The sequence below is a fragment of the Saccostrea echinata genome, unplaced genomic scaffold, assembly GCF_033153115.1.
Source record: "Saccostrea echinata isolate AGI-Se365-2 ecotype Australia unplaced genomic scaffold, CSIRO_AGI_Sech_v1 ptg000002l, whole genome shotgun sequence".
Classification (NCBI taxonomy): domain Eukaryota; kingdom Metazoa; phylum Mollusca; class Bivalvia; order Ostreida; family Ostreidae; genus Saccostrea; species Saccostrea echinata.
The window spans coordinates 21,359,487-21,477,069 of record NW_026889751.1 but is presented as its reverse complement, the minus strand read 5'-3'; the positions used below and the strand labels follow the sequence as shown (position 1 = coordinate 21,477,069).

The window sequence follows — 117,583 nt, the reverse complement described above, 5'->3', positions numbered from 1 at the left end:
ATTGAATCGACTCTTCATTTTATACTTATATATAGTAAAACAAAGAAATGAAATTAGATTATTCAAAATACATGTTTTTTCTGATAATTCACCGTAAAATCCCAACAAAATACGTTTCCATGAAACATTAAATTTTAAAAATATACTAGTTTTTCGCCATAAAAAATTGGTAATTGCACAGGAAAATAGAAGATGTTCACTATCTTCTAATACATTGCATAGCTCACACATTGGCGATACATCTTTATTCCATTTACTTACACTTGCATTAGTATTTAACAGACAATTAAGCAGCTTGTAGTTGAATTCTGCAATCTTTTTGTCATACATATTGAGAATTTTTGAAATGTATATATTCTTCCATAATGTTTTATCATCTATGTTAAAATATTTATTCCACTTATTCTCATTAATTGAATTATGAAATTTTGACTGAACTAAGACCGAGTAGTAAAAATCACTTTTTAAAGTTTTGGTCGACTTAAAACAGTTGTTTCTAAACAAAAACGAGTCATTATTATGGATGTTAATATATTTTGCATAGGAACAATCAAGTTTTGATTTGAAAGGTCTTAGCGTCTTTTTGAGCATGATATATTCACAGTAAATATTGTTTTTACTTCTTAATTTATCCCAAAAGTAATCTAGTGCATGTATTTCACCATTTTCATCAAAAAGATCTTTCACATACAATATACCACTCTTGATCCATTGTTCAAAACATAAAGTTTTGGAATCATATCGGAACAAATTATTGTGCCAGATAAATTGGGATAAAAATTCTTCCTTCAAAATACTGTTGCTTTGCTTGAATTTTTTACACTTATTAAGCATTGAGAAAACTTCCACATAAAATTGCGGGAAATTAGTCAGTTCCCAAAATTTTTTATCATCCAAGTTATAACTCGTTGTTTTAATAATATCATGTATTGATAAATTACTATTTTCTAATAGACTGTTTAAAGTAAAGTGCGTGATTGTATTTTTATCTAAAATTCTTCTTACCCAAGAAGCTTTTGCAGCAGAAAATTTACTTTCAACATCAATTATCCCTATTCCTCCTTGTTCAATTTTACCAATCAAAGTATTTCGTTTAATTCTCTCTCTTTTGTTCCATAGAAAGTTGAAAATGATTTTTGAAACCCTTTTAAAGAAGTCTTTGTCAGGATTAGGTAAAATAAATGCATTATACACAAGCTTTGATATTGCTAAAGTATTGATTATTGTACATTTTCCAAATATTGTTAATTTGCGTTTTCGCCAAACACTTAAGATTTTTTCAAGTTTTTCAAGTTTGCTTAGCCAGTTTTTTTCATAACACACGTCTTTATTATGACCTAAGTATATTCCAAGAGATTTAACACTTTCAGTTGCGATTTTTACACCAAATAAGTCATCATTGTTGCAGTACTTATCAATTAAGGAACCAGTTAAAATGCATTCAGTTTTAGATAAGTTTAGTTTCGGACCAGCAACTTTACTAAATTGGTGAATAATATCTAAAGTAGTTGCCAATGAGTTGGTATCTTTTAATGCATTTGTACAGTCATCAGCATGTTGAACTATCTTGATGTTTTTTGAAGCATTTTCATTAAATGATAGACCATGTATATTTTTGTTATTTCTAATTTGGATAGCAAGTGTTTCTAATACGAAAATGAAGAGAAGTGCAGACACCGGACATCCTTGACGTATTCCCCTTTCCATAGAGCAAGATTTTGAAATCCATCCGTTATTTTTAATTTTGAAAGTAGGATTATTATACAGAGTTTTGATCATGTCAATAAAGTGTTCTCCAAAGTTAAATTTGCTTAATGTTTTGAACATGAAGTTATACTCAACAGAGTCAAATGCTTTTTCGAAATCTAAAAATAACAATATGCCATCAAGATCATGATTCATACAGTGCTCATATATGTCAAGTATCAGTCTCGCATTTTCTCCGATGTATCTTCCTTTGATATATGCACTTTGTTCTTTTCCTATAATATTTTTAGCAACTAGCTGTAATCGTAAGGCTAAAATTTGTGCAAAAATTTTATAATCCACATTTGTAAGACTTATCGGTCTATAGTTTTTTAATTTATCTTTTTCACCTTTTTTGTAAATTAGGGAGATTATTGCGTCTCGTTGTGAAAATGGTAGAATTCCAGTTTCAATACTTTTAATTAAGCATGAGAAGTATATATCTTTAATATCATTCCAGAACATTTTATAAAATTCTGCTGGAAGTCCATCTGATCCAGGAGATTTGTTATTTTTCATATGACTAATAGCTTCCTTACACTCAAACATTGTCGGTAACTTATCGCAATTATTTTTCTCATTTTCGCTAATTTTCGGACATTCAATATTTTCAAGGTATTTTTCGATATCGTGATCACAAATTCTTTTACTCTTATATAATGTATTATAGAAATCGACTAAAGCTTTCATAATATCATCATTTTCTTGATAGACAATATTAATGTCATTAGTAACTTTATTAATTGTATTGTCGCCCTGTTGCTTTTTTTCTAGATTTAAAAAATATGCAGTACTTTTTTCGCCCTTTTCCATCCAGATGGCCCTCGATCTTATGTAAGCCCCTTTACATTTTTGTGCATAGAATTCATCAATTTCATTTTCAAGTTGTCGTTTATATCTCATATTTATGTGAGAATAGGGTTTATTTTCCAATATTTTAATTTGATTCTCAATAAAATTAATTCGCTTTTTTTTGGAAATTGCATTTTCTTTAGAATAGGCTATTGTAAAATTTTTAATTGATATTTTCAGGCATTCCCATTTAGCGATGGGGTCATGATCATGTAATCTAGATATTTCTTTTTTAATGAAGTTTCTTATTTCATTGCAAAATTTTTCTTTGTTTAAAAGTGACGTATTCATTTTCCAATAACCACTCCCTCTAATATTTTCTGTTGTACAGAAATCAAAGTATAAACCTAAGTGGTCACTAAATCTTGTCCCGTCATAATTAGGAGCTTTTCTTAATAAAATTTGATTAAATCTAAAGCAGAAACTTTCTGCCATAAATACATAATCAATTCTAGATTTGGGATTATTGTCCGCATCACACCATGTGTATCCCTGTTCGTTATTTTTATCACTGAAGGACCAACAGTCGATCAAATTAAATGATTTCATAAAGTTTCTTAAAGCCTTTACATTTCTATTATTTTCGATGATATCTATTTGACAGTTGAAATCTCCGCATACTATTAAGTTATCTAAATTCATAGCATGTTTATTGACCCATTTCAACATTTTATGTAAAAATATACTCTTCTCATTTTCATTATTTGGCGCATAAAAATTGGCCAAACTTAAAATTTGTTCAGATAATTTAACATTTACCAATAATTTTCTACCATCAATAGAAGAATGTTTATCTAGTATTTCAATGTCAAGATTTTCTTTAAATAAAATCGATACACCTCTACTATATACCGAATTAGAAAAACTATGAATTTTATATCCATACCAACGTGAATTATAGATTGCTTCACTTGTTTCAACAAAATGTGTTTCTTGCAAACAAATTATGTCAAAATTTGCATCTTTGAGCCATTCAAACAACAAAATCCTTTTCCCATAAGTATTTAAACCTCGTGCATTTATAGAATAGAATGATAGTAGATTTGTCCCCATTTACATGAAGCTATATAGATATGCTTAATTACCCCTGGTCCTTTACATTTCTCTTCCTGTTAGAGTTTCGTCTTGCCTCTCGAATGAAGCTGTCCAGATTAGTCTGGTTATCGTCTGTATTCTTCCTTTGTAGTGAGTTACTTCTGAGTTTCCTGGTAAAGTTTGATGCTATTTTACTCAAAACCGTGCCTAGTCTGTTCTCACCCGGCCATTTATCCGGATTTGTATGGAGGGTGGCTTCTGGATAAAGTCCGGTTCCCCAGAAGATATCGTGTGTGGCTTCGGCGAATAATGTGCTAGCATCTGAATTTTCCAGTTTCTCGCGAAGTTCTGGTACCTGTGTAGCTTTAGCATGGATAATCTCCTCCATTACCGTTTGTTTTTGATCTTGCCACTTTTCTGGAATCTTCACTTTATCTCCTATTCTCTTAGCCTCCAGAGCTGTTGGAGCAATACGGATGTTTTCAGTAGCGTTGAAATCTCCAGAACGAAGAGCTTTAGTAAGCTGGTAGGCATGCTCAGCCGATCTGTGGGTTTCCCCGAAGACCTTGATATCACAGGGGAAAAAGTTAGATAAGGGGTTTTCCTTTCCTTGGAACACCACTATTCGATCAGTAGGTTCGCTGTAGTGCTCACAACCTTTTGATCCCGGCTTATGTCCAGGCCGTTTGCACACACGGCATGCTATTTCTTTTATACAGTCTTTGGCCCTGTGCCCAGTGTCCCAGCAGTTGTAGCATTGTATCTGAGACTCACCCTTCTCCTGTCCATAATGATACAATCTACATTTGATATCCGCACATTTTACAAATCTAGGCAGGGACTTTCCTGTGTCCAGAGGCTTTATGTAGAGAAATCGGTTGCCGTTAAGCACGCTTGTCATGCGGTTTGTCGTCGGGTGTCTGATTTTTTCGTATTTAATTTCACTTTTCAATTCTACTTGGAAGCTGTCTAACATTTCAAGGATAGCACTGTCATCAACAGATAACGGCAATCCGCTAATTGTGACCTTTAGGACTGGATCATTAGGACTTTTTGCTCCTGTAGAATAGGGATTTGAGTCATATACCTGTACAGAAAGGTTACGGAGCTCGAATCCTTCAACGGTCAACTTTGTCCTACTCTCTTTACATTTTAGATACACTCGCCAAAGGTCTCTATCACGCTGAATACAGTGAATGTTATCCCCGATCTTATCATGAATCACCTCATAGAGTTCAAAATCAGTTACCCTGTTACTTTGGTCAGATTGAAGATCTCTGTTCTTCAAATAAATCGGCTTGAACATTATGTTTGCACCGTCAGAATTCATGATTGTTGACAATAGGCTTACCTGAGGAGTACTCACTCGTGAACTCCGCGACACGGTAAACAATTGTATACAAATACACAATACTCAAAATTCCATATCCACATTACAAAATCACATAAACTTGGTTTGAACTTGATAATCACCACTTCTTATGTTGCTTTTGAAACAGAATGGAATTCTATATTCACACAAAATACGAAAATTTTTGTCAATAATCGGAGCAGGTAAATTAAGCGTCCACCATTTACCTGACCATCACGTGACCTCCAAAAATGTTAAAATGTTAACGCACGACGGACGACTTACGACGATGGACGAAAACAGATAGCAATAGGTCACCTAAGTGACTCAGGTGACCTAAAAATAAGAAACGTGTTCAAGAAGAAGAATGTGAGTCTTACCTCTTCTTTTGAGTTTGGCTGTTTGTGGTTCTTCTTTGCCGCTATGTCAAGGCAAGCCAAATCATCATTCTGCTAAGACAAAACACAAAAAACTGAATCTTTTTCTTAATTAAGGCTTATGAGAATAAGCTAAGTTTATGTTGAAAAGAATACCGTAACTTTAACATCTACCAGGTTAGGTTCTGATAGTTGCATTTAATTTGTTCAACGATTCTGATTGGCTGTTATTTATAAACTAGATTCAGTGGTTAGAAATGTTTTAACCTACTATACAATTTTATCTTTTCAACATAAATTAAGGCTTATGAGAATAAGCTAAGTTTATGTTGAAAAGAATACCGTAACTTTAACATCTACCAGGTTAGGTTCTGATAGTTACGTTTAATTTGTTCAACGATTCTGATTGGCTGTTATTTATAAACTAGATTCAGTGGCAGAGTGGATTGTAAACAGAAGTCTAACCGCCACCACCCCACCGCATCTCCTTATTTTTCATTTTCATGTAAAATGCTTATTATATATTTTCATTCCCAAATTGGGTAGACTCAGCCTTTTATGCATCATTTAATAATTTTTTACCATATATATAAATTATTAAATTTTAAACCCCCAAAAAATCATGTAACTTGTTTTAAATAGCTTATATTCCGGCTCTTGTTACCTAACTATGAAGTGGCTTTCATTTCGGCATGCTGACAGAAATATCTCACTAAATTCATAGAGAGGCTACACCGAGTTTATAAGCATCATCTTCCAGACATTCTCTTCCGGCTCTTGTAGCCTGGAACCAGTCCATCTTTCAGTCTACCACACCGAGTTGAGTACTACGTGCTCTTCCGGATCTTGTCGGTCAAACATGACTGGTCTCCTATGCTGCTACACCGAGTTGAGTTTTGTCTTCGAAGTTGAACCTCAATCTCAAAGCACACCAGTTTCACCGAGTTGACTGGTACATATATCTGTACCTTTCTTCCAGCTCTTGGGACTGGTTCCGCTGTTTTGAGGATAGGGTTTTTAACTGATTAAAACTATGAGAAGCTGAGTCTGCCCCTATTTATGCCAAAGTATATATATGTATTTCAATGTTATTTGATGTTTTTGTATTGGAAGTTATTTGTGGAATGTTTTAATGTTAGACTTAGAATAAATGTTTTAACCTACTATACTATTTTATCTTTTCAACATAAATCATTGATTATAATATTAATTGAGGACAGAGTAAACGAGGAGAACATTATCTATTCTCTTACTGTATAAATATAGGGTTGGCCAAAATCGGTTCCTCCTATGTAAGTCTTCTCCTCTGTCAAACAAGCTAAAGAGGGGAGGCCAGTCTGCATTTAACCATTCTGTTATCTTAAACATAAAAGCCAATAAATGAAACAAATGCGATATTGGGATCAAATGAGAATAGAAAACAGAAACTTGTGCAATAATTACAGCTTCTTCGATACCATTTAGCCAATATTGGCCTCTAAGCATTATGGATTGCATATAAAATGACAATTGCGTTTTTTTTGTGACTGACCACCTTCTGTACCTCCTTCTTTTGTGTCATCTTCTTAATCTTGCAACAGGGCACTGCCGGATCCTCATTCTGTTTAGAAAGAGATTTAGAGTAGGTTAAAACAATGTCCCAATGATCATAAGGCGTAGAGAAGCAGCAGAAAAAGGGTCAGTGCAAAGAAGATAGTTTGTATTTTACCATTTCTTCTGTAGCTTCCTGTAGTTGTTCCCATCTCCCTTGACAACCTTTTCCTGGCAATGGGGTAATTCTACATAGTAGCATAAGACTTTCCATACCCATTCCACTCTTTAATAAAACATAAAAAGGTTAAGGGGTGAAACAACTGCCCCACTGTCAAAAGAAGTCAAGAGATCAAAGTCGGACTCAGTCCAGATCATCTTAAAATAAGTCAAAAATAAGCCAAATGTGCAGAAAGAAGAGCTTGACACTTACTGTATCTTCCAAGAATGAAAGTCGATGCACTCTTCTCAATTCGTGTGTAAGGCACTGCCGCTCCTTGCTTCTGAATAGACAGAATATTCGCATTATGTAACGTCCCAATCATTATCTAGTGTAAGCAACACAGGAAATGGTATCAGTGCAAAGAAAAGCATTTATATCTTACCAGTTCTTTTATGGTTGGTTCCAATGGATTCCAGTCTGTTAAGACTCCTTTTCATGAGAATTGGTGCTCTTCTCCAAAGTGGTATTACGGCTTCTTTAAATATGCTTCTCCTAAGTATAATATGAAAGTTAAAAGCACAAACGATTACCTCGGTTTCATCAAATAAGAATAAAAATCCAAAAATTCCATAATTGCAGCTTATTGCTTACCACCATGTCCTACCTTGGACTCTTCGCATGCTGATAACTCTATATACTGGCCATTGTCTCCGCCTCATTGTGTACCCGGCCACAATCTCTTCCTCATCTCTTCTGTATCCATGCTGTCAAAGACACAAACTAACACAAGATTAGAACAATTCCAAAACAGTTGAAAAAAGGATAGAAGCAAATTAAACTCCTACTTACATACCAAACACAACAAAACATTTAAAAATACATATTAGAAACAAACAATTTCAAAAGAAGATTGCAAAAAGGTTAATAAAATTAGAAAGGGAAGGGATAATAGATAGAAATAAACGCAAAGTGAATAATACAACTCACCTCATGTCTGGTTTTAAAGACAAAAACCAAACCTTTCCCAGCTCCCTAGATGTGTAGTGACTCCATGACTTGCTGCTTCTGATCGGCCCTGCTGCTGTACATCCTGTCAAATGAAAGTCAAGAGATCAAAGTTGGACTCAGTGAAGACCACCTTAAAACAAGTCAAATAAATGCGAAATGTGCAGAAAGAAGCTTAAATGTAAACACTTACTCAAACGTCCCAGTATAAAAGTTGGTTCATTCTTCTTAACCCTTGGGTAAGGCACTGCCGGTCATTGCTTCTGTAAAGACAAACCATTCGCGTCATGAAACGTTCAAATCATTCTCAAATGTAGAGCAGCACAGCAAATGATGTCAGTGCAAGGAAAAGAGTTTTTATCTTACCCTTTCTTTAATGGTTGGTTGCAAAGAATTCAAATCTGTTTAGACTCCTTTTAACGGTTGTTGGAACTGTTCTCCAAAGAGGCATACAGGCTTCCCTCGCCATGCTTCCGTCAAATGAAAGTCAAGAGATTAAAGTTGGGCTCAGTGCACGCCGTCTTAAAACAAGTCAAAATTATGCAAAATGTGCAGAAAGAAGTGTGTACACTTACTCAATCGTCCAAGAATAAAAGTTGGTGCATTCTTCTTAAACCTTGGGTAAGGCACTGCCGGTCATTGCTTCTGTAAAGACAAACCATTCGCGTCATGAAACGTTCAAATCATTCTCAAATGTAGAGCAGCACAGCAAATGATGTCAGTGCAAGGAAAAGAGTTTTTATCTTACCCTTTCTTTAATGGTCGTTTGCAATGGATTCAGGTCTGTTTAGATTCTTTTAGACGGTTGCTGGAACTGTTCTCCAAAGAGGCATACAGGCTTTCCTCGCCATGCTTCTGTTTAGAAAAAACAATAACAAAAGTCTAGAGATGAAACGAGATCCACACTCACATCATGTGAGGAACAATCCCAAAATTTAATAATTGCATCTAATTTCTTACCACAATTGCCAAAGATTGGCTCTTGGCATAGTGATTACTCTGTATCCTGGCCATTGTCTCCTCCTCATTATGTGGGCGGCCACCATGTGTTCCTCGTCTCCTCTGTACCCCAGCTGTCAAAGATACAAACTGAAACAAGATTAGAACAATTCCAAAACAGTTGAAAAAATGACAGAAGCAAAATCCAACTAATATATCAAACACAACAATAACAATTTGAAATACTTATTAAGAAACAAACAATTTCAATGGAAAAGTGCAAAAAGGGTTAGTTATATTAGAAAGGGAAGGGATAATAGACAGAAATAAATGCAAAGTGAATAATACAACTCACCTCATGTGTGGTTTTAAAGACAAAAACCAAACCTTTCCCAGATCCCTACATATGACGTGGCTCCATAACTTGCTGCTTCTGATGGGCCCTGCTGCTATACATCCTGTCAAATGAAAGATCAAAGTTAGACTAGGTGCATACCATCTTAAAACAAGTCAAAAATATGCAAAATGTGCAGAAAGAAGTGTGTACACTTACTTAATCGTCCCAGAATAAAAGTTGGTGCATTCTTCTTAACCCTTGGGTGAGGCACTGTCGGTCCCTGCTTCTGTAAAGACAAACCATTCGCGTAATGAAACGTTCAAATCATTCTCAAATGTAGAACAGAACATGTACAGGAAATGATGTCAGTGCAAGGAAAAGAGTGTTTATCTTACCATTTCTTTAATGGTTGGTTGCAATGGATTCAAGTCTCTTTTGACTCCTTTAGATGGTTGCTGAAACTGTTCTCCAAAGAGGCATGCAGGCTTTCCTCGCCATGCTTCTGTTTAGAAAAACATGAACAAAAGTCAAGAGATGAAACGAGATCCACACTCACATCGTGTGAGGAACAATCCAAAAAAATAATAATTGCATCTAATTTCTTACCACAATTGCCAAAGTTTGACTCTTGGCGTAGTGATTACTCTGTATCCTGGCCATTGTCCCCTCCTCATTGTGTGAGCGGCCACCATGCGTTCCTCGTCTCCTCTGTTCCCCAGCTGTCAAAAATAAAAACTGACACAAGATTAGAAGAATTCCAAAACACTTGAAAAAATGACAGAAGCAAAATCAAACTAATATATTAAACACAACAATAACAATTTGAAAAACATATTAAGAAACAAACAATTTCAAGGAAAAAGTGCAAAAAGGGTTGGTTATATTAGAAAGGGAAGGGATTATACACAAATAAATGCAAAGTGAATAATACAACTCACCTCATGTTTGGTTTTAAAGACATAAACCAAACCTTTCCAAGCTTCCTAGATGTGTAGTACCTCCATCACTTGCTGTTTCTGATGGGCCCTGCTGCTGTACACCCTGAATGAAAATCAAGAGATCAAAGTTACACTAGGTGCACACCATCTTAAAACACGTCAAAAATATGCAATATGTGCAGAAAGAAGTGTGTATACTGACTCAATCATCACAGAATAAAAGTTGGTGCATTCTTCTTAACCCTTGGGTAAGGCACTGCTGGTCCCTGCTTCTGTAAAGACAAATCATTCGCGTAATGAAAGGTACAAATCAATCTCAAATGTAGAACAGAACATGTACAGGAAATGATGTCAGTGCAAGGAAAAGAGCGTTTATCTTACCATTTCTTTAATGGTTGGTTGCAATGGATTCAAGTCTCTTTTGACTCCTTTAAATGGTTGCTTAAACTGTTCTCAAAAGAGGCATGCATGCTTTCCTCGCCATGCTTCTGTTTAGAAAAACATGAACAAAAGTCAAGAGATGAAACGAGATCCACACTCACATCATGTGAGGAACAATCCAAAAAAATAATAATTGCATCTAATTTCTTACCACAATTGCCAAAGTTTGACTCTTGGCATAGTGATTGCTCTGTATCCTGGCTATTGTCTCCTCTTCATTATGTGGACGGCCACCATGTGTTCCTCGTCTCCTCTGTACCCAAGCTGTCAAAGATACAAACTGAAACAAGATTAGAACATTTCCAAAACAGTTGAAAAAAGGACAGAAGCAAAATCCAACTAAAATATCAAACACAACAAAAACAATTTGAAATACTTATCAAGCAAGAAACAATTTCAATGGAAAAGTGCAGAAAGGGTTAGTAATATTAGAAAGACATGGAATAATAGAAAGAAATAAATGCAAAGTAAATAATACAACTCACCTCATGTCTGGTTTTAAAGACAAAAACCAAACCTTTCCGAGCTTCCTAGATGTGTAGTGGCTCCATAACTTGCTGCTTCTGATTGGCCCAACTGCTATACATCTTGTCAAATAAAAGTCAAGAGATCAAAGTTAGATTAAGTGCACACTATCTTGAAACAAGTGAAAAATATCCAAAATGTGCAGAAAGAAGTGTGTACACTTACTCAATAGTCCCAGAAAAAGATGGTGCAAGGAAAAGAGTTTTTATCTTACCCTTTTTTAATGGTTGGTTGCAATGGATTCCAGTCTTTTTACATTCTTTTAGACGGTTGATGGTTGTGTTCTCCAAAGAGACATACAGGATTAACTCGCCAGGCTTCTGTTTAGAGAAACATGAAAAAAAGTCAAGAGATAAAACGAGATTCACACTCAAATCACGTGAGGAACAATCCAAAAAAATAATAATTGCATCTAATTTCTTACCACAATTGCCAAAGTTTGACTCTTGGCGTAGTGATTACTCTGTATCCTGGCCATTGTCCCCTCCTCATTGTGTGAGCGGCCACCATGCGTTCCTCGTCTCCTCTGTTCCCCAGCTGTCAAATATACAAACTGACACAAGATTAGAAGAATTCCAAAACACTTGAAAAATGACAGAAGCAAAATCAAACTAATATATTAAACACAACAATAACAATTTGAAAAACATATTAAGAAACAATTTCAAGGAAAAAGTGCAAAAAGGGTTGGTTATATTAGAAAGGGAAGGGATTATACACAAATAAATGCAAAGTGAATAATACAACTCACCTCATGTTTGGTTTTAAAGACATAAACCAAACCTTTCCAAGCTTCCTAGATGTGTAGTACCTCCATCACTTGCTGTTTCTGATGGGCCCTGCTGCTGTACACCCTGAATGAAAATCAAGAGATCAAAGTTACACTAGGTGCACACCATCTTAAAACACGTCAAAAATATGCAATATGTGCAGAAAGAAGTGTGTATACTGACTCAATCATCACAGAATAAAAGTTGGTGCATTCTTCTTAACCCTTGGGTAAGGCACTGCTGGTCCCTGCTTCTGTAAAGACAAATCATTCGCGTAATGAAACGTTCAAATCATTCTCAAATGTAGAACAGAACATGTACAGGAAATGATGTCAGTGCAAGGGAAAGAGTGTTTATCTTACCATTTCTTTAATGGTTGGTTGCAATGGATTCAAGTCTCTTTTGACTCCTTTAGATGGTTGCTGAAACTGTTCTCCAAAGAGGCATGCAGGCTTTCCTCACCATGCTTCTGTTTAGAAAAACATGAACAAAAGTCAAGAGATGAAACGAGATCCACACTCACATCATGTGAGGAACAATCCAAAAAAATAATAATTGCATCTAATTTCTTACCACAATTGCCAAAGTTTGACTCTTGGTGTAGTGATTACTCTGTATCCTGGCCATTGTCCCCTCCTCATTGTGTGAGCGGCCACCATGCGTTCCTCGTCTCCTCTGTTCCCCAGCTGTCAAAAATAAAAACTGACACAAGATTAGAAGAATTCCAAAACACTTGAAAAAATGACAGAAGCAAAATCAAACTAATATATTAAACACAACAATAACAATTTGAAAAACATATTAAGAAACAAACAATTTCAAGGAAAAAGTGCAAAAAGGGTTGGTTATATTAGAAAGGGAAGGGATTATACACAAATAAATGCAAAGTGAATAATACAACTCACCTCATGTTTGGTTTTAAAGACATAAACCAAACCTTTCCAAGCTTCCTAGATGTGTAGTACCTCCATCACTTGCTGTTTCTGATGGGCCCTGCTGCTGTACACCCTGAATGAAAATCAAGAGATCAAAGTTACACTAGGTGCACACCATCTTAAAACACGTCAAAAATATGCAATATGTGCAGAAAGAAGTGTGTATACTGACTCAATCATCACAGAATAAAAGTTGGTGCATTCTTCTTAACCCTTGGGTAAGGCACTGCTGGTCCCTGCTTCTGTAAAGACAAATCATTCGCGTAATGAAACGTTCAAATCATTCTCAAATGTAGAACAGAACATGTACAGGAAATGATGTCAGTGCAAGGAAAAGAGTGTTTATCTTACCATTTCTTTAATGGTTGGTTGCAATGGATTCAAGTCTCTTTTGACTCCTTTAGATGGTTGCTGAAACTGTTCTCCAAAGAGGCATGCAGGCTTTCCTCGCCATGCTTCTGTTTAGAAAAACATGAACAAAAGTCAAGAGATGAAACGAGATCCACACTCACATCATGTGAGGAACAATCCAAAAAAATAATAATTGCATCTAATTTCTTACCACAATTGCCAAAGTTTGACTCTTGGCGTAGTGATTACTCTGTATCCTGGCCATTGTCCCCTCCTCATTGTGTGAGCGGCCACCATGCGTTCCTCGTCTCTTCTGTTCCCCAGCTGTCAAAAATAAAAACTGACACAAGATTAGAAGAATTCCAAAACACTTGAAAAAATGACAGAAGCAAAATCAAACTAATATATTAAACACAACAATAACAATTTGAAAAACATATTAAGAAACAAACAATTTCAAGGAAAAAGTGCAAAAAGGGTTGGTTATATTAGAAAGGGAAGGGATTATAGACAAATAAATGCAAAGTGAATAATACAACTCACCTCATGTTTGGTTTTAAAGACATAAACCAAACCTTTCCAAGCTTCCTAGATGTGTAGTACCTCCATCACTTGCTGTTTCTGATGGGCCCTGCTGCTGTACACCCTGAATGAAAATCAAGAGATCAAAGTTACACTAGGTGCACACCATCTTAAAACACGTCAAAAATATGCAATATGTGCAGAAAGAAGTGTGTATACTGACTCAATCATCACAGAATAAAAGTTGGTGCATTCTTCTTAACCCTTGGGTAAGGCACTGCTGGTCCCTGCTTCTGTAAAGACAAATCATTCGCGTAATGAAACGTTCAAATCATTCTCAAATGTAGAACAGAACATGTACAGGAAATGATGTCAGTGCAAGGGAAAGAGTGTTTATCTTACCATTTCTTTAATGGTTGGTTGCAATGGATTCAAGTCTCTTTTGACTCCTTTAGATGGTTGCTGAAACTGTTCTCCAAAGAGGCATGCAGGTTTTCCTCGCCATGCTTCTGTTTAGAAAAACATGAACAAAAGTCAAGAGATGAAACGATTGCCAAAGTTTGACTCTTGGCGTGGTGATTACTCTGTATCCTGGCCATTGTCCCCTCCTCATTGTGTGAGCGGCCACCATGCGTTCCTCGTCTCCTCTGTTCCCCAGCTGTCAAAAATAAAAACTGACACAAGATTAGAAGAATTCCAAAACACTTGAAAAAGTGACAGAAGCAAAATCAAACTAATATATTAAACACAACAATAACAATTTGAAAAACATATTAAGAAACAAACAATTTCAAGGAAAAAGTGCAAAAAGGGTTGGTTATATTAGAAAGGGAAGGGATTATACACAAATAAATGCAAAGTGAATAATACAACTCACCTCATGTTTGGTTTTAAAGACATAAACCAAACCTTTCCAAGCTTCCTAGATGTGTAGTACCTCCATCACTTGCTGTTTCTGATGGGCCCTGCTGCTGTACACCATGAATGAAAATCAAGAGATCAAAGTTCAGTAGGTGCACACCATCTTAAAACACGTCAAAAATATGCAATATGTGCAGAAAGAAGTGTGTATACTGACTCAATCATTACAGAATAAAAGTTGGTGCATTCTTCTTAACCCTTGGGTAAGGCACTGCTGGTCCCTGCTTCTGTAAAGACAAATCATTCGCGTAATGAAAGGTACAAATCAATCTCAAATGTAGAGCAGCACAGCAAATGATGACAGTGCAAGGTAAATAGTTTTTATCTTACCCTTTCTTTAATGGTTGGTTGCAATGAATTCAAGTATCTTTTGACTCCTTTTAACGGTTGTTGGAACTGTTCTCCAAAGAGGCATACAGGCTTTCCTCCCCGTGCTTCTGTTTAGAAAAACAAAAAAAAAGTCACGAGATGAAACGAAATCCACACTCACATCATGTGGGAAACAATCCAATGATTTAATAATTGCATCTAATTCCTTACCACAATTGCCAAAGTTTGACTCTTGGCATAGTGATTACTCTGTATCCTGGCCATTGTCTCCTCCTCATTATGTGGGCGGCCACCACGTGTTTCTCGTCTCTTCTGTACCCCAGCTGTCAAAGATACAAACTGACATAAGATTAGAACAATTCCAAAACAGTTGAAAAAAGGACAGAAGCAAAATCCAACTAATATATCAAACACAACAATAACAATTTGAAAAACATAATAAGAAAAAAAACAATTTTAATAGAAAAGTGCAAAAAGGGTTAGTTATATTAGAAAGGGAAAGGATAATAGACAGAAATAAATGCAAAGTGAATAATACAACTCACCGCATGTCTGGTTTTAAAGACAAAAACCAAACCTTTCCCAGATCCCTACATATGACGTGGCTCCATAACTTGCTGCTTCTGATGGGTCCTGCTGCTGTACATCCTGTCAAATGGAAGTCAAGAGATCAAAATTTGACCCAGTGCAGACCATCTTAAAACAAGTCAAAAATATGCAAAATGTGCAGGAAAAAGAGTGTAAACTTACTCTATCATCCCAGATAAAAATTGATGCATTCTTCTTAACCCTTGGATAAGGCACTGTCAGTCCTTGCTTCTGTAAAGACAAACCATTTGCATTATGTAACGTTCCAATCATTCTCAAGTGTAGAGCAGCACAAGAAATGGGGTCAGTGCAAGGAAAAGTGTTTATATCTTACTCTTTTTATTCAATGGTTGAATGCAATGGATTCCAGTCTGTTTTCACTCCTTTGGCGGTTACTGGAACTGTTCTCCACAAAGAGGCATACAGGCTTTTCTCGGCATGCTTCTGTTTAAAAAAACATAAAAAAAAGTCAAAAACTGAAACGAGTTCCCCACTTACATCATATGGGAAACAATCCAAGAATTGAATTATTACAGCTAATTTCTTACCAACATGGCCTAAGTTGGACTGTTTAGCATAGTGATTACTCTGTATCCTGGCAATTGTCTCTTCCTCATTGTGTGGCTGACCACCATCTGTTCCTTGTCTCCTCTGTACCCATGCTGTCAAAGGCACAAACTGACAAAAAATTAGTACAGTTCCAGAACATTTGAAAAATGACAGAAGCAAATTGCTACTAATATATCAAACACAACAAAATCATTTAAATATACACATTAAGAAACAAGCAATTTCAAAACAAAAGTGCAAAAAGGGTTAGTTATATTAGAAAGGGAAGGGGTAAAACACAGAAATAAATGCAAAGTAAATAATACAACTCACCTCGTGTCTGGTTTTAAAGACAAAAAGCAAACCTTTTCAAGCTCCCTAAATAGGAAGTGGCTCCACAACTTGCTGTTTCCGACGGGCCCTGCTGCTGTACATCCTGTCAAATGAAAATCAAGAGATTAAAGTTGGACTCAGTGCAGACCATCTTAAAACAAGTCAAAAATATGCAAAATGTGCAGAAAGAAGAGTGTAAACTTACTCTATCATCCCAGATAAAAATTGATGCATTCTTTTTCACCCTTGGATAAGGCACTGTCAATCCTTGCTTCTGTAAAGACAAACGTTTCAATCCTTCTCAAGTGTAGAGCAGCACAAGAAATGGTGTCAGTGCATGAAAAAGTGTTTATATCTTACTCTTTTTTCAATGGTAAGTTGCAATGGATTCCAGTATGTTTTTACTCTTTTGACGGTTACTGGAACTGTTCTCCACAAAGAGGCATCCAGGATATCCTCACCATGCTTCTGTTTAGAAAATACATTAAAAAAAGTCAAAAACTGAAACAAGTTCCCAGTCACAATCTAAAAATTCAATTATTGCAGCTAATTTCTTATCACCATGGCCAACATTAGACTCTTGGCAAGAATGATTACTTTGTATCCTGGCAATTGTCTCTTCCTCATTGTGTGGCCGACCACCATCTGTTCCTTGTCTCCTCTGTACCCATGCTGTAAAGGAAACAAACTGACACAAGATTAGTACAATTCCAAAACAGTTAACAAGAGGCCCATGGGCCACATCGCTCACCTGAGCACATTGGCTAGGCAAAAGCACAAAAGCACAAATCAGTTCAGTATTGAAAAGGTTACCGGGGGGGGGGGGGGGGGGGGAGGGGGGGATACCTGATGATGCTTCCATGTCAATATAACAAATGGCTTTGTTGTACTTGAGTAAATTTTGAAAAATTTTTCCCATATAATCCTTTGTAAAAATTTGATCCCCCATTGTGGCTCCTCCCTATCCCAGAGGTCAATATTTGAAAATTTGAATCTACACTACCTGAGGATGCTTCCATTTCAATATGACTAAACATAGCTTTTCTGTTCTTGAGAAGAAATATTTTTTCTGCATGTTCTTATGTAAAACTTTCAATCCCCCATTGGGCCCCACCCTACCCCAGGGGTCATCATTTGAACGAATTTGAATTTACACTATCTGAGGATGCTTCCATATCAAAATGACTAAACATGATTTTCAGTTCTTGAGAAGAGGATATTTTCCTATATGTTCCTATGTAAAATTTTCGACCCCCCATTGTGGCCCATCCCTATCCCCGGGGGGTCATCATTTTAACAAACTTGAATTTACACTACCTGAGGATGCTTCCATATCAAAATGACTAATCATGGCTTTACAGTTCTTCATCAGAAGATATTTACCTATATATTTCTATTTAAGACTTTGATCCTCCATTGTGGCCCCGCCCTACCCCAGGGGGTCATGATTTGAACAATCTTGAATTTACACAACCTGAGGATACTTCCAAATAAATATGATCAATCAGGGCTTTGCTGTTCCTGAGAAGAAGATTTTTAAAATTTTTCCTATATATTTCTATGTAAAACTTTGATCCTCCATTGTGGCACCGCCCTACACCAAGGGGTCATGATTTGAACAAATTTGAATTTTTACAACCTGAGGATGCTTCCACATAAATATGACCAATCAAGGCTTTGCTGTTCCTGAGAAGAAGATTTTTTAAAGATTTTTCCTATATATTTCTATGTAAAACTTTGATCCTCCATTGTGGCCCCGCCCTACCCTCGGGGGTCATGATTTGAACAAATTTGAATTTTTACTACCTGAGGATGCTTCCATATAAATATGACTAATCAGGGCTTTGCTGTTCTTGAGAAGAAGATTTTTTAAAGATTTTTCCTATACATTTCTATGTAAAACTTTGATCCTCCATTGTGGCCCTGCCCTACCCTCGGGGGTCATGATTTGAACAAACTTGAATCTTCACTACTTGAGGATGCTTCCATATAAATATGACTCATCATGGCTTTGCTGTTCTTGAGAAGAAGATTTTTAAAGGTTTTTCCTATTTATTTCTATGTAAAACTTTGATCCTCAATTGTGGCCCCGCCCTACCCCCGGGTGTCATGATTTGAACAAACTTGAATCTACACTACCTGAGGATGCTTTCATATAAATATGACCAATTAGGGCTTTGCTGTTCTTGAGAAGAAGATTTTTAAAGATTTTTCCTATATATTTCTATGTAAAACTTTGATCCTCCATTGTGGCCCCGCCCTACCCCCGGGGGTCATGATTTGAACAAATTTGAATTTTTACTACCTGAGCATGCTTCTATATAAATATGACTCATCATGGCTTTGCTGTTCTTGAGAAGAAGATTTTTAAAGGTTTTTCCTATATATTTCTATGTAAAACTTTGATCCTCCATTGTGGCCCCACCCTACCCCCGGGGGTCATGATTTGAACAAACTTGAATCTACACTACCTGAGAATGCTTCCACATGAGTTTCATCTTCCCTGGCTCTGTTGTTCTTGACAAGAAGATTTTTAAAAGATGCTATTAATTTTTCACTAATTCTTTATTATCTCCCCTTGAAAGAGGGCATGGCCCTTCATTTGAACAAACCTGAATCCCCTTCACCCAAGGATACTTTGTGGCAAGTTTGGTTGAAATCGGCTCAGTGGTTCTTGAGAAGAAGATGAAAATGTGAAAAGTTTACGACAACAACGACGCCGACGACGCCGACGCCGACAGACAACGGACAAATTTTGATCAGAAAAGCTCACTTGAGCCTTTGGCTCAGGTGAGCTAAAAAAATGACGGAAGCAAATTTCTACTAATATATCATCCACAACAAAAACATTTAAATATACACATTAAGAAACAAACAATTTCAAAGGAAAAGTGCTAAAAGGGTTAGTTATATTAGAAAGGGAAGGGGTAATAGACAGAAATAAATGCAAAGTAAGTAACACAACTCACCTCATGTCTGGTGTTAAAGACAAAATCCAAACCTTTCCCAACTTCCTAGATGTGATGTGGCTCCATAACTTGCTGCTTCTGATGGGTCCTGCTGCTGGATGATGTTCAGAATCTATAAATTTTGGTGGTGAAATGGATTTGGTTAACTTTATGTTGATTGATTGGTAAAATTCAAGACAATGTGAAGTAATCATACTTATTCAAGTCTCACTACACATTTGCTTAGGTTCAGTTATCAAACTATAGAAAAATACAAGTACCTTTTACTAAAAAAAATCGTTCAAATGCAGCAATGTTTAAAATTCTCTTTAATCCGAAGTTTTTTTTTTCCAAACGTGATTGAAATTTAAAAAATGGAAACTTATATCGGTACTTTCAATTTGAGTTGTATTGTTAGTTCTAAAAATTGTCCTTGACATTTTAAATTATTAGATGTAACAATCTAAGGAGGCTGCGTATACCTCCTCAAATGTAAACAACATAAAGTTAACTGTAATCTTGATTTAATACTTCTAACAAAACTCAGTTGATACCCTGAAATTTCCACAGGCCACTGATTTGACTGTTCATCTTACTTGATTAACTAGCTTTACTATTGAATCGAACCCCATATCTGTCTTCCCTTCTATATCTGTATATAAATATTAAATTTCCTGAGTAGAGACATTAATTTAGACATCTACAAAATTAACCTTACTTTTACAAGTTGTTCTTGTCTTCGGAAATATTGAGATAGCTGGAGAAGACTGCCTACCATGAGATTTTAACTGAGCTCTGTTCATAGTACCGGAAGTTACTACTGCGCTTTTTTAAACGCACAGGAACACCGGATTAAATCATATCTAAAGAAAATATTTATACCAAATGGTGCTTATAATTAGTTTATAATTATTATATGTGTATAATTACTTTTTCCAATTAAATGAGGATTTCTGCTTATACTATTTATTTTCGTATTGGAGAGAGAGAGAGAGAGAGAGAGAGAGAGAGAGAGATTTACATTCTTTGTATGAGTAAAATCTAATTTTACCTTGAATACTATATTCTACAGGGTAGAAATATATATATTTTTTAAAAGCAGTTGCACATGAATATGTAATGGATATTCAACTAAGAAATATTAAATAATGCCAAAATAAGCAATAAACGATGGCAAAGTATTCACGAACTTTGAACTGCAAATACTGCAAAATATGCATGCACGTAATAATAAGTTATGCAAAATTAATATGTATGCATAAATAATATGCACACTACATACATCGAGTAAACGCGGATTACTTACATGTATTGTCCTAAGACTTCTGCAATAAGTGGAGAGAGGGAGACACGTTGAGAATATTGGAATCCAGTACAGTCCATTTTTTGAAGAAGAAACCCAAAACAAGAAAATGTGCTCCTTTTGCTAAATATAATTCAACAGTATAAGCGTTTTTGAGCACTGAAGCATACTTTGTCCGTGCTACTACGATCAGGGAAAATGTCCAAAGACGATTTTTCAAGGATGGATGATTTTGATTTTTGCCCCGTGTACCCAAATTAAAACATAACATTTACCTGGTCCCTATGAATATAAGCTATACAAAGTACAAAATCTTTCTGAATAAGAACCAGATATTTTTTTCTTGTTTGGATTGTCTAGCTTAACTATTATTTTCTTGATGTCATCTTTTTGACTATATAAATATCATGTTCACCAGCATTGAAAATATATAAATCGCGGATATGAAATTAAGGATTAGAATATTTCTGGAAAGAATCGACAATGACAACCCATAATTGTAACACTTCGATGATAGAAGAAAAAAAAACAAAAAACATTTGGAATCCTTTAATTGGTTAATGATTCCAAATCATACTTGTCAGAGAACAACTTTCGAGGATGGTTGAAGTTGGGGGGGGGGGGGGCTTTTTCTTTTTCAGTAGACAATGGCTAATGAATAAATATTGAATATTTTTCATAGCTCCACAAAGATTTTGTTCCCCTTTTCACCGCGGGAAACTAACAAGCTTCGTATATTCGTCATTTTCACCAACATTAAATCAATTCTTTTCTAAAAATTACCAGATAAGAGAATTCTTTCTCATTTTTTCTCCCACAATAATCATGTGTAAATCTAGTTTGTACCAGAGAAATATTCGCTTAGCATATCCACTTTGATTTATTATTAATAAACTTGTCCATAAGTCAACTAAACTATTTTTTTAAATAAAAAGTTATCGAATTTGAGTAGCCTCCCTTTCTGTGCATATCATTGAAATAAAATTTCATAGGTTTCGGTCTTTCGGAGACATCTCGTAAATTTCCTCGGGAATTTCGTCTAATCCTGGCGATTTATAAAACCTCATGCTACACGTCTAAACAACTCCTGCTTCATCAATACAGTATAGACTTTGTCACAGTTGTCTTTATCTTTATTGGAAAGGTAATTGTTTACTAAAATCAATCAACAAAACGCTGTTGGACATTATGATTAAATTTTCATAGTAAGAACTTTATACATTTAAAAACGCGGTTCCCCCTTTTATAACATTGTGTGAATAAGGAGGTACATGTACAGTGTATGTTTTCACCACCATCTATCCAACAGGCTCTGGCTCTCAATATGTTCCTTGTTGTATATATTTCACAGTAATGCTAACATACTTTGATATTTCATTTTCCTCGATTTATTAAGCAATAAGGCTTTAATACACAATTTACAATTTCTCTTCAGAGTATTCTAACTGGTATTTTTAAAATCATTTCCCATTGCATTTATTGATCTTTTTTGGTTACATGTACTAATGCTTTTGAGCCATTCTCTCTCTCTCTTGGTATAATAATTATTACACATCACTATGTCGTGTAGAATCGACGTATCTATTTTTCCAATCAATCTTTTGGTCAATATCTTACAAGGAAAAAATGAGAGGCCAAATTGCAACTCATTTTAGTATATAAAATATCGGAATTTCCCAGAAAATACTTTCTTCTTTTAAAAATGGAGAATAAAAATTTTCCGAAGTTAAAATGTAATAGATTCTTCTTTAAGGCCTATTACTGGAGTGGCACATTTGTTTCCCTCTTTTTCAAGATATATGTAAATATTGGTCAGACGAAATTTATATTTCAAATCATTCATGCTTAATGAGCATTTATTCTGCAGTTTATGAGGAATTAAAATCTCCAGCTAAAATAAAGTTCTTTAAAAAAAAAAATAAGATACCTTTTATATTATTTTGAAACATTTACATCTTTCATTTTACTGCATTGGTGCCCAGATATAAACTATAGTATAATAAAATTTTTGCTCATATTCAATATTAATCTTCTGTCATCTGATCCATGCACATTTTGAACAATAACATTTTTTAAATGTAAAATAAAACAGAGACATCTTTAGCATATGAAGGCTCAACACTAGTTTGGCCCAAAGAGACTTGTGCAGAAGCGCTCCCCCGAGTATCTTATCGCAATTCGTCGAATGTGCAAAGCCTTACAGCTGATGTAAAGACATTTGCTACAAAAAAAAAATGAATGTATAAATTGGTATATATTTTTGAACTTTTGTAGTAAATATTAAAAATGTAAAATTTCTAAAATTGTCTACTTTGTTCAATCTTTCTATTTTTTGTCATTCCCCTTTAAATCTACATAAAAAAAAAAAAATATCCCTTTATGAAACATTATCGAGAATTCTTGAAAAAAAAAATATGTGGCTAAATCTATCTTTTTTCACAAAATATAATGAAAAATTAAATATTTACTAGTATTTTTAAGATTTTTGAAACAATAAAAAATTATTGCTGATTTGTGTATATCGATTGCTCTAAGCATTGTTAGGTATTAACTATGACCCTTCAACAATCACGGATTTCCAAGAAGACAATATCTTCTAAGGTACATTTTTCACGTCAAAAAAAAATCCTTTATTTTATTTCTTTTTCTGAATAACTAAAGCACAGTATGTCCCTGCTCGGACAATAAAAACAAGAATGGTTTGTCGTCAACGGAGCCACTAGAGACAAATTCAGACACCGGGTTTGATTGAATGACTCCGCAGCCATTGTTTTGTGTTAAGTAAGTCCCCGAGACCGGAAACAGTGAAATATCGGAAACTTCTGTGCATCACAGCGATCACTAACAGATAATGGCGGCCGGGATGTTTTTCCTGTAATTGTGATTGTCTTTGATTGTGGCGACCAGTTCCTCCAGGAAATGTTAAACACTCACCAATAGCGGTGCAAATGAAATAACTTTAAGTCCATTAATGCTTTTGCTTCTGAAATGTTCCATTGAGAATTGGTAACGAGTCATCCATTGAGAATTGGTAACGAGTCATCTTGAATTACATTATGTTTAATTTCATTCGGTCTGATCCTGTTTAATTTAACAAAGAACTATTTGTGTTGAAATATATATGTTTTGCATTACCTTTGGTGAGCTTTCCGCCTCGACCCTGAAACAAAGCGATTTAATTTCTAGAAACAATTAATGCAAGGCTCTTTCAATGAATGTTCTTAATAAAAATAAAAAAAGGTTTTCGTTTATCCATGTCTTACTTTTTTTTACCGCATTTGTTCGATCGGCGAAAAAATGTCTTGCGAGGATAATGAATAAATAAAAAAATGATCACAAAATATCCATAAAAATATGATGTATAAAAAAAGAAAGAAAGAAATTCAAAAGGCTTTACAGATCATTTCTAAACTAAATATTCGCACAAATGTTTCTATACCCAGGAATGAATGGGTTAGTATTTAATAATGACAACCCCTCCCCCTTCTCATAAACACTGAATGAAGGGAGACTTCTAATCTGTAGAATTTTGAACTTACTTTCATTGAATGTAAAGGTTCTATAGAAGGGATAATCAACTCTCTCTATCCAGTACTTTATAAATAGAAAGCGAATGTTTGAATATCATTTTCACATCCGAAGATGTAAATACATTCGAGGTGATTTTTTCCGAGCTTGCCAGAAAAGCCCAGGAAGATGCGAAAGACGCCAAAGACGTTCATGATTTTATTAGCTTTATAACTGTTAAAGATTTTTATATGCTTTTGTTACTAACAAAAATTTTATAAATCAAAATGAAATTGAAATAGTAAATATTATGAACAAAATATTAGGTTTATAGATTTAGATGAACAGTTGGGGAGTTTAACAGCATCGTCCGAATTTAACTAGGTCCATTTTTGAAAGTACACAAACAGTGACGCAGTAGTCTAATATTACACCCGAGTAATTTGTATACAGTAAAGAAATGTAATGATTTTCAAAAGATTAACATTTTCAAAATGCTTTTATTGTATCATTATCTTTAATTTGTTAAGAAAGATCTTCAGATTACCTTCTTATGTCTGTCCGTGTGTTTTTTGACCAAACCAATATTTAGCTTAGATTCTATTGAGGTGTTAAGCCCACGGCTGTGTTTGAGACTTCGACTGACAGTAAACCTAATAGAGGGGGTTAAGAGACCCGTCTAAAATCAATTTAATGAGATTTTTCATTTTTAGTCTATTAGAAATTTTGCTTTACATACGATACAAAGACCACGGAAATGTTTTAGATATACTGTCTGTTTTAGGGTCATATTGCATTACCTCACATTTCCATTCGAATTACTTATTAAATAATTTCTTCTTTATGCCTGATCACAGATTGTAGCTACTGTCAGATAAGTTGGTGTTACAGGGATGCATTTTTTTTTCTATGGGTGGCACTGTAGCTCTCTGTTCGTCCATCCAATTTTTTCACACCAACGAGCTACAGATCTGCAGCTATTTTGAAATATGACTGAACATTTTTTGTTTCTGTGTTGGGAGGTCGTCATATCTGGACAAAAATGTTTGTTATATTCATAAGCATCTGTTTGAATTAAAATAAACTGAGATGCTATTTGAGTAGAGTTGAAAAAACCCTAACCTTAAAACTTTCAGGAAGTATGAGAGAAGCAATTTTTATATTTCATTATTTTTGTATCTTCGACAAAATCTATTTCCGGTAAAACTGAAGAGAAGCAGTTATACTCAATTGTTTTAAGCATATTAAAGTACAGGGCGTTAAAAGAAATGACTTATATATATACCCTTTAACACTCGACAAGTTCTTATGGATTTTTTAGCCCTTTGTTTCTAAAAACAAGGAAAAGGTATTATTATAAAAAATATACGGTAGAATATCAATAAGTTATTTTTCAACCAAATAAAAATGCTTAAATTGTATCCGAAATACCTTTTATTTTTTTTTTTTTAGCTCACCTGAGTCAAAGGTTCAAGTGAGCTTTTCTGATTAAAAAGTGTCCGGCGTCCGTCTGTTGTTTGTCGTCTTTCGTGCGTAAACTTTTCACATTTTCGACTTCTTCTAAAGATCCACTGGGCCAATTTTCACCAAACTTGCCACAAAGCATCGTTAAATGAAGGGGATTTAACTTTGTCCACAAAAAGTGCCATGTCCTCTTTCAAGGGGAGATAATTAAGAATTCGTGAAAATTGGTGGCATCTTTTAAAAATCTTCTTCTCAAGAACCACTAGACAAGAAAAGATGAAACTTATATGAAAGCTTCATTACATACTCTAGATTCAAGTTTGTTCATATCATTACCCCCGGGGGTAGGGCGGGGCCACAAGAGGGGGTCGAAGTTTTACTTAGGAATGTATAGGAAATGTCTTTAAAATCTTCTTCTCGAGAACAGCAAAGCCATGATTAGTCATATTATAATAGAAGTATCCTCAGGTAGTGTAGATTCAAGTTTGTTCCAAACATGATCCCTGGGGGTAGGGCAGGGCCACAACAGGGGGTCAAAGTTTACCTTAAGAATAAATAGGAAATATCTTTAAAAATCTTCTTCTCAAGAACAGATGAGCCATTATTAGTCATATAAATACAGAAATATCCTCAGGTAGTGTAGATTCAAGTTTGTTCAAATCATGACTCCAGGGGGTAGGGAAGGGCCAAAACAGTGGGTCAAAGTTTTACATAGGAATATATATGTGTAATGGTAAAGAGGCATTTGAGTAAAACGCATTGAAGACTTCAAATAGTGGAATGACCTGACAATCCTTGGAATGGACTAGCCAAACCAAAAGGTATATAAGGCAAAGCTTTGTGAATGTCAGGCATTCAGAAGCTAGCTGAAGAAGTTGGGTGTTGAATAAGCAAGGAAGAAAATAAGGTATTTCATCCCTAATAGCAACAGATTCAATGAAATTGAATACATAATAGCTGTATAGGGGCTGTATGCTTTGTATATATTTAGAACAATTTCCATTTATTACTATTAGCATGTAAGGGAAGGATGTGTCCTAATTTATGAACTTGAATTTTGGTAAGAGTTATCTCCCTCTGTTTTAAATTAATAAAAAAAATCAATCTTAAAAAAACTTCTCTGGTAAAAAAAAAAATCATTTTCAATTGTCATTCTTTGTCTAATGTTTCATGCATTCTTTCCACCACAGTATTTATTGATATTATTTGAATTTAATCTGATTTCTGCTTCTTCCTAGCCAGTGTGCTCAGGTGAGCGATGTTGCCCATGGGTCTGTTGTTCCTTTTGCATCTGACATGTTTTTGCTGTCTAAGTTCAATACCTAATTAAAGATCAAAGAGACAAAAATATGCTTGAAATTCCATAACTGCCATGGGTGTGTAACTAGTGTCCCATCGAACAGCCGAATTATCAGCATCAACGTCCAAAGACTACTAGAGAAAATCGCAGGAACATAGAGGCGTTTCAACACCGGCGATTAAGTTACTTCAGAAGTTCGTCTTGTATTGCAACAGAGGCCTGAAACTGTGATGTATTTTATGCCAGAAGCTTTGAAATCTTCTCATATTGGAATGTCAACCCGGAATAATTAAGGAGATCAAAGGATTAATCAGATAGCCGGGTATCCGTCTAAAGGATGAATTGAACAAAAATATTGAAAACAGTTTTGATCTGGATTTCCATTCTTTGTGCTCTAATTGATGTCATAAAATCTCATGATACATAAATCGATATATCATTTACTTTAATTGAAAACCCAATGAGGTTTGGGATTCTCATCAGACTGTCAATATACCATTATCTATAGAAGTATTTTTTCTTTGGAATCTTTCTCTATCAAAGATAGTCAGTGACTTTGAAGACCAATAACTTGTCTTTACCACACAACGGCTTACACGCTCGACTTCTGATCGGATTCAACAGAGAAGATCTTTTTTTGCCATTTACAGTAGACAGAAAACGGACATTATCCGAACAGACTGATTAACTTCCGGTTTCTATAGCGACGTATTTTTATCCCACTTGGTTTTTTTTATACTTGGCAAAATACGTGTTGGATCTTAACAGTTGATAAGAAAAGGGATAAAAATAATTTTGTAGTAAAATACTATCAGACCTATTTAATTCTTAATTAAATTGAACATCATTCAAGAACGTGACATATAGTCAGTTATTCTGGTATTCAGTCAAACCTCGTTATCTCGAAATCATGCAATGGGACTGAGAAAAACTTCGAGAAATGCAAAAATTCCAGATATCCATTTTTACTTTTCTTACATTTTCCCCACGAATTTCAACCAAAATCTGTATGAAGCATCTTTGGAGAAAAGAATTAACAAAACGGCGACATACAGTGTGTCTCTGTCAATAGGAATAGCGGTCTCCATTCCAATAATCTTTGCACCAAAATTTGTAACAAACACCTGTTTACATGATCGAAAAGCAAACAGATTTTTCAAAATTTAGGAATTCTTGTCCATTGAAAATGAATAACTTTCTGCAATAATGTACAACTACAACACTGAAGGGTAGCCCGCGTGGCGCAGTGGTTAGAGCGTTTGCTCTAGAGTCGCGGAGTAAGAAGTTGATTCTTACGTCGCGGGTTCAAATCCCACTGTGGGACGTGGAGACCGGTCTGTCTGATGAGACCGTATAAACCGAGGTCCCGTCTCGCAGTAGTTGCTGGCACGAAAAAGATCCCTCAATGCTCAATGGTCAAAATTAGCAGCTCTCCACCAGCAAGTGGTGGCGTCTCCATATGAGTGAAAAATTTTCCAGGGGGACGTAAAACAACAAAAAACAAACAATACGGGGGGGGGGGGATCGATGATGATTGAAAGAATAAAGGATCTGTGACATAGGAATAATTCTATGTGGGTCAAATTCCAAAGACAGTGACACATTTTTATTACTACTTGTAACATGTACATGTAGCACACACTTTCTTTCATACACACTTATACTTTTTTCATGGACCAGGATTAGGTGCTTCGTCTTGAAGCACATTACGACACTCCGTCTTTGATCATTGTCTGCTCCATGGTTTGAAGCACAGCTTTAATTATTCAGGAGTAGATTTATGTCTTGAAGCACTTTCAGCTCTAGCTTTGTCAAAAAAAGTAGATTTACATGTACTTCTTACTTCAGCACTCATTTTTGGAACAAACTCATTACTGGATAAAAATGCAGGCTCAGGAATTTTTCTAGGGGGTCCACACGCTAAAAAAAGCGTACACAACTTATCCAAATCCCGAAAAAAAATTACTGGTATTTTTTTCCTAGAGGAGGCGGACAAAAGACTTTTCTTCATACATATAACTGTCCTTTCGTGTTTCTTAGGGGTGGGGTGAATCCGAGGTCATTTTTGGTTACTTTCCCACAGAAATAAATAACTTTCAAACTCTCCTCTAGATGTACTTAAATGCAGAACGTTTAAGCATATTGCCTAACTTACACCTAACTTGCACCTTAGACACCAAATTCTAAAGTAAACTCTATGCATTCGTTCATAAGAGTGATTCTAGCTTAGCCCACTATTACATGTACACAGTACACTGGGACTCGACTTGGTTTGGTACCCAGCCCAGGGCATTGGCAATTCTGCTCCAAATCCTTCAGCAAATAAGAATATATTTTGTAGCCATGATAACGCCTGCAATGTCTTGGTTCTTCAATATTCAATTAGCTATTTTATGGCACGGAGACAGACATATCTGTACATTACTTAAATGTATCCAAGTTTCCATCAGACTATAATGGTTTATAATGGCGGCAGTTACTACTCATGTTAAAGCTCCATTATCACTAGCCATCTACGATGTCTCTAAAGGTGAACAAATTTTCTTTTCCTTGAGGAAACCATGCACTTCTTTTCTGATTTTCCTCATTGTATGTCTGTATCTATACAATATGATTTTCTACATGTTTGTACAAAATATCATTGCTTAAATTTCGTAAAAAAAAAAATAGTGATTGTTTTAATCAATTTCTTATACCAAGTTTGACCTTTTTTACTATGATTATCAATTATTTCTGCGTTTTTAAAGTTACGATGACTTGCAATTCCGATATCCAGTACTTTGTAGGGAAATCAGAAGTTACTTAAATGATACTCAGTTACAAAAAATGTAATCTAAAGTATAGTTACTGGGGTGATAAATAGTAATATTGTGACGTCCTGCAGTTACTAAGTTAATCAGAAGTTAATCCGATTTTAGTAATTGCAGTGATCAATAGTAACAGTTCATTATTTACTGAAATGATCAAATCTCATGTATTTATTATTTAATCTCGTGTATTAATCCTTTGGATAAATAGTAACCGTGGTTAAACTGAAGTCAATATGATTTAATTAAGAAGTTGTGTAAATTAAAGGTTTCAGTGTTGTTCAGTAGTTACTAAGGTAATAACAAGTTAATCTGAGGAAAAGTAACTGTGATGATAAAAAGTCACTGGTGTTCAGTGCAACTAAGTTAATCAGAAGAAAATCTGACTTTTAGTAATCGGAAGTTAATTAACATAGTTGCACTGAACACCAGTGACTTTTTAAGTAATCAGATGTTCTGTACCCGCCATTAACTGACTGTGGTGATAAAAGTTAATGCAGTGTTCCGATGTAACTAAGTTAATCAGATTGAAGTTAATTTGAATAATAATTACTCTAGTGAAAAAGTTACGGTTGTATTCAGTATTTACCAAGTTAATCAGAAGTTCATCTGAATTCTACATGTAGTAAATGTTGTGATAAAAAGCCACTATGGTGTTCAGTGGTTATTAAGTTAATCAGAAGTTATCTGATATGTAGTGATTGTGGTGATAACGATAGCGTTCAGTAGTTAAACACTAAGGTAATCAGAAATTAATCTGATTTATAGGTACCGAAGTAATAAATAATTATTATAATGGTATTCAGTATTTACTAAAGTCATCAGAGATTACTCTCTGTACTTGCTTTGATGCTCCCTAGTTACTGTTGTGATGATCACTAGTAACTGTATTGATCAATCACTTGTAACTGTAGTGATGATCACTAATTACTGTAGTGATGATCAATCACTAGTTACTGATCACTAATAACTGTGGTGATGCTCACTAGTTACTGTATAGTTATGATCACTAGTAACTGTAGTAATGATCACTAGTAACTGTGTCGATGATCACTAGTAACTGTAGTGATGATCACTTGTTACTGTAGTGATGATCACTAGTTACTGTAGTGATGATCACTAGTTACTGTAGTGATGATCACTAGTTACTGTAGTGTTGATCACTAGTAACTGTAGTGATGATCACTAATTACTATAGTGATGATCACTAGTTACTATATTGATGATCACTAGTAACTGTAGTGATGAACACTAGTAACTGTAGTGATGATCACTAGTTACTATAGTGATGATCACTAGTAACTGTAGTGATGATCACTAGTTACTGTAGTGATGATCACTAGTTACTATAGTGATGATCACTAGTAACTGTAGTGATGATCACTAGTAACTATAGTGATGATCACTAGTTACTATAGTGATGATCACTAGTTACTGTAGTGATGATCACTTGTAACTCTGATGATTAGAAGTAACTAAAATGATACATTATCACTAAAAATGACTGGGTGATTAGTACTTAGCATGGTTATGAGTAGTTAATATGATCCCCCGGTGATCTTAGATTAAAATTATTATCAATAATAACAACTGATTATCAGTGTCATGATCAGTTATTTATTGTGTTGAGCACCTTTGACTTTAGTGATTTGCAATTCTATATCGTAAAGCATAAAAAAGTGTTTTATAGATAGTCGTAACTTTGGGGGATGGGGGTGGGGTGGGGGCTTGGAAGGAAGGAGGGGGGAATCGAAGGACCAATCATTTTGACTAAAGGGTTAAAATTATTCTGATTTTTCAATACCTCATCCTTCTTGTCCACATCATGATCCACTGATATCAGAACAAATAAACTGTATCGATATCGTAGTATTTTCCTTGTCTGATATGTAAACAGTCTCATAAAAGATATAAAAACAAAACTCTCTTTTACCAAATCTCATTGCTATTCATAAGCGGGTCTTAACTGACAAAAATCATCAATAATTGGAAAACAAGAAACTCGGACGTTTATGATGCAGGATACAATTGCGATTGGAATTTTTAAAAAGAGGGTCTATTTCTTCCTCTAGAGTTCTACTGCTAGTACTGTCGATTGAGGGCATCAGATTATCACAGTTAGAGATGCAGGTGTTTGGGAGGACTGCTTATTGCGAATCAGGTAAGTTATAGAGGATTAATTAGAGATAAATGATAGACTAGATCTAAGAGATTAGTAATATTACGGGGCAGGTATCTCTTAGATCAATAACTGATTATGCATGACCAGCTGTAGCGATAGACCTCGTGGTCGCTGAAAATACCTATTAACATGGTCTGGAATCAGCTCATGCAAAGTAACGAAGACAGCATCAGGACCAGGCGATGTAAAGGTAGAATTACTATATATGTAGCCATACGTTTATTTTTGTTGGTGATAGATCATTAGTTTTCATCTTAAGACAGTTGTGCCTCAAATAGATATTTTTTTTCTCTATATTTGACATTGCAGAACTTTATAATGTGGTTAAAGTTTTGTTTGGAAATTGGAGTAGTTTCCTGATTTTGTATTTGAAATCGACAAATTTTTTTTTCTCATTAAATATATTCTGTAGACTAGAATTTGATTTTCTATGGTAAACATAGCAGTATTTTTGCATTTAGTTCATGCCTTTATGCAGAAATGTATAATGATTCATAAAGTATTCATTTAGTTCCGAGGTAAACTATTTAATATTTCATTTGTAAATGATTAAAAATTTTTGAGAGTTGATGCAATTCTTGTCTGTATAAATTTTTGATGATATCATCTCAACAATGTTATATAAGATAAAAGTGCTGTATCACTTTCTGAGGAAATTTCTCTGTATACGTTCAATCTATAAATCGATGGTTCTTTGATAAGGTTTAGTTGTCCGACACGCGTGGTTTGGCGCGCTTTCCGAGGCTGTGTCCCTATTTCCTTCTCTTGCTCATTAGGTTCTTGGAGACAGCGGTAAATGTCCGTAATTAGTGGCTCTACAACAGAAATACAATAGTTTCGTAGCGTGAAAGGATGTGATATATCAAAAGAAGTATTTTTTCCTCCAGTTTCTGGGCATATTTTTCTATAAATCAATCTTTGTGTCTTGCGACAGGTAATGTTTCGTAGACCATTCACGCGTTTTTATACGACCCTTAATTGAAAAATATGTAATTTATAATCGATGATTTTTTTATGGTTTGCTTTGTTTTAGTTTTTCTTGTCTGAAACAAAAAAAAAATATTTACAATATTTTTCAAATATCTAGTAATCAAATACGATTGCAAATGTTTGTTTGATGTTATTCCAACTCATTCATCACAAACAGTCGGTCAAATGTTTTACCACAAAGGAATATTTAAAAAAGTGTCATCGATTGCCATGCAGGTAATAATGATTTTGGTCATTGAGCACTGCTTGTATAGAGTGATGTCTTATACATGTAGAAGCCACTCTCTCCTATTGATCTCTAAGAAGAACAAAAAAACTCCTCGGTGATGCTTTAAGGGGTTTGGTTATTTCTTGACTATTATTTATGGAGCAATTTGTAAATGTAATATTGAGATAAAATTGATAGAGATCAGAATGGTACTCTAATTCAGTCTATCAGCGCGGGGCATGGATCAATTGAAGAAAAAGAGATATCGATCCCGACCGAAAACAAGATGGATTGCATAATAGAGGGTCATTTTAGTATCTGGAGCGATGCAGTCTCCTTATAAATGGGTCCAATGCCTGAAAGTGTCGGCAAAATTAGTCAACATTTACTTTATGAAGTCTGAAGTTTTTTTTTTCTGGTAGGATATTTGACAATCTTTATTATAGAAAATATAGGACATGGGTCATAGACTAAACAGAATTTATCTGTTGATGATTAATTTTAATGATAAATAACAGATGTGAATATACAAAATTAATGATTAACTATATTAACTAAACGATTTCAGTCATTTATTAGTAAAAAAAAATAAATAAAAAACCTTTCAGACGCGATTGTATAGTTCCTTTTCCGATTTAGTGTATGCAGAAATCAACAGCTGCTTACGAAAGGTGACCAAGATCAATAGTTAAAGAAACTACAAGGAGAAAAAAGTATTCGTAGTGATAAAATTAAAGTAACTGATGCATAAAGCATTTGTTGTAGTAAAACTACAGAAGCACGTATTCATTGTGGAAAACTACAATTCTTGGAGATGAAACTTTAGAATGCAAAAACTATTCGTAATGTGATTAAACAACAAGCAATGTTTTTCTAGTAATATAAAACTACAGGTATAGAACTCGTTGAGAAAAGACTTTTAAAGCAACAACAAATATAACAAACGAACGAATAAAAAACAAACAAATTCATATTGATAAAGTTAGAGATAATAAGTGAAAATGAAAATACAGAAATAAAAATATTTGTAGCGATAAAATTACAAGCATATTAGTATTTTCATTCAAATAATTTGTTGTAAGAATAAAGGCAGAGAAATCAATATATTCATATTAATGAACTACAGGTATAAATTAATTCATTTACATATGCAAACTGATTTTGATAAAAAAAAAAATTATGATTCTACAAAAGTACTCCGAGGTTGATATTAAAAAGATGCTTTAGTTTCTCATTGACAATATCTATGTAATCTTTGGAAACCAGGTCTTCAAACAATCTGTTGGAATTCCCAAGGGTACTAATTGTGCCTCATTATTAGCAGATCTGTTTTTGTATTCTTATGAAGCAAAATTTATTCAAAAGCTTCTACATGAAAAGTAGAAGTATCTTCCTGTGGGCTTTAATTCGACATTTATATATATCGACGACTTCTATATTTAACATATTCATTTTCATTCCTACGTTGATCTGATATAATTTATCCCAATAAAATAAGAAAAAAAATACACAACAGAGTCTAACACATCAGTTTCATAACACCAATGAGATACGTGATGACTTCAACTTTTCTATTGTTTACTTCCCTTACTTATGTAGCAATATACCATTATCACCTGCGTATGAGGTTTATGTCTCCCAGCAAATTCGATAAGCAATAGCATGTTCTACATAAGATCAAGTTCTTAAACAAGGCAGACTACTGTCAAATAAGTTGATGATACAAGAATTCGAACAATCTCGTTTAAAGTCAATAATGACCATGTTTGCTTTAGGCCTATCATACAAGGTATTCATAGTAATAAAACTACAAGCATAAATACTATTTGTAGTGATAAATCTACATGCAGGCATAGAAAGTGTTCGTAGTAATGAAACTTTTGCATTCATTCAAAATATTTTTAGCAATGAAAATTTACCGAAAATATATACTGTATAACTGTTCGCAATAGTAAACTACATGCATGCATGCATACAAAGTATTCTTGGTACATGGACAACAAAATTATAGGAACACAAATTATTTGAATAATAAGAATACAAAATCTTCTTGATAAAGTATCGGTTGAAGAGAAAGTATTTACACAAATAAATACGACAATTTTTACGAAGAGAAATCGTGGTATCTTGAGGGAATGAACAGCACATTGCAATGGTATTTCTGGGTTCGAGCAGTGTCCGAAACATTGGCTATACTTTGTTTAATTGGAGAAGTCCTTTGCAAAATACACCCTTTTGCAAAGTGCAAATAATAATCACGTTCCCTTACATGCTTTCCTAAATGTCGTTTTATTTCCTCTTTCAAAGAAAAATATCATAAAGGGTAATGTTAATGCTTTGCTTGCTCTGTGATATTTCCTTTCCTCTTCTAGACGACTCCCCTGAAAGCATGCTTTAATATCTATATTCCTGTACACCTTGCACTTTTTCCTGAAATTTCGTTAATTAATTAAAAAAAAAAATAGGAAGAAGGGGTAAAATCAATGGAATCAGACTATAAATTATATTTGGTGTCATTTTTCTCTATACTACGTTGTAGATACCGGTTTTACCAGAACGTTACCTTGATATGAAAGCTTTGTATATGATGCTTAATAATAATATTTTTATTGAACATTGATGAAATGACCAGGTCCACGGAAAGGTAATTATAAAGAGATCTCGTGGTTATGGTTACGCTGGGGGGTTTTATATAGTGAATATATATTTTGTATACGTTCTATATGCTACACATTTTAACAATTACAAATCTCTTATCAAAACAAAATAATGATAGCACTTTGTAGTAGAATTATCTGCATGGCCATCGATTTTAGAAACTGTTCGGTCAAAGGTGCAAAAAAAGGTTGACATTTCAAGGAACATTGGGTATATATAATGAAAATTATACATAATATTAAATCTATATAATTTGAAAAACTTTCATTAAAATAATAATTTATTAGAAATCAATAATGAATCCTTTCATAGATAGGCGATTAATTAAACTTAAAAAGAAAATTTCAAAGAATACACAAAGCACACAGACTAAATTTAGATTAGGATTTTCAAAAAAATAATATTAATTTAAATAGTTTTACAGAAATCTTTTTCTTCTGTAGAGATTTGTAATTTTCTTTGGTAAGACATTCTACATAACACGCCATTAACAATAAGACACTGAATCGATCAACTTTCATTTCTGTCCAAAAAATTTGTGCGAAATATGCTATGACAGATGGCTTTTTTCTGTACAATATTTACGACTTCTTTCGATAATTTAAGTAGGTTGGCATGTATTTCCCTTTTTTCACGCAGCATTGATCGCAAAAAGCTCATCCTCTTTCATCGTATTAAACGTGAGTCAAGGCGATCCCAGGGAAGGAGTTATCCTAAGATAGATTACAGTTACTATACTGAAACAGATTTTTGTTGATCAATGAATAGTTGAAAATTGTAGCTTTCATACATATACCATGTTTCTTTTTCATATCAGTTCTTTGAGGAATGATTTGATGTTTTTAAAAATCTATTTATTTATTTATTTTAATTTTTGAATATGTGACATAAAGTATATAAGAAATATGTTGTTTATATTTTGAAAAACTAGAACAGAGATCAGATGAATAGCAATTTACCGAGCGCTTTTATTTATTTAACCATGTACATTTATAGGTAGACGGGCCTACAAACCGGATGTCGTGGCGGCCATATGCATTTAGAAACTCTTTAAAAAGAAATGTATCTATAGACGATGTTTGTGTCTGATATTTTAATGCATTCGCTCTAGAGAGCCCACTTGATTAAGTCTAGTCTAAAAGTGATAATCGAAGGAAAGCTTTTTTCCATAAAAGCTTTCAAACAATATCTCTCTTTCACCGCTGCATTGTCCCTCGTGGCATCAACTTTACTGTAAAGTATCTCCAGAAACTGTGTAAATACGTCAATTGTTTAAACTTTCTTGGGGTTCTCGGTATGTCTGCGAGGGAACTATTCCTTGGGGTTAATTAATCGGGGATCCTAAAGCAATTTATGCTTCAACCATAGATGAAGAAATGACGTGTTTCTGAATATTTAAAGATTAAGTTGTTCCTGAGAGACGAACAGCACACGGTCCGCTTCCAGTAAAAAAATTCTCCCGTGTGATCTTCAAAAATATCTAGACTAAGAGCCTATTGGCAGTGGGGTTATACATTTATCGATAGAGCTTAGTTTTTTGGTCTGCAATACACTAAAACCTAATAATGAGGAATTATACATGCCGTGATCTTATTGGGTTAATTTAACACGCTGTCTTTGTTTTCCAGGGGTTATCAGATGCTGTATTTTACCGACTGGTGAACTGACCTCACCCTGAGATTGGCACTTTTTAAAGGTAATTTATAACTTTTTTTTATTGTTAATATCTATTGACTTTTTTGCTTAAATTTAAGTTTGGTTAGAATTAATTGAAATCTGGCTTTGCATGAAAAGGAAATTTAGCATAATTCCGCGAAATCTCTTTATAATCGCTGTATGTACTACATCCTGCATAATGCAAAGTTTTTTTTTTCTTAACCGGGATATTGTCACTCGATAAAAGAAAATGAAAATTATAGTAATGACTTATAGTATATTAATTATGCCTCGATAAGTAGAAATAAATGGAATAAAAGCGTATTAACAACAGCTAGATAAATTATGCATGTAAGAACCAGGCATATTGTGGTGCAATAAGTAGCCTTTACCTTAAATGCATGTATTATACATGAAAAGTGGTCTTTCCTGTGCATGTTTAATCATTAACTTTTCATTGATTGATATTAATCGAAAGCATGTATGTGATTTTGTGATTTATAAAGATGTCCAATCAAAAAACATGACAGTTCTGCGCAAGTGGTCTTCAATTTTTTTATTATTATTTTTTTTCATGAGCAGATGGCAAAATGGTCAAATGCAATATTTGTAATCCGACTTAAGTATACATTATGTATAGATTTACTGTTCAATACGAAAGTCAAAAAAGAAACAAGATGTATTTATATTCAAGTTGGACAAACAGGGCTGTTTGAAATTGTTTTATACTTAGAATACCCCTAGAGAAGGAGTCAACAAAAGATGCAGACACATTGTCTGTAAATTCATTTCGAAACGGGCGTTATATATGGCGTAAAATGTACTTATTTGGAGGTTGTAGAACTTATTTCTTAGAATACGTGTATATATAAAAAATGAATTGTAATGCATTTATCTTAATTTTTATGATTTGTACATTTGTAAAATTGTTACGTACAAAAAAAAAGAAAAAAAAAAGAGAAAAAAAAAGACAAAAACCAGAGAGAGAGAGAGAGAGAGAGAGAGAGAGAGAGAAGCGTACTTGTGCTCTACAGCAGAACACTAATTTTTCTCCCGCAGACTATTGTTTCCTTTACGGTCACTTTTAGCCCAACCTGCTTTATGATCGCTTCCTTTATTTATGGTGTGAAGCAGTGTCTTGTAACGTAGGAGAACGATTCTTGGCATTTCGACATCTATTTGCTTTTAAATCACTCAGTCCAACATCCCTACCTCAATCAATTTTACAACATTGACTCGGCGATTTACAGAGCACGCCGCTAACCCATTATATATCAAGAAAATCAACAACCGTCTGTCGCTGAATACAAACATTGACATAACTTCAGATCATTATTGAAAGAACTTTTCCAACCCTTTTGGATTTCACAAATACCCAGACCAATCACTCAGTGAAAGTGCCTCTTCTGTGTTCTCTATTCTATTAAATACACCCGAGATTTACCGAAGATGATGAGGGCAAATTAGCTTAATGCCTCGCAAATCTAATCGAAAGCGTATTTGTCAGACGGCATATGCTGATCGGTATTAATACAGATGGGTTAACGCATAAGGCGTTAGATGCCCGTTTATTACCCTGATCCATGACGCTTTTTTTCTAGCGTCAGTTGTCCATCACTATGGGGGTGATCAAATAATTTTGTTTCTATCGTTTCAGAGAGGAGACATCAGAAGGGCATATACCCAAGGGAAGATTATTACTACAACTGATTGCAACACCATAGAGAAAGAGCATCAATATTGCCATTCTCGACGGACACAAATTATTCCACGTATCGTTAGCCAGTTCATAGTTGTCATTACCAACAACATGTGTGACAATGTCTTTAAATGCAACGACAAAATCTCGTCAAGTTCACGTCACATGACATGACTTCAGCTCACAAACGTAAATGTTGGGTTCAGGAAAATCGGATTTGAAATTGAATTCGGAGAATTATCTCACAAATGTCCCCACAGGAGGTAGATATGGATGTAGTGGTGGCCAAAATCATCTCCCTGATCATATCGACAGGAGTATCCGTCCTCTTCGGACTTACCCCGTGTAAATTGTACCAGCATTTTGCCAAAGACATCACACGGATTCGGAAGGCTGTGGATTATTCGATATCGTCCATGAAGTGTTTTTCCGGGGGTATATTTCTAGGAACCTGTTTCTTACACCTAATTCCAGAAACCCGTAATAAAATAGAAGCAGTTATGACACAGTCGCGTTCGTATTCACAGTACCCTGTAGCAGAACTTTTGACTGTTGTTGGGTTCTTTGGCGTTTTGTTCATGGAACATGCCATTAGATCTTTATATAAAAAGCTTCAACGTTTAACTGACAGAGATCGAGAATATGGTGAAGGAGACATGTTTACATTTAGTAGTTGTAGACTGGGAGGAAGTGAAAGTGATCTCGATGAACAGAGCATGAATTCTATTAATATGCAGGATACTTTACAGGCCGAACATAACACGTTTATAAAATCAGCGGAACAAGAGGAAACGAAAGAGGCCCCGGAGTCTGATATCGAACCCGCTCCGCTCCAAGACTTACCAGTCAAGACAGTGGTATCGGAGCTCAGCAGGGGAGATGACTCTGGAAAAGGTCAGATGAGGTCAGCTATTTTTATCACAGCCTTGTCTTTTCACGGTGTGTTCGAAGGGATGACCCTTGGACTTCAGAGCATGGAAAGTAATGTGTGGGTTTTGTGTTTTGCCATTACAATACACCGTGGGATTTTAGCTTTTGGAATGGGACTGGATCATATGAGAAACGATGTCAAACATCGTACAATGATCTTCAGTGTGTCTTCGTTTTCCGTATTAGCAGCGGTGGGAATTATAATCGGGATCGCCATTTCGACAGGTGCACAACTTTATGAAGACGTTTTACTTCCGGACGCAATTTTGCAGAGTCTTGCAACAGGGACTTTATTCTATATAATCTTTTTTGACATTCTTTACAAAGAACTCAATGGAAACAAGGAAGTTAAAAAGTTATCATGTGTTTTCGTAGGCTTTTCTGTCATGGCCATAATATTTGCCGTTACACGAAGGTAACATTCCGCATTTGGTAACATTCCTTGTTTTAATTTAGCTTTTTTATTCATAAAATCGCTGAAACAGGGCGCTATATTTTGCTAAGGTTTTGTAATATTCATATATGTATGTATATTTGTTGCTTAATAACACTGTATACAATACAAAGTAAATAGTTAATTTATTTATATATATTTTTTATTTTTATTTTTTTAGTTAAATTTATTCATTTTGATGGTGTACTAGAACATAACTTGTATAAGAAAGAGATTTTTTCTGTCAGAATCTTTTAGTAATACGAATTTAGGATTTTTACATTTTCACAGTTTGTGAAAAGGGAGGTGGGATGGGGCTATGGACATGCTTATCGTCCAAGGCAGGCCCGTTGCAGCGGTTTCAAAAGATTTAGTGTGTGTGTGTGTGTTTGGGGGAGGGGGGGCAACATCCCAAAAAGAACTGACAAGCAAAGAAAAAACTGTCCAAAGGAGGGGGGGGGGCAACTTCCCAAAATTTCTGACAAACCTAAAAAAAAAATTAAAAATGGAATTTTCCAGTGCTTCAGTGCTCTACCTTTAATACAGCAACAAAAAGTGGAGGGACCAAAACACATCTAAATCTAAAAGCATCTAGATGAAAATTTACTATAGCCAAAACTATACTCAGAAGTGTAACTATATTCTATACTATATAGTATATATACTATATAGAATACTATATTCAAAAAGTGGGGACGGGGGAGGCACGCCAACCCCCAACCCACCCCCACCCCCGGGCGTTCTACGGGCCTGCAAGGTTTGACAGATATTTTTGTTTGTGTACCACACGGCCCTGTTTTAACAGTGTATTTTGCATTTTCAAATACAACTCTAACTCAGCTCACCCAAAGCAGAAAGAGATTTCGCCGAATGTTCAATTCATTAATCATGATCAGGTTTGTGGAAGCCATGCTAGCGATCTTAATAGGCAGCTTTCATTTCTTATGTGCTTTTCAGTTGGAATAAAACATGACCATGCACTGGTAATCCTTTTCGTTGACTTTTGCTTCAAACAAAAAAAGTGTATTATGGCATGCCTCTTTTTTATTCATTAATTAATTTATTTTTACAGTGATATTAGCATGCAGTCACGGTGTTTAATGCTCCAAATCACGACCGGATATAGAAACGTGGTCATTTTCCCTCAAAATTATTTTTTTCTTAATTGCGTACGTTATGATCTCAATAAAAATCTCAAAATGGATTTAAAAAGTTGATTTAAAACACGGATTAGAAGCACAGACTTATATGGAAACGAAACTTTAAACTTTCTGTCAGAATCTTTTAGTAATCTCCATGTAGAAATTTAAAAAAAAAAAATACAGGAAATGTTCTTTCATGAAATAAAGAGTAAAATCACGATTCGTTAAACATTTTTAAAGGCAATCATTCTACCCGATTGTACGAATTTGGGGGTCGAGAGTAGGAATCACACTGTAAAAAATGTGTTTACAATTCAAACACTTTTCTAAACACTTTCTTGTCACCTCCTTTTTTATATGTTTAATTTCTAAACATGTTAAATTCCTAAACATGTCTTAGAAAGTGTTTAGAATTTAAACATTTGTGTGCTTAGAAATTAAACATATCTTAACACATAAACACAAGTGTTTAAATTCTAAACACATAACAGCAGATGTATTTAAAATCTAAACACATCATAAACTGTATAATGTGTACCTGCAGAAAACAAAAACACTCTCGTAAATTTAGGCAAAAAAGTATATGTTTTTTAGATGCGCATAATTGTCAAAATTTTCAAAATATGTAACCAAAATTAATTATTTTCCATAAAGCCACTGGACGTTGGGATATGTATTTAATTATACAAAACAATGGGCACTGTGCGATGTTCATGTACTTAATTTACACAAACAATGTTGGAGATGGAACTGAATATAGATTTGAAAAGTCACAACAATTCAATCGGAATGACATATAATTTATAACGTACACATAGATAACAAACTTTTAATCTTCAAACTTATTAAGAAAATAATATTAAGCTGACAATTTAATATCAAAACTTCATTGAATATTTCTAAAAGGCTTTATTAAAGAATTTTTAAATTAAAAATACAAAATGTATATTTATATACATGTATATATTTATTATAATAATTATAATTTGAATCGGCTGCAGAGTTTTCCTCATGTCAATCACAAAAATATCAAATTTTATTAACTTTCAGCAATTTCCAAAGCACCACATATTATAATCCATATCCCATTAATAACTGCCAGAAAGTAATCCGTTTCGAATACACGAGGATAATTGTAAACACTGTCGAATTAACTCAGTAGTCTTCAACAAACGAAGTTTGAAAGTGTTGATTATGGAACAACAAAATTGCACTTGAAGATGACACCAGGTACTCTGATACGTGTATTTTGAGTTCGATCTGGACTGCAGTGCCTGTAGTAAAGAAAGCCAGATTTCAGAAAAAGTACACTATCACTGGTGTTTTACATTACTTAGAAAAACAAAATTGTTCAAGTTTTAGTGAAACTATACTGATATAAATATAGATGTTTTTAATTACATTTAATATTATTTCCTCTCCTGCAAGTCTATGAACGAATTCAAGATATCCCAAGTTAACTTCATTTACGTTGCTCATCGTGGTTAATTAATGCAAAGAAGAAGAAAACAAACCTTTAATGTACTGCAGTAACAAGATGCCCTTTCACGTATTTCAATATTTCGTCATGGTATCCCCTAAGTTGGGTTGTCATAACTCTCACTGATACATCACCTTAGCTTGTTGTGTTTTCTTTGTTTAGATAGCCGCTCAAATTAACGTTCAAATATATGTGTGTCATTTCCGGGAAGATAACTCTGCACTTTACAGTAGAACGTGTTTAATTTCTAAACGCGTTTAGATATAAAACATGTTAAGACATAAGTGTTTAGTTGTTAAACACAATACTATACACGTTTAGATCTAAACATGTAACAGAAGTGTTTATTTCCTAAACACAATTTTTACAGTGCAGTTGTGTGTTGAGTGGAATACCTAAAGGCAAACTTCTGGCCAAACAGTTGTACAAGTAAAATGGACTCTGACATGGGACAAAATGCTTCAAATAATTACACTTAAAATGTTGTTAAAATATACTCTATATAGATAGATGTATATACAAAAGATTCTTTTTTTCCAATGGGGGACTTTCATTACTAACTCCAGTTTTGTTTGTTTGTTTGTTTTATTAATCATTTACTTGGGTGTACAGGCTGTAGTAGCGTTTCTACAATGTATGGGGCCAACAAGAGTAGGTGTGGGTATGGATGTACGTCCTTCAACCAAAGTTCGATATTGTTTGCCTGTGTACTATATATACGGTCCTGTTTTAATAGTGCGTATTCAAATACAAACGTAAAATCAGCTCACCCAGACAAAAGGAAATTTTAGAATGTTCATTTTCAGATTTATAAAAGCCCATGCTAACGATCTGAAAATTAGTCGGCAGCTTTCATTTCTTGTTGTTTTTCAGTGAAAACAAAATCAGCAGATGACCATGCTCGGATAATCCTTTTCGCTGACTTATAAATGACGTCATTACCTGAAAAACATCGAAGAAGACAATCTGTGTTTTGCATGTCAGCGAGCTGTTTTCTGTCTTAGCAGATTAATAATCATTATAGGGACCGATCTTTTGCGCAGATTAGTTTTCCCTCCATTATGGAGGAATGGATGTGCTGTCACTTTCAATTAAGTAATGTAAACCGAAGGGAATTGTCTTGGAATTTTATCGCATTACTATCGCCTGACAACAAATTGCACTGCAAATTGTTCCAAGAAAAAGTTGTCCAAAGACAGTGGTGAGTTCGGAATTGTCAAACATATTACAAGTAAAAGTAATGGCCACAAATAAAATGTAAGTCGATCTCTGGAAAGAAAATAATGACATCAATTCATACCCAAGCACTTTGAAGTCGTAAAGGGGAAATGGGGAGCTCCGAAATATGCCTTGGTCTTTGTCAATAAAACGCCTCCAGATAAAAAAGAGTTAATGGAATTCTTCACAAGGTCTGCGGGAAGGTGAGACATGATCCTGCAAAATCGCCACCAATATCCTATTATAGTCTTAGCCAAAGATAACAAATTGCTTTGGAGTTCAAAAGAGAAAGCTGCTTTTTCTTCCAAGTTATATTTTATCCATCTGTATAGAAAACAACGTTTTCTTTTACAATGTTTAATGATTTTAAAAGTGAAAAATCTGAGCAAAAGAAAAGCGATTCTCTCTCTCTCTCTCTCTCTACAGTGTATGAATGATAAATACTTATTCAATTTGTAATTAATACATGTATTTATATAATGCATACATGTATAGTTTTCATACAGCCAACATATACCTAAATACACTTGAATGTTAAAAAATAGTCCATGTTTTTAAGTACTTAAAATTTACGTGTTTGATTTGCTTTTACCACCACCTTGTAAAGTTTTAATTTACAATGCTTCACTTACTGTGCAATCTACAAAATGTAGAATTTTAGATCTAGTGCCAAAATGTTTTCAAGGAATGGCCCCGATTTTTTTTTTTTTTGACCTTGAAAAAATTGGTCAAGGTTCAAAGTTTTAAGGCTAAATGTCGGTTCTCAAATTACGGCTTGCAAGAATATTTACGCATACGAGACGTCGCCATATACATGTACATAGATACCGGTGAAGGTATTCAATTTTAGACCTTTACTCGGCACTTTGGGCCATTTAGCAGTGAGGGTTCTTTGTTGTGCCTACACCTACTGTGAAAGAGGACCTCAGTTTTTAAGGTCTCATCCGAAAAACCCGTGACTTTCTTTTCTAATGCCGGAAGCTTGGCGAAAGAACAGTCATTAGCTTCTAGTATGTTTACATCTTAGGTTTGTTGCGGCGCCGGAAACGAGCATCGTACTCGATACCTCCCAATCACGAACGGAGCCCCCTACCACTAGGCGGCCGCGACCGGTGTCTCACTTTGAAGGGGAGACGTAATTATACAATTCAATAAATCACCTTTTAATCCATTTATATACAAAATACGTTTAAAACTTGTTCTGTGATAGTTTTGTATACTTTTATTTATCAGTTGAATTTAATCAGAAACTGATCATTGTGACATGTATGAAAAAAAGATGGATTTTACGGTCCTTTAAAAAGATGATTTGCTGTTTCTCAAACCAATGGAGAGAATATCTTAGAGCATATAAAACAAATTATACTGTCTTGAAGATTTTTAAGTTCATTATGATTTATCAAAAGGTATTTTTATTGTAATTAAAAATGAATTACTCAGCACTAACTTATCAACAACTTTCCAAGGGTTATCTCTCTTTCTAAAAGTAGCAACCGCATTTTATTTTCTGCCTACAAATTGTTTTGGCAGCTTAGTTGTTTATACCATGTTTTTATCTGGATCTGGTCGTCAACAACTACAGGAGAATTACAGGCATTTTGGACAAATTACCGGACATTAAGTGGTAATTAATTTAAAAAACTTTATTTCAAAGATAAGTCTCCTTTAGACAAATCTAATTAAATATTGTGGATAAAATGACTGATACCAAGAATTAGTTTTTGGAATTTTTAATGTAAACTCCGAAATTGAATTACATTGAATACTCTATATAGGGTCATTTTCGCCTCATCTTATTTTCGACCCTTTATCCCTATTGGCGAATTTACAGAAGCACTATTATAGTATCATAAAATTTCTCTATCAGTAAATGTTGGATGAATTCTAACCCTGGTGTACTCAATTATAAATTTAATTGGTAATAGGAAGGGGCAAAAATAACCCTTTTTCCAATAATTTTTAGGGGGGAAATATCTTGTGGTTTTGAAGAAATGTAATATTTTGTTTAAATTTTTAAGTATAATATTTATTACAATTTTAGTCTAATTTTGCTTTTCTTCATTTGTTTTAATAATTGGCTCAATCAAGCAAAATAACTTGATCAATCAAGAAAATATCAGCTGGGTATTACTATAATTGCTACAAATCTCTAATTAACATACATATTTCTAAATACATGTGTAGATTTATCCCAGATATTGAGGAAATTATTTGTATGTTCGTACAGTATATCTTTAAAAAGTTTTTACATCCATTCAGATATTTTATGTACATTCATAAATAAATAAATTGAATAACTGTTGCAATCCAAGATAAACTCTGATTATATGTTTACTCTTATCGATGCATCAAATACTCTGCGTGGATATGTCTAGAAGTTGCGCTTAATTCTATTGCTCGAATTATAAATAAATCTTCAAAAGTAAGCCAAAGACTGATCGGTATATTTTCCGGATATTTCTGGCGATCCCTAGATATTTATTTTATTGCATCAAATACACGCAAGGCCAATAGTCATTGTCTTTCACAAACAAAAACAATTCCGAGCTGTTTCAAGTTTTTACTTTTTTTTTATTCACCATCGATTGGATTTTCTACGTTATTTTTATTTCCTTGATTGTCCCTGGGCCCTTCCAGACCAGACAAGACGAGATATAGTGTTTGTATAACTAGAAACTAAGATCGGTAGAGAGCAGGACCGAGTTCAATCCCTTGATTTAGATTCCATTTTGTCTATCAGTAATATGTGTGCATTCTTAGAGAAGCCCTAATGAGATCAATAAATCAGCCACCTCTCTTATGATTAACGGTATTTGTACTATGTCGAGAGGAAGCACAACCAAACAAGAACATATAAGCAATATAACTAAGTCATCTTTTTGATTACATTTTGTATTGGTATTTTCTGATATCTCATTAAGTTGAATAAGCTATGCAAATAAATCATTCATTCCAGTTTATTTGTATGAATTCATACCACGCTGAATTTAACTAAGACCATGTGATTGCGCACAATTTCAGTATTTTTACGAAAAAAACGTGTTTGTATATGTATGCCCTTTTTAAATTGTTTGAAAAAAGTTTAATCTCGCATGCCTCTATGTCTCAAAGGTTTACATGAAATCAACTGTTACCTACATCAAAATATATGCTCTGTATCAATACATTTATAAACTTAATATGTCCAGACCAGACAAGACGAGATATAGTGTTTGTATAACTAGAAACTAAGATCGGTAGAGAGCAGGACCGGGTTCAATCCCTTGATTTAGATTCCATTTCGTCTGTCAGTAATATGTGTGCATATACGTTTACTAAAAACATTTTAGTAAAACTAAAATGTCCAAAGATTTCAAAGATTCATCATAAATTAAAAATCTATCACATACAGGCTCATAAGTAAGTGTTTGATTTCATTCTGTCACTATGACACAATTTTTCATGAAAGGTGAAACATCAATGGATCAACATGAGAATCAAAAATTAAACGCATTTTATAAACATACATGACAATTAAACACCTCCGTTGCTACATTAATCAAATGAGAGTGATTATTATATAAAAACACTTCAGCATGGTTTGATCAGCTTTCAAGGATAAGACGCAAAGTTTTCAAATCGCAAGAGCGGTACCGTTCTGACTGGCCGCCATTGCATGACAGATAACTGGTTCCCTATAGTTTGTTGGTTCTCCGCTGCCGCCCATGATACTGAATACCCTTCTGTTTTGTCACGGCCATTACCCCTCCATTGTTATCCTCCGTCGTCAGTAACTGCATGAAAGCTTGAACAACGAACTCAACTCTATTGAAAATGATAATACACATCTTATTTAAACTTAATAAATACAGTTAGATAATACTTAATCTGGAGATTTTTTTCAGAAATGGATTGCTCGTCCGCATTAATAAATCACATTTGTTCTTCAGTTTCGAGCAGATACTAAAAGTGATTTAAATTAAAACCCAAGTAATGATACGTAGCAAAAATAAATATCTACTGCAATTTGTAACGTCCTGACATTTTATTATATTATAAACAAAAAAATGTAATCACTTGTTTACGCCTGCGCTCTGCAAAATTTCTTGCGCTTTGGCATTTCCAAATATACCCTCTTCATTCACTCCCTCTGTTACCATTGATGTATCGGTGAAACCTGGACACAAACAAACATACCTCATACCAGTACTGAAGATGTCTGCATTCATCTAAAGCAGGTTAATTGGAAAAATGAATTCAGAGCAGTTTAATTATCCTTCGCTCTTTCGTGAAGGAAATGTTCCTTTCTTGGTTAACAATTAAATATATAAAATATGTATCTATCGTAATAAATATCTTGGCCAAATAGTGTCATACCGCAACACTTCTAGTATATCCTACGACGCTGTACTTGGAAGCTGTGTATACGGGCATAAAAAACACCGGGGTTAAACCTAAGAGGAAAAACAATATATAATTCTTAGTTAAGGCTTGTCAACCCTACGATAAGAGGAATAACTCTCAATGGGATAAATGACTGTTATTCCCTTATAAATTGTCAAAAGGCCATTTCTGTCAAATTTTGCCCTGCAAAATACGCTGAAATTACGAGCGCTTTAATCATAAATTAGATTTCTTTTTGAAAATCTTTTGCATTAAAACAAAATTTTATAAATTATATGAGTAAAGAGACGATTGATGAACCTTAAACACATTTATGTAATCAGTATGATGAATTGTTTCAATTTCCCTTAAATATCTGTTTGCATGTTTCAATACATATTTTCTTTCGTTTAAATTGTTTTTCTAAAGAATGGCCAGATTGTAATTAAAGTACATGTACTTGTAGCAAAATTCATCGTATCTTTTAGAGATTAAAAAAAATATAAATCTTGGACTGGAAAAAAAGATTTCTTTAAATTTATTGATAATAGAGTTATCTTCCTTATCACGGAGACAATATTCTATGCAAGCATAGAAAATAAGATGGACACCTGCTGTTGATGCAATATTGACTACCACGCCCCCTCGAGCATCTGATTGTTTGTTCATATACTGGTCTGCCAGCTTCGTACCTTCTATCACACCAATCTGAATAAAGAAATTTCAGAGATATAAGAAATAATTTAACAAAGAGAAATATTTGTAAATTACATCTATCTACTTGTAGCAAAATCTCTACAAGAAGTCTGATGACCCCCAAGGTTCAAAAGACCCTGGTGGCACAACATTTGATGTGGAATATAGAAGAAAAACCACTTGACATTTCAACATAAAAATAACTTCTTTATATAAAGTTTGATGATTTACTACTTGATCTTCTTAGGTATTTTGATAACCTAGACATATTTGATGACTATCAAGCAAAGATATTCGTCGGAATCTATTGGTCTACTGAACGAACGACGGATTGACAGGTGCAAAGCTTTAAAGTGGGGAGCTTTTAAAATTAAATTCTGATACATGTCATAATAATGATTCTCTTCAACAAAGAATGAATAAGGAGACAAGATTTAATGTAGAAATTAAAACTTGGGATTCCGAGACCCTGTTAAATGTACTAACTACGTTGACCATGATGGTTGTTCTCCAAGATTTGCCTTCAGTGAGGACCCCAGCATTGTTTACAACAATATCCAATCCTCTAAACCGAGCAATGGTCAGTTTGAAGACGTCTGAAAAAAAATCAAACGTACTTTTGTTCACTAGTCCTCATAAATTACATACCGATGCTAGACTAAATTGAGCTTTGCCATTGCTTTTTTTTTTTTTTTTTTACAAAGAAAGTGTACTTGACAGGCAGACCTGGTTGAACAAAATGCTTCTGATTTTTTGGAATGTGTGAGCCAATGAATAAATGAGTCTACCCAACTTTACAGAGTACAGCTGCGATCATGCAGTCGTTCTTGGGGGGGGGGGGGGCTTTCCCAAAAACGTCAAGTAAAAAAATGGGATATGGCTATATTGTTGCAGCTATACAAAATACTTTTATATTCCTTTTTTCAACAGCAGTTTCGGGGAAAAAATTACCTTCGAACTGCTCATGATTTGTGACGTCACACCGTAGAAACATGGCGTTGTTTCCGTACTTTGGTTTCCATTCTTGGATAGTTTTTTCTCCGATATCGGAGTTCAAGTCACAGATACAAACCTATAAAAAGGGAATCGTGCATTATATCTTTAAACTATATACAATAATAAATCCTCATTTATTTCTCTCGGTCTACTCTATCCTTGAAGATGTATATAATTTTCTTAGTAATAATACACAGGGTTCTGTCGAAAGAAATATAGGCTTCATTAAATTTCATTTGAAATTTCATCAATTTTAGATTTTTAGAGCAATTTTCCGGCATATGCATTTAATTTATAACATACAGCATCACATTTTTTCTGGAAGCAAATAAAAGGTCAAGGTCAACAGCACTGGTTTTTTCACAGATCTTTTTGAGTGTACATGTGTATGTGTGCTAAATATAAACCTCCAAGGTAAAAAAAAAAGAAGTTAAATTTCTTCCGTATTAGGTCAAAAGTCATTTTTTTAAATGTCATAATGCTAATATACATTTATAAAAGGGAATGTTTCAAGCAATACACTTGTAAAGTGAAAAGAAATTTTAAGATGCAATAAATAGTCTGAAATAAATGTGACTTCAAGGTCTTACATTAAAAAAATTAATATTGGACGAAATTGGAGTTCATATCGAGTAGGTCAAATGTCAAGGTAACGAGGTCAGTCACTGGTACGTGTACCGTCAAAGATATATATGCCATTCATATGTCATTCAGTCAAATGATATAGAACGAGAAGGGCATACATGTACACATAGGGACATGAGACAATCTTAGCAAAATCGGGTATATAGTATAATAGGGGATTATTATTATTATTATACTATATATATTCGATTTTGCTAAGATTGTCTCAAGTCCCTGTGCATGTACATATAACAGACAGACATGCAGAAAGACAATGAGGAAGTGTTTTTGCTCAGTCGGTTACACTAAATTTCTTTGGCATTTATTAAAAAAAAAATTAATGTACTATGATCTAAAAAAGTGAAATATTCACGTGATTTCAACATCTCATCACAAGGTGACCTTGATCTCTGAGACATGATCTCAAATTTTAAATACGTTTTGAATATGAGAGAATATTTCATCAAAGTGTTCTACATTCTACTTACCTTGACTCTATTTTTGAGTAGTTCCTCGGCGAACGCCTTACCCAGGCCCTGAGCCCCTCCTGTAATTAGGGCAACCTTTCCCTCCAGTAACATCCTCTAATTGTTCTTGATTTTTCCTGTGATTTTTCTTATTTAAATCATTCTTACTTATAAGTGGCATACATCGTAGATCTATAGGTAATATAGTTATAGGTAATAGGATCCTAGCTAATCAGGTCGAGATTGATGTCGAATCTAGAGTTACCTCGCTTGAGTTAACAAACTAAAGTATGGGGGCGCATTGCTGTGATAATTATATAGAAAAGAAATCACTGTATTTCAAACCAAGTTGAACTCATTTGTAGGTGGAAAAAACTCTTAATTCAACAACGGGTGTTTTATTATTAAAATGTGTTTTTATTTTTGAAATGTCGAAAAGGAAATTGCAAAGTCATCAGTCAAATTTCCCTCTGTTCTGTGAAAACAAGACTGAATTTTCTCACAAAGATCTCTAGCCCCGGCCTTTTCACTAAAAAATCTTACGATTAATTTTATCTTAAGAGAAAACTTGGTTTTTTTTCTTTTCGTAACAGCAAATCTAGACTTACATGTCGTAATTATAACTACTCGGCCATTTCCGAAATAAAATCTCTGAAGGAACTCATAAATATTAATTTTTTCGAGTGGTCTTGTCAGTGTGTTGACCTCTTTCATTAATTTATTTTGTTTTATTGGTCACTGTAACATATTGTAAAAATCTTTTCTATGCATAATTCCCATATACATGTGTACATGTCGAAATGAATGATTAAATTCAGACTTTTCGGACATTATCTAAACATGTTATACCGATGAAGAGCTCCGATTTCTTGCTAAACCAAATTACTATCTGGTATGGAGTCTCTAAACACTGAAAGTTTCTTTTTGACTTTGAGAAAAATAAAGTATATTAAGATACATCTTCGCTACGTACATGTAGCCAAGTTTTTCCAATCCGAAATCTACTCTACAATTCAGGGCGGTAGAGTAGATTTCAGAATGGAAACCCTTGGCTAGCGAAGATGATGAAGGTGTATATACATGTATTGAATTTATCTATATATAGTTCATTTTCAACATAGGGTACCTGCCATATTTCCCTAGATGCAATAATGTAGCCCTCTCCTTTTTTGAGAGGGCTACAGCTCCTTAGGATCTCCGTAATGGTGCAGGTGGGGAAGTGATTCACTCCCGCACAGATTTGGGCTCAAATTACATGTATCAGTTAAAAAATCATCTTATTTAAAGGAAGCTGAATCTAAAAAGTAATTGATTTTGTTTGAAGACATCCGTACTAAAAAAAAATAATTTTTGCATCAGTACGGAGATATGATGGAATTGCAGCCCTTTTCTGAAAATATCAGATAATAAATATCGGAGAGGATTACGTTATTGCAGCTAGTATTTCCCCTAAATGAAAAATGTTCAAAGAAAACGAAGTACTGAACAGCTGAAATCACTGTTGCTTATTACTTTGAGAAAATATATGCAAATTAAGTATTTAGAAATTACTTTATCTTCGTCTTATATTTACAATGTTAAGAATATTGTAATTTGTCACAAATTATATAGTTCACAATTGATATAGGTTAAATAAGTTTTTGTTTTGGGGACGAATATATAGATGGGGTGGGGAAGTGTATATAAGCTTCATAATTGGTATACATGACATGTATAATTATGTAGTTCTGTACCATCGTAATGTACATCGATATCGTCTCAAGCCACGGTCCGAGTCCGCACATTCAGCTCTCTCCTAATGGGGAAGGATCGCACCATAATTCTTTATATCAATGTTGCCATAGGCTCAGTATCATGATAGAGCTTTACTGAATTGATTGAATGTTGTTTTACGTCCCGTTCGAGAATTTTTCACTCGTACATAGAGATGTCACCATATATCGGTGAAGGGCTTCAAATTTAGACCTTTTCTCGGCACTCAGGGCTTTTGAGCTGTGAGGGTTCTTTATCGTGCCAACGCCTGCAGTGACTCGGGGCCTTAAGGTCTCATCCGAAGGACCCTCAACTTTCACTTCAAAGTGCCAAGCGCTTGGCGAAGGAACAGTTGCTACCAAGTTTTTTTTTATCGACTTAGGTCAGTCGCGGCCGTGATTCGAACACACGACCTTCCGAACACGGTCTACTGAAAAGAATACTAGACTTATTAGTACATGTATATGAAAATCTTTCAAAATTCTATACTTACAGTTTTTATCATAAGTTCAGCTTGGTACAAGTGTAGAAAACATAAGGATACATTCTGTATTTCTTTAGTTCTGAATCCACCTTTTAAAAAATTCAATTTTTTGTCAATAAAGTAACCCCGCACAGGAAACGGATATTCGGAGTCTTTTACAAGTATTTTTTTTCAAACACGATTCTTTATCGTGAAAAGACAAATAATTGTATTTCCTATGCACTGTGGAATTGTAAAAAAAAAATGTTAAAACACACCCTCCCACGGCCCCCCCCCCCCAATTCTCCAAACTCACGCAAAGAAATTTTACATCATGTCCTTTCACAGTTTTTTTTCGTGATAAAATATCGTTTTTCATTCTATACTGATATTTCTCATTACTCATGCACTTGCTTAAAGGTTTGATACAGAAAAAATGCTTTCTGATTCAATATTTGAGAAAGTGACATTGTGATCCCCCTCTCCGTTCCCATCAATTTAATTTTTTCATTATTCATGAGGAAATATTTGGAAATTCGAGCAAAGATTTCTGGAAGACAGGAAATTATTTTCTTGTAATATAAGAATGCAAGTTGCTATATCCCAGTTTACAGACTCAAAGTGCATAGTTTACTCGGCAGAAAAATAAGCTTGTCACGAATCCGACTAAATTGGGATCGAGTGAAACATACTGTGAGTGCGGAAGGGGTAAGTCGTTACTGGGGAAATTCATCCAATCAAATTGTAGACTTCAGTAGTGACTTATCAACCAATATTACTACGCTATTGAACTAATTTCTCATTTTACATAGGAATTTTCCTTATTTTCCAATCAAATCACGCTTAATTTTTGAGCCATCTATACCATCTTCAGTATTTCCATCGATAAAAGTGCCGCATATCAAAGTGCATTGAACGGAGGTGCATTGTTTACATGTGACGTTGTGAAAGGGCCTTGCAAGTTCGCCATATTTAAACAATATGGATGTTCGACGACCCGATGCAACATGAAAATGACTTTTAAAAAGCCATTAGGTAAGGAAAATTCACTTTTGAAAGAAGAAGAAGCCTTGATATATATTAAACATATGCATTAGTGCGATATAGAGCAAAGTCATTGGGTTTCCAGTGAATTCCAACATATTCGCCCAACTTTCCTCTGTCGTCGTAAATAAATTGCATTGTATGTGTAACAAATCTTCAGAAGACACAGTTTCATGCTGTCTAATGCTTGGTATATTTTATTTTTGAAGGTTAATTGGCTATTCTGTATCAAAATTCATTAATGTACAGTAAAATATATATACTAATAGATCACTGAAGTACTAAATATTGATAAATGCAAGTAAATTCACACTCAACTCACTGATCTTGATTGTAGTATTGTATTGATTTTCAATCAAATTCAGACACTCGAAGGCACAAAAGCATCTCATGCATATGTTCATCTATAATTTCCCTGTCTGAAACTTCAGTTGTATTACGTCAAAACCAATCATTTGCAGAGGTTTCTTTTATGTATCCCACAACCACTCAGAACATATTTTCAGTTAGTTTCTTTATCTGATGTGATAAATATTAAACTTCAACTGAAGGTTTTAATTTCCTTTTATATTTGTTAGGTCACATTTAGAATAATCTTTGTCCTCGGATAAGCCCTCATTGGATCAGTAGGACAATATCATATGAAGATAGGCCCCCTAGGACATTTCATCTACATTACAGTATCATACTTTCTACATATTTATTTGAAAAAATGTTAACATCTTTCATATATTATGCTGACGGTGTAACCATTGAGCATACGCAATTCAGGGATTTTTTTAGGGTCTCTGCAGGGCCGAAATTTGGCCCCATTCCCAATGCTGAAAAGTGCATGTTTTTCCCAACATTATACCTAAAAATTCCCAATATGAAAAAAGTATTAAGTTGTTAATTATTAAAATAAAATAATGACAAAAAGGTGTTTATGTCCTCTATGTGCGATGTAAGAGCCATCCGAGGAGTTCCGAAAAGTTATTCGGAATACTACGGATGTTGTATGCATATTTTTTAAAGTGGGATCGATGTTTAAAAATTAAATTCGGGATCGTTTATTAATAAATATTTACATTTCCAAATATTTTTCCTTAAGATTCTTTGCAAATTAGAAGGCTGTTCATTTTCTCATGAACTACCATGGATGAGCATGAATATCTCCATTGTTACGTCATAATACCTTACTTGATGTCAAAACTATAGTGCAAACTGTTTTGCTTTAAAAAATGACAGTTGAATGGCATAATTTGTGGTATCTCATCAGAAAATAATGTAAATATAAGAAATGAATTTAATTTTTGAAAATCATGAGGTACATGAACTACGACGCTTAACGCCGGCATATAAATCATGAAGCGCTAACGCGCTTCATGAAATATGCCGGCGTGAAGCGTCGTAGTTCATGTCCTCATGAATCTTCAAAAATTAAATTCATTTCTTAAATAAACATGCATCATGTCAGTCTCTCCAGTTTGCCTAGGGTGGTAATTTTCAGGCTGTGTTGAATCACTCTTATTCTTATAAATTAGTCAAACAATACCGATTAACCCTCATCTGGAACAAACCCACTATCAAATTTTATTTTAAAGAACTTCTTACGTAAAGGTAAAAAAGATGACAAAGTTGTATAAAAGTGTTCATTTACAATGTTATTATACCCTGCGGTTTTACCATTTTTAAGGTCCTGAACAGTCTCTATTATTTCATATCACTAAAGCTGGTTTAGGTCAGCTTCATACTATAAAAAAATAAGAAAAATGATTAAATATTTGACTTTTGCTTGTTTTTATTTGTATGAAGATATTTTTCCCAATTTCAACAAAATATTGCTATTTTTCCAAATCTTGACGGCCCCAGCCCCTGGAGTCAGAGGGTAAAAGAATCCCTGCATTTATGTGAAAATTATTACCTGATGCCTATTTACTTTTAACTTAGATCTACCTAGCTTTTCAAACTGCACAAGCCATTTGGAAAGTCTAAATTGTGATGTCATATGACATTGTATGTTAATTGCATTTCTACCAGGCCCATTGTACATGGGTGTGGGAGGGGTACGTTTTCTGAGAATATATAGTTTTTCTTTGTAAATTTTCTTTTGGAAGCTTCTTGGTCCCCCCCCCCCCCCTTTTGTTGCTGTATGGTCAAACAATGACAAATTCCAGCATTTAAAAAAAATATGTACCAAAAAGTCTGAGAAAGTCCAAATTTATCCCCTCCCCTCAGGGATTTTAACTTTGGGACTTTGGGCAGTTTACATTTTTATCTTTTTTTCTTTTTTGCCTGTCAGATTTCTTGTCTTGGACCCCCCCCCCCCCCCCCCAACTTTGATAAACAATGCTGTATGTGCTATAGGGGCCTTTCTGTAATGTAGCCTAAATAAGGGCAATTTTCAAACAATCTAACAAAGAGTGTTTAATCTATTATATGTCTGCAATTCCTGTGGAGAGTATCTTTTTTATTTGTAAACTTTTGTTCGGTTATTGCAAGCGTTTGAGCAAGAGAGCAGTATTGCAGTTTTGCAGAAACAATCTGTTTGCAGTGCATTAATTGTGGGTACCGAGGTTTACTGCAGAAAAATTCTATTGGATCAATATGAAGTAGTCCTAATTTTCTCTTCACCCAAGTGTTGTCATATTGATAAGAGCTCACAGTGCAAGTCAGCACTTTGCTGCTAGCTGTGCTTGCTTTAAAGCATAAAAATCATTTACTTGGATATGTGTGTAAAACAGATATCATAAATATACAAGGATTCAAGATTTTCCCTGCGCTAGATTTCCAAATAATTATGGAATGTACATTAAATTAAAAAATATATATATTTAGCAAATATTGCATTGCAGCAAGATCTTACAGCAATGAAATAAATGATGGGCAGATGAAAGGGAATTCTTTGCTTCTGAAATAAAATTACAAGGATACTTCTGATGTATTATTATTTATAGGATTTTTTTTAAAAAGATAAGTTCTACAAAAATATGATAATATTAATTTGTGACTTTTCATATTCTCTATGGATAAGAAATTGTGTATATATTCAAATTAAAATTTATATAAGTTAAACATTTAAAATTTCATAAATATTTCTAGGAACAAAATTCTTTTTTTTTCTTTTTTTTTCCCCCTAAAAAATCTGTACTGGACTGGGTACTTAATTGATTATTTAAAAAAAAAAAGGTTGAGTTCATTGTATTTTTTATTATTTATTGTCTCTATATCTAAGTAAGTCTTTTAATGTACATATAATATATGTACATTAAAAGACTTACTTAGATATATATTTTTAATTAAACATCAATTTGCATGCAGACCTTGTGTGACTATTGACTAATTGCACAGTGCATGATGCTTAAAAAAATCATATACATGTAATGTTTATATTCACGTTATATTATAAATGCTAATATTTTATATTCTTCTGCCACTTGATGCATGCTCATAAAAGTTTTTTTAAATAATGTATTTCTCTAAACATTAAATTGTCTCTGTGACATCGCATTATGATATAAATATTATTATGTTGCCACAATTTAAATGCTCCTTATTTCCCCTCCGACAGTTGAATTAAGCATGAACAGAGAGACTATAAGCTAAGGAATATTCACTAGCTTTTCTGTTTGTAATTTTTTATTGTTGAAAGTAAATTTATAATTTGAAACACTATATATAAAAAAAAACTATTAGTATTTTAATTGACTCTATGATGTTGCATTTTAAATTCTAAAGTAGCTAAAATGATTTTGACCAAGTTTAGCCATATTGATTCATTGATTTGCCTTTGTAGCTGAACAATCTAGTTCCACAGTGATAGATTGAGATTTAAATATCACTACCTGTAGTATAAAAGACCCGCTCCATAAACTCTTGTGTTCTGTTGAGCTTGATCTTGTGCCAATCCATAATAAATGCATACATTATTGTAGCCATTACAAGCTCTCAACAACTGTTAAGAGGTGTGAATTTAAACCTTATTGAATATTAAATAGAAACAAGTTAGTTTTAGTGTAGTATGAATCGCAGCCTGTAAATTGGACTAAAATGTCACATATACGAGGTTCTGCAGTTCAAATTTGAAGGAAATACACTGCATCACATGAATAAAAGCTGGTGTCGAAAGATTGTTTGCCTTTGGCTGGAATTCAATTCATATGCTATACAGTCATTGTCAATATTATCGATAGATATTGGAACTGTATGCAAGAAAGGACAATAGAATTTCTGTGTCATTTGCTTAGATGCTTAATTTTTTTTTTTTGCTACAGTGTGACACTAAAAAAGCCACTCAAAAACTGAAATTGTTTTCTCCTTTGGAATATTTTTGACACAAACTCCGTCTTGGAAAAATTAGTTGGAAAAAAATTCTTCATTGGAATTTTTTAAATGATCATAACAGTGGAATTCACTCTAACATGTTAAAGAGGTTATTATACATTGCCTGAGTGTCCCTTTTTGCGAATGTGCTGAATATTGTGACGGGTGATTTTTTTTTCTCCTTGGAGTACGTCATTTGGATAAATATAAAACCAATATACGTACTGGAGTTGTGTTGAAAGAACAATTGAATATTTTGGATGATCAAATACTCCATGATTTTGCTTCAAAGTAAATGGGAGATATGAGACAACTTCTATATAACTTGGCATTTTAAGTGTTGTACACAAGGACTGGTATTTAACTGCATGTATATGTGAAAATGGCACTAGAACAGGTAGACTATGTTTTATTTTTTTTTTACAAAGTTGTCAATAACAACCCAGATAATTTATTCTTGTACAAAAATTTCACCAGGAAATAAAAGTTTCTTTTTCATTGGCTGTTCTCATTAAAACATATTTGTGATGAATAAATTGCTCAATACTTCGTAAAGTATCATGCCTTTAATCAATTATTTCACATCGATTTTATCGACAGACTGGGTATTTCTGGGACCCAGGCTTTTTTCCTAATGTATATGCTAATTATGAGTCCTTGAGAACATACATCAAACACAGAGGTCTTTTTACAACTGTATCTAGTATTAGATTGTTAATTTAAACAAAGAATTGTTCAAAGAACTGCCAATCTTTGGAATTTTTTTTGAAAAAAAAATAAAGTTCTTGCTTGTTACCCAATTTAAAAGCACTATAATGAAAAGTACTGAGAGCACATTAGAGACCAGCTCTTTGATAAAAAAAAAAAACGAGTGGTTTTTAAACATGATATACACTTATTATAAAAAAAATTCTACTTGAAAAATCATAAAATTGAAAAAATGGATATTTACTACAATCTACGTCTTCAAAATTTTGAAGCTCTTGTGACAAAAATATACACTAGCTGATCACATGCTGATTGTGGCTAAAATGGTAAACTTGCATTATGCATTTTTGGAGCACCTAGTTTCAAAAAATTTTGCCAAAACATTGACCATAACATTAATTATGTTATATTAAATATTTTCTGTCATTCTCTTAGGATAAAGAGTTATGTTGACCATTATGTATTGCAAATATTTTTGTCACCATGACATGATAAAAGAGGGAGAAGACTTTTTTTTTCTTATAATAATTTTGTCTTTCACCTGGGTAATGAAAAATGAGAGAGAGAAAGGTCTAGGAATGATTTATAGTTTTACTCAGATCTTGAAAACCATGAATATATTGAAGTGAATTTGAAGTCCTAACCACATTTTATGTATTTGAACATGAAGAACTTGAATCCTTAAATTAAGATCTTTTTTTCCATGGCCATTTCAAGTTGGAGATAATGAAATTTGACTATATTTTAATTTTTTTTCATTGAAATCAGGTTGAAAGAGGTAGCTGATGATCATGTCTGACCCAGAGGCCCCGCCCCATTATGAGGACCAATCAGAACACAGCGATGAGGAGGAAGAGCCAGCACAGAGCAGTGAGAGTTCCGACTGCGAGAGTGAGGCCGAGGATTCGGGGTGTGAGGCCAATGGGGGAGAAGGTCAGCTGACCCTGATGGATGACCCTGAGTCCATCCTTATCCAGCAGCCACCCCTGGGGGAGGAAGATGAGGGGGAAGATGATGGTAAGATTCCTCAAACAGTAAATATCCTTTTATCTCATGAGAATGGTCAATCATATCAATTCATTCAATTACAAAAAGCAAAGGATACATGTATAGGAAAAAACTGGAATGGCAGGGTTATTTATTGATAAATGCTTGTTTACATAGCTAAATCCTCACAACTGTCGAGTATTACGTATGGTAAGTGTGTGCTGGTCTGTCTGTGTGTTGAGTTTGTAGAATCTAGTACTGGTAGTATATCCTAGTATCCATATATTTTTCCATAAAAGCATATCTCTCCTGTCAATAGTCTATCCTTAACATGATATCAAATCTTACCTCAGTTTATACTCTTCTTATCATATTGCAGTAAAAATTTAACAAAAATTATAGGTATATATTGTGATTTCATAATTAATATAAATAAATCTATGTATTTAATATTGAAAAATTCAAAAATAATTAACCCAGATAATATTTGGTCTGCAGTAGAAGCATTCCAATACATACCTTTGATCACACCTGGCTAATAGTCAAACTTAACTAATGCAAGTAATTTTCCTTTTGACCTTCTCTTTTGATGATAAGTGAGTATCATATGTGATTGATTTTCCATTGATGCCTGTTGGTTCTTTAGCTTTCTGGTCAGTGGTCTAGAGTGCATCTGTGTGAGTTCAAATGTGATGTAAGACACCAGTTAAGTTATATATAGCTATTATACTCAGCAAAGGTTGATAAAAATTTAATGTATTGAAGGCAGGAAAGAACATTCATCCCTAGTACGAAAACAAAACTTTATATATATATTAGTCTATAGTTATAGTCCCTGTATAATCTATACATGCACAAACAGCTCATAATACTATACATATTTACTGAGTTTGAGGCCCTATTCACCGGAGGGTCAATGCACGTCCAGCGGCAATTATGACGTCACATACGATACCTCAGATAATGTTGTAAACAGTGGCCGCAATAGTTGGAGCTAGCTGATTGAGCAGTAAAAAGCTTTTCAATGCATATAGTTGGATTATTATCTAAACATACCAATGGGAAGTGATGATTTGCATACTAGGAATAGAAAACACAGATGTGATAACCTGTAATATGGAGATTTTGAATCTTTTTGTGACAGAAGTTTGTTAATGATATATTTTTCTTATGGAAACTTCAGTATCTATTTTTTTTTAATACCAGACTATATAATAAAACAATTATGGACTTTTAAAGCGGTTAATATTGTTTGATATTCACCAGAAAATTATCCATATTGACCTCAGCTATGCCTTGGTCAATATGGATATTTTTCTGGAGTGTATCAAACCACATTAACCACCTAAAAAGTCAATTGTTTAATCATATGTTAATGTTATATGAAATAGGAAGCTCGTTATTACCCTGATATCTGTTTTTCATTAATTTATTGGACTACTACTAATATATATTTGATATATTTTATGCATTTAGCAGATTTTATGGGTTTAATATTATTAAATATTATTGAGGACAAGACAAAACCAACATGTAACATTTTATATGCACAGATACAGGGATCAGCACTCAGGCAGATGATGAGACCGAGTACGAGGGGGAGGGCCAGACCCCCCACAACCAGACCCCCATAGACATCGAAAAGAAACAAGAACAGGATAAAAAGATTGTCAAGAAAAAGAAGAAAAAGAAAAAGTAAGCCATTGTTACTGACTTATATATATATATACATTACTTTGATTTGACTCATGGCCAATCCTGGGTTTTTTTCCTTTTTTCGTCCTTATAAAACAAAATTCACTTGAATCAATAGTTTTCTGTCTCCTTTTATGAATTTTCCTCATTTACACTCATTTCACTGCAGTGAAGTGAAAGTACTACTGTATCCAATATATGATAGAAGATTTAGTGGTGACAATTGTGTTTTATTTTAAGGACGAGCGTGATAAGAATTTAAGAAGTTGACCTTTGTTAATAAGTAGAGGAATGTTTCTAAAATGAATACACAGTAAAATGTCATTAATCTAGAGACTTGTGTTCCCAAACAAATCATATGAATTAATGTAGCTTCCAGATTACAGAAACATATAAATGTGAATTCTGTTCCCAACAAATTTCATTCTGATGGTGAAAGAAAACAGATTATAGTAATCCAGAAAACCAAGATTCTACTGTACATGTATATAAAACAAATGTAGGGAATGTAATGAGGGCATTTTATAATGGTTTGAGAGGGGTCACTTATTGTTTCGGGTATTTGGTTTTTTTTTTTTGTATTTTGTTTTATTTTTTTGCCTGTACACTGCATCCATAGCCCTAACCTAGCTTGCTCAACTTTAGGAGATTTTAACAAAGTGATGATTTTCATTATACTTTAAGTCAAGATTTTTACGTTAGGACATTGTTACCTGGGAGCTAGGGCAGGGCATTTCAAAATTAGATCATGTTTTACAAAATATCTCTTTAATTGTTACTGGTAACTCTTATTAAATACCTAGTCTATAACTAAAGATGTTTAAAAATGGGGATAAATGTCACATTCATTGACAGGCTAAAGAGCTTCTTAGTTTAAGTTTATGTGTTAAAATGGCCACTTTCTGAAGTTAATCTTATTACTTTCTGCCATATTTGGGCGTCAGATTAAAGGGTTACTATATGCATGTATTTAATGGAACATCAGCTTATGAACAAATCTATACATACTCAACATTCAAGTAGAAATTCTAGTTATCATTAAATCTACAAAAATCGGATATCCTAAAGAGACCCAGTACCATTTTTTTTTTAAATTTTATTCATACAAATTCAATTTTAACGATTTAATTTTCACAAATTGTATACTCAGGAATAAGAATGATCGATGGAAAGATTTTAAAAAGTAAATTGAAAAGCTTGAAATTTCTTTAAATATTATTTAATAGTTTCAGTGTATTAAGTACAAGCACACAAGAGTAGTGGATATAATTGCACTAAAATTTTTCCTCCTTGGTCTATCATACACATATATTAAGCTTCTACTTTATTGGAACTTTTGGTCCAACAATAATTTGTAGCTCCGTGGAAACTTGAAGGCACTCTGTAATTAGACATCCAATGAAGTGTGAAAGTTTTAATTATTCACTCAGTGAAGTGTGAAAGCAGCAGTTCTTTTGCAACGGCTTTGGCATTTTTTTTTTTTTTGATAACCAGATACTATCACCAATAACAGTGTACCGAGTTGACAGCAGAAATTATGCTGAATAACACTCGTTTTGAAATGTGCCAAACGTATCATCGCTATTCTGCCAAAAATGGTTCCTGAGAAAGATTAAAGATAGGTGTTATAAAATAATGCATGTTTAAAATGGCAGCATTAAAATTGTTGATCGCATTTGGTGGTGAACTTCTTTTCCCCCAAACAAATTTGATCAGAAAATTAATGACCAATGATTTTCCTAAAAGTATATTTTTTCCTTATGTTTCATTGTTTTTATATAATTCCAGGAATTACTGTAATACTTGCATGCTTATGTTTTTTTTGTCTAGAAGCAATGAGGGTAATTTAAAAAAATAAAAAGTAGGGTTTAAAATTAAACCATAATGCAGGTGCACATAATCCCACCTAATGTACATGATGTAGTTAATAAAAAAACACACACACAAGTGTACGTACATGCATATTAGTCATCTTGCAGAGAATTAATGTTTCAAAAGATTGCAAGTATTTTAATGAAAAAAGTATGTAAACAGCTAAAAGAAAAAAAGAATTAAAAAAGAGAGAAAAATTAACATATATGTGCAATTCTACACTTTTTTTTTTGGTGTGAAAACATATGTACTTAAATGAGTGAAAGTGACTCGGTTTGGAAACTTGATACTGTAGTGTGTGTATTACTATTTTTTTTTCTTTATTTGTCCTTTGTTTCAAGGTATTTAAACTTTATTTAAAAAGATAATTTTTTGTAATTAAACCCAAAAATATATGAGCGACAAAAGCTCTATTGTTCTAAGTTGGACTTGTAACAGATAAGGTGCATTGAAGAGTTGTGGTGACTCATACTTTAAAACTTTTGATTGGCATTGTACGTACAAGTTCAACTTTTTTGTATTTTAATATTTTACTTATGGATTAAAATGTCCCCTTCTGTGCAATAGCTTTAATAAAGACCTTACGGTAATAAGTTCCAGTCTTGCTGGACTTTAAATATCAACAATAAAATGTTAAACCTGATTAAGATAACCTAGTTATTGATAATCAGAAATGGTTCAACAGGAAATCTGGTTCATTGTTAATTATAATTGTATCTGTATACTCAATGTTTAGTAAATTGATTCATATTAGGTAATGGATTATGAAGGAATAATATTTGATGGGTATTTTGTGAAGTAATTACCAGTAATATAAATAGTAACACTGCACCTAGATTTTGAATCTCAGCTTATGATAAACTCACTAAAAAAATCTATACCAGGACATTAAAGATATTGATTCGAAATTAAAACTCTAAATGAGCAAATAAAAAAAAAGGAATTTGCATATAGAAAAATCTGGTTTTATATATTAGAATACTTATTTATTTATGAACGGCAAACAGTGATCGCTTCTGATGACAAATAATGACATTACGAGATAGTGCACGAGACTTTTGTCACTGACGGTGATAAATCATTGTGTATTGATTTTTGGTGAAGCCTTCATAGAGCTTGGTAAATATCGGTGTTAGTATTTACCAGATAAAACCTATTGTTGGTAGGACTTATTGAAGAATAATGTCGTACATGCTGATAAGTAATGCTTGTCAATGGCCTTATGAACAGACTCACAAATATTTTTACAGCCCTTTATCACCCCCTCAGTAACATATTGGCCAAAGTTTGAAAACATAAAATATTTGGGTTTGTTTGAGAGGAAAAAAGGAACAAAGAAAGGGGTTAATGAAGCAATGTGTTCAGCTGTCAGATTTCAAATGGAATTCAGTTTATTTTTATACGTTGTGATATATGTGATAAGAAATAAAAATTAAAAAAAAAAAAAAAAAACATTGACAGATATTGTTTTTCAGTAGTAAACTAAAGTACATGCATCACCAAAAATTCATCATTCATTTAAAAAGCATTAAAATATATATAGATTTCAAAATAAAAAAAGATCTTCACTTTTCATTCATTCATTATTTCATTATATTAACATTTATTTATTTTTAAATAGTTTTTTCTTTGATTTATAATTAATTGATTCCATAAAATGTTTGTGTAACAGGAGTTTGTTTTTCTTTTTTAGGATATACTACATCTGTTTGACAAACTGCAAGTATGATGTGGGTAAGTAATGACAGTATATAAAGGAAATAAATACTGAATTGATACATAGGTCTCTAGGATTTCTATAACTCTTAAAGTTTGAATTTTAAATTTGCGATGATTTTGAATTGATGATTTAAAATTTGAGATCACTTTCAGTTTATATTTCTTAGCCTGGGTTTTACATACTAAAAATTTTTTTTCAGTGCGTCGGGTCTCACGTAAGTTTGGTTTTAAGGAGGTTTCAGATGATGAAGACTGGACTTTATACTGGACAGACTATTCAGTGGCTCTGGAACGGGTCATGGAAATGAAGAAATACCAGGTAATGATGAACAGTATTTTAAAAATTAAGAGTATTAGTACCATGTTAATTTTAAAAAATCAACGTCAGGTATGTTTTAAAGTGGAATATTATTTCATTTATTATTCAATACCTGACAGAAAAAAATAGGTAAAGTTACATACTCTAATAAGATTCTCTTGTACACCCATTCTTGCTTCATCTGCTGTTTACGTGAACTGGTATATATATTTGGTTTGAAATGAAACTTTTGGGGGGGGGGGGGGGTTGTGCAAATCTTAAAGTCATGGAGTTTGTCTCAGCTAATTTCTCTCTGTGTAAAAAAAATGTGTTTTATATATCTTTGACAGAAAATAAATCACTTCCCCGGGATGAGTGAAATATGTCGGAAAGATCTGCTGGCCAGAAACCTGAATCGCATGGGCAAGATGTTCCCTAAAGAGTACAATATCTTCCCCAAAACTTGGTGCCTTCCTGCTGAGTAAGAAGTTTATTTTTTCTTTTTTCCCCATCTCTCTCTCTCTCTCTCTCTCTCTCTCAATACATTGTACACGTGTCGTAAAAATTTTACAGTTGTATTTAAGTGTACTGCATGTATTAATAGGTTATTTTGCAGTACTGTGTTACTATTAATAGTAATGTCCCCAATTTATGTTCTTATAAGTAACCATTGCCTTTTTTTTTCTTGTTGCAGTTATGGAGACTTTTTAGCTTATACTAGACAGAAAAAGAACAAGACGTACATCCTGAAACCGGAGACGGGTTGTCAGGGGAGAGGAATCTGGGTGACACGAAACCCCAAAGAAATCAAACCTCACGAACACATGATCTGTCAACAGTACATGTCAAGGGTAAAAAAATATATGTTCTCAATGCTTATTGGAAAACTATCTTTTTATGCATGATTTTATATTGAAATCTGATGAACCACATCTCAAATGCTAGTGAGAAAAGGATATACATGTATTGCCACTCAGAAACTTAAGTCTTGTCAAAAGACTGATAAATACAGAATCAAAGATATAAAATAAGTTGAAACAATAAATTCTTGGACAGTGAACAAGGTTTTATTGTAATATTGTATGTTAATTTCTTGTTGCAGCCATTTCTGATGGATGGGTTTAAGTTTCACTTGAAGATCTTTACACTATGGTATATGATTTTTGTTGCAGCCTTTTCTGATAGATGGGTTTAAGTTTGACTTGAGGATTTATACACTAGTGACCTCTTGTGATCCACTGAGGATATTTTTGTTCAAGGACGGGTTGGCAAGGTTTGCCACCAATAAATACATTGAACCCACACATAACAATGTGGTAAGTAACAATTTTGAAAAAAAATAATTTCCAAACTGTTAGTGAAAAGAAAAAAAATCTCAAGTATGCAGGAAAATGGCAGTGATCAAACATTAACAATACTGTGTTTATGATGTATACTTTTGTTATAGTTTTTTTTTTATTACTTTATTTTAGGACAATGTATTTATGCATTTAACAAATTATGCAATAAACAAACATAGTGAAGATTTTATACGAGACGATGAAGCCGGGAGTAAAAGGTTTGTTTATGTATTCATAAATAAATTAAAATGATTCATTCTCCATGCACTTATGAATTTGATTATTTAAACAATTTCTGTAAATTCGGTGTAAATTTTTCCTTGACTTAAATTCTTCTTTGTTTTTGCAGGAGAATTAGTACAATAAACAAATATCTCAGGGACAAAGGTTATGATGTGGACAAAATGTGGGCAGACATTGATGATGTCATCATTAAAACATTGATCTCGGCTCATTCAGTCCTCAAACACAACTACCGCACATGTTTCCCCAATCACGTCAAAGGCAGTGCCTGTTTTGAGATCTTGGGATTTGATGTTCTTCTTGATCGTAAACTCAGACCTCAAGTGTTAGAGGTAGATGGTGTGGCAAAATGTTCACTTTTCTTTGTTTCAGAACAGAATGCATCTCTTATTCAGTTTTATTCAGGAAAATGAAGTAATTTGGAGTGGGCTAACAATGAAATATAAGCACTGAAATTATTAGGGTGAAATTAAACATGAAAACTTTGAATAGTGAATTTGCATATCCACAAAAACATACATTAAATCAGTTTGGAAATTGAATAAAAGTTGTAAGGAAAAAATGTAATTTTTCTTGTTGATTGATAAAATTTTGTTATACACCTGTAGGTGAATCACTCCCCCAGTTTCAACACTGACTCTGAGCTGGACAGAGAAATTAAAGGTGCTCTAGTGTGGGACTCTCTTAACTTAGTCAATTTTGGTGCTTGTGACAGAAGAAAATGTATAGAGGAAGAAAAAAGAAGGATAAAAGACAGACTGCTGGGGAGGGGGGTCAAAAAGGAGACTAGGTGAGTGAAAGACACTAGGGTCACTGCAAGTACACCTTACATGTATTGTGGGGGTGGGGAGAAAAGACAGGTTTGTAAAGAATACTAGAGGTCTATAGCAGGACCCAGGAGAAATTGTACAGATGACGTGTGTACTTGTCAGTTTTTTATGAATTATAGAAGATTCTGCAGGCTAGCATAGAAATTCTGTTTCCCGTACTGCCTCTCTTAAAATATTGAGCTTTGCTATTCATCTCTCAAAAAAACTGATAGTTGTGTGTGAAAAGTACTTTTTTTAATGCTGAAAGTATTTTTACTGTAGGGAGGAGTTAGAAATTGCTCAAGCCCAGTACCAAGAGGTATTGGAGAGATACGAAAATAATCACATGGGTAACTTCCGCCGTATCTACCCCAATCCAGGCTACGAAAAATACGAGAAATTCTTCCACAGCAGCGGCAGCCTATTTCAAGAAACAGCAGCATTTAAAGCCAGGAGTGAGATGGCTAGGTAGGTATTCACTTCTGATCCAGTTATCAGTTTATTTCTGTCAATTTGTGTATGGAATGAAATGATAGCATTGAATTTTACACATTTTTAGACAACAAAGAGATGAAATAGCTCGCAAAAAAGAGAAGCTTGAATCAATGTTGAAAGGGAAAAAGAATTCATCAACAGGACTACGACCAGAGAGCCCAGGCAGCAGACGAAGGAAATCAGTTAAGCGCGCTCTTGTGCCATCGCGAAGACTGACCAATGCTCGGGGAAATATGGAGGTGTGTACTTTTCAGTGGATTCATTCACTCGTAGGAGTTGTAATGAACACACGTAAACATCACACTTGCGCCATTTTTTCAGAGTTATTGTTTCTTCTTAATGCCAACAACACATGACGTAATAATTCCTCTGATATAAAGTGTTGTAAACTGGTTTTAACAGGTGTGTTTAAAATTTCCATTGGTTAATCGACCCGATTCGCAGGTAGCTATTGATGTTTTCTCTCACTGATATTAACCCCAGCCCAAGTTTGAATTTGCTCTGTACCCTGGTTTTCTAATTCTGCATGCTGCTTTACAGGGAAAGTAAATGGTCTATATATTTAAAAAGAATCAAATTAAAAAAATCAAAGTAATTGAAATTAATAAAAGAATCTTTTCATAACCTCTCATGCCAGAATTTTCACCTAACTAATGAATCATTGATTAAAATGTCCTCCATCCTGATTTTGTCCCTTTGTTTAACTTATTACCTGGACAGATAATAATATTGAAGAATAGGTGTATAATCTTCAACAGGTGTATCTAAATTTCCCACTGCTTACTCGCGATCAGGTATAGTTCTCTCACGTCATAACTAACCGTGTCAGTCAACCATGACTGAGTGATTTGTGTTCGATTAACCATCACGTTGTCCTAAGCATTGACACAGTTTTGTGACAATCAGAATCCAGATGTTGGTTTTCTGTTTGTGTGAAATGAAAAAGCTTATCATTGTCAATTATGAATGATCTTTTTTTTTTAAAAAAAAAAAAGAAGAAGAAAACATGAAACATGCACATAGATTAATTCTACAAATGAATGTATTCGAGCAATTTTAAATGTTTTCATGCAGAACTCTGTAATTGTGCTTTTCTCCCCAACACGTTTGCTTGTTGTACTATTGGAAATTTGCTGCAAAGTTATATTTAACCTTTAATGTTAAAGTTTTGACAAAAAATATATCCCTTTCATGTGAGACACACCTTTCTTAAAATCGCATACCAGTAATGATATTCTTGTGACAATCTGATGTTTTTCTGAAGATATTGGGCTGTGAATCAAGCAGTCAGCTGTGTGATGACCCGATTGACACAACCAAACCCATGGACATCCTAGAGGAGGAGGAACTGGAGCGCATTTCAGGGCTCCTCCAGCGGGACAATCTGGTCAGGGGGCTCGGGATTGTGGAACATGTGTACCGTCTGCTGCACTGTACCCCAGGGACCATGGGGGTACTCAAGACTGACGCCCGGTCACTACCCCCTCCACTGGTATGTAACCAAAGCATTCAGTAACATTTGACTCTCTCAGGGTTTCAATTCACTCCACTGTTTTTAATTTTGTGCTGTGCTATGTATACAAGCAATTTTTGCCTCAACAGGTACACATTCAAACGAATTCCATAGTGACTAGGCCGGGCTCCCAGGTAATTTGCATGCCTGTTTCCCCAGCCAATATTAACTGTCCAGTATTGGTTTATTATCCTGATTAATATTTTGTTATTGTCTAGAGAGCTACTTTGATTCTAAGTCTTAGAAGCTGTTGTGTTTATGTGACAGATATTTCACTACATGAATGTATATGTCAGTAGTTTTTGTACAGAAGCTTTTGGTATTGTGGAGATTGATTGCTAGGTTTAAGTACTGTTTCATTTTTGGATAAACCATGTGACCATCTAGATGAAGTAGTGGAAATAAAACTGTATTTTAATACTTTGAGCAAAATACCTTATAGAGAAATATAGATATTAAACATATGTCTGCTGTTGTTTGTGGCAGATTATCATTGGAATTGTTAGTAAATAGTAGTACATATTTTTCCATGCTGTGGTCCATTTGTAGGCTACACTGCCAATGAACCGACCATCTACTGAGATTCACTTGACCAGAAACTTGTTCTCGGTATGAGCTGCCCTTTATACTCAGCGATATATGATTATTGTACACGTACTAATGCTTACGTAGCCAGATGATTACACATTCTCTATATAGAACTGGGGATTATTAATATGGCCTTTTAAAATTGTCAAAAATTCGCTGATACCTTGCATGGTGTTCAGTTTCTTCTATTCTCTCCTTTCTTGAAGAGCAGCCCTTTTATCTTACTTTTTTAATATGATTAGGGGAGAAGGATATTAGAGCTCTTTTGTATAGGAGGTTATTTTTACATATGCATTTATGAACATTTATAGAGCTTATGGAGTATGGTTATCTTGCATGATAAAGCATCTGCCAGATGTATTCAGTAAATTGCCTCCTGCTTCAATATATTGTTCACATTTTGTTTATAATTTAACACTGCACAGCAAACACAGCCAAAAATCAAAGTTGTCAATTTGGCTTCTGCTTTATTACACCACTACAACAAATATTTCTCATGCTCACACTAGATTTGATACAGATACTTATGGTGTACAAAGAAAAGATATACGCGAGTTCATTTTTATGGTCAGTTTATCATGGATCAGTAAAAATTGATTTATCGATGAGTTTTGCACGTGTAATATCTGTGGATTTTATGAACAGTTTGCCAAAAAATGATCCAGAAGAAAAAAAAATTACCAAGAGTATTGTAAATTGGTTCAGTGTGGTTGTGTTCATTTTTATAAGGCTCACTTGATTAACATTTTAACCCCAGTGTATAGACAGAAATCTAACTTTTTTCCCCACACCTGCATGAAGATATTTGTTTCAGTAGTGTATGTGATTTTTTGTTACAGTGATTTGTTTAATGTCTTACACCATATTTTATCTCTCAGCTTAATTCATATAAAAATATGAATATTCCTCTTCTGCTGAACATTATTGCAGCTCTTTCAATTATACTTTGGGGTAGGGGAGTTAAGGTTCATTGACCCTCTGATAAGAAAAATAACTCTTACTTTTTTTTTGAGTAAATGATTATTATTTGTAAAATAATATTCCTTAATAAAATTGTGAAGATGAAAGGCTGTGTCTATCAAATTTTTCACTGCAAGGTATGCTGAAATTGCATGCAAATTAATTATAGAATAGATTTTTTGAAAATCGTAAGTGTTAAAGCAAAATTTTATGTTAGTGGACAGAGGGATAATGAACCTTAGAAACTGAACTTATAAAATGAAAGAACCCTGAATTTCAGCAGATTAGGATTGGAGATTATTCACCTGCATGAAATGATCACTTCTGTCCTCTCTCTCTGCACTGCACAGGATCAACAGAGATGGCTGTTTTCTAACCGTCCAACCGAATCCTGCCTCGCTGGAAGGCCCGCCCCCATTAGAATTAAAGACAGACAGTATTACAAAAAACTTTTGGATAGATATTTCGGACATAATCATGCCTTGGCCAATGAGAGCCTTGGTAAAACAGACAGAAAAATAACTAGACAAACTGCACAGACTCAAATGAGATGTGCCAATGGGTATCAGGGTGGCATGTTCTGTCCCACGCGAGATGACCGACAGTTCCCCCATGTTAGATTGTCTTATAGTACAAGTGATAGGAAGGTGGTGCTAACGCACCAAGCGGGCCCGCCCGATGACTCCGAGGCAGAGGAACTTTTTGAACTGGAGGTTGGTAGATGTGTGCCTTGTCGCTGAATTGTTGTGTTCTGTGTTTTTGAGTTGCTAATTGTTTGACATGGTTTTTATTCTGTCCGTTTTTCTGTTCCCCATTATTAAGTTTGTTACCTATATTTTTTGTCAGTTGGTGTGCTGCCTCATCTTAATTTTCAGCTACGCAATACAGTGATGTTAATTATAACATTAAATCATACGTGGAATATTCTGATTTTCTGGTCTGTATTGATATAACTCTTTTCTTCACAGTTTGGTGGCTTTGCTTCATAATCTTCTGACTATATGAGCAGATTTAGGGCTTTGACAATGCTAGACTTTTATAGTGCTGACTTTTACTGCCTATAGGGGTTGGAAAACTCATCTGAAACTAATTGATTTTTAAGTTTATGAAATAAATACTAACACAAGGATTTTTACATTTATATATAATTATGTGTTTTGAATACATGTATTTAAATTATCATATATGTATATAATCTTAAATAATTGTTTGATATGTATCTTTGTGTTAATTGAAAATTTTTGTAGTCAGTGTTAATTGAAAGCTTTTGATTTGTGACTTGTTGGGGTGTGTGTTGGCCAGATTTTCTTGAGTGAACAAAAAACCAAAAAAAAAAGTTTAACCGCTTTTAAAATCCCCTAAGCTTTATTAACTTAATTTGCACTAATTTTGCACAAAAATCACAAATGTATACTCTTTGATATACTTCACCCATGCATCTTATAATTTATAATATTCTAGTACATTGCACATTTTGTTAACTGCACTATTATGGTATAATATTTACTAGGATTTTCTCCCTCCTTTATATAACATTTAATTGTTGTAAATCAGTAATCATAGATTTATACCTTTAATTAACTTTTTTTTACCTTAACTTTCTACTATTTTTTCCCCCATGGATTCTTTAATTGCATGACATACCGGTACTTTTTTTTCAACAGATAAAATTTTGAGTTTTACATCCATGATTTATTTAAAATGTATCATGGCTTCTAACAACACAGCTTAACGTATCACATCCATGTAATCTAACATCACCGGCTTGTCCACTGTGTTTTTGTTGTTTCAGAGTGGTCGTGTCTCCGAGCTAACACATCGAAGTCTTCATAGCCTTAACCCTCTATACAACAGCACCCCTTCCCTGCATGCCGCTTTTAGTCAAGCCACTGCACTTCACCCCATCACTCACCTCACTTCCTCCACCTCCAAAATCCCCCTCCCAATTAACGGGGAACCCGCTCCTCCCAATCCTCTGGCCAACCCCCCACTGAAAAACACCCTCAGTTATACTCACCTTGAACCTTTCTCTCAAACTTCTGCTCCTTTGTACACTCAGCCAAGCTATGGATCTGGGCGTAGTACCTCCTCATGGCAGACAAAGTCGGGCAGTCTGGGGAGCCTCAACGAGAAGACTGTGCCATCATACCAGGTAATGACCTCCATGTATAGGGGGATGCTTGTTGAGGGTGGGGGAGTAATAGCTGGTGCTTTATACAGAAACTGGGAGCAATCATATAAAAATCACTATATACATATACCAAAGTGCATATCTGCTAAATAAAACTCGACAATGTAAGAATTACATAAATCACTGACCATTAGCAAAAAAAAAAAATGAAAATAAAGAAAAAAAATTTATCCGATACATGATGGAAAAAGTATCAGTGGGAATTAATAAACAGAATAAATATCTTCCTGTTCAATAATTAGGAAAGATGCAAGTAAAATAAAAACTGAATCACAATTATGTTTTAAAACTGATTTTGAAAAGAATTATGCACACTCAGATAACTATTTTATAGGCAACTGATGTTCAAAGACTTCAAATATGGCGTCTTGCAACCCCAAGATGGAAAAAGGCATTTACATTGTTTTTGTTAATTTGCATGAAAACTTGGATGAATTTTTTAAAAAAATTCCTAATACATTTTATTTTAGCATAGCATAGCAGTGCTATTGAAATCTCCATGAACAGAATATTCTAGGCATAAAAATACATCACTAGTCATAAGAGCTTTTAGAACTCCTTATCTTTGCAGAGCACTAACCTTTGAAATTACACATGGGTTTTTGTGTGTGTTTTTTTAAATTTTTCTAAATAACAAGATGTGTCCTTTTGCAGTTCATTGTATTTATTTGGATTTAAAAGTATTGATTCATTGTGGATTTGATTTGATTAATGATAAATTGTGTCATTGAAGGATATTAGCTAGTGTAATTTTAAGTCCAGGCTTTTTTGATTTTTTTTTTTAAGTTAGAAATTTATATTAGAAAACTTTTTGCACTGAAATTCTTTTGGTAAGACAAACTAATTAATTGTGTGACTTAAAAATAGAAATGGTTGCTAAGGAACTATAGTTACTACCAGTACCAGAATTACTTGGTAAGACTACAAAGTTCAAGTTTAAATAATATGGTAGATTCTGGAAATAGGTGGCAAATCCTTGTAACTTGGTGCTGCGCTTCATATGAGGGGAAAGGAAAATCTTTTCATAATCTTTTACAATATGTGAAGGGAATATTTTAGCATGTAAGTGGTAAAAAGGAAGGATATTAATTCCTCTTTTAAAAAAAGAAGTTTTAATACATATTAACTCATTAAGATGTTCAGGCTTTCAACTACCTGAAAGAGATTTTTATCATTACACTTGATGCTGCACCATTTTAAAAATTAATCTGCACTCTCTTCTTTGCACCCTTAGATTAAATTTTCTTTCAGTATTTTATGGCAAATAATTTATTTAAAAAAAACCATACATTTATACATACCACAAAAGTTATCTAGGATATTTTCTTGTATTGTTCCAGAAAATTTTTACATAATTGATAATTGGTAACCTTTGTAAATTTTCCAGAGGAGTAAATTTGTGAGAAAGCCATTAGGTGGAACGAACAGAGCTACATCAACAACCATTATACAAGACTCAGAATTCCGTAGCAACATGGCTCATCTAATGGACACAGAGGCCGAGCGGAATCGTCTGCTGGCGAGAAATGGATATGGTCCAGACTGGCGATCGGACGCCACGACTCCCAGCAGTCTACAGAAACGTACGCTCAGTGCACACGGACAGAGAAAAGAAGGTGAGTAACCCTGATTTAAGCATGGCTCCTAGTTGCGTTTGTAATGATGAAACATTCATTATAAGTGTTACCTTAGTGAAAACTGTGTTTTAGTTAATATATATATTTCCAATTTCATTGTAAAACATTTTGAACAATAGTTTATATGATATCCTTTGATAGTTCTTTGCATGCCAGCATTTTTGTAATAAATTTGATACTTTTAGCTAATTTATCAATTTCTTTAAATAAACTAAATTTTTTTCTATGCTGTGTTGATGGTGGTCTCTTTCCTCTTTGCATGTCTCAAATCAGTTGATAAAGTAAGTTTCTTTGCATGGAGTCTAGATGGCCATTTGTTTGAGACTCTAGGACTTGCTTTGTGTTTCTCGCTATTGTACCAAAAAAATCCCACACATACACACACACAAACAAAGGATATCTGGATATCTCTCTCTAGCTTAGAACTCTGTAGCAGGCAATTTTCTGTAGACCTACCTACTTTTTCTCAGTGTAGATCATATGGAGTGGGATGAAAATTGTGCACAAAGAAACCATTTATCTCCCTTTAAAGTCAACACTAATTCCTCCTGTGTCGTCAAAGTTGCACATGTACTGCTACAAAGTAAAGCCTTGTTTTGATGAACTACATGTATTGAGAGAATAAGTGATTGTTCATATCATAATTATCCATTTAGGAAAGATAAAACTTTATATCCTAGGAATTGACTTGCAATGAACACAGAAATACACACAACACTGTAAGCTTTGGGGAATTTTCATGCAAATGACCTTGATCAATGTACACAGGTTTTGACCTCAAAAACAGCAAAATAAAGGGGAGGGTCTTTTCTAGTAAGGACTTGATGATGGTAGATTTGACCTTCAAAATGATAAATACAGTATACCGGTAGTTTATAAGGAAGAGGTCTTTTTTAGTAAGGGCTTGTTGATTACAGATTTGACCTACAAAGTGATAGATACAGTAAAGTTGAGGCGGGGGACTTCTTGTAAATGACTTGATGATTGCAGATTTGACTTAGGAAGTGATGGATGCATTATAGTTGAGGTGGGGTTCATTTCTAGTAAATGATTTGATGAAAAGAGGTTTTGACCACAGTTAAGATTGAGCCCTTTTAATTAAATGACCTAAGTGAAGATGGGTTTTGACACAGGTAGTGATTCAACACAGTTAAGCTAGGGCCTTTTTAGTGAATGACCTAGGTGAAAACAGTTTTTGACTTAGATACAACACAGTTAAGCTAGGGCCTTTTCAAGTAAATGGCCTTGATGAATGAAGGTTTTGACCTAGATATAGCACAGTTAATCTAGGGCCTTTTAAGTAAAGATCTTGATGAAAACAGGTTTTGACCTAGATGCAAGGGTCACGGTTAAGGTAGGGCCTTTTCTAGTAAATGACCTTGGTGAAAACAGGTTTTGACCTAGATACAGCACAGTTAATCTAGGGCCTTTTAAGTAAATGACCTTGATGAAAACAGGTTTTGACCTAGATACAGCACAGTTAAGCTAGGGCCTTTTCTAGTAAATGACCTTGATGAATAAAGGTTTTGACCTCGATACAGCACATTTAAGCTAGGGCCTTTTCTAGTAAATGACCTTGATGAATGAAGGTTTTGACCTCCTAGGTAGTGATTGGTGGCACTGGTTACTTGCAGGACATAAAATACGTAGGGCTCGCAAATGCAAATCAGGTACAGACTTAGAGGGTGAAATACAGCACGCCTTTAACTGCGATGTAATTATAATTCTGAGATAGTGTTGTCTCCCCTTTTAATGTCACAGCGTATGTGTCCTAACTTTTGACAACCTCATTGTTGAACTTGCACAGGTTGGCGGGCGTCACAGCCAACAAACCAAACATTGTGGCAGTATCATTTAGGTATGAAGGACAATTGTACGACCCTTGCATCCCCGTGCATGACCCTCATCGTCATGGGGATGGAAGGCGTCATTTCTGTTTCTTTACAAGCACTCTGTTTATTTATTTATTTCTAGTATTCTGCAATATTTGCTTTCATAGTGTACATATATTTTTAGATGAGAAAGTACATGCATGTAGGACAATACAATGATTCTTTTGCTGTATTCCTACTTCTGTAGAAATGTATCAGAATTGTAAAGCTAAGCAGTATATAGAGAAATATTTTTGTTAGAAAGTTACTTTTGAACTCATACATAAAGATACTTTCACAATTTTGAGCATTTTTTTTTATTTTGAGCATATTTTTTAATGCAGTTTGGATATGCTTGTTTAATGAATTTGCCTTTCCAGATTAAGTTTATTTCTATTATTTGGAATTTAAGGAAAGGATATGAGTTAGTATTCCCATCAAAATTACCCATAAATGTAATGGCATAGTTCATTAGCAAGCATGTCACTTGTTAATACATTTTGACATTTTTTTTTCTCTCACCAGTCTTTTTTTTACTTTGAGATTATTTTTCTGTTATTAAAATCACTTGTCAGATCACAATGAAACCGACTCAAATAGCGCCAAAACTTGCGTCGAGCTTCCTCCGTCAGTAGTAAGTAAGTAGCAGAGCACATCCCTAGTGTAGTCGTCACAGAAAATGTTTTTGTTGTTGTTGTGGAATGGACATTAAAATTTCCTCAACCATCCCCCCTCCCCAAAAACTTAACCTGAATTTCTTATGAACATTAAAGCCATAAATGTTTAGCTTTGGATGTTTAGTACAATATTATATATATATAACAATTTCATGTTTTGTTAAAATTCTGTTTGCAATTGGTATTAGATAACATCCAGCAATTTGTTTTTAGCTTTTGTGCTGCCTGAATAATTTTGAATAATTGTTAACTTTGATGAATTTATCCCCTCCCCAAATCCCCTTGTTAATTTCTGTCAGAATGAAATTGCAGTGTTTTTGATTTGGGGAAAAAATGTAAAAATATCTATATGTTGCGATATTAATCAATTTGGTGATGGCTATTCATGTATAATACTTTCATAACTATCTTTTAATTAGAGACATGTATATAGAATTATGCACTGGTTTAACATATCTATTAATTCTTTATTAATATTTATTCTGAATCAGTAATGATAATACAAACAAATTCTTAAAAAGGGAAAAAATGGTAAATGATGCAATGTTATTCTGCTCACTAAATAATGAAATTGGTCATTAATTATAGATAATGAATAATTGTAGAAATAAATATCTGCCTGTTGTAATTTCAGACCTGCCACGGGTCTCATCCAATAACGGTCCGCCGGGTTTATCAGTGGTGTCGGCCCCTGCCCCGGTAATGCAGCGACCCGAACTGGCTCGACCTGATGCGAAGTCATCAGGGACATCATCAGCCTTGAGCAGAGGGGGATCTCAACAGTCCATGCCACTGGAGGCACAAATGGGAACAAGCACGCGATCCACAAAATCACAGAGGATCCGGGGGGCATCTAACAGCCTCCGATTGAGACAGCTAGAAATGCGGGAGAATCATGCCATTGTGTTCAGCTGAGACTGTTTTAATCGCAGCAAGTCTGAACTAATGGTGATTTCATGTCAGGTTTGATAACGAGACCATGTGTGTCATTGTGGGACGGCCTGTTCTTTGGACTCCAGGACACGGAATGTTCGGACTGCCCTGAACAGATTTCTGTCTTAACATAAAGACCAACTGTGATAATATCATCCATCCATTTTATTCACACATTTTAACAGATATTGAAGCTCATCTCAGCATGTGATAGGGTATATTTTAAAACTTTCAGAGATTCTTTGACTTCTTTTTTTATTGTGCATTTTTTTTTTTTTTACTTATAATTCATAAGCACATGATCAGAGATTTTATTTATGTGTGAAAGTAACATTTGTTAAAGCAACACTTTCTTTGATTGTAAATAAATCCCTCAGTAATGGCATTGGATGTGTGAAGCTGTGATAAACTGAAAACATTCCTGTTTGTGTTAAAAATGAGTGAGAAATGTGTCTGTTATACAAAAGGAAAAAAAAAAAACACGTGTTATTTTATTTACATTGTTTATATGATGTAGTATTATTGACATCTGCCATCAATTCTATTTTATTTTATGTATGTGTGCCAAACTCTTACTTGGTGAAATAAGAAGTTAAATTTTCTGTTGATCAACAGATAACTTAATTTATTTTCTGTTACTTGTATTTTGTGGAGAGCAAATGTGTGAATGATTTTCCTGATATTTAAGGTAGTTGACACTCTTCTCAAGGGAGGCAACTCTCATTACATTATGGGTTAAGGAGTAGTGAACCGTTAGTGATAAACATCACAACAGCTGTATTGCCCTTTGTGCAGCTTTAGAGCTAAGATTTTATTGAACATCAGTTGGTATTAAATCAAATTGGTCTTGCCAAACATATCAATAGTATTAATGCTGATGGTGTATAGTTTGTGAATTTGTATAGGTTTGTTGTGTTTTAATGGTCATCTTATTGACCCAAGTTTATCTATTTTTCAGTCGATATAAGAATTCAAATTTGTGAGAAGAATAACTTGGGGTAATATTATTATTGCTGAATATTCCATCCATCCATGAACTTAAAAGGTTATTTTTGAATAATTTATTATTGAAAGGGATGTGTCTTTTAAACTAATACTTTGTATCTTGAAGATTTGAAGACATTGAATTAATAAATGAACTCATTATTGATTTGTTTCTGTTTTAGTGTTTCTGTTGATCTAAGGGTGGATTGCCATATTTGCCTCTCAATCACCTCAATTTTGCAATAAAATTAAAGTTACATAGTTGATAATTAAACTTTTAAATGATTATTCAAATACATGTATGTATGAATCATGAATTCATCTTCAATGAATATCAAAAGATACAGAATACAGTTAAACACGCTAATAGCAAACATGCTTATAATGAATTGACACTCACAGTGAAGTGATTTTCATTCCCTTTGACTTTAAAATGTTTTATCATTAAGCCAAATACTAATTGTTAAATCATTATTATACCTCCGCTCCGGAGGAGAGGGGGGTTTATTGTTTCACCCTTGTGTGTCTCTCTGTCTTAGTAGCTGTGTGTCCGTGTGTCTGTCCATAACAAATTTTGGTCACAGTTTTCTCAGCAATTGCTCATCTCAGATGCTTGAAAGTTTAGCACACTCTTTGTTTAGCATGCCATATGGTTGGATTCATTTTTGTGCGAATCTGATGTCCACTTCCTGTTAATCCATGCGTCTGTCCGTACCATACATAACAAATTTTGGTCGCATGCTTGAAATTTTAGCATACCCTTTGTTTAGGCATGCCATATGGTGGGATACATTTTTGTGAGAATACAATGTCAACTACCTGTTTATTAGTGCACTAGAAGGTCTTTCTGTTCCATATACATAACAAATTTTGGTCGCAGTTTTCTCAGCAACTATTCATCGCAGATGCTTAAATTTTAGCACACTCTTTGTTTAGGCATGCCATATGGAGGGATTCATTTTTGTACGAATCTGATGTCAATTTCCTATTTATCCGTGCATCTGTCCGTACCATACATAACAAATTTTGGTCGCAGTTTTCTCAGCATCTACTTATTGCAGATGCTTTAGAGTTTAGCACACTCTTCGTTTCGGCATGTCATATGGCAGAATTTATTTTTTTTTACGAATCTGATGTCAACTTCAGTTTATCCCTGTGTTTGTCCATAAATGAACTTGTGTATTTACATCAGAGCGGGGGTATTATTAGTGAGCATTGGCTCACAGACTTCTTGTTTACAAACTGAATTGTCAACAGATTTTTCTGTTTTTCCCAATCATGACAAGGAGGACATGGTGGATGTGACCTGTTGGGAGGGGATGATCACTCCTCCATGGCACTTGATCCCACCTCTGCTGTTTTAGAGGTCCATGTTTGCTCTGCTCCAGACTGATTTGTATTGTTGGTATGAACTTCTTAGCTTGAATACTGTTCCTTATCTCCATATTTCATTTATAAACTTATGGATACAACAAATTAATTGCTTATGATGAAGCAAAATTCTCCGTCCCTGGAACTTTGTTATAAGCATGTTTTACTGTACTTATATAGGGGATACATGTGAAAAATGTTCTATATGTATATTGTGTGATTCTGTATTTTTTCTTGTTCATCAGTATATAAAATTTCTTAATTATACACGAGTTCAGTCTATATATCACACATATCAAACTCGTCACAATGTTAACAGTTTATCTAAGCTAATGCAAAATTGAGGAATTTTAGTAAATACAACGTCAAATTATTGTTAATTTGTAGTTGGAAAAATTGACACCCCCCTCTTTTTATGCCCCGGGATCAAAAGATCCCCGGGGTATATTGTTTTTGTCCTGTCTGTCTGTTTGTCTATCTGTCTGTTGTCAACTTAACCTTGCCCATAACTTTTGATTGGTTGGAGCTATGACTTTCATATTTCACATGTTTATTCCTTGTGACAAGAACTTTCTTTTGGGTACCATCATATTTGACCTTGACCTTGGAGTTTGACCCACTTTTGCAAAATTTTATGAGACTTTGACCTTGGCCATAACTTCTTAACAGTTGGTTCTTGGGGTTTCAAACTTCACATGTGTATTCTTTGTGACAAGGCCTTCCTTGGGATACCAACAACTTTGACCTTTTGACCTTGACCTTGGAGTTTGACCTACTTTTGAAAAACTTTAACCTTGGCCATAACTTCTGACAGTTAGTGCTTGGGGTTTCAAACTTCACATGTGTATTTCTTGTGACAAGACCTTCCTCTGGATATCAACCTCATTGACCCTTTGACCTTGACCTAGGAGTTTGACCTACTTTTGAAAAATTTTACCTTGGCCATAACTTTTGAATGGTTGGAGTTAGGGCTTTCATACTTCACATATGTAATCCTTGTGACAAGACCTTTTTTGGATGCCAACCACTTTGACCCTTTGACCTTGACCTAGGAGTTTGACCTACTTTTAAAAAATTTTACCTTGGCCATAACTTTTGAATGGTTGGAGTTAGGGCTTTCATACTTCACATATGTAATCCTTGTGACAAGACCTTTTTTGGATGCCAACCACTTTGACCTTGACATAGGAGTTTGACCTACTTTTGAAAAACTTTAACCTTGGCCATAACTTTTGAATGATTGGTGCAAGGGATTTCATACTTCACATATGTAGTCCTTGTGACAAGACCTTCCTTTGAATACCAACAACTTTGACTTAACCTTGATGTTTTACTTACTTTTAAAAAACTTCAACCTTCGCCATCATAACTTTTGAAGAGTTGCAGCTTGGGCTTTCAAATTTCACAGGTATGTTTCTTTGAGTACCAACATTTTTTTTCATTTGGCCTGGATTTTGACTTGCATTTGAGAAACTTTAACCTTCGCCATAACTGCCATACGGGGGCATCAGTGTTTCACAAACACATCTTGTTGAGCATGATTATTATAAGGTTCTTTCCAAATGACCTTTTCTAAAGGTCATGGTAAATCATAATTCAGGTTTTTATTAGCTCACCTCGACGAAGTCTCGATGAGCTTATGCTATACCCCCAGCGTCAGCATTAGCGTCGGCGTCCCGGTTAAAGTTGTAGGAGCAAGTCCATTCCCAAATAACTATAAGCCCTATCTGGACCAAACTTGCATGGATGATGCATCTAGGGATGGACACTACCACACTTGCTTCGGATGCTGGATCTGACCTAGATTTTCTAGATGAGTGACCAAGTTAAAGTTTTTGGAGTAGGTCCATACCCAAGTAACTATAAGCCCTACCTGGACCAAACCTGTGTGGATGATGCATCTAGGGATGGACACTACCACACTTGCTTCAGATGCTGGATCTGACCTAGATTTTCCTGACGAGTGACCAGGTTAAAGTTTTAGGAGCATGTCCATTCCCAAGTAAATATTAACCCTACCTTGAACAAACTTGCAAGGATGCTGCATCTAGGGATGGGCACTACCACATTTGCTTTGGATGCTGGATCTGACCTAGATTTTCCAGATGAGTGACCAGGTGAAATTGTTTGGAGCAGGCCCATTCCCAAGTAAATATTAGCCCTACCTTGAACAAACTTGCATGGATGATGCATCTAGGGATGGACACTACCACATTTGCTTCGGATGCTGGATCTGACATAGATTTTCCAGATGAGTGACCAGGTTAAAGTTTTTGGAGCAGGTCCATTCCCTAGTAACTATAGGCCCTACATTGACCAAACTTGCATGGATGATGCATCTAGGGATGGACACTACCACACTTGCCTCAGATGCTGGATCTGACCTAGATTTTCCACATGAGTGAATTTTAGCCATATTTTAACCAAATTAGCATGGATGATGTAGCTAGGGATGGTCACTTCCAGACTTGCTTTGGATTCTGAATCTGACCTATATTTTCCTGATGAGTGACCAGGATAATTTTTTGGAGTAGCTATATATTATTATGGCCTGTTATTGGATGATTAAACTTGCATAGATGGTGCATCTAAGGATGAAAACTTCCAGACTTACTTTAGATGTTGGAACTGACCAAAATTTTCTTGATTAATAAACAGGATAAATGTTTTTTGAAAAGCTCTATTTCCAAGTACATGTGACTATAAGTCGCACTTTAACCAAACATGCATGGATATTGATCTTGGGATGTACACTAACTAAAAAAGAATATGATGTGAAATTTGCCTTACTTAAAGATAACATTCGTCGAGGTGAGCTTCGTAATCTTTGATTACCTATGTTTTTTCTCTGACAAAGATATTTCAAATGACAATGAGTCAGGTTTTAAAATGCATTCTTGTCATAAGCCATCTTTCTAAATTTATGTTGTTAACTTTTGAAAATTATGAACATGATTTAAGTTTCAGACAGACATTTGGCAGATCCAGCAATTCCAGAGTCAGTTGGGGTGGGACAATCTTTTAAAAAGGTTAAATGACAACAAAAACTTGCAATACTTGTAGTTAATGATTTTTTAAAAATTGATATGCCTCCTTTTTTTGGAAATTGAAAACAATTTGGCATTCATTGCCATACTACTGGCAACATTGTCAGATCCAGACTTTTCACGGACTGAGTTAACGTTCCTGGTATTTAATTTGTGATTGTATCCACTCTCGCTAGGTGAAAACGCCATACCTGAAGAAAGGACACTAATGAAACATCAGAAACGATTGTTGTATGAATTAGAATCACTGGAAAATATGTTGACATATAAAAAAATCTAGGTTTGTAAACGGCGAACTATACTAAGTATTCTGTCTTTCTCACCCACTGAGCAAAAATTGAAATATTAAACTCTGTATTCAGTTTTAACAAACCGACGTTGGCGTAAATACAATAATTAGAACATGTCTATAAATAACGAAACTATAAATTATATATGTAGAAAGACAAAAAATTTTGTGTAAATTTCGATTTATCTACAGTAGGCACCGTCTTACCAGGGACTTGTATCACTTAGTATCTAGGTTCCTGGTCTTAAGCATGGCCGTAGGAACCGGGGGGGGGGGGTGTCCCCCAATAATTTTGCCGATATATAGATTACTATAGAAAAAAGAACTACTATATGCTTGTGCCCCCTCAATAAAAACGTCTTTTTTTGGGGGGGGGGGGGGGGCTTGTCAAGGAATTTTGGTTGTTAGTGCCCCCTCAACTGAAGATGTATGGTTGTGCCCCCCTCCCCCCCCCAAAAAAAACTGAAATTGCTTCCTACGGGCCTGTTACGTGCAAATTTTAATTTAATGAATTTTTTTTATTTGTGTCTGGACATTGAAATATGAAAACTGTATCCCAACTGAAATTTTATTTCACATCTTTGAGGACCCCCCCCCCCATTTTTCCTCTCACAAATATCACGATTGCTTTTGTCAGTCTATTTACTCTTGGAATTTGATTTAATACAATATAAATACCTTTTAAAAAAGAATTTATTGCATATAGATATTGAAATATGGAAATATGGCCACAACTGGAACCTTATTTTCTATCTTTGCCACCCCCCCCCTTTTTTTTTCAAATACCCCGATTTCAGAAATGATTGCGATAATCATTTAGATATGTAAATCATGATAATATTTCTGAAGTCATTGACACGTTGAATTATTTTATCCGTTTCAAGATAGGTTCGTTTTCGTTAACAAAGCATTCCAGTAAACGACAAATCGATCTACACAACCTGGCAGTGTAAACTTGCATACATAGATTTGTTTCAAAACGAAATTCAAGCATACTGAAAGCTCCATAACAGCGTTTCCACCGCCAAATGCACTGTACGTGTTTGGTTCAGTATACTGAATGCTAGAATTAATTTTTTTTAGTTTGGTCGGGGAATAGGAGTGCATTTCTTTGCTCTTATGTGTTTTTCTAGTTTAGCTTGGTAAAATAAGTTAGGCATAAATAATAAGAAGACTGAAAACCTGAAAATGGAACCGAATCTGAATAAATATACTATATGTACACTAACATGTATTAAAATATATCCCTGGTAAAACTAAATAAATATTAAATAAATCAATAATAAATAAATAAATTTATCCTGCATTACATTAAAATTGTCCAAACTAGAAGATCTTAAATATGGGGGAGGGGTGAACATTTTCATACAGTACTACTTAGGTAAAAGTAAAACATAATGTTTGTTTTTTTATTAAGTGCTTGGGGAAAGGCCCTCCTCCCCTCCTGTCCCCTCCCTTCATCCGATACTAGGTGCCTGCGACTCCAAGGCAATCCCTAAAAAATACTCTGACCATAAAAAGATTGAGACCGGGTTGTCGAATTGAAATAGGATCGGGTACGGAATACTAATTTTGTTCGAATTTTCTCTGTAATGCCGAGTGATGGAAAAGTTGGGAGTTCATCGAGATGCTACTCAGCCTATGTCAGTGCGTGAGTTTTTAGAGTCTTGGGATGTGTCCGCTGTACCAGGTATAGTGAAAACCTCCACAGATGACGAGGAAGCAATGTTAAAGACCCTGTCCTCCGAGATGAACATTCCAATGGAAACTTTAATAGAGTTAAACGGTGTCTGTGGGTAAGTCTTCAATCGTGATGGTCATATTTGATTAAGTTGTTAAATAAGGAAACAGAGGCACACACATACTGTAGGCATAAATGTAAAATATCTACAAGTCTTTTGTATTTTCATTCATAAAATGCCAAGAAAAAGGATTGAAATCACAAACACCAGATCGAGTTATTTAACATGTTTAATCTGTAAGTTAAAAAATTAAATATGTATGTCAGAAATGCTCAGTATGTTTGACAACCGCTTTATCTTAATTTACAAGAAACTTTTTATGCATACTATTTTCATGATTTTTTTTCCCAAATTTTAAACATGTTCAGTTTTGCAATTTTCACCCTAAATAATGAGTTGTGAAACTTTAAAAATTAAATTTCTTAAACATATTTAAGAAAATTAATGATTATTCTTTCACAGGGAATCAACTTTGAAAAGCAAGGATGAACCCAAACAATCAGAGTTATTAGGAAATATACCTCCTGATGCCAATCTAATGACTCTGAGGTAGGTATCGAGTAGGACCCTGGTGTATGAAGGTGAGGGCTTGTCCCGAGACATGGTTAGATTATTCTAACTAGATTCCTTCCTACCTAATTCTGTAATTGAACTATTCTTTTAAACCTGCAGATATCTCAGATATTGTGGTAAACTGGCAATAGCAAAGTAAATAAAATGCAGGGTATCTGGATAAGGAATTGAATTCAATTTTCATTATATTCCAGTGAATTCACAGAGTCGTTGTTTCACAATTTATCTTCCAATATTCATGTGTCATTGAAATGGAAACAGGATGCCAAAGTGTTACATCATATTACAATGAACCTGTAAGAGAAGATGAATTCAAAGTACAACATTTAAAGTTCATATAATTTTATGATGTCAAAGGACTTAATTACTTAAGGAATAGCTGTCTAGTTTTTTGGTTTTGATGTGATCAAGCAATTGGCTTGCATGATTGTTTTCATAAAGGCCAAAGGGGTTTATGCATAAAATTGTCATGAGAGCCAATCGCTTGATCATCATCATAAAACCAAAAAACCTGACAGTTATCCCTTATATTTACATGATTCTGTAAATTCACGTGCTCAATCCAAGCCCAGCACATTTCTCTTTCTCTGACCTGTGCTCAGCATGTGATTATTTTAAACCATGCCTATCAATGAACTAAAAGCTTTATGAAGAAATGAAGGGTTTTTTTATCATTTGGACAAAGAAATTTTAAAAGGAAATATATAATGATAATTTACACTTCCTGTTACCTTAAATCATGGAGCTATGCATACAATATTGTCCATAATTCATTAATGTCTTATTCTATCTGTATGTTTACCTTCATGATTTTATGACTCTATATATGCAAAAAAAAAAAAGTATTGCTTAGGAAAATTTAACATTCACTCATCGAGAAATATTACAGTATATTATAATTATTTTAATTTAGGTCATTTTAATATTCATTTATCCTGGTGACATTTATGATATGAAGTCAAAAATTTACCATACCATAAAAAAAGAAAAATTTATTTCTTGAATGATGCATAGGCACAAAATTTTAACATGTTTGATATACAAATATTTACAGTGTTAATTCATTTTGTTATCAAATTATTATTCTTCAAGTGTATACTTCATATTTGATAAGGTCTGATGGCATGGTTATATTAGGAAGGTCTGATTTATGATTTTAGGGCACATCAGGAGGAACTACATCATCGTCAGCAGAGCTTTAACTACAGGACCCTCATTAAGCGAGCCATGAGAATGCAGAAGTGTGATTTCTTAATGGTTTGTGTCTCCAGTTTAAAAATTATGGTTCAGTAATGTTAAATACAATTTAACACATAAGTTTCCTCCAGAAAGCAAATGACATACTACAAGTATAGTAGATCACTTATTAATATTTCATATTATTTTATGTTTACTATATACATGTAGTAATTATTTGTGAGAAAAAAAATGAAAGTTATTTCCCTTTATAACTGACATGAACTAATTTCCAAATTAAAACACTACAAAAACAAATTTCTTCTGTACGAAATGAAGTTTACAGAATATTTTATCACTGCTGTTGTGTTCAATTTTTCTTTGTAAAGTGATCTGGTTTCATTGGTATCTTGCATCTTTTGTAGAATTTTTCACCGACAGATGTAAACACGAACAAAGAAAAGTGTCCTGAGGAGTATCGTGTCCAGCATCCAGATGTGATAATAACGGTCCATGTACACCAGCCTAACAACACGAATCAAGGCTTCAACATGAAGGTATGGATCCTAAACATATCAAGTTATCTGTTTCAGATTAGCAGGGAAATATTGTTGAAATTCATCATCTCTTATTAGCTCTGTTTGATTAAAAGTGATAACTCTATCATTTGTGCATTCAAAGATATAAATAAAAGATTTACAACTCTACCATTAATATGTTTATTTGCTAAAATATGTGCATTTTAAATCCTAAAAAATACTCCTTATTGATTACTCTTTATGATTTGTAAAGTGTTTAAATTATTTATTGATCATTAAAAGCAAACTAAGCAAATCAAAGAGGTCACTGATCGAAAATTGGTAAAATCTTGGAGATATGGTTGACCACAAGTCCCCTGTTGCTATTTCTGATTTCTCTTTAGTTATTGCATTAAATAAAAAAATATAGCCTTCTGAATAAATTGCTAATATAAAAACATGTATAAAGATTTTATTTCATTATTTATGATAATTTAAAGAATTACATGATTTAAATTGTGCAAGATTTAAACAAAGTTGCTTTAAATACAAAGCTTTCAGAAGTCCTTAATGAATTGATTGATTTTCTTTCCAGTTGTCCCTTGATCAGACCATTCTAGTGCTGGGGTGTGAGAAGCTGACAGACCTTAGAGACAAAATCACCTGTGTTAATGATTTAGCTCTGGCAGGAGACCTTAGTGAAAACCCAGACTTCACTCCAGAACACTATGCTAAGGTTTTTGGTTTAAAAAGATTTTTTCTAACAATTAAGTTTTACAGATAATTCCTACATGTGACACTGTCGCATCTGCATAAAGGATGGGCATTTCATTGTCTGTTGATTTTGATTTATTCTATATTTCTTATTTAGAACCACTAGTATCAGGTCAATTTCAACCATAATTATCTGAAAGCCTCTCAAGTAAATAGATTTAAAATCATTGAAATCAAGGGTCATAATACTGTCCCAAATGGGAGGTAGTTTTAAAAAGAAATCAAAAAAAAAAAAAATAGATTTTGGATGCATCCAACAACCTTTGAAGATGCATTTAAGCTGAAATTTTTGAAAATTGTAAAAAAAAAAAAAAAAAACCCAACAAAAACATAGAATCTCAAATCACCACATAGCATCAATAAATATATGTTAAGATATATTAATCACAAGCACTCTGGTGCTTGCATGTGTACTCCCACTAAAGGTATGCACACATTGTTTGAAAATTACCTGTGTTATATCCTCCAAAAACAGAGAATAAGTTCACTCATAATGCATTGCAATTTACCATTTATGGTATAAAGTTTGGCAGCCATATTGAACTTGAATGCCCTCAGAAATCAGAGGCTGTCTAGACATGAATGTGGCTGAAATCTCACCAAATCAGACCGAAACCCTAGATAATTAACCAATCAAATGACAACAATATGGTTTTATTCTGTCATGAAAGACATTTTAAGGTATGTCACTTGTGAAATTTGTTATATCAAGGATTTTTTGAGAAGTATATTTTGGATAAGTACTGATATAGTATGACTCAAAATCGCTGAGAAAAAGGTGGGTCAATGTGCATCTAACTGAGCTACGGTACAATTAAGTTGACCTTTTTGCACTTAAATTGTAACTCGTTGGTTAATCACTTTAACCGTTATCATATTTTATCAGATGTAACCATGGCAATAAACATAATCTTATTTTACATAAAATAGTTTGAATAATATTTATCACTGAACAAATCATGCAAATTAATGCACTAAAAAAGTCTCATATTTGGGGTATTAAAAATCTAAATAGGCAATAGAATAATTTCTGGTATCAAACTTTTTACGACTTAAGTGCTGATCAGTCAAAAGTATCGAGTAGTTTAAAATAATGAAAGAAAAAGTTGGGGTCAGTGATGTAAATTTTGAAATATTGGTCAAAATATGGATTTTCTGGCAAAAAACTGTGTAAATTTTATCTCGACTTCTTTAATATATCTTCATTTTTTGGCAAAGTTTGTTGAGCGAAGGTGTAAATTTTGTTATAAAAATATAAATTGAGACCTATATTTAATATTCCAGGCATATCATAACGGAAAATATTCCCAGAGTTAAAGTATGTGAGGCTAAAGTTCCAAGATATTAAATTTAATAAATGTGTAGATTTGCAGAATTTTCTGCTTAATATCCTTCCACCACAAGAAATAGTCCCTTACAAATCTTGCTTCTTTATGATTTTTTTTTAGCAGTTTTTTAATTGAATGTGAACATTTTAGATTGTTTAATTGAAATATGTTATAAAGATTGAATTGTAACAAATAGTTTTTAAGTAAGAGGTTCTGACTGAACTTTTCTAAAAGGCTGATGAGTGACATACCTTAATGCAGTTATTTAGAGTTAATTCCCTTGGAGGCATTCTTTTTCTTAATCTCATGAAATTTTTGGGTACAATTTTTGAAATTTAAAACAAGTAATGCTACCATGTACATTTACATATCATCATGACAATGTCTTTGTCAGAATGATCAGAGTCATTTTTGTCTTAAACCACACTTCTGCTCCAAGATCTTGTGCTAAAATATGTCAATTGGTTGTGGTATTGTCTCCAATTTGTATGCTTAACATGTTTCCAATACAAAAAAGTTCCTATACCACAGGTAATTGAGATAGTGACATCTATTATATGTGGTATTACATTTAATTTCAGTCAACCATTTCAAATAATTTAACCATATTAATTAACTCATACTTTACATGTATATTTATTCAGTATAATGATAATGCAGTTTGTATTTTCAAAATCATTCTAGAGATGGATCTTGGTTTTCTCATCTGTTTTTTTTTTCTATTGACATGATCGAGGAGAATTGTACATAAAGTACATTATTAATTGTTATAAATTTCAAGAGGTAAATCTTGTTTACTGTAGTTATCTACATTTGTGATGGATTTTATTGCAGCTATTTGTTTTTTTCTCTTGTCTGTTTCCCTATTGAGCAACAAACAGATTGTCATTTGTATTTGCATTTACACAGTCCATGGGGTTCACTCAGTCTACAGTCTATGATGTGTAGAGTGTATACGATAAATTTATATTTTGACTTGTTTTATTCTTCTGTGAATTCTTTAATTATGACTTCACTGTAGGTATTTGATTTCCTTCACTTGTTTGTTTCTTAATTGCGCAACAAACACATTGTCATTTGTATCTGTACACAGTCCCCAGGGTACACTCAGTGCACAATCTATGTAACAGAGGAACTGTCCATCCTGGTCTATGATGTGGACACAGTCATTGTTAACATCAGCTGTAAGGATGTGACTCTGACTGTCTGTGGTGATTCCTCGTGGATTGAATGGTTTGTTCTTTAGAGCAGGAGTATGTCCAGTGTACCTGAATCTCAGTTTCCCAGCCTGATTGACCACCACTACTGCTCCAGCTTTACTGTCAGACACACAGATATCCAGGTTTTTGTTCTCAGTTATGTTTCTTAGATAATAAGAACTAGTAGGTGAATAAAGAGGTTTACCTTTATCATCAAACTGAATGGTTTGTTTCTCTGTGGAGCCAGAGTAACGGACAACTTTTGATTGTTTGTTATCATTACTGTCCATGATAACCAGGAGGTCACCAGAGGAGGTACTACAGACACCTTGAGGTTTCCAGTTCTGTAGTCTGATCACCTCCTCTATCTTCTCATTCTTCACAATGTTCACTGTTCTATCCCAGTAATCAGTATAAACTAGATCTCCACTTTCTGTCACTGCTGTGTTCCGTGGTATGTTCCCTGACTTGGTTGTGATTGACTTGAGTAGTGATCCCTGATTGATGCTGTAGAGTTTCATGGTGCTGTCATCTCCACTTGTCCAGATTTCTTCATCACTCAGACAGGCCACATTGTATAGCCATTCATACCCAAAGTGTATGGTGGTGACAGTCTCTGGTTCATCAAGCAGTTGTTTGACTGGAGGAGAGGATCCAGCTTCTGGTGATTTCTGTGTTGTCTTCATGCTGTTGCCGTGTTTATCTGATGTTAAAGAACTTGATGATAAGACTCCAAATAGTTTACAAAGCTCTCCTCCTTGGATTTTTCCTGGTGTAAAGTTCGGTAAAGATGGTGTAATTTTTTGTGGTACCTTTCTATATTTTTCTATGTCAGATTTAACACTATAGACTTTGCAAATGTCTTCAGAGGCTACAGCATTCTCAAGTGAATTGATTTCATCCTTGATGTCAGATATTGTCTTGTTTATTTCATCCAGATGTTTCTGTAGAGTTTGTAACTGTGTGTTTTTCATCTCATCAACTTCAGCTTGAAGTTTCTTGACAAGTTTGTCAATTTCTCTGTGCCAGTCCTCTCCATGTTTTGTTATAACTGTTGAGAGATCTCCATATTCTCTTTCTAACTGACTCATTCTGTTTTGTACATCAGAGGCAATGTCCTGGTAGGTTGGATAAACTGTTTCCTTTAATTCAGTTTGTTCTTGGATGATGCTGTCCCTTTTTTCATCCAGGATTTGTAACATTTCTGATAATCTGTGACCTAAATGTTGATCAGATACAAGGCACTTAGTGCAGAGAGGAATATCACATTTTTTACAATACATTTTACATCGTTCTTTTTTATGAGTTGTACATAGAGGGTAGATGGGAGTGGATTTTCTGGCTTGAAAAGTGACAACTTTGTGATTAATAGATTGATCAGATATCATATGTTTTCCTACACAAGCTGTACACAGGTTGACAAGACATGTATCACAGTGCATCTGTACCACAGCGGTCTCGCACAGGTCGCATCGCATCACATCCTGGGCACTGGTTCGAGGGTCCATATTCAAACCTTGGGCCCTGAAATTGAAATATATGTAATGTGAATGATACAAATAGATAATTCAAGTATCTCAGAGAGTTTTGTTTACAAGTTACACTGAATCAGAAAGATTCTTAACGAGGTTCGCTCCTGAGCTTTTGAGCAGATTTTTGTCTTAACCTATATTTCAAAAATTCTGCATAATGTTTTAGTTCTTACAATAAATTTGGATTTTACAATACTAATTAAACTATATTCAGTTAAAACTCCATGATTAAATTCCATACCAAAAGCATTAAGTGAGGAATTATATTTTGTGGCGGAAGGTTTTTTTTAGAAGAAAATGATCATTTTTTCTCTTTCAAATAAAGTATGTTAAGTTTGGATTCATATTTTTACATGCAGTCTGCACACAGAGTTATTCTGTGCCATGGACTATTTTATGCTGGTCGTAAATTATTTGATAAATAAACTATCATGAATTCTATCATCATATTTGATAAATATAGCAAATATATTGTGAAAATCCAGAAAAAATAGCCCTAATTTAAGCTTAAAATTAGCACTATTTTAGTAATATCTGAAAATTAACATCACAGACCTCCATTTTTAATTTTCTTTTCCGAGTATATAAGACACTTTTAACCATTCTTCTCAAATTCAGTAAAATATCATTACTTTCAAATGATCTTATTGCTTGTTAAATATTTAATGCCAGAAAAAAGATATTTTTTGAGTGCAAAAAGGTCAAATAATTGAACATGCGAAGTAATTTGAAAATCTTTTGTTGTCTCAAATTTCAATGTGTCTATTCAAGATGAAATAAGACTGTGTTTGTGTTCCCATAATTTATTTGAATAAAAATATTGGAGGAAAAACTTTAAAAATTGATTTATGTGTAAGACGTATTTACAGTGCAAAAAGGTCAAACTAAATGCTCTGTAGCGCCAAAAGAAGTGCATTGACCCCCATTTTTTGTTTCGATTTTTAAGCTATGTGTGTAGATTCTAAAAATATACTTGATTAAAAATTCTCATTACTTTCGATGACAGGATCCAACCTCCTTAAGTCAAGTTTACTACTGGTATTACTCCATTCCTCTTACATTGTTCTATAATTTCAGTCTGGTTATAATGTGGTATTATTTTAATTTAATTCTGGTTATAACATGGTATTTGACTGGATAAAAAAATACTTTATATTGTATATATTGGATTTCCTACGTCACACTGACTTGCATCACAAACATATCGATCTGCCTGACGTTTGTACAATTTGAAGTCATTTCTTTTAGGGCAATCATTTTTTTCTTACACTAATTGAATAAGGAATGAAATTAATAGCTGTCCAATTTATACGGTATGACCTGAGTTGGAACAGTTTATGCCTTTTTATAAACCACTTCGCAGTTGAATATGTTTTTAACTGAAGTAATTTTAAATTCTATCCTTCTGTTTTGTGTGTGAGGGTGTGTGTGTGTATATGTGTTTGTGGGTGGGTGGGGGTAAAGATAGAATTGTGAGTCAACTGCAGTGCAGATACAAATATTATTAATGTAGAATCTCCCATTTGTGAACAATGTTTACCTAGACTGGTACAGAAGTATGATTTTAACCTTAACAAAATATTACTCCGAGCCAAAGCATATTGCTGGCATTTGATAGACCTACTGGTAACTCAAAGGACAATAATAATTCAATAATTGGGGTCAGGTTATATTATTTGACACACACCCCTCCCTCGTTTTAAATGCTTTCCTATACTTGTAGTCAGTACATATTTCTTATATTTAGTTCTGTAAGTGTTTCAAACAACCCCACCTAACATCTCTTTAAGAATTTAATAATAGGAGATACAGTTGTAATTTGATACAACTTGTTCATTTGAAGATGGATAAACAAAAATGCTAAGTAAAGAAAGTATTACCTGACTTCAGGCAATAATGGCGGGTGTCCTGTTGATGTTAAATCTAAATATAGATGTCTCTATGCACTTAGATCACATGACACCTGTATTCATTACCTGTGAGGTATTTTACTTCCTTGTTAATGTATACTTATAATGTATATTTAAATATTAGCTGACAATCTGCTGTTTTTGTTGTGCTTTAAAACATGCTGTATTTATGCTGATTAAATATACTAACTTTAAATATGATACAGAAAACAAATGTTTCGAAAAAAAAAGGGGGGGGTGTCCATGAATATCTGCCATCCTACATAAGCATTGAGTCATACACTCGTTTTGGAAAATTATCAGCAGCTGCTTCTCTGAAATGGTAGAGCAGATTTTAACTAATTTGTATAGATGGCATATTGGAAAATTAAAAAAAATGTTAATATCATGGGCCCACTCCACTTGGAACCTGAGTCAACCAACTTGTGAAATTCATACCTTTGTGTCCAGGGGGCTTTGGTTCAGGCTCTTTAGTTAGGCAACATTGGATATGTGTTGAAAATACTTGACTACAGTCTTTAAAGGATTCTTTTGGGGGAAACTGCTTGGTCAGGTGTGATATTTGAAAAAAAAAAACCCAATAATTGTTTTAAGGAATCTACAGTATTTTTACAAGTGAAGGTATACATGTATACTTAATAGCATCTACGAGACAAGATTCAAACAATATGTCATAACAAACACAAGAGGTACTGCTCACGGTAGCCTAGTGGTAGAGCGTTCACTTTGGGATCAGGGGTCCAGGTTCAATTCTTGTTTGCCACGCCGCTTCAAACCTAAGAATTACAATATAGATAGTGACTGTTCCTTCACCAAGAGCTTGGCACTAGAAGCGAAAGTCACTGGTCTTTCTGAAGAAACCGAGGTCTCATGTCAAGGTAGGCATTGGCATGATAAAGAACCCTCACCTTTTAATGGCCCTTGGTGCTGAGTATAGGCCTAAATTTGAAGTTCTTCACCAGTATATGGTGACATCTCTGTATGAGTGGAAAAATTTTCGAATGGGACATACAAAACAACATACAATCAATACAAACACAGAGTCACCCTGAATTTTAAATTCATATCACAGAGTTCAGAATACTTTAATCCAGAAATCCAGCTTCTGTTAGTGTCACATTACATAAAGAATCGACAATATTTAACCGTTTCTCTAATTATTAATGTTCATTTCAATTTTTCTGTTTTGAATATGTCTTTACCTATTTCTTTTTATTACAGGATCTCTACAAATCTGGGTTTTTCTACATTGAAGGTTGTTTTTACAATGATTTTCGTGACAGTGGTGCAATTGACTACAGCCAGTAAATAATTTTTGTTAATTTTTCAAGAACATGTACATATTGTACATAATCTGGTAGAAATGTCAAACGTGTTCAGCATTTTCAAATGGCAAATTAAAACTGTAGATATTTAAGTATGAAAAAACCTAAAGTTTGAAAAAAAGGCAGTAAATGATATCTTTCTTTCTTTCTTTTTATTAGTAGTGGAGGGGGGGGGGGGGCAGTTTGTTGAGTCAACGTAAATTTATTTTAAAAAGCGAGTTTGTTTTCAGAGTGATTCGTGACTGGGCCAAGGACCCAACCAGGGAAATAGGACCCATGCAGACAGCTTCCATGGAAGACACATCATTCCTGGACCTGACCCTGAGACTGGGACAACCCTACGTTTACATGCACCAGGGGGACTGTGAACACCTCATTGTCTTCTCTGATATCAGGTGCCTCAATAGATTTTCAACCCATGCTTAGAAAAATGTGGAAAGTTACCTGAAATTATTTTATACTTGAATCATAAGTCTGGAGGTTTTCATATGACCTCTTTTTATTTAAGAGAAGAAAAATCTTGATTTTATTGTATGAAAGATTGTTTTTTTAGTTGCATGTAGCAGATTTAGAAACAAAAAGAAATATCAATTTTATAAGTTGTAATATATTTATAAGTATAAGCTACAAACATGCTTACCAGTTCAATAATTCGCATGCATTTTAAAAGCATTCAATTCATTGTAGGATATTAAGTCCTCAGGATACACAAGATATCAGAGAATATCCTCTAGTAACACACAAACGTCTAAAGAACCAGACCAAGTGCAGGGTCTGCCAAATGCATGCTTCAAGGTAAAGCATTCAAAACAATTTATAGCAATTAATGCACCATTATTTAGATTGGCAGAAAGTATTTATTGATAATTGAGCTGTATTTTGTTATTCAATTAGTTATCCTTTATTTTGTTGTTTAATCAGTTTTCCTGTATTCTAGGTGGATGGCATACAACAGTGAGCATGCTCCTGAGGATCCCAGCTTTTTCTGTGAACAGTGTTTCCGAGCTCTACACTACGACCAACATGGAAACAAGATAGGCAATTTCCAGGCATTTAGATTCTTTGACAGTAATTCAGTTATATAGTGCCTCAAGGGAACAACAAGGCATTCAGATACTCTGACAATATTTTAAAGTCCTTGCAGTGCCTGCCTCAAAGAAACCTCCAGGCATTCGGATTCTTGACAGTGCTTCAGTGCCTATATATAGCTACCTCAAAGAAAACTCCACATACGAGACAGCACTTCACAATTCAGTGATATGGAAACTCCCTCAAAAGAACAACAAGATATTTTGACAGTTAATCAGCTATATAATTCTTGTCTTAAAAGCTGCCAAGTATTCAGATAATTTGGCATAAAAGTAGTAAAGTGGCTCATGTACATTGAGAAGGGAATTCATATATTATAACCAAGAATTAAGAGCTGCACAGGTCCTGATCAGTTTTGAATTGCTAGCCATCATTAACACAGTAATGTACTGAAATGACAAGATTTGACACTCATCTAACTTTAATACCACAAAGTGTTCTTAAAACATAAAACATAACAGCTATGCAGTTCTATGTGAAGAAATTAAAATTATAAAAATATATGTGAGCTGTTTTGCTTTAAAATATTTATCTCATTCATATTAAATAATTGTTAAGGCGTTTCACTATTAGCAAAATGATTTTAAATACATTTCTTTTCCGTTTATCATTTTCAACTTGTATCTGTTCCATTACTTATTTTTTCATCTGGATCACCCCATTCCGAATTTGCATTTTCTCATCAGGTTACATTTACATATATTGATAATTGTGTTAATTAATATATATGCACATCAAACAAATCATTTTTGTCTTTTAATGTAATCTACATTGATGATGAATTTTACTGCAGCTAGGGTATTTGATTTTCTTCAGTTGACTACTATTATATTGAACAACAAACATATTGTCATATCTATGCACAGTCCCTGTTGATCACTCACTCCACAGTCTATGTAACAGAGGAACTGTCCATCCTGGTCTATGATGTGGACACGGTAATTGTTAATATCAGCTGTAAGGATGTGACTCTGACTGTCTGTGGTGATTCCTTGTGGACTCGATGGTTGGTTCTGTGGAGCAGAAGTATGACCAGTGTACCTGAATATCAGTTTCCTGGCCTGTTTGGCCACCACTACTGCTTTAGCTTTACAGTCAGACACACATATATCCAGGTCTTTTTTCTCAGTAAGGTAGTTCTGATGACAGGCATAGAGACATTTACCTTTATCATCAAACTGAAATGTTTGTTTTTTTATGGAGCCAGAATAACATACAACTTTTAATTGTTTGTTATCATTACTGTCCATGATAACCAGGAGGTCACCAGAGGAGTTACCTTTAGACACCTTTAAGTATCCAGTTCTGTAGTCTGATCACCTTCTCTATATTCTCATTCTTCACAATGTTCACAGTTCTATCCCAGTAATCAGTATAAACTAAATCTCCACCCTTTGATACTGCTGTGTCAAACATAAACGTAAAATACATGTATATACAAGCCTTGTGCTTTCATTTAAAAAATGCCAAATAAAGGGATTGAAATCACATACACCAGAGTAATCAGGGCTGAAGTTAATGTGTATCTCGGCAATGTTCAATTTGTTTAAACAACAGCTTTATTTTTGCAAGAGACTTTTACACATAACTATTTTTATGCCCCGCCATCAATTTTGCTGGGGCATATATAGTGTTTGTCATATCCGTTTCCGTCTTTGCGTTTGACCTTCTGTCACACTTTGCATTAAGTTCAGTTTCAAAGAAACTATTCAAGATATTTTTTGTCAAACTCCATATGCTGATACATATTGATGAAAGCTATTCAAGTGCATCAACATTTTTTTTACTTTAACCTTTCATATGATCTCGACCTCACTTAAGTTTGTGTTTAGGTTAATTTTAAAGAAATTATTCAAGATATTTTTAACAAACCTTATATGCTGATACATATTGATAATAAACTATTTAACTTCATCAACATATTTTGGTCTTGACCTTTCCTTTTATCTTGACTTCACTTTTCTAAAATTTGTGTTTAGCTACGTTTCAAAGAAACTATTCATGGTATTTTTTTTTTATCAAACTTCATATGCTGATACGTATTGATGAGAGCTATTCAAGTGCATTAACATTTATGACCTTGACCTTTTAATCTGATCTTGACATCAAATTTGTGCTTAGCTCAATTTCAAAAAGACTATTCAAGATATTTTTATCAAACTTCATATGCTGATACATATTGATGAGAGCTACTCCAGTGCATCAACGTTTTGACTTTGACCTTTCCTTTGACCTTGACTTCTAATTTGTGCTTAGCTCAATTTCAAAGAAAGTATTCAAGATATTTTTATCAGATTTAATATACTTTTACACATTGACGAGAGCTATTCAATTCCATCAACATTTTGACCTTGACCTTTCCTTTAAACCTTGACCCTACTTTTCTAAAATTTGTGTTTAGCTTAGTTTCAAAGAAACAAAGATATTTTTATGAAACGTCGTATGCTGATACATATTTAGGAAAACTATTCAACTTCAACATTTTTGATCCTCTACCCCACTTTTCTCTTTCTCAAAGGATGACTGCACTTAACGCCGGTTTTGGGGTCTTTTTCGGTTGCTTCTGTTGCTCTTATATCTTAACCTTATTTCACTTTTGTATGTTTATGAAAAAATCCTGTCAATTAGGAACCAAATTTAAATCTTAAAATGATTTTAGACTGTGATACAATAAAATTATTCAATGTTTTTTGTCCTTACTGCTTTCCAAATATAGAGAATTTACATTTACCTGCCCTTGATTGACCATTAAATATGCATGAGAGGTGGAGCTAACATTGTAAGAATGGGTCTAAAATTAGACAGATGACTTAACGTGTTCGAACACAATGTCCTAGTTAGCACAAAACATACTACATTTGTATCTCAAAGTCACGTGACGGAATTTAGTATTCACAAAATTACCTGAGGTAAGAAATCACGTGGTGAATTATAATATTCAACATGTCACAACCCTTGGTTACAACACAGAGAGCGAATGTAAGAAGAGACAGTTTTTTTTCTTTTTTTAACTATGAGCGCATGTTTGTCTATTAACCTCTTTTTGACGTATTTATTATTCATGCAAATATACAACTACTGTTAAACGTAGAACAACAGACAAACATGTGCTGACTATGTATGAAGTCAGTAAAAAAAGTGGGCGTCCTCATTATCGAACTGAGATTCAAGAAATTGTGATGACCCCTGCCTTTGAAAACAGATTCGAACTTTGTAAACACACACTTTTATTGAACGTAATTCCATAAAGTTGTAGGTTGGATGTTGGCCATTCTTGCAATGAAAAGAAAAATGCTTGTTTTGAAAGTTTATTTTGTAACAAATTTCGCATTTTCTTAAGTGCAGTCATCCTTTGTGTTAAATTTAAAAGTGTATAAGATATATAAGCTTAGCACTGAGACAATATTTTGTGAGAGGTGATAAACTGTGTCCAAGTTTATTTTTAACCTTGACCTTTCCAATGATCTTTGACTCTACTATTTATTGTTATTTAACTCAGTTTAAGAAGTTATTCAAGGTATTTTCATCAAACTTCATTCACTTGTACAAATGTTCATGTTGCATTACTTATAAGTCCTTGGCGGGACATTCATTTTTGCATGGTTTTATTCTGCCTCGAAAGGGAAAATGAGGATTTTTACCCTATATCAGGTTTTTTTCCGTGTGTATCCAATTTCCGCTTTGTTTTCGAACCACAGAAATTAAATAAGCGTAAAATTGATACAAAGTTTTTTTTTTTTGTAATAGAGTTATCTCTCTTTGCTGATATATTAGTATACAAGTAAATAAAAGTACGGTGAACTGTGTTCAGTAAGTTGTTTTCTGTGTGCTTTGTTTTCCTCCCATATAAAGTCGTTCATAGTAAGGCAATTTTTTTAGATGTCTATTCTTAGACACATCACTGTATAGTAATAATTGAGAATATATCCAATGTGAATGTGAATATAAAGAGTTATACGTACAAATGCTGGCTTTCCCCCTGTTCCTCCATAAGTTTAAACAATCATGAATTATATTTTCATACTTTCACTATATCTTTGAAATAGTGAAAATTTGAATCGCGTACATTTAATATACTGTTTTAGGTTCTGATTCGTGGGAAAACCTAATATACAGTTTTGCAATTATTTCAAGTAACTTTCCTTGAGAGCATTTTTTTTGTAAATGTTTGATTTAGTCCAAATCTTACAATTCTTGAGAATTACATGTAACCAATAATGCAACCTCATACAACACTCACACCATGTCTTTATTTGTCAGAGTGATCAGAGTCCCATGATTTGCTAACATTCCCTTAACTCAAACTTCTTTATACCAACAAGCTTTACTGTTTCAAGATATTGGACTAAAATGTCTATTGTTATGTTATTGGCTTCAACAGTTGTCTCAAACCTGTTCGCTTGATGTTTTTCCAATATTAAAAACTTCCTATATAACAGGTTAATCACATAATAGCTATTATATGTGGTAGTAGATTTATTCATCGATCATTTCAAATAAATAATTCAATCATATTAAACCACACTAAAACGAGGGTTGTCCGAGAACCCCCCTCCCCCCTCCCCCCCCCCCCCCGAACATTTTCAATAATTTTCGTTTCATTAATATTACAAAGTTAAAAATTGGCATGGACCATAATTAACATTTTTTACATAATTCACAGAAATTTCAATAAAATATATCTATAAGTAACATTTTTCTCTTTGATAACTAATCAATCAAAATAAGTCGGCGCAACACCGACGACGGCAAAAATCGTACCTCGTTGAGTTTCTGAACTTGTTCAGGAGTCGTACGTCTTGTTAAAAATTTGTTCGAAATTTAAATTCAATGCTACAGATTTCTCCGTTATTACCCGATCATGACAAGGAGCACACGGCGGATGTGACCGGTTGGCAGGGGATGCTCACTCCTCCATGGCACCTGATCCCACCTCTAGATTTTGAGGTCCGTGTTTGCTCTGCTTCAAATTTGTATCGTTTCATTGGACTTTCGAGATTGAATACTGTTCGTTATCTTCATATTTCATGCTGCACTAGATTTTCTTTTAGTTACCGAGTTGTCCATTTAACACGCATTATAGTAAAGAATAAATCATTGACAAAGAATTAAAAAAAATTTAAAAAGACAATTTTCCAACCCCGATCATAAACCTAAAAGCTCGTATAATTAACGGCTATCTCCACGTATGACGACCATCTATAGACTTTTCTGTTTTTCGTAATTTTTGTTGGTCTACCACATGCTTCTTCCATCGGGTGATTAGTCCATTCATCTTTAAATCTCTTTTACTATGTATAATCCAGTGTTCGATACATGTATTTTTGTCGTTCTTTTGTTCCCAGCTCTTTTCCCTTATGAACAGGAGTCAAAATGCGCTCCACACAGTGCTGAGTGATAATTGTGGTGCGCTGAATTATCGCAGCGCACCACACGTCGCGACGTCGCCGTTTTTGATAATATCAAATTAATAGTGTTTGCGCACATAACGTCATATTTTTGGTATTTGCGATGCCAGAGTATTGATATTTTACACAGGAGTACGCTAGATCATACAGTTTATAAGGATATATTTTTTTTCACATTATATTTCCATATATCCTGGTAATAAAGAAAAAACCGCTGTCAATGCTATTTTCGAAAGTTATGAAATTGCCGTACACCGACCACTGATATTTAACACCCTTTAAATGTTGTTTCTCAATGCATATACCATTACAACTATATATTATTTAGCCAAAATGACGAAAATATCATTTCCTAACATTGTGCCAAAAATGAATAAGTTTATGAAATATTTAAAAAGTTCGAATTTTTTTGGGACAACCCTCCTATTTTACATGTACAGTTGAACTTCGGTATTTCGAACACGGATATCTCGAATACCATGGATATGTCGAGGTGATTTTGAAGTCCCAAGCACTTATCTCTTCAGTAATTTGCCCTGGATATCTCGAATCATCGGATATCTCGAAGTATTTTCTCGGTCCTTTGAAGTTTGAGATTACGAGGTTTGACTGTATATATACAGTACAGATGTATAATGATTATACAAACTTGGGTTAAATGTAACATATTCTAGAGATTAATCAAACTGATGATTTTTTCATCTGTTTTTCTGTTGAAGAAGAGCTTAAATGAAGTTAAAGTAATGTCTACAAGTAAACTTTATTACCGTTTACTGAAATCTACTGCAATTTACAGAGGCGATGGATTTCATTGCAGATATTTGATTTTCTTCACTTGTTTATTCGAACATTGAGCAACAAACTGATTGTAATTTTCATCCGTACACAGTCCCCAGGGTGCACTTAGTCCACAGTTTATGTAACGGAGGAATTGTCCATCCTGGTCTATGATGTGGACACAGTAATTGTTATAATCAGCTGTAAGGATATAACTCTGGCTGTCTGTGGTGATTCCTCGTGGATAGAATGGTTTATTCTGTGGAGCAGGAATATGTCCAGTGTACCTGAATCTCAGTTTCCCGGCCTTATTAACCACTACTACAGCTTGTCTTTCACAGTCAGACACACAGATATCCAGGTTCTTGTTCTCAGTTATGTATTTGTAATAAGAAGCAGTAAAGAGAGGTATACTTTTATCGTCAAACTGAATGCCTTGTTTCTCTACGGAACCATATAGTAACGGACAACTTTTGCTCCCATTCTTTCATTATTGAGGATAACCAGCAGGTCACCAGAGAGGGTACTACAGACGTTGCGAGGTATCCAGTTCTGTAGTCTGATCACCTCTTCTATCTTCTCATTCTTCACAATGTTAACTGTTTGATCACTGTAATTAGTAAAAACGAGATCACCACTTTTTGTCACTGCCATGTGAGGTGGTCTGTTCCCTGACTTGGTTCTGATTGCTTTGAGTTGTGATCCCTGATTGATACTGAAGAGTTTTACGATGCTGTCATATCCTCTTGTCCAGATTTCTTCATCACTCAGACAGGCCACATTGTAAAGGTAATCTTCAAATCCAGTGTCTGTGGTGGTGATAATATGTGTTTCATCAAGCAGTTGTTTGAAAAGAGGAGAGGATTCTGCTTCTGGCGATTTCTTTTTTATCTTCAAACTGTATCCATTTTCAACTGAAGTTGATGGACTTAATGATATGAGCGCACAAACAATTCTCCGTCAATTCTTTTTGGTGTGAATTTAGGCAAAGATGGCACAATTTGAAGTGGAATCCGTCTATATTCTTCAACACTGGATTTAACACTAAAGAGCTTAGAAATATCTTTAGAGCCTACAGCATTCTCAAGTGAATTGATTTCATCCTTGATGTCAGAAATGTTCTTGTTTATTTCATCCAGATGTTTCTGTAGAGTTTGTAACTGTGTGTTTTTCAACTCATCAACTTCAGATTGAAGTTTCTTGACAAGTTTGTCAATTTCTCTGTGCCAGTCTTCTCCATGTTTTGTTATAACTGTTGAGAGATCTCCATATTCCTTTCCTAACTGACTCATTCTGTTTTGTACATCAGAGGCAATGTCCTGGTAGATTGGGTAAATTGTATCATTTAATTCAGTCTGTTCTAGGATGATACTGATCCTTTTTTCATCTAGAACTTGCAAAATTTCTGATACCTTATGACCTAGATGTTCATCAGTTGCAATGCATTTAGTGCAAAGAGGAATGTCACATTGCTTACAGTACATTTTACATCGTTCGTTATTATGTGTTAAACATCCAGGGTAGAGGGGAGTCGATTTTCTGTTCTTAAAATCCACAATTTTGTGAGATTTTGAGAGGGCGGCTGTGAAATGGTCACCCACACAGGCCTTACACAGGTTGACAAGACATGTATCACAGTGCATCTGCACCACAGCAGTCTCACACAGGTCACATCGCAACACGTCCTGTGCACTGGTACGGGGGTCCATATTTAAACCTTAGGCCCCAAAAATTGAATTATATGTAATGTGAATTAATGATAAAAGAAGATAATTCTATATTATGTGTATATATATTTCGATAGATCTTACTATGATTTATCATTCATTGGTGCTAAGAATTTTTATTATTCTATTTTCACCTTGTGCTTCCAGCCTCAAAATCTCTTTTCTCGTGAACAGGCCTCTGTATGATCGTGTAGATATACTTAGTACATCTACTTTTTATTTTTTAAAAATAAATAAATGATAAATGAATAAATAACCACCGTGTTACCCAGTCAAGAAAACTGAAGCAATCATTTTTTGGTGGTCGACCATACATGGAGTACAATGTCAACTTAATATATAGAGAAAACAAAGATGAGGGATGAGATAAAATTGCAAATAGTAACAAAAGGGGGGTCTTCAATAATTGTTGAACATAAATTATAGATTTAACATAAAATTAAATGAGAAAAAAAGGGGGGGGTGTGGTTAACACATTAATTTAATTAAATGGATATATTTGGAAGGGTGTGTGTGCGTGTATTAATTATAGATGTAATTTAAAAATTAAACACAAAAGGGGGGCGAAATATTATAATTTAGATTTGCTAAACTATTTTTATTTAGCTTGCAATACCATAAGAAATTTAAATTAGTATACCGAAGTACTGCTTACTCGGGTTAAAAAATACATGTAGATTTAATATATTGTTTTCAATAAGCAATAATACTGTACATTGTTCAATAAGCATATAAAAATACTACAAACTCGGCAATAAACACAATAATTAGCACACAGCATTAGTCTATACATTGTTTGATTATTAACAGATTATTTGAATTTGTGTTTGTGTATGTGTGAACAAAAATCAAAATTTTAATAAAGAAAACGATCAGGAAGCAGTTAAGCCAAATTGAATTTAGAAATTTTGGGTTTGTGCTATAGCATAATTATCATTTTAAAAGATGCCAAAAAGCCAAAAGATGTCGGCTAAAATGCCAGTAATTGTCTGAGGGAACTATCACCGGGGAAAATAAGTGTAAAAACCTCTCCGGCAACAATGAAACATAAAAATGCTAACGATGGAATAGCACTTGATTGTTACTTAGGTCGGTAGGGCGAATTCTGGAAATCCAAAAATTGCACCCGAACAATCCGAAGCCTAGGACTTGACTGGCAGGCTTAACAATGTTGCATGTAACATATAAATAATAAAATATAACAATGACAATTAGCACAATTCTGAGCATGAGTGACAGATGGCTTAGATAGAATAACTCATGACATGTTGAGTAAATCGATTAAATTGACACATTTTGAGTTACATGGTAACTAGCATAATTAGTATTTTATGTTGTTTTAAGTAATTACAATAGATTAAAAGTATATTTCAAAGATAGTTAAAACATGTCACTAAAATTGTTTTTATCAAAAATCACACCGTGATAGAACTCTCATCAGGTGCTAGTCCCAAACTCCATGCAGGTTTGTTTCGGTAATGAATTGGCCATTCATTCTAGCACGACAAACCTGTCCTCGCCATTTCCGGTAGATTTGTATATTTAATGTGTATATATATTTCGATAAATCTTACTATGATTTATCATTCACTGGTGCTAAGAATTTTTATTATTCTTATTTTTCACCTTGTGCTCCCAGCCTCAAAATCTCTGTTCTCGTGAACAGGCCTCTGTATGATCGTGTAGACATACGTAGTACATCTACTTATTAGTACATCTACTTATTATTTTTTAAAAATAAATAAATGATAAATAAATAAATAACCACCGTGTTACCCAGTCAAAAAGACTGAAGCAATCATTTTTTGGTGGCCGACCATACATGGAGTACAATGTCAACTTAATATATGGAGAAAACAAAGATGAGATAAAATTGCAAATAGTAACAAAAAAGGGGGGTGTATTTCTTCAATAATTGTTGAACATAAATTATAGACATAAAATTAAATAAGAAAAAGGGGGGTTGTTAAAACATTAAATTAATTAAATACATATTTGGGAGGGTGTATGTGCGAGTATTAATTATAAATTTAGTTTAAAATTAAACACAAGAGGGGGGGGGGCGAAATAGTATAATTTAGATTTGCTAAATTGTTTTTATTTAGTTTGCAATACCGTAAGAAATTTAAATTAGTATGCCGAAGTACTGTTTACTCGGGTTAAAAAATACATGTAGATTTATATATTGTTTTCAATTAACAATAATATACTGTGCATAGTTCAATAAGCATACAGAAATGCTACAAAGTCGGCAATAAACATAATAATAACAAATTAAGAAAGACAATACACTAAATCAGAAAGATAAAACCCAATGTACTACCAGTATTACAAACTCAGTTCCTCTTACATTTTTCTATCATTTTTTTCATCTGTTTATCTGTGTTTAATATGTATGAAACCTTTTCAACCTTGTAAAATATCTTTGATAAGTCTACTGGTAACACAAATAATAGCGTTAATAATAATTGAGGTCAGGTTATCTTATTAAAAGTCGCCCGAGTGGCGCAGTGGTTAGAGCGTCTGCTCTTGAGTCGCGGAGCAAGAGGTTGATCCTTACGTTGCAGGTCGAATTCCACTGGGGAACGTGGGGAACTGTCCCGTTTAATTCGCAGTAAGTGCTGGCACGAAAAAGATCCCTCACTGCTCAAAGGCCCTAAGGGACGAGTATAGGTCAAAATTTGTAGCCTCCACCGGCAAGTGGTTGCGTCTCCATATGAGTGAAAAATTCTCGAGAGGGACGTTCAACAACAAACAAACAATCAATCAATCTTATTAATACCCTTCCATTTAGAGATGGTTTCCAGAGACATTAGTTCCACTACCTACAGTCACCACATTTCTTTTTTAATTTTTAGTTCTGTAAGTGGTTATAGAGCTCCATATAAAGTCTCTAAAGTAAATATTGAATAAACAGGAATCCAAATGACACATGTATAATTTACATGTTAGTTATTTTACCTCCTGGTTGTTGTGTACTGGTATTTGAATATTAGCAAACAATCTTTATTCTTTGCTGTGCCTTAAACATTCTTTTCTTATGCTGATTAAATATACTCACTTTTAATATTGGCAGTAAAATTCGTTTAACCACATGGTTTACCATTATCAATAGGATTAAGAGACAAGTCATTGGATTGTTGGAAGAAAATTAAATAAATGCATTGAGTTCAGCTTGCTGGATCAGATTTGTAAATATTCAAACCGAGAATAAAATGTCTTTTCATGCATGCTATAAAAAATGGAGGGGGAGGGGCTATGGAAGGTAATTACCGCCAAAAGTCTATTTATCTTGCTTTTATTCTTATTCTGTCTACTTCTTTATTCTTTGTTATTATTGTAACTATATGTCACTTTATTGTTTTCATATTCGTCTTTATTACATTTCACTTTGAACTTTTTTCATTCTTCATTTTGTCCTTACTTCTATGTTGCTTTATTCTTGTAAATTCGTTCTTCTTTCTTTTAAATTGATACAGTTTCTTTAATAAATAATTATGCTCATCTCTATTACAAATGTAAATTCAGTCATGCAAACCATGAAGCGCATTCAACGAAGACGAATACAAGCAGTGTGAATTTAATGCGGCATTATAACGCTAGGTGGCAAGGTGTTCGCTGCGAGTGTTGGTAAAATTAGGTACGCAAACCCGGGCCGAGGTTATTCGAGATTTTTCAAATTTCTGCCTTAATACTTTATCAATCGAACCCAAATTTTCAAGTTATGTTAGTTATAGGTTTATTTGCATACGCGGTAAAATTGCCCCGAAATGCTCAATATTTTAGATTTAGAAGAAAATTATTTGATTTCCAAGTTTTTGGAAGGCAGTATCAAGCTGACATTATTAGTGGGTTTTTTTTTGACAAAAAGCTAATAAATTTATAAATTATTGGTTTGGACATATTTTATTGTAGTTTCTAATTACAAAGGGATTGGGCACAAGTTCTAAAAACTTATTACGCCATCTCCCTACGTGTAAATTACAAAAATTAAATTAGATTAGGACACAGTTAAATATGTACATTCAAAACATTCAATATTAGTGAAATTTACAAATCAATGCATTTAAAAAAAAATCATACATATAATTCTGTATATACATGTATATATAAATAAATATATTTATAATAATACTAATACTAACATGTTAATCTGCCAGAATGTTTAATAAAAGTTTGAACAATACAGAAAAGACGTTCATTCTCCACAGAACTCAATGAATCAATAATATTTAAAACATGTGTATCTAAAATGTAAATTTTATCAAATAATAAAAATTTATCAAGAAATTCCTAAATATAAATTATTCTGATGCTAAACATTATAATTTAACTATTTATAAGCATTTCTTCTTTCAAATGTGCTTTTGTTACTTTAAATACATGTTACACGTTTTAAGAAAATCTGGGTCATTAAAACCGCACCAATGATGTAAACTCCAAAATAATTGTGTATTTTCTTTCACCTGAAAAAATAAGTAACTCTATTCAAGTTATTTGTTGGATGATTGAATTTCAGTTTTATTGATATAAAAAAAATATTAAATATTTTGATAATTACTAGTATACCCTTATAAATTGAGTTGTTTTTCAGGACCCCTATATATTCTTCCACCGAACTGACATTTCTTTATTTCAGGATAATAACTGTTCATGCGCAGTCGCTTGATTCTGGGGACCGCGGGGCTAGTCTGGTTTCGGCCAACCTATAATGCTCTGCAAAGTAGTGCGGGACGTCATGAGTAGGCGTGGCCGGAACCAGGCTAGACCGGGGCATACTAGAAATTTCCCCCGGTTTTTATGAAAATATGTATTAATTTTTTATATAGAAATAGCACTTTTCAATAAAGAAATAAATATCTCTAGTAAGCACACGGTGTTTGACATCAGAATAACTCAAAAATTATTTTGTCAATTTCTCGTTTGGCAAAATAATGTCGGTTTGATATAATTGCCTACCCATCTTAGCAAACTGAAAATCAAAAATCGCCAAAAATAATCTAGAATATTGAGATTTTCAAAATATAAATACAAGAATATAAATATTGGCAATTTTTACAGCGAATACAGATAAAACTTAGAGACGTAGCATTGTTTTTGAAAGGGGCAGCCAGAGAAAAAAAAACTTACCTAAAAAACTTGACAAGCAAAAAATAAAAACAAACAAACAAACCAAAAAAAAAACCAAACAAACAAACAAAAAAAGAGAAAAATTCTTCAAACTCGAAAATTCCATTTGGGTGGAGGGGGGGGGGGGGGTCCAACTTCTTTCAGTTAATTTTACTCATACGTCACTACGTACATGTACATGTCCCTTATTTGACTAAACTACAACAAAAAGTGGGAGGGGGTCAACCAGTCTTTCAGTGAACATTTTCAGTAGTAAAAAGTTATGGCTAGAAAAATGTTTGGTGGCCACCCCCCCCCCCCCCCCACCGCTACCGGTGTCATATAGTGAGACTTACCCCATAGTGAGTCTCTCCCCCCCCCCCCCCCGGAAGTCTGGCTATATAGTGAGACTTACCTTCCGGGGGGGGGGGGGAATGACTATATAGTGAGCCTTCCGCCCTAACCGACCATAGTGAGACTTTCCCTTCCGTGTTTGGTCAGTTTCGATTTTATTTACATCGACGATGTATATATTGCATATTTAGGTAATGATCTTATATATATATATATAAAAGATGAATAGTTTCAAATGAATCAATATAAAAGTGCGCATTAAAAACTTATCGTGCACAACAGATTATAGTATTGTTCCGAGACGATTCTTATCAAAAGAAAAAAGACATAATTAGTTTAACGGTAAAGAGGTCTTAACCCGTAGAAACGTGCAGTTTACCTATGTTTACCTGCATGGTTAAGAAGTTTTAATTATAAAAATCACCATTAAAATGTTTTAATTATTTATTCATATATTTATTCATTCATTCATATAAGACGGATAACTTTTATCCAAACACTGAAAACGTTAGTATAAAACATTGTTTTACAATAAAAAAAAAATATTCGGAAACTAAATCACGGCCGTAGGAACCGGGGGGGGGGGGGATGATTTCGCCGATATATAGAGTAATATAGAAAATATTAATAGCTACTATATGCTTGTGCCCCCCTCAATAATAACGTCTGATGACCTTTTTTTTTTTTTTTTTTATAGTTTTGCCCACTCAAAGTGAAATTGCTTCCTACGGGCCTGTAAATTAAAGGGAGAAGTTTCGCTATGAAGGGGGAAGACTGATTATATAGTGAGACTTTCCCCTGGAGAAGTCTCACTATATAGCTAGTCTTCCGGAGGAAGTGTTACCATCTAGGCAGCCTTCAGAGGGAACGACACCGGGTACATGTCTGAACCTATAACATACATATTTGAAAATTTGGGTTCGATTGATAAAGTATTAAGGCAGAAATTTGAAAAATCTCGAATAACCTCGGCCCGGGTTTGCGTACCTAATTTTACCAACACTCGCAGCGAACACCCTGCCACCTAGCGTTATAATGCCGCATTAAATTCACACTACTTGTATTCGTCTTCGTTGAATGCGCTTCATGGTTTGCGTGACTGAATTTACATTCGTAATAGAGAGGATCATAATTATTTATTAAAGAAACTGTATCAATTTAAAAGAAAGAAGAACGAATTTACAAGAATAAAGCAACATAGAAGTAAGGAAAAAATGAATAATGAAAAAAAGTTCAAATTAAATGTAATAAAGACGAATATGAAAACAATGAAGTGACATATAGTTACAATAATAACAAAGAATAAAGAAGAAGGCAGAATAAGAATAAAAGCAAGATAAATAGACTTTTGGCGGTAATTCCCTTCCATAAGGGGCAAGGTAGAGACATCATTTCTAAGTCACCTGTCCATGAACATCTGGCATCCTGCATGAAAATGAAAAGTCAAACATACATGTACATTTTGTACATTTTGTGAAAATTTTCAGCAGCTTCTCTGAAATGTTTGAGCCAATTCAACCAAGAAATACGAACGATAGTATTGTTCTGCCGCCTACCTTTTTTCAAAAGTTACCATATTTGAATGATTTTTAATATTTATATAGATATTTGTGTGAATTTCCATAAAACATAACTTATTTGGAAAAACAAAAAGAGATAACTCTATAATTTTGGTAAAACTTGTGTTTTTCACTATAGAATCAACGAAAAACCGAAAATATCCCCCCCCCCCGTGAAACAAAATTACTTTTTACAGGTATTATGGAGTGTTATTTCACAAATTCATACCAAAGCTTTTTGTGTGTCACTGGGGGAACCATATGTTTACAGACAAAAAAAAACCCCCAGCAAAAGCCGACATTTTTTACCGATTTCAAATGACATAACAAATTTAAAAAATGTATTTTATTAATCATAGATACATTGAATTTTGCATAAGTTAATCATACGAAAAGATTTAAGGGTAATTTACCCATTTCCATTCAAATTTGAAAATTTGGTAGTGTTTTTAAAGCCTGATTTCAATGGATAAATTTTTTATCCCCCCCTTATGAAAAGAGTTGTAAAAACAGCAATCAACTTTTTGATGCTGGTTTTAAATAAATAAATCAATTATTAATGAACTATTCTTTGTATTCAAATAAGTTTTAATGACCAAAATGCAAGTTATATTGAATTAGATGGGTGTAAAATGTAGGCGAGAATCGAGAGTTAGCATTCGTAGTTCTTTAGATAGGAAGCATCTTGGATGAATGAACACTGAAAATTGTGAATATCACGGCCCTATTGAGGCCTTAGAGCCCGATCTTCCACTACTTTGTGAATTTCATGACCTTTAGGTCCAGGGTCTCAGGTTCGGGCCCTCTCCTCTAGGACAAGGTGGTTTTGATTTTGTTTGGTTTGGTTTTTTTTTGTTTTTTACTGAAAATACTTGACAAAAGCCTTTAAAACCTTTATTGACTTCTCGAAGCAAACTGCTTGCTTAAGTCACGTACTGAAAAACACAATACTTTGAAGAACTTTTTCAGCTATGGATTTCCAGAAAGGAAACCGCATGGTAATTATGAACTCATAGCCCTTTACCATAATTATGAAATTTATGCCCTCTTGCTCAAGGGTTTGCAAGGGTTCATGGTAGGGCCAAATTGGTTATATTTTGAAAATATATTACAGTCTCTTTGTATAATTTTTTCGTCATGATCATCTAGCAAGCGAAATGTTTGCAGGATTGTAATTATCATGAAGCTCTTAACAACAATTTCAAATTCTTTCTCCCTGGATTGAAGCCTCGGGGCGGGGATCGGTTGTATCTTGAAAATTATCTTTACAGTTAGTATACATGTTGTACGTTCACTTGTGAAAGTACTGCAGATTCCTTATTTTAAATAACTAAATATCGTGAAATAGCTCTTAGACATCAAATCGCAAAAAAAATAATTTGCGAGCGGACGGTTTATTAAGAGATTTTACATGGATTTTAGCACTATAAAAATATAGGGGAGTAATTTTATTTTGCAAGTGGTTCTTCTTGCAAAATTAGATGATAAATAATTCATCACCTACATTTAGGAATTTACAGTAAGTCTACAGATTTCAGACAAGACATTTCAGACAAGACAATGCATTTAAACTTTAAAGATATTTATTCTTGAGCATCTAGGATACAAGCTTCAAATAATGTCATAATTAACACAGAGTCGCGTGAATTTTTAAATTCATGTCACGAGAGTCCAGAAATCCAAAAGTTCACCTTCCATAAGAAAGAGCGAGTGAACTTTCTTGTCTATGTTCCTGTGTTCAATCCGTATGCACAGCACACTTGATAAAAAGGTTGGTGTCACAATACATAAAGAATCGTCAATATTTCACCATTTCTCTATTCATTAAATGTTCATTTCAATTTTTTTTGTATTGAAAATTTCTTTACCTATTTCTTTTTATTACAGGATCTCTACAAATCTGGGTTTTTCTACATATTGAGGGTTGTTTTTACAATGATTTCCATGACAGCAGTGCAATTGACTACATTCTGAGAGTATTGCACTAGCAATACTATAGTCCCCTACCGGCAAGTGTAATCTGGTTCCAGTTAAAAATTGAAAATGCATAATTCCGTCAAAAATCATTGAAGCGGAACGAAATGCAAACTTGTTCTATATTAAGTAATCAAGATAAAGTCACATACCAAAAATCATCGCAATATCTCCAAGCGTTTAGAAAAAAATCGCGGAAAACCCTTAAAAATTGAAATGGTCGTTATTCCGACAAAACTCAATGAAGCGGAGCGAAATGCAAACCTGATCTGTAACTCATCAAGGGACACTCACATACCAATAATCAGCTCAATATCTGCAAGCGTTTAGGAAAAAAAGTGCGGAAAACCAAATGGGACAGACTGACAGACAAACAGACGGACAAAAAGATAGACAGACGGACGGACAGACTCAGAGGAAACCTATAATCCCCTCCGGTTTCACCGGTAGGGGAATAATAATTTTTAGCTCACCTGAGCCGAAGGCTCAAGTGAGCTCTTCTGATCAAAATTTGTTCGTTGTCTGCCGTTGTTGTCTTTGTCGTAAACTTTTCACATTTTCATCTTCTTCTCCAGAAACACTGGGCCAATTTCAACCAAACATCCACAAAGCATCTGTCTGTATAAATGTTTTCAGGACCACAATGTAAACTAGTTTCGTAAACTAATTGTGCTATCCTGTATAAATAAAGGACATTATTAAGGTCTTTCGTCTTCACGGAAGACCTTATAGTGATTCTACTGTTTCTTATTATTATCATGATTATTTTCTTTCCCCAAAAAATTTGTGCAGGCGATTTCTCGGAAACTACTCAGTGGTTTTAAGTGAAACTTTCAGGAATTATGAGTCGTCAAATGGACTTTGTTCATCAGAAGGAAAATTTGGAAAACTCGCTTCCGGATCCAAGTCATTGACAGTTTTCTGATTTTAAAATGAAATGTTGTCCCCCCCCTTTTTTTTCAAAAAATGGCTTAAGATATGAACTGGAGACCTGTTAGAGATGATAGATTATGACTTCTAGATGAGGGAAAATTACCTTTTCGTGCGTCGTCAGTTCTACTCGCTACCGGAAGGGAATTTCAAAAGTTGATTTTTTTTTTTACTTTTTTGTTTTTCAATATTATTTTAATAATATTTAGAAGGTTGATAGATACTTCCTGCAAAATGCCTAATATATAATTTGTTTGAAAATTGATAAATCCATACTCTAGATGTTCGCATTTCTAAATTTGAAGCGGTGGTCCAAAAATGGCGACGGTCTTCGTAAACTACAACGTGGAGGTCGGAGTTAACGGAGACAGCCGAGCTTACCAAAGAAAGGGCGCGAAGATTTGCTCATGATATTTGGTGCGAAATAATGTATCGTGTCCCGCCTTTCATAGAAGACAAATGGACTGATGCAGTAGTATAGAAGTGCAGAAAAGGATTACACGGACATGTCTGTTTGGAATTGAATGGAATAAAAAAAGGAATGCATAAAAAAATAAAGGAAGTAAAAACATCAATAGTTTTGATATTCTGATTTCTAAATTTGAAACGGTGGTACAAAATGGCGACTATCTTCGTAAACTCCAACGAGCAGGTCGGAGTTTACGGAGACAGCCGAGCTTGACACCAAAAACGCGCAAAGATTTACTCTTGATATTTGGCTCGAAATAATGTATCGTGTCCAGCCTTTCATATTAGACAAATGGATTGATGCAGTAGTATAAAAGTACAGAAAAGGATTACACGGACATGTCTGTTTGGAATTGAATGGAATAAAAAATTGAATGCATAAAAAATAAAAGAAGTAACACATCAATAGTTTTCATCAATAACAGATTATTTCTTCTACTAACAGTTACTGTTAAAACTCAGGTAACAAATTCCGATGTGAATCTGCTTGCACAAATTTTGGCTGGTTAGCTAACTTAAATTTATAGTTCCGTACTATGAAAACATTAACCTGCCTGGGGCTCTTTACTTCGGGCAATGAGTGCAAATAAACACATCAATGATGGTTGGTTTACATTGCACTGGTAAAGTGGTTTCCATATTAGTTTTTCACGCATGCGATCTGGGTTCAATCCCGACTATATCCGATTTTTGTTTTCATTTTTTAGCCTAAATT

General features: G+C 34.0%; 6 protein-coding genes across 24 annotated transcripts; 3 read left to right on the top strand and 3 right to left on the bottom strand.

Moving 5' to 3' along the window:
• The first annotated feature begins 31,939 nt into the window (after positions 1-31,939).
• On the top strand, positions 31,940-40,740 carry LOC133201439 (zinc transporter ZIP3-like). Its single transcript, XM_061337244.1, has 3 exons — positions 31,940-32,028; positions 37,534-37,601; positions 39,219-40,740. The coding sequence occupies exon 3, from the start codon at positions 39,509-39,511 to the stop codon at positions 40,607-40,609; it is 1,101 nt and encodes a 366-aa protein (XP_061193228.1). The 5' UTR covers positions 31,940-32,028; positions 37,534-37,601; positions 39,219-39,508; the 3' UTR covers positions 40,610-40,740.
• A 6,664-nt stretch (positions 40,741-47,404) lies between these two features.
• Positions 47,405-51,849, bottom strand: LOC133201428 (15-hydroxyprostaglandin dehydrogenase [NAD(+)]-like). Its single transcript, XM_061337234.1, has 7 exons — positions 51,630-51,849; positions 50,473-50,593; positions 50,008-50,117; positions 49,437-49,533; positions 48,820-48,896; positions 48,520-48,671; positions 47,405-48,267 (listed from the first exon to the last, which is right to left on the bottom strand). The coding sequence occupies exons 1-7, from the start codon at positions 51,720-51,722 to the stop codon at positions 48,138-48,140; spliced, it is 780 nt and encodes a 259-aa protein (XP_061193218.1). The 5' UTR covers positions 51,723-51,849; the 3' UTR covers positions 47,405-48,137.
• A 2,738-nt stretch (positions 51,850-54,587) lies between these two features.
• On the top strand, positions 54,588-80,859 carry LOC133174342 (tubulin polyglutamylase ttll6-like). Of its 19 annotated transcripts, none has more exons than XM_061309456.1 (23): positions 54,588-54,858; positions 60,646-60,894; positions 62,418-62,559; positions 66,125-66,165; positions 66,351-66,469; positions 66,799-66,929; positions 67,143-67,299; positions 67,621-67,764; positions 67,921-68,006; positions 68,138-68,363; positions 68,640-68,821; positions 69,123-69,308; positions 69,400-69,574; positions 69,738-69,779; positions 70,600-70,827; positions 70,938-70,982; positions 72,747-73,109; positions 74,189-74,548; positions 74,922-74,978; positions 75,975-76,203; positions 78,032-78,082; positions 78,671-78,733; positions 79,407-80,859. In XM_061309456.1, exons 2-23 carry the CDS (start codon positions 60,663-60,665, stop codon positions 79,685-79,687), a joined length of 3,540 nt encoding a protein of 1,179 aa, XP_061165440.1. In that variant the 5' UTR covers positions 54,588-54,858; positions 60,646-60,662; the 3' UTR covers positions 79,688-80,859. The 19 variants fall into 19 exon arrangements, with proteins under 19 accessions (XP_061165440.1, XP_061165450.1, XP_061165499.1 ...); XM_061309515.1 differs by having other exon boundaries at positions 54,589-54,858; positions 74,456-74,548; XM_061309523.1 differs by lacking the exon at positions 72,747-73,109 and adding an exon at positions 71,398-71,457 and having other exon boundaries at positions 54,589-54,858.
• A 6,102-nt stretch (positions 80,860-86,961) lies between these two features.
• Positions 86,962-99,065, top strand: LOC133174530 (snRNA-activating protein complex subunit 3-like). Its single transcript, XM_061309646.1, has 9 exons — positions 86,962-87,192; positions 87,601-87,687; positions 88,872-88,968; positions 89,313-89,444; positions 90,001-90,141; positions 97,370-97,452; positions 97,704-97,868; positions 98,161-98,268; positions 98,411-99,065. Exons 1-9 carry the CDS (start codon positions 86,999-87,001, stop codon positions 98,556-98,558), a joined length of 1,155 nt encoding a protein of 384 aa, XP_061165630.1. The 5' UTR covers positions 86,962-86,998; the 3' UTR covers positions 98,559-99,065.
• On the bottom strand, positions 92,222-94,252 carry LOC133174489 (tripartite motif-containing protein 55-like). Its single transcript, XM_061309610.1, has one exon. It carries the CDS (start codon positions 94,212-94,214, stop codon positions 92,520-92,522), a length of 1,695 nt encoding a protein of 564 aa, XP_061165594.1. The 5' UTR covers positions 94,215-94,252; the 3' UTR covers positions 92,222-92,519.
• Positions 99,066-99,374: 309 nt separating the features above from the next.
• On the bottom strand, positions 99,375-106,456 carry LOC133178132 (uncharacterized). The gene is made up of 6 exons (XM_061312887.1): positions 105,699-106,456; positions 105,196-105,645; positions 104,834-105,079; positions 102,851-102,990; positions 99,883-99,962; positions 99,375-99,740 (listed from the first exon to the last, which is right to left on the bottom strand). The coding sequence occupies exons 1-6, from the start codon at positions 106,454-106,456 to the stop codon at positions 99,375-99,377; spliced, it is 2,040 nt and encodes a 679-aa protein (XP_061168871.1).
• Positions 106,457-117,583: the final 11,127 nt, after the last annotated feature.

Excerpts from the sequence above, each read along its gene's own strand:
- LOC133178132 (XM_061312887.1), bottom strand. The coding sequence starts at position 106,456 with ATGGACCCCCGTACCAGTGCACAGGACGTGTTGCGATGTGACCTGTGT. Across the intron at positions 102,991-104,833 it reads ACGGATGAAAATTACAATCA|GAAGTTTTTAATATTGGAAA; the intron begins GTTTGTTGCTCA and ends CCTGTTATATAG. Across the intron at positions 99,963-102,850 it reads GAAGTTTGAGTTAAGGGAAT|TATCAAAGGGTGGAGATTTA; the intron begins GTTAGCAAATCA and ends TTGACACAGCAG.
- LOC133174489 (XM_061309610.1), bottom strand. The coding sequence starts at position 94,214 with ATGGACCCTCGAACCAGTGCCCAGGATGTGATGCGATGCGACCTGTGC.
- LOC133201428 (XM_061337234.1), bottom strand. The coding sequence starts at position 51,722 with ATGTTACTGGAGGGAAAGGTTGCCCTAATTACAGGAGGGGCTCAGGGC. Across the intron at positions 50,594-51,629 it reads TACTCAAAAATAGAGTCAAG|GTTTGTATCTGTGACTTGAA; the intron begins GTAAGTAGAATG and ends CCCTTTTTATAG. Across the intron at positions 49,534-50,007 it reads CAACCATCATGGTCAACGTA|ATTGGTGTGATAGAAGGTAC; the intron begins GTTAGTACATTT and ends TTCTTTATTCAG.
- LOC133174530 (XM_061309646.1), top strand. The coding sequence starts at position 86,999 with ATGGAAAAGTTGGGAGTTCATCGAGATGCTACTCAGCCTATGTCAGTG. Across the intron at positions 89,445-90,000 it reads ATCAAGGCTTCAACATGAAG|TTGTCCCTTGATCAGACCAT; the intron begins GTATGGATCCTA and ends TTTTCTTTCCAG. Across the intron at positions 90,142-97,369 it reads CTCCAGAACACTATGCTAAG|GATCTCTACAAATCTGGGTT; the intron begins GTTTTTGGTTTA and ends TTTTTATTACAG.
- LOC133174342 (XM_061309456.1), top strand. The coding sequence starts at position 60,663 with ATGATCATGTCTGACCCAGAGGCCCCGCCCCATTATGAGGACCAATCA. Across the intron at positions 66,930-67,142 it reads ACTTGGTGCCTTCCTGCTGA|TTATGGAGACTTTTTAGCTT; the intron begins GTAAGAAGTTTA and ends TTCTTGTTGCAG. Across the intron at positions 73,110-74,188 it reads AGGAACTTTTTGAACTGGAG|AGTGGTCGTGTCTCCGAGCT; the intron begins GTTGGTAGATGT and ends TTGTTGTTTCAG.
- LOC133201439 (XM_061337244.1), top strand. The coding sequence starts at position 39,509 with ATGTCCCCACAGGAGGTAGATATGGATGTAGTGGTGGCCAAAATCATC.